At 35.2% G+C, this 121,896-nt stretch overlaps 1 long non-coding RNA gene across 2 annotated transcripts; it reads left to right on the top strand.

Moving 5' to 3' along the window:
- The first annotated feature begins 16,325 nt into the window (after positions 1 to 16,325).
- Positions 16,326 to 55,949, top strand: LOC138696337 (uncharacterized). Of its 2 annotated transcripts, none has more exons than XR_011331341.1 (4): positions 16,326 to 16,618; positions 43,853 to 43,928; positions 51,292 to 51,469; positions 55,324 to 55,949. It is a non-coding gene; the product is annotated as an uncharacterized lncRNA (long non-coding RNA). The 2 variants fall into 2 exon arrangements; XR_011331340.1 differs by lacking the exon at positions 16,326 to 16,618 and adding an exon at positions 34,291 to 34,807.
- Positions 55,950 to 121,896: the final 65,947 nt, after the last annotated feature.

Genomic DNA, 121,896 nt, shown 5'->3' with positions numbered 1-121,896 from the left:
GTTTCTTGCAGTATTTTAGGTCTATAGGGAGATCTATCTGTGACAGAGAAAATTTTCAGAGAAAGTGAACTCTGAATGTAACATAGAATCCACTCATTCAGGAATAAGATTAATTTAATGCATCAATCTTTATTTTTTTGGAAAGTGAGCCAAATTACGGCATTTATAGCCCTTAAAACTTCACCATTGTCGATTAAAATGTTACCATTTATTATTCCACTTTCTGAAATGTTCTGGGAACAGCAGGAGCCCATGCAGTGACACCGAGATTGACATGCAGCCCATGGAGTGAGACTAACCCGGCCGAAGAGAAGTAATGATGGTGGACTAAACATTTCGCCAGCAAGGTAAGACCTTGCGGCTTTTATCTTCTTTATTAGGTCAAATAATTGAATTAGCATGAACTATTACTCCAACAATATTCATGATCCGCATTGCAATAGCAGCAAACTGAGGGTTTAATATTGTTTACCTCTAGAAATATAGGGTTTTTGCTTTGAGAAATATTCATGTCAAATTATTGCATTTTCATAATGTCTTCAACGGGCATTTCTCCTTAATTCTTGAAGTTAGTTTGTAGAGATTTTTGATAACTTGCATGCAGTAGCCTAAGTTCTTCCTTATAGGGTTTTATGTCTTTTGGAGTTTCGGCAACACCAGGGGCCTATTCCACAAAGGTATGGTGTTGTACATTACAAATAAATTCTCTAGTAAGTAGTGAACGTACTAGAGTTTCTATTCCACAAAAGACTCCTCTACAGTAGTATTTTACCACTCCATACTTACAAATTACCAATGAAGTTTCCTGATTGTGTTCCACAAAAGTACTAGTATATTTAACTTACTAGTGAATTGTCAAGTATTAGGAGACTAATACATTACATGTACTAATGCGATTTAATTATATTTATTTCATAATATTAAGATATATTTTGATAAATATGTGCTATAGAATATCTTCTTTTCTTGCTCCTATTTCCTTCAAAAGAAACAATTTCATCTCCTTTGACGCCATTTCAATAACTTTGCAGTGTTTGTAATTTCGCAACAATTAAGTTTGAGGGTGAAGATCGTTATTATAGTAAAGGCAGAAGAAATAGGCGGGTTTTTGGTCTTGTGCGGAAACTACTCACTCCACACTTTCCCCAGCGGTTTATGACCTGAACAAAGAGACCTTCCTGTTGCTGCTAGTTGTTGACAAGTGCTCGTCTGTGATATTACTATGTTAGAGCTTGTTCGAAAAAATATATCATAATAACACAATAAACAGTATTTTGAAATACTAATTATCCAGGCAATCACTGTCATGTCTCAGTGGAGCCCTGATATCAGAAGTCATGCTAAAGGCGTTATTTATCAAGTTTGTTGTTTCTTGAAAGAACTTAAAGTTTGTGACGACATTAAAAGTGTCAACACAGACAGCCACTGCTTAGGAGTGTGGTGTATCTCTACATCAGTTAAGAGAATCTGTACAGAACAATTTTTAGTCATATTTATTGTGTTATTTCTTTTGTTAAGCTAAGCCATTCTTAAGTGTGCTTCTAATACATAAGTATTTTTTATTATGATATTCGTTCATGTTACAATAACGTGTATATTTTTTACACACAGAAAAATATATTACTTTTTTGCACTTTAATTCTTAATTTCCTCATGATTCACAAAGTCGACAACTGTATAAACTTTATTTAGTAGTTACTATTTCAATACAATATTCTGAAAACACATAAAAACAAAATACTAATAATTGTGTTTAATGCTAAATATTTGATTTCTCGTATTACGTTCACATTACATGATGATAATTATTACATTTGTGAAATGGCTAACTTGCAAAATATTATAAATGATAATATAATCTAAAGTCTGATTAGTGTAATATGTTACTATTCAGCAATGTATGCAAAGGAGGAACTGGCCACCATAACCCATTATCTCCTGGCTTAGTTACCTCATTAGTGATGCCTCATTGTTGTCACTTATGAGTTTGAGACCAGTGTTTGGACAGTTGACTAAACAAAACAACAATATTCAGTAAATCAGGTATTTGCAATTACTAGAAATCACGTTATTATTTCATTTGTTCTTTTAAGTTTTCCTATAATGCAAAAAGTGTGAATGGAGGAGTAAGTTATTTGGCACAGGACCATACACCCAGCAGGTTCTGAGGGGTATAGAGTCGGGGTAGTGAATGAGGGGTTCGCCATTCCCGCCTATTTCTTCTGTCCCTAGTACAGTGCTAATATGGGAAACTATCGAACTATCAAGGAGCATTATGTGTGGATCACAGAGGAACATGATGATAATAAGGAAGTAAATTTTTCATTATTAAAGAAGTAAACTAAAATAAATAACATTGCAGTGTTACGAAATTCATAGAATCTACGAATCTTTGCTCTATAACCAACCTTAAAATACATTACAATTAAAGAGACAAACATAACTGAATTCGATTAATGAAATACGAAGATAACCAGTTGCTTCATGTTATGACATAGTATGTTTATTGATATGACTCATTAGTAGCGGTTCATTGGTAATGTACAATACACTTTAATTCTTTCGTGGAACAGAAAGATACAACTCCATACTTTACAACATCTTTCATCAGTAATTTGTAATTTACAACACCATATCTTTGTGGAATAGCCCCAGGTGTTACAAACCACATACAAAAGTGTCAACCACAGATATACGAGTATGTACAGATATGGAAAACAAATTTGGAGCTCTCTTATTGTATAAGTTTTGCTTACAGCACACTGCGCATGTGCAGTAAACAAGAGCCCCTGTATATACTCGTATGCTACTTGTGGACATTCGTGCGAAATTGTTGGCTACATACAGGTGGACTCCCAACAAGACTCACTCCAAGAAAGAATTTTGAGAAGAATAAGTACTCAGTGCATATGAGAATGCGCGTATTTTTATTACGATATTGTTGAGATGGGCTGTTCACTCTTTGTAGTGCCTGTTCTGTCTGCTTAGCATTTTCGTGTAACTTTAATGGATCATACCTGGAAATGAAAAGTGCCGTAACTTTAACTGTGCTTTTTCTGGAATGCACAAGAGTAAGATTATTCCAGCTTTCATATTAAACAGGGTAACGTACACAAATTTACAATATGAATACTGAATACTGTTATTGTTGTTAACCAATGCTAAGGATCTTGGATTTCTCTGATTCTCCCAATAATATATGGTGGGCTGTGGTGATAAATCAGCATTTATTTTCTTTATTGCTGGGCATTGTAGCAAATGTTGTTTATTCCATGATGGAGTTTTGATTTCTACAGAGGGTGCAGTGTGCACTGTGGATACTGGTAAATATTAATCCAATGCAAATGAGAGGTGATTAAGCGAAATATAACTATAGCCCTTTTTATCGTGGCAAATCTGGGATGTTATTACTGTCTAGCAGAATATTCCAAGGTTTGCATCGCTTTTCTTCAGGGATTCCTGTTTACAAAAGGACTGGACTGTGTGTTTGATCCTGACTTTTGAGGTATGAAAGGAGATAAGGACTGGACTGTGTGTTTGATCCTGACTTTTGAGGTATGAAAGGAGATTGTACTCATATTATTTCGAGTTTGTCTCATGTTTGTTCCTTTTTTGGCTAGGAAGTCAGCCTTCTCATTAGCTACTGTTCCACAGTGTGAGGGTATTGATTGAAAAACTACCTCTTTACGAAGCCGTTGTAACATTTTAAGAGCAGAAAGAATTTCTCTTACTAGTCTGTTTTCTGGAGGACTCGATGTTCGTGCTTGGAGTCCAGATTTACAATCACTAAGTATAACTGCTTTGTTAAATTTATGTATGTGATGGAAAGCTGTTTCAGGGCTCTATTGATTGCTTCTAATTCACCATCATAATGAGTGGACATTGTTCCAAGAGATACGTAAAAGCTAAAAAAGTCACTTAGATTCCTGCTCCAGCGTTACTGTGTTTGTCAAGCAGAGATCCATCTGTACAAATATGAAGCCATTCAGATTTTGGATATCTTGTACATATGGTTTCAATAGCTAATGATTTTAATACTGATTGGTCAATGTCATGTTTTGCAGTGATGTATTGTATCAGTTCATTTTCACATTTAATTTCTGGGAATAGAAGTTTTTCTATATTTTCAGTTGTTTGTACATTGTATTTACTTCGTAATTTTTAAATATTCTGGAAGAAGCCAGATTGTGTTTTGAGTTTCCTTCAGAATTTTTGTAGTTCCTCCTAGTAAGCATTCTTTGGAATTCGTTTTAATTTCTCAAACAAAATAAGACTTTGTTTCTCAAGTTCGTATTTAATAGGTACAATTGGCAGTTTAAATGTAACGTTTTTAAGTCAGGCTCACACAAGCAAACTCATTTTGTTCGAAGGCAATGCTGTGTTGTTTGTTCCGGTTGAGTCTTTGACAGCGACCCATCTGCAATGCAGCACTTGCAACGAGGTGGTGTGGCATTGGGATAATGTTTCTGATTTCGAAACCAGAGGTGTAAGTTCGCTTCCTGGTAGAGTTGATTTTCTCGTATTGTATTATTTTATATTTTTAATGACAAATGTTAGTGGAATTTGTTAATAAACTTAGTTATGCAAGTATCATTGTGGGCTATTATTAGGCACGACCTAGCCTGTGTACAAAATTAATAGTTTATTTGCTTTTTTGAAAATCAGAAGCACATCAAATATGAGTAAACAACATTTATAGTCAGTTTCATGGAGTCTTAAGCAAGTTGCAGAGGAAGTCGGTTTGCTTTGTGCAAGTCAGGAGATAGTAACGTGTAGTAGAGGCGTTGACCTGTGTAAACTGGTGAATAAGTGTGCGTAATAGTGAAATGGAGGACAGTACAGTGAAACAAGACCTAATGGTAATGAAGGAGAGCATGGCAGAGCTAAGGAAGAAGATGGAAGAAATTCAACTGGAAAACGAAATTCTGAAAAGCAAATGGGATCAATTTGAAGAGGAAAAGAGGAGAAAAAACTTGTTATTTTTCGGTATGGAAGAAAAAGATAGAGAACAGAGTATCGATACATATGAGAAGATATTAGGAGTGTGTTGGGAGTGTTTTGGTATGGACGTGAGCGATGGACAATTACAGGAAGCATTTAGAATGGGGAAAAAAGCAAGTACAACATTCAGAACAAGCTAGGCCAATATTAGTAAAATTTAAGAGTGTGGTTACGAAGGAGAGGATTATGAAGAATAGAAGAATGCTAGGGAACACAACGATCAGAATAGATGACGACTGGAGCTACGAAGTGAGAAGTAGAAGAAGAGTTCTAATCCCTTTTCTTAAAGCAGCACGTAATAATGGACAATTCGCGAAACTCATCAAGGACAAAATTAAGATAAACAATTTGGTTTTTAGTGTAGAGGAGTGCTTAGTAACATTAAAGGAACCGATTGTAGGCTCAGAAGAAAAGGAAAGGAACAGAAAAATTTTGAAAGAAAAAAATCAAGAATATCGTAGCTAAAGGCGAGGTTAGTGACACAAGTATTGTGAGTGTACACGAGAAAAATGCAAACGTATCAAACTCAGTGACGATCTCCGGAAAGCAGGCAGTGATGTCAACTGATGAAACAGAAGTGACGCAAACTGGCATTCAACAAGCTGAGCAGAACAAGACCTCAATGCAAGCGAATGGAAATAGTGGACATCAGATGGGAGCAATTCCGAAGCGGGTGAAGGAACTAAGATCTAAATCGAGGCTGACGAGAAGCAGAGTAATGCAAGTAGGAGATAGTTCAGGGAGCAGTGATGAAGGGAGAGGGGAAAAGAAGGTGAAAAAACAGTATGACTTAAGGAAATGGTGTGAAGGGGAAATAAATCGTGAGAAAAGAAAACTAAGATCTAAAAAGTAGCAATGTGGAAAAGTGAGTAGTGAAAAGTGCAAATAATTAGAGATGTAGAGTGAGGGGAAATGTGTCATACAGGAGGGGGTTACAGTATTTTTGGTATAATGATGATTAGGAGTAAAATAGGGGATGAATTGATGACAGACAAAAAAAGACTAGTGGAAGAATTGCAATAAGAAATTTAAACAAAGTAATGTCCTAATTGACTTGTACGAGAGGCGTGTAAAACGGTGAGACGGCACTGTATGCTAATATTGTGAAGTGCCTCCTCACCGAAAGGTATATTGCTTAAAGACAAGACAAATATATACATACAAATATATACATACATACATTTATAGTCAGTTTCATTTGTTCACCATATCACCTTAATAATAATAGTAATAATAATAATAATAATAATAATAATAATAATAATAATAATAGTAGTAATAATGATAACGATGATAATGACAACCGTGATAATAGCGATAATAACAATAATAATAATAATAATAATAACAATAATAATAATAATAATAATAATTTCCCAGACTCTTATACTTTGCAGAAATTAATAATTTTATGTGATATTAATTATATAAGTACAGCCATGCTACATAGGGAAATTATAATTATATCTCAATAAACAGAAGATTACAATAATAAATGGAGACAACACGTAGAATGAATAGAATCCTGGAGTACCATATAAAGTATATAAAGTAAACTGCTTTATTACAAACCAGTTGAAAGGAGAAACATAGGGCGTCCAAGAAAACGCTGATCAGACAAATATTAAACCACTTTGAAACTGAAATAATTTTACTTAATCCGTGTCGTAAAATATGACGATGTTGATAATGATATTATTTCTACTTGTTGAGAAATGTCGCAGACCAAGCCACATAATCGCTGAGTGAAGATTGTCTCATTGTAATAGAATTCTCTTCTCTTGTCATAACACATTTGTAAGACGTGAATGATCCAACATTATGAGAGTTGTAAAAACTTCGTGTCACGGGTGTTTTTGGACGAAAATACAATTTATTTCTGGAGTTAATATTCAAAACACATATTAAAGTAAAATAATTTTAATATGTATCTAAATAAAAAGACGAACTATCCTTCTCTAGTCCCCATGCAAAATTTTATGGTTTAATTCGATATGTAGGCCCCAATTAATGTTTGCAATATCATGTCTGCCCAAAAAGGGGCTTCAAGAACCTAAACGGCTGCAGGTATCGGCTGACATATAACTGATGAAGAATATGAAATATCAATATAATATGTTATATATTAAGTAAAGTAAATCCATTGCACTATAGCCCATGAAGGGCCAAGACCGACCAGCCGGCTGCTGGCCTCACGTCCACATGCTGAAGCAGAGGTGGACGATCATTCAATATGTTATATATTATTATAACATATCACTCTACTTTTTATTATTATTTCAAATATTGTTTTATTATTTATGAAAATTGGCTTTCAAATGTTGTCAACACTCCCTGTGAAGAATATAGGTAAACAAAACAAAGCTAAACTGAAGAATGGTAAACAGTATCACTTGAGTATAGCCATTATTAAAAGAAATAGAACAAAATTAATGTTTACAATGGTAACATGTTTTAATGTTGTAGTTAAACATATTTTTAAAAGCTATAAATGAGATATAAATGCAGACAGTTTTATTAAGACAGTAGTGTTGCCCAGGGGACGGGTTGTGCTATGTACTAAATATTCAATCGACATGGTAATTTTGTAATGTAAAACACTAAGAGATTCGAACCTCCTACAACCAATGCTATCTCGTTTAGACCCATGTTTAAGCCACCTATGCTACAATGGCTCATACTTTAATCTGGCGTATTACGTAGCTTTCTCATTCATCTTCGTTTTGGTAAATTTTGTACCCCATTTTGATAGATTTAGTATTTATCAATTTTATTGCCATTTCACTCTTCAGTTGTTTTAGAACAAAATGCAGCACACTTACATGCGCACTGTTCTGTTCCTGGAACTCAGACATGTGTCATCAGCCCATTCTTTTTTAACCTTATTGTACGTATATCGTCAGTACTTATTTGCGTGGGGGCAGATTTAACACTACATGTAATTATCCTCTTAGCTTGGTTCTGTTTCGTTAAGTTGTATTGATATAAGAACTTCACTGCCATACATTAAAACTGGTTTCACATGTCTTATTAATTATGATTAAATTTCCGACTTCCTTACTGTGTTAATTTTTAGGATTTACCTTGCTTGACTAGTTTCGAAGTCTTGTGCTTCATTGTCCAAAGTCTAGTGGAAATCCTGCGCTATCTTCTGGTTTCCTGTTGTGGTGGGATGTGTTCGTGATTGTGTGTGTTTTGAAATTGAGTTGAGTGTTCAGGATGTTGTGTGGGTCTGTTTTTGTATGCTTATAAATTTCATATTGTTAGGGTGTCAAGTTTCTTTTTTTTTTATTGGGTTATTTTACGACGCTGTATCAACATCTAGGTTATTTAGCATCTGAATGAAATGAAGGTGATAATGCCGGTGAAATGAGTCCGGGGTCCAGCACCGAAAGTTACCCAGTATTTACTCGTATTGAGTTGAGGGAAAACCCCTGAAAAAACTCAACTAGGTAACTTGCCCCGACCGGGATTCGAACCCGGACGACCTAGTTTCACGGCCAGACGCGCTGACCGTTACTCCACAGGTGTGGACGTCAAGTTTCTGGCTGGATGTGTAGTATTTTCATGTCTTTGTCTATGTTGCTGTAGCTGTGGTTGGAGTTTGTGTTGTGTTCTGCGTAGATTGAATTGTTGTGTAGTTTGGTAAGGCTGTGATATGTTCTTTGTAACGTGTTTGAAATGATCTTCCAGTCTGTCCAATGTAGAAGTCGTTACTGCTGTTGCATGATAGTTTGTAAACTCTTGTTAAGTTGTATTTATTTGTGATGTCTTGTCTGTGTGTTAAGATGTTTTTGTAGTGTGTTCTGTGTTCTATGTTGTATTTTATTTTTTATTTTAGTTGGTTATTTAACGACGCTGTATCAACTACTAGGTTATTTAGCATCGATGAGATTGGTGATAGCGAGATGATATTTGGCGAGATGAGGCCGAGGATTCGCCATAGATCTATGTTGTATTCTAGTTCCTTGAATGATGATGCAGTTTTGTATGTGTTCATGTTTTCATATGTTAGTGTTGTTTGCATTTAGTCTTTCTTATGATGTTGTCTATTATGTTGGGGTTGTATCCATTTTCCTATGCCACGTATTTGATAGTGTGTATTTCTTACTTATAGTCCTGCTAGTTCATAGGAATGTTGATGAGTCTGTGTATCATGGATCGGAATGCTGTGTGTTTGTATTGTGTGGGATGATTGGAGGTGTTGTGTATGTGTTACCATGGTAGTGGGTTTCCTGTATATTTTGAACTTGTGTTTGTTGTCTGTATTTGTTATTGCGATGTCTCAGAAATTTATGGATTTGTTGTTCTCTGTTTCTAGTGTATAGTGTAGTTTCGGGTGTATTTTTTTTTTTATGTGTTTGTGTAGGTTTTCAATCTGTCTTTTGTTTCCTTTGTATAGTTTTAGTATGTCGTCTGCGTATCTGTGCCAGTTTATGCTGTTGCAATGCAGAAGGAAAGAGAGGGAATGGAGGCAGTAAGCATGGAAGTTGAGAATGTGGAGGTGCCAACAAAAAAAAAAAGAAGAAAATAGGTCTACTTACATTAGTGTAGTGTAGTTTCGGGTGTATTTTTTTTTTATGTGTTTGTGTAGGTTTTCAATCTGTCTTTTGTTTCCTTTGTATAGTTTTAGTATGTCGTCTACGTATCTGTGCCAGTTTATGTTGTTGCAATGCAGAAGGAAAGAGAGGGAATGGAGGCAGTAAGCATGGAAGTTGAGAATGTGGAGGTGCCAACAAAAAAAAAAAAAGAAGAAGAAAATAGGTCTACTTACATTAATAAGACTGTGGCAGCTAAGGAAGTCTGCGACAACAATGCAAATCAAGCAAAAAGAAGATTTTCTTTTACTGCTCACTTTTCTGCCTTGTGTCTCTTTGATGCCAAAAAATTTCAACAATATGAGAAACACTTCCCTTATGAACTAATTGAAGAAATAATAGATGTTTATGAACTTCTGGAAAAGGATCGCCTTAAAACAGAATTGCAGATTATCTACAGAAGATCGGATTTTAGGAATATGAGTGGCGCTGTCAGTCTTTTGCAATTTCTCGTAGAAAATAACTTACAATATACATTTTCAGAGACTTACAAGCTATTGCTCATTGTTATTACAATTTCTATGACAACTTCTGAGGCCGAGAGATGCTTCTCAACCTTAAAAATGATAAAGACCTTTCTAAGAAGTACCATGACCGAAGGAAAGTTAAGTGCATTAGCAATGCTTTCTATTGAAAAAAGCATGATTAGCAACATTGCTAATTTTAATAAAACTGTGATTGATTTGTTTGCTTCGAAAAAAGAAAGAATGATCGACTTTCTATACCAAAACTGTACATGAACATTGTTTTACTGTGCCAAATTCTTAAATACTGGGTGTTCATTTCAAAGTGTGTCATGACGTCACTGTTGTTGGGTCACCGATTTGAAGCGAGTTTCAGCTTAAATGTTAGAGAAGTTGCCTATTATTTAAGGCGTTCTTCAATCTGAACTTGAGAACGTGTACTGTATAACTTGAACGTCGTAGCAACAGATGGCGGTCTGTACTGTCTGTGTGCTACCATAACCTCTTTCGAACTGTGTTTTGCGCCGGCAAGTCGTACGCAGGGTATTTGTTATCATCGGTTGCGTACGGTAACATTCCACAACACAAATCAAATGCTCCGTGTCCATGTTGACCGTCGAAGTTAATGTAAACAAATACGTAAGTAATCGTCTTAACCCTCTCCCCATATCCCGACAGTACGTATTTCCAAACAGTTCACATTCCTGCCACTACTGGCGTTACCGTATGTATCGGCACGTACTCTTCAGAATGAACGCTGTACTTGCTAGCCATCTTCTTTGCCTCTTAGATTATACACCTGAGCTGCGGAAGTGTAGGAAGATTGAATTCTCTAGGCTCATCAGCTAGCCACATGAAGGCATACAGCGAGCCAAGACACATTTTGAACTGAACACCCAGTATTGTCTTAAATCTTTTTATGCTTGTATATATTGTCCTATTGTATGTAAAGCTTTAAATGTTTTTCTATCATGTGTTAAATTTTTAGAAGGCGTATATTTCCACAGATAAGACGAAGTATAAATTTCGAGCACAGTATTATGGTTTTACTGTAGCTTATATCTGTTCTTCAAAGGTGCGTACACACTTAGCGAACGAACAACGAACGAATGATGAAGCAAAACTTCGTTGTTCGTTCGCTGTTTGAAGCGACGTACAAATCATCAGCAAATTGTCAGAAAACATTCACATTCGCTGATTATTCGCTATAAAGGCAGACGAAAATATAATTATAGCAAGTGCAGGCCTGTTTCATAAACACAGTAATAATATTAAGTAATAATATTAAGTAATAGTATTGCAGTCATGAAAACAATTTTATTAACCGACTAAATTCTGTTTCATAAACGTTTTGCACGAGTCATAAAATACGTACAGTAGCCAGATGATTTGAGGTTAAGGCTGACAAACATAACCAAGTTGGTCTGCACTCTACAGCTATTTATATTATTCTCTCTGTTAACAGTTGTTGAATGAAATAAGTTTTGAAGTACTATCTTTAATAGCAACAACTGAGTAAATCGTAATATGTGTGAAGGTTTGGGAGACAATTTATTTCAGATAAGATTGTAAATCACTGCAACTCGAAGTTATTGTTTCTGTTATTTGATTCAGTTGATTTACGAGTAAAAGAAACAATATGATAAATCTAAAATATTGTGAACAGATATTTATCATTCCTAATTGTTCACGTCTCTGCTGTTGTAAAGTTTGCAATTCCAAAAACAGTGTATCAGTGACAGAAGCGTGTGTGTGCTCGCGCGTGTGTAAAAATTGGACCTCGTTATCTAAAGAAGTACCATATGAAAATGTTAAGCAGTGAAAACTTTTGATGACAATATTGTACCAGCCTTAAGGACAGTGTTTAACGACAGGGTTAGTGGACCCTGCAAAGCGTCTTATGTAAGATATTTCAAGTTCCGTTATAATTCGGAATACTGCGCAAGTACTTAAATAAAAAGGCTTAAAAATTATTGGTGCAAGCGTAAATAAATACACATAAAAATTACTCTTTTACCAAAAATAAATAAGTAATGCAATAACGACATAAGTACTTACGCGGTGAAGTCGTTCCTAGAAAATATAGTGTTTGAGTTTGAAGGTGTGGATGTTGCAGAAGATTAATGTTATGACGAAATTAATAAAAATACTGAAATTGTCTTAATGGGTTTTTATTGCTGATTATGTTGTAAGTAGTATTTTCAAGAAGTTACCTGACTATACAAAATGCAAATACATATGTTCTAATTAGAGATTGTGATGTGGAATTGTGAATACGGTACCTATAAATCTCGTAAGTTAATTTTAGTTTATGCCCTCAATAGGGGTGGTTTAAAGTAGTCCACATATTTTGTAATAGATCTACTTGTTGATATATGTCTGCAAAAGATTTTGGCTCACCAAGATCTTCACAATGTTAATTAGTGAAGAGTATATAGATTCAGGTTGTCACAAGTACACATTGAAAAAACATTTCAATAGGTACAGAAAATATTAATATTACTGTATTTTGTTATGTAGATGTCCCATAGGCATATATTTCTGAACAATTATTATAATTTTAAAAATGACGAGAAATGAGGGAAAAACGTTAAGTTCAATCATTCAAATAACATAAAATAATGTAAAATATACAGTAATTACTTTCTAACAGTTCTATACTGTAATTGAATTTAATTTAGGTTTCATCCTTTCCAATTGTTCCTCTTTTACAATTAGATAAGATAGTTTTCAATTTCAGCCTGGTCCACCTACATTGGCGTCTATGACAGTTTGTAAGTATTTGTAAGTATGGAGAGGGACTTTGTTAGTCATTCATTTTGTCTCTTATGCTTTTTAAAATGGGGAAAAGACGTGAAAATAACTTGAAGGAACAGAGTTTTTTGCGAAAAGTTCTCGAATTGAAAGGTCAACTATTTCATTATATTCGTAACTTTCTTGCATATGGTTGTAGGATATTCGTTGTCTAAAATTTCTTAGACGTCGGACAAACACTCCCTCTTCATCACTATTTGAGTCAGAATTATCCATTTCAAATGGTTTCATGGTTTTATCTTCAAAATCTAACCCTACATTGGCATTTACTTTTTACAAATTATTAAACTATTACTTAAAATACAGTCATGGAACTAACGTTAATATTATTAATAAATTTAATTATCTTTGCTGCTTTATGAAACGCTTTAGTAATATTATTATTTATTTTAGTAATAATATGAGCGTTTACAGTAATAAATAATATTATTAAATATTACTTTTATGAAACAGAACAGTAATAATATTACTTAATGTTCATTACCTTTTTAGTAATATTACTTTTATAAAACAGGCCCCAGGGGAAAGTTTCAGTACACGGATACCTCACTGACAATAATTATCTTAAAATATTAAAAAGAGAGATTTGTCTGTGTTTGTCGTATGCGCATCATGCTTACGAAAAGACACTTTTCAATGCCAATAATTTATTTTGTGTGCACAAGGTTGGAAATTTGTTTTTTCTGGGCGTGAATTTGTCCAAAAGGAACGACATATGTTTATACGCGAACCAAGTTGACTCGTACACTTCATCACTCCCCATTCCAGAACTTTTTATGGAATTCTGTCTTTCACTCCAGAATGATGTCAGTAGGGATTCAATTTTCTTTTTGACTTCTGCTCCCTACAATAAACAAAAAACATATATCCACTGAAAATAAATAAACAAAAATAATTTTCAAATTTTGCACGTGTTTGACTCGCCTATCTTGCAGCTAAACATCTTTCCAATAGGTTCCCAAACATCATGTTTTCTTATTTTATTGTGGTAAGTAGGATATTTGGGATTCCATGAAGTTTCCTGCTCCCTATATGCATTAATAAGATTTATAACAGCGTCTTCCGTCCACTCCAGTTTCGACATCCTGTTAGTGAAATTGAACTAAGCGCTGCGTTCTGCTACGAACTACAAGCTAGTGGCAAATCCCGTCCACAACGAATACCAACTTCTAGAGTTGAGCTTAAACGATATTTTCAAGTATCTGTGACAACTGTGACTGTGACAATTAAATATCTGTGACTTTTATCTGTGATTTTGTCACACCGATATTTTATATCGCTAAGTAAGCACAATATGCATGAATTATACCGATATTTTGTCACACCGATAAAAATTAACAGGAAATATTGAAGAGCAGTGCAATGTGAATACGATTTCTCTATACACGCCACATTTCAGTGGTTTATATGGGAAAATCCAACAAATAAATTATGTACATGTACCATTAACAAATAAATACTAATCTAACTGAACAGTAACATGTAAAAAGTTAACATATACCAAGAGGTTATATCGTAGTTGATTGTAGATACGAAATCAGTTGATAATTTTTAATGTAGTTGGGTACGGAGAAATTGAGGTTATGTGATTATCCTAATCGTTTTAAAAATTGATCCTTTTTATTGTATATAATATAATCGATAAATTATTTTAAGTCGTGCATTAACATTATAATATTGAGTCAGAATAAAAATTAACGAAACGTAAGTATTCGGAAAAACAATAGAAAATAGTTACAGAACAAGACAGTTGTTCAGACAGGATTTTACACAAGATAAAGTATTGGTAACCAATGGTATTATTATTATTATTTAAATCGTGTAATCACTACATCATTTATAATAAGATGGTGAAACTAGCGCTGAAGTAGTTTCGGCAATTTCGGATGTGAAAATCATTGCATTTATAAGGAATTTTTTTGTGGAGAGACAGTTGCTCAGGTTAAACTAGCGCTGAGGTAGTTTCGGTGATTTCGGAAGTGAAAATCGTCGAATTTGATTGTTTGTGGAGATGCAGTTGATCGTATATCTAAGGCATAACAAAGCCTAAACTAACCAAACCTAACCTGTCACAGATTCGTATATGCAAGGTGTATAAGGGTAATACGAAGGAAACTACCTCAAGGTTAGTTTAGCCAAATAAGTTTTATCTCGTTCGGTTTTAATTCTATAGGTGCTGTTGTCGGCTTGTGAGAAATGCTTCGAAAGTTCGGAAGAGCATAACGTTCAGTGATACGGAATGAACTAACATGATTTACGTTTGATACCCCTTATTTTCAAATGTAATTAATTATCCCATTTATGTGTAAGTGTAGGTCTATTTTAAAAGTGTGCAAGGGCAATGAGAACGATTTGTTGGAGCAGTGTCTGCTAGATGTCAGATCTTTTTGGAATTTATAAAATCGACAATTTTTGCTAATACCCCATATTATTATATTTAAAAGTTGAAAATTACTTGTAAGTTGATGATTTTAACAATATCTAGATAAATATCACTAAATGTCAAGTTTAGAACATTGATTAGGCCTATTAATTGGGTAAAATAACACCCCACACGAGTACCAATGTTAGAAAGCACTGTGCGATTTCCTAAGAGTTAATAACCATAAACATACCGGTAATGAACTTATTACAAATCATTTTATTTTAAGTTTAATTATTTTAATGAATACTACCCTGCACTGTTCGTGTTTGAGCTATACATTAAAACTGGATCATACATAAATGACAGCAGTACATGTAAAGTTATTAAAATAATGTAGGCTCCTGTAACTATTCTGTTTGTAATTAATAGTATAACTAAAAAAAATATTGTTACTGCGTAAAAATTGAGTGGAAAATACTTATACATTAATATATATTCACAGTAATATGAAAATGTGAAGATCTCGGGGAATATATAAAATATTTATAAAACATATATTCAGACTTAATATGAAAACAAAATGTTAGATTCATGATTGTATTATTATAATGCCGCTAATAACTTTGCAACACATCATCACTTTGAAAAAAATAATATTGAACAAAATATCACGAAAAAATAATCAAATACCACCGCCCGATTGCTGTTATTGTATCATGCACATGCGCAAACCCACGACGTAGAGGAGAAAATATCAGTCGCAGACGTTGCAACAGTCACAGAGTACTGAATACGGAGGAGATTTCGATAGCGATATTTTGTCACAGATATTTCGCATCATCAGTCACAGGTTTATCTGTGACAAAAAAATACCTGTGACAAAATATCGGTTTGTGAAATATCGGCCATCTCTACCAACTTCCTTTGATGTACCGACAGGCGACGGATCACTTCCGAAGGCAAACCAAACGATCGGTTTGCCTTTGCTGCGACGTACACACTTACCGATTTCAATCAACGAATGCAATCGTTTGTCTTTCGTTCGTTGTTCGTTCGCTAAGTGTGTACGCACCTCAAGACGAACCCCAAACTATGAACATGTGTACTGCGTCACTTATGAGTTCGCGCTGAAATCATGGAAAAAAGTGGAAGTGGAAACAGTGATAAAATCCTTTAAAAAATAAGTGCGGAATTTCTAACGCTATGGATGTCCAGAGGATGATTTGTTATGGAATACTGATGAAGTAGAACTGAGTCACCACTTTCAGAATGGGACCATATGACGACGCTGTTAACACTGAAAGTGAGGACGTGCTTGACCAGTTCTTTGCCTTTGACGACGAAAATTATGATTTCGCAGGATTTTAAATATACAAGTAAGTGATTTGTTGTATTTTGTAATGGTTTTAGTGTAGAATTTTAAGATCTCCTCCTTTTTGTATCTGCCAGATGAGACTACCCTCGTCTTTCGGATATTTTTATAATTCAGTTGTCGTCTTATCTGCAGAAATATACAGTATTTGTGTTATTGTGTGTAAAACTTTGAGATATGTTCCTACTATAAAAATATTTTTTGTCAAATCTATAAATATTAGGCCTATCTTATTTTGTAACTGATCATTAGGCCTACGTGTCTTATTTTATGTCGAAGCTTCATACATATGTGTTATATTACCCTACAGCATGTTAGATCTTTAGATATTTGTGTTTATTGTTTGTCAGATCTTTATATATTTTCCTACTGTGTGTAAAATATTTAGATGTTGTTCTATCTTATTTTTGTGTCAAATGTACAAATATTGTTTTATTTTATATCCGATCTTCAGGATGTCTTATTATGTGTGAAATATTTAGATATTTTCTAATTTTGTGTCATATTTAACATACAGTATCATTGTGTATCAGATCTTTTGTTTATATTTAGCTTATACTTGTATAAAGGATACAAGAAAAATCGAAGTCCAGCCGTGACATAAAAACTGAAAGATGCATATTCCTAATGGGTACTTTTAAGATAATACACTTTATTTTTTTTTAAGTACAAACTATCAAATTGTTTTAGTAAAAGGAAATGTTTATTGTAGAAACAAATAGTAGCTTTTACTTTGAAAATTTTAGATATGAACTTGAATTTTAATCTTCATATTAATTACGCTTATTGTTTAAATTTAGTTTCAGACCTTGTCAAAATGAATTTCTCTTCCAGTACCTATTTAAAAATATTTGTCTTATATTATTGGCAATTAAAGACACATAAGAAAAGGACAACATTTAATCAATAGTCTCCTTTGTTATCCATATACTATTGTGAACCCCGAATTTAATAATTCACGAGCCGCCACTGTATTATTATTAATCATATTGGTGTCATATCCTGTTTTTTCTAGTCAATTAGCTTAAGTGATTTGTGTATTCTAAAAATACAACTTAATAAATAAAATTCACTATTTCAGATTATTGCGCATGTCTTTTACACTTGTGTAGTAAAACAATGTAATAAAGACCGAAGTTCATCACTTATCATCCTATTTATTACCCACACTATTAAATTCAGACGTGAGTGTTCATTATCAGTTAGAGTGGTGCATTATGACCTGCAACTATGCAAATTTTTGTTAGTGTTGGTGTAATGATTTAGGAGATGTGATGTTTTTTTCGTCTCCTGAAATATTTACTTCTCTGGACTTCAGTTCTTATTCCACTGACTGATTCAATTATAACATTTTTAAGTCTTTTCCTGTGTATAGCATGCTTTGTTAATGGTTACTAACAATCCGCCACTGATCATCCTAGCAATTAAGATAAGCGGACGAGTCCACACCTGTGGAGTAATAGTTAGTGCGTCTGGCCGCGAAACCAGGTGGCCCAGGCAAGTTATCTGGTTGAGGTTTTTCCCGGGGTTTCCCCTCAACCCAATATGGGCAAGTGCTGGGTAACTTTTGGTGCTGGACCCGGACTCATTTCACTGGCATTATCACCTTCACCTCATTCAGACGATAAATAACCTAAGATGATGGATGATAAAGCATCGAAAATAACATACTGAAAAAAAAAGATAAGTGGACGCTGGTCACAGTTTGAATCTTCCTTCCTACTCTGCCCTCCTAGTAAACAAAGTATTGTGTAATATTGTGCCTCACGCAACTGAAAATTCTGCCCATGTATGATTTATTTGTTTCATGATTGTTCTGGTAATACTGTTATCAGTAGATATTAAACCAGAAGATTATTGATTTTTTGGCTATCTGAAGGAAAGAGTGTTCTTGAGGAAACCTACGACAATTGATGAGTTGGATTTCATCGCACACACCGTGGCAGATATTACAGAACACAAACTCAGCCTGCTGTGTAAAACATTGAAGAGGGGCTGTTACTTGTACAAGAACAACATAGTGAACACACAACAACTATGATTAAGTTATTATGATGGGTGGTGATGCGAAAAATCCTATTTCTTGTGTAATATGCCAATGCCAGAATTTTTATTCTTGATTAGGTATTACTCTTTTCATTCATTCATAGTGTTCTGCCCAAGGGCAGGTCTTTCACTGCAAGACCAGCATTCTCCATTCTTTTCTATTGTCCGCTCTTTTAATGTTTATATATTACTGAAGAACTGTTAAGTTCTTTTTTAAATAAAGGACTACTTTACTGTGTTGATATTAAACTATGTATTTTTGCCTTAATTGATTAGTTACAATGTGACCTATGCAGAGCACATAACAAACCCCAACTACAACTACAACAATACAGAAACAAAAAGGGACTGAAATATTGTTATGGACGACCTCCCAACTTTTGTATCACAACTTGAAATGATTAGTTAACCGCTCATTTAGGAATGAGTTTCTCTCAGATCTTCAAATAAAGAATGATGGCAAGAAATGGGCTGGTCTTGTTGACAACTGCCTGGCAGAATATTTATATAAACTGGGTATTTTACCATCACCTCAGTGTGTCATTTGTAATGAGGAAAATTCTATTATGAATTGGGAACATTGTATTGTATTGTATTTATTAACATTCCATGGTATTCATACATGCTTACAGCTAGAATATGGAACAAGTCAAAAAACTTAATACTATTATAAAATCTTAATGTATAGTCAAAGTCTAGATGAAATATATATAGACGAGATTTACAATATAGTCTACTAGTACGACACAAAGTTTTAGTATCAATTTCATGAAGTGTTATTGAATGTCATGAATTCACCTACAGAATAGAAGGCGTGAGAAATTAGGTACTTCTTTAATTTGGCCTTAAATAATTTTATGTTTTGAATTTCATTTTTTATATCGATAGGGAGGCTATTAAAAATTTTTACTGCCATATAACGCACTCCTTTTTGATAGCACGATAGACTTGCTGATGGAGTATGAAAGTCATTTTTTTGACGTGTATTTATGCTATGAACTGTTGAATTAGTTACAGAGTTTTCACGATTGCATACGAGGAAGATTATTAATGAAAAGATATACTGACAAGCCATGGGCATTATTTGTAGTTTTTTTTAAAATAGCCCTACACGATTCCCTAGATTTGGCACCTACTATTATTCTAATTACTCTTTTTTGTAATAGAAAAATATTGTTACTATCTGTGGAATTTGCCCAGAATATTATTCCAAAACTCATATTGATCCTTGAGGAATTCCATTATTAATAGTTCCCCATGTCGATGCAGATTTCATAGTTGTATTAATTTCAACTTTCTGTTTTCTGTTTGAAATGTTTGTAAAAAACTTTACATTTTAAATCCTCTATGGGAATTTTGTACTGGTCTGCCAGAAACCAAATGATGTTGAATCAATCTGGTTGAGCATTACATACATACATACATACATACATACATACATACATACATGTTGTTGTTGTTTTCCAATGCCAGGCGTTTGACAATAAATTCATTTGACCTCTTGCACTCCAATATTTTTCAAAGATATTATCATGACCAGCTACTGAAGCACAGATTTTGAGATGTTCCGAATCCATTTCTTGGTTTGAGTTGCACAATGGGCAGTTAGGGGACTGATATATTCCATTTCTATGCAGGTGTTTGGCCAAACAATCATGGCCTGTTGCCAATCTAAATGCAGCTACAGACGATTTTCGTGGTAAATCGGGAATTAACTGTGGATTTTGATGCAGAGAGTTCCATTTTTTTCCCTTGGGATTGAGTTATCAAATTTTGTTTGTTGAAGTCTAAGTAGGTAGATTTAATAAATCTCTTCGCAGAGTAATACGTAGATTTAGTTACAGGTCTGTAAGTAGCAGTGCTGCCCTTCTTTGCTAAAGCATCCGCATTCTCGTTTCCCAGGATTCCACAATCGGATGGTATCCATTAGAATACAATTCTTATATTGAGTGATAATAATTGAGAGAGCATTTCAGTTATTTCTGCTGTCTGACAATATAACTGCATTCCTAAATTTATTGATGTGGCATAGAAGATTCCTGAGACTTTCACTTATTGCAATGATTTCACCATCAAAACTTGCTGTTCCATATCCAAGAGATCTATAAAGTGAGAAGAAACAGCACGTAACACCTGCACCGGCATCTTGTTCTCTGGAGATCAAGGATCCATCGGTGTATAAATGAAGCCAGTTTTGTGGAGGATACCTAATATTAATTGTCTCTAAAGACAGTTGTTTCAGTATTTCAGTGTTTACTTCTGATTTCAGTATTTCTTCTGTTAAATTTAGATTATATTCTATATTTAATAGAGTTAAAGGGTTTGGTTTAATTTGTAAGTTTTCTTTTAAATTCGGGATATTGATTTTCTGTTTTAATTCTTGAACAATGGATATGAAACTTTTTTGAGTTTTCAATCTACAGAGAGGACTGTATGAATGCCAATTGTTTCCTGGTAATCTGATAAGTTTTTCATATTGAATCAGTGCTTTTTCTTCTATTGTCATTTTGATGCTGTTAATATTAGTGAGGAATCTCATAGAATCTATTGGAGTTGTTTTGATTCCACCAGTAATGAGTCCGAGAGCTTGGTTTTGAACATATTCTATTTCGTTTATGAAAGGTGAAGTAATTAAAATTTCTCCGCAGTATGTCAGCACTGGCTGTATAAACATTTTGTATGTAGTGTTCAAAGTATTCCTAGAGCATCCCCATTTCTTTCCTGCTAGTCTTTTTAGAAGGGAGAATCTTTTACGAGCTTTTTCAGAAAAGTATTTCAAATGGTTGCTCCATGTTAACTTACTATCGAAAATAACTCCAAGATATTTGGATTTGTAAGTCCTAGGAAGGTGTTGGCCATTGTATTGGATATTGAATTCTCTTTCTTTTTTACCGAGTGAAAATATTTGGTAGTTACTTTTGCTTAAATTGAGTGTCATAAAATTTGATGTATTCCATTCATGTAGTTGATTTAGAGCTTTAAGAGCAGAATTTTGAATTTTGTCTCTATGTCTGTAAGATCCGGAAATCCACAAAACTATATCATCTGCAAATAGTGCTGTTTTCATGTTTGATTCCTCTAATAGGGAGGGTAAGTCATTTATATAAATATTGAATAAAGTTGTGCTGAGGACAGCGCCCTGAGGTAGACCTCGATATGTTTGTCTGTAACTAGAAAGTGAGTTATTGAATTTAGTGGCAATGAATCTTTGACTAAGGAATTCTGATATCCATCTGAACATATCGCTGGAGATACCTAATTTCTGGAGTTTTAGTAATAATTTATTTCTCCAAACAGAGTCATATGCTAACTGAAAGTCAATAAATATTGCCAAGGTATCTTCTTTCTTGTTAAAACTGTCTTCTATTTCTTGGCCGAGGCATATGACTTGTTCATTGATAGAGTGTAGTTGTCGAAAACCAGCTTGTCTTGGTGATAAAAGATTTTGGGATTCTAAATACCAAGTTAGTCTGTTGGAGATCATGGACTCCATGGTTTTTGCTATCATGCTTAATAGTGCTATTGGTCGATAACTTTAACATCATGAGCAGGTTTCCCTTTTTTTGTGAATTGGTACAATGATTGCTTTTTTCCAAGCTGCAGGAATTGAGGTGTTCCATGATAAATTGAAAATGGATAAAAGTACAGACTTGGCTTTTTCCCCCAGATGTTTCAAGAATTCAGAATGAATGTTGTCGGGGCCAGGAGATTTCTTGGTTTTTAATTTTGTTAATTCTTTGGAAGTAAAATTTTGATGAAATATTTCAGGTTTTGTACTAGTAATATTGTTTTTATTATTTTTATGTAATTCTCTTTTGATAAATTTGTCAGTTTTTTTGATATTGGGATGTAATCTGTGAGAGTTTGAGTAGTGTTTATTAAATGCATTTGCTATATCTCTACTATCTGTTAGTGTTTTGTTATTATGAATAACAGGTTGGCTAGTATTTTCCTGTGTATTGGAAATATTCTTCAGAAATTTATATGTTTTAGCGCTATCGGTTCTGTAATTAATATTTTCAATAAATTTATTGAAACTGTTCTTTTTTGCTGTTATGATTGCTTTTTTAAGAATGGCAGTCTTCTTCCTCCAATCTTGAGTATCTTCTGGTGTTTTGCTATGTTCTGCTTTGGTTCTTGCTTTATCTCTATCTTGTTTCAATAAATTCAGGTTTTCTGTCCAGAATGGGGTGTATTTTTTTGGTTTGCCTCGTGGAATGTGCTTTTTTGCAATTTTAAGAATAGATTCACAGAAATATTTGTTCAATCTATCTGAGTTTGTATTTTCCATTAGTGGTGTGTTGAGCTTGAGGTGTTTGTCGAGTTCTGTTTAAATAGTTTCCAATTCGCTTTCTTAAAGTTCCATGTTGTTTTGTTATTGTAGGGTTCTTTTTTTTGGTTTTGGTGGAGATGGATAGAAGCAATGATGACTCTATGGCCAGATCCAGGGTCTTCAATTATTTTTTTCTTGGTTTCGTGATGGATATCTGATGTTACTAGTAATAAGTCTGGATTTGTACCAGAACCAGAATAATGAATGAAAGTAGGGGGAACTTCTTTTCTGTAGACAAGTTCTGCGGTTGTAGCATTTAGGAGGTCCATGATCATTTTTCCAGGTTGGTTTACATTATCGTAGCCCCAAAGTTGGGAGTGGGCGTTAAAGTCACCAATTATGATAGTTTTAGGTTGTATATCAAACAAAGTTAGATCAAGGGGTTTATTAGGTGGGTTATAGGCACTGTAGATTTTGAAATGTTGTTGATTTTTCCATACTTCATTTCTCTCTCCACAAATATTTTACCTATCTGTGTGTATATACTGTGTGTTTCAGACCACCTGTATCAGCCTTTCTTCTCGAAAACTATATGATTCTGTTTGTTCATATAACAATATTTTGATAACCAAAAGCTATGTAAAGAATCGATTGGTGGTAGTACCATTTTCTATAACTGTAACAAACGGAAGTAGGAGTACCTGTGGTCAACTTCAAAATTTCAAATGAGAACATGGTTCATTGAAGGCACTATTGGAAATTACTTTTAAAAAGAAACAACTTTTACTCAAACTTTTTATTGTTTACTCACAAAGCAACACAAATGGTATCTTCTGAGTAAGGCTGTACTACATTGTTTATGTACGTACACTCTTCATAGTAAGTGTTCAAAATGACCGCCAGCCTGTCTAAACAACGCTATGATCTCCTCCTAACATCCATGATTGCACTGAGCATTTCAGCACACCTGACGTGAGAGACCCACAGGCTTCTCTAATTCTTTGTTTCATGTCTTCTCTAGTTGTTGGACGCACCTTGTAGATCATGTCTTTAATTCTCTCTCACAAGATGTCATTTGGAGCAAAGTCAGGAGATTGGGCCAACCAAGCTACTGGTCCTCCTCGTTCAGTCCACTGTAGGGGAAATAACCAGTTAATAACTCACTGAGCCCTATGTGAAGAGTGAACTGGACAGCCATCCTGCTGAAGCCATATTATTAACCAAAGTGCAAGGGGAACATCATGAAGCAAATGGTGCAAAATGTTTTAGAGGAAGCGTGCGTACATTCTACCATTCAAATTCTCAAAAAAGTATGGTCCTATGACTTAGTGTCTGAGGAGGCCACACGGTGTTGAGGCTCCACACGTGCTAATAATCCATTTCCCCTTAGCCAGTGTGGATTAACCTGAGACCAATAATGGACATTGTAGAGATTCACCTGACCATTACTTTTGAAAGTTGCCTCACCAGTCAACAGAATTTTGAGCTCGAAATCTTAGTCCATGTTTAGAAAGTTGCAGAAATCAACACGAGTTTGGAAGTCATGTTCCCCAAGTTCCTGATGGAGATGAATATGGTATGGATGAAATTTGTCTTCGAGAATTCTAAATATTGTACTACGTGTAATTCATGGGCACTCCTTCTTGTGGAGTCATGAATATAATTATCACTGCAGTGAGGACATTCCTCACAGGTCGTCTGATACGTTCACCTTAATTGTGTTTCGGTTGCACCATGCCGTTTATATGCACACACTTTGCAAGACGCTGGAAAACATTGTACGAATAATGGGCTCACAATGGATATTTCTCTGTGTAAACATGTGCTGCTTCTCTGCAATTCCAATGGCATTCTTCCAAGTATCATGAACATGTTAAATGTTTCTTCGTTTGTGAATGGCATTTTCCAAATAGCAAACCCAAAGGAAGACGATGTGATATGGATGAATGAACAAAATGCACTATGGCTATGTAAAATAAAAGACAGTGAAAAGTGACTTGGTTTCAAAACCTGCATTGTTTACAATAGCTGTACATACTACAGGTACAGTAAGTACATAAACAACATACAGCATTTTTCAGAAGACAATTTCTGTTGCTTTGTGAATAAACAATAAAACCTAGAAAAAAAATGTTTGAGTAAAAGTTGTTTCTTTTCAAAAGTGGTATCCTATGGTACCTTCAATGACCTATGTTTTCATTTGAAATTTGGAAGTTGACCACAGATACCTCTACTTCCGATTTGTTATGGGAAATGGTATCTACTACCACCAATGGATTCTTTACTTAGGTTTTGGTTATCAAAATTGTTATATGAACAACCAGTAACATATTGTTTTTGAGAAAAAAAGCTGATACAGTAATCACAGGTTGACGTCGGTACCATAGTGTTCTGATTAGGGGTGTGTAAAGTCTGAATATGACGAATAAATTGTAGGTTTCGTTTTAATTTCCAAGAAACATGGGAACAAGACTGTTTTGTTATTATGAATAAAGGTAAAATTCAATGTCTCAATTGTTCAGTTGAGATTTATGAAAAATGTTATAATATCAGACACCACTTCAATCTTGAACATCAGAAGGATTTTGGCGAACATAAACTTATTCATAATAAATAGACAGTCAAATGAAGGTTCTTTTATCAAAATTTATTTATACGTCATCATCATCATCATCATCATCATCATCATCATCATCATCATATCCTTCACGTATTAGACCCTACAGGATCTGTTACAGTCTCATGCCAGCACTTGCGTGGTCTTCCCAATTTCCTCTTTCCTCTTGGTACATAAGTAAGAATCTGTTTAGGCCATCTTGTGCGATCCATCCTTTCGACATGTTTTTTCCACTGAAGTCGATATTGTTGAACAAAATTAACTATAGGATCCATTTTTAGTTCCTGCAATATGTCCACATTTTTATGGTGTTCCAGCAAAGAGCATCACGCTGTTCGTTGCATGAACCTCATTTCAGCTGTCGTCAGCCTTTGCTCATCAGCTTTTCTGATTGTCCATGCCTCGCTAACATAAGTGAGGACCAGTCGAGCTAGTGTTTTATATACCTTTAGCCTTGTATGTTTCTGAACATGGGATGATTTGAAGATGGTATTAATTACGCCAGTGATTTTTATAAATTTAGATATTTTGTTTGACATATCTTCATCAGTGATGTAAGAGAGGTTATAACCTAAATAGTTATATGAATTAACACGTTCAATTAAAGTATTATTTATCATGATCTTACTGGGAATTGGGTTCTCTCCCGAAAATGCCATGACTTTCGTTTTCTCTTTCGAGATTTCCATATTGAAATCTGAGGCGATTATTTGCAAATTATAAATGGCTCTTTGTAAAGCTTCCTCTGTTTGAGCGATAATAACCTGATCGTCAGTAAACATTAGTGTATCGAGAACTGTGTTTCGATTAATTTGAATTCCAGCATGATGACTTTGCCTCCAAATGTATAAAATATGGTTCATATATATATATATAATAAACAACAGAGGGGAAAGACCGCACCCTTGTCTAACACCTTGGTTGATGGAAGTCCAGCTAGTAGTTCCGTGTTCAGTTCTTATGGCAATTTCATTTTGTTGATATAAATTAAAAATGGAGAGAATGATTTGGTTTGGCACATTATCATAGCGTAAAATCTCTAAAAGTTTATTTCTATCAACTCTATCAAAAGCTTTTATGAAATCAATAAAAGCTAAGTAGGTTTGAATATTAAATTCTCTGTGCTTTTCAATTAAAATCTTCATGGTGAAATAGCTGTCACAACATGATCTTCCTTTTCAGAATCCATTCTGTTCTTCAGTGAATTTGTCTTCGTAAAGATGTGATAGTTTATTTTTGATTATGGCTGTATAGATCTTATATCCAGAATTGAGAAGACTTATACCCCTGTAATTTGCACATAATTTTTTGTTTCCTTTCTTATAAATGGGTACTACAATGGCTTTTTGCCAACTTTCTGGGGGTTTAGATCCTGCCCATATATTGTTTAAGAAATATAAAAATCTAAAGGTAAATTCTTCTCCAGCGTATTTAAAAAGCTCGAAATTTAAATTATCCTTGCCTGGGGCTTTCCCGTTTTTTAAACTTTTATATACTTCAATGAGTTCATCATAAGTAATAATATCTGTTGTGTTGTTGTTGGAAGTCTTTAATGTAAGAGAGATGTTTTTGTGAAACCATATATTTTTAAAGTAATCAAGTAGAGATTCGTTAGGAATAGGGTTTATAACAACATTTTCTTTTATCTCCGTATTTATTTTCTTTAAAATTTTGAAAGTTTTGGGTCTTGGTAATGTTAAATCTCTTTCTAATCTTGAGACGAAATCATTCCATTTCTCTCTGTGTCGCTTTCTTGTTTCCCGTTTTGCAATTGCTCTCTTTCTTTTATAATCAATTTCATCTTCAAGTTTTTTTGTTTGTAAAAATCGGAGATATGCTTCTCGCTTATCATTTATCACCTTCTTGATATCCTCATCCCATTTCAGTATGCCTCTTTTTCTCTTCTTAATATTTTTTACGCAAATACTTTCAAATGCAGCCTTTTTTAAAATATATGTTAAGTTGTTCCATTCTTCCTCTATATTATCCGAGATTTTGATTTTTTGAAGATATTCCTTTATGCGACATTCATAAAGCCATTTAATACTATCATCTCTCAATAAGTCTACTTTAAAAATAAGCCTATTACTTTCTTGCTTGGAATTTTTAATATTTCTTTTATGCCATGGTGCTGGTATTCTAATAGGGGATACAATTAAATAATCATCTGTCTCTAATTCAGGACCTCTACAAGCTTTGACATCTAAAATGAAGCTAAACAATTTTTGATTACAGATGACATAGTCAATAATAGATTGTGATCCTCTTGCTTGCCATGTATATGTGTGTATATTTTTGTGTTTAAAGAAAGAATTCATTACTTTTAGATCATTATAAATCACAAAATCTCGTATTCTTTGTCCATTATTATTACAAGGTGCTTCGCCGTGTTTTCCAGTGTGCCCTCTAACTTCATTATTACCAATTCTTACATTGAAATCCTCTAATAAAAGTAACATGTCTGATTTATTAACTTTATTGATGATGATTTGTAATTTATTGTAAAACAACTCACTATTATCTTCGTCTCCTTCCACAGGTGGATAGGTGCCTATTACTGTCATAAAACCTCTTCTCAATTTAATTCGAACTTCTATTAATCTTTCATTCCAAAATTTATAATGATCAATAGAGGAGCGTAGTGACTTATGAATCATTAAGATAACCCCAGCTCTTGCTCTTTCTTGTCTATTAACACCACTGTATAATTGAACATAGTTATTTGTTTCTTTCGATCCGTTTTGTTTTCTTTTTGTTTCACTAATTGCTGCAATTTTGATACCTTTTTTTGCTAAAATGTCATCAAGCTGATCGTCCTTGCATGATAAGCCTTGAACATTCCAAGTGGCAAATTGTAAAATACCTTTTTTTTTTTTTCATTTATTTTTACTCATAGTCCTATTCACGCCATAGTTGTCAACAGATTCTGCATTCCGGCTGTTAATATTATGAGACTTGAATGTAATATAGAGTTCCTGTGGATAGGTTACAAGCCTGTCACACAGTAGTTCAGTGGTAGGACTGCTACCTTAATAGTCTTCTGGACAGGCGTTTATATGGCATTTCCTCCATATGTGTTGGAACAGTTATACCGCTGTGACTTGGTCCCCAGAGCCTCGTCTGTTTAGGAACAGGTTGCACCACGTGAAGGTGAGGTTGGGAATTAGGTAGGAGAGGTGATAGATGGAATGAACTTCACTACCCTTTATACGTAAAAGTTTAAAATGGGATTGTTAAAAATGGTTTACATTAATGAAATAGTTGTTACATGCAATGAAGCAGTGTGTTATTTTAAGTAATTTGTTGTGCAAGTTGAAATAGTAAGAAAGTTTTAAAAAATCCATAAGAATAATTTTTTAATGGAAAAGCCAACCCATAATCGCTAGATTACTAATTGAAAATGCAGTTCGATCAATTTATTGCATTTCAATCATATAAGCCGGTCATAGAGAACAATCCCCTTTTTCAAATGTCAGGTAAAACCAGCAAGGAATTGTATGAATTATTACCTAATAACAGGTCTCCTAATTTACGTAATTTCGCAACTAAGATGCTGGCAATCTCTGAATCCCCTTATGTCTGAGAACATTTCTTTTTTCTAAAGTGAATCCAATGAAAAATATTGCTTGTACACGTCTAAAAACCTATCATCTCGTAACTGCTCTACGTTTATGTAGTAATAGTATTCATCCTAATATAGACAGACTCATCCTGACCAAACAGTATAGGCGATCTAACTTGTAAGTGAGTATTTATAATGAGTATATTACATGTTCAGTGTAACTGTTTGCCATATTAATTTTGTATATCCCTAAGTAGAAGAAAAGCCAAGAAATATTGTTATGCCCAGCTCTGCTCTACAACAATACGAAATTTATAGACACACAAAACCATACCCACTTCACATACTGAATACACCCACTACTAATTTGGAACATATCGCACCAAGAATAACAGAAAGCCATAAGATTGCACGAGACCTCACTAGAATTCAGAAGATAGTGCACATCACATCGAAACTATGAAAGTCTAGTTTTTCAGGCAAAGCTCCTTGTGACGCAGACTTGAATAATTTTAAGGAAAAAATTGTTCTAGGGCCGGATATCGATCCCGGAGCCTCTGGATGAACGTACCAGTGCTCTACCAACTGAGCTATCCAGGAACTCCATCCGACACCATCTCAATTTTTCTCCTTATATGCACACAACTCGACAGGGCTGACAAGATGCCAGAGACCCACATTGAGTGCACACAAATTCTGTGTGACTCAGAATTGTGTTAGGGTACCTAGAATAACGTATATACGAGGCGTGTTCTTAAAGTAAGTTCCAAAAGGGTGTAATAAGTAAACGGGAAGATATTTACAAACCATTTTTGTTGCATCGTATTCCCCACACTTCAATTACTTCTCAACATAATTCCACCATTATTGAGGCATTTATCAAGTCATGGCACAAGTCTTTCTATCCCCTCATTGTAGAATTCGCCCGCCTGCGATGCGAACCACTCCCACACTGCTGTTTTCACTTCATTGTCGCCATCAAAACGTTGACCACCGAGGAACTTCTTGAGGTGCAGGAAGAGATGAAAGTCACTTGGAGCCAAATCCGGGCTGTAGAGGGGATGGTCAATTTGTTCCCAGCCAAATTTCGAGATGAGATTTTGGGTTTCATGAGCTGTATGTGGCCGAGCGTTGTCATGAAGCGACACAATTCCGTCGGTCAGCATCCCACATCTCTTGTTCTGAATTGCGCGATGGAGCTTCTTCAAGGTCTGACAATAGGTTTCTCTATTAATGGTTTCACCCCGAGGCAAGAATTCGATGAGTAGGACTCCTTTTCTGTCCCAAAAAACAGTGCACATGATCTTGCGTGTTGACATGGTGTTTGAATTTCTTTTTCCTTGGCAATGCAGTGTGCCTCCATTCCATGGACTGCTGCTTCGATTCAGGTGTCATGTGAGACACCCAAGTCACCATATGGTCAAGAAACTCATCATCTTGCTCACTGTAACTTGTGAGAAAGCTTAATGCACTGGAAGCTCGTTTGGTTTTGTGTTCCTCGGTGAGCACCTTGGGTACTCATCGTGAGCACAATTTTCGATATTATAATCGATCTGTCACAATTTTGTAGAGAACACTCCGCGACATTTGTGGAAAATTCATGGAAAGCAAAGAAATTGTGAACCTCCTGTCCTCATGAATTTTTTCATCGACAGCACACACCAAATCATCATTGATTAAAGATGGCCGACCGGTACGCTGCTCGTCATGCTCAGAGACGCGGTCCTTGTTGAACTTCCTAACCCATCTCCTGACCATTCCATCACTAAATCATCACCATACACCTCACAAAGTTGACGATGAATGTCAGCTAGTTTGATGTTTCTCGCATTCAAGAAATGGATAACAGATTGCATCTCATAGTCGGCAGGGTACTTGATCACTTTAAACATTTCAATTGATCACAACTAACCACACACACACAGACTGAAGCTCTGAAACTGCATGCACAGCTTGCCTGAGGACTGAAGAAGAAAACACACATGCACAAAATAACGATTGCAGCGATGCGACGGCTATAATTGAAAACGGAACTTACTTTAAGAACATGCCTCGTATTATGCCAGTCTAGTTTTTCAGGTAATGCTCCCTGTGAAATTATTCTCATCGAAACTAGTCAAGAAAGGAAAAAATACGTAGTTTAATAGTAATACAGCGAAGTATTCTATGTGAATAACTTGACAGTTCTTCAGTGAAATATGAACAATTAAAATTACCTCTTACTTTTGAAAAAGTTTATATTAACAGATTTTCGTGAAGGAAACTGTATTAACATATCTCTCATAAATGAAATGCATCTTACTGCAATTAGATGATTGACAATAAGAAATTATGTTATATATCGAAATGACGGACCAAGAACACCACAGAGTGCCACTGCTATAGCAGTGAAATCTTCATTTCATTAAAGGCCATTCCCAACATCTTAATTCATCAATCTAGAAGCTTCCTTTATAGAAATTCCTATAAAGAACACAAATCTGCAAATTGGAAACATTTACTGTTCCCCGAATTTGACATCATTAAAATCATATCTCTATTTACTTTGCTTTCTTTCAAATATTTAGGCCTATATGCACGCTGGGGATTTTAATACTAAGAATATAAGTTAAAAAAAAATCCGTGGCACTACAGCCCGTGAAGGGCCTAGACCGACCAGCTGACTGCTGGCCTCATGCCCACATGCCGAAGCAGAGGTGGACGATCATCCAACCAGATTGGAGGTATCGTGTGGTTAGCACGATGATTCCCCAGCCGTTATAGCTGGTTTTGCAACCGGATTTCGCTACCTATCGTAGCTCCCCAAGTGCATCACGATGCTGGGCGAGCACCGGTCCCATACACTGGCTGAAATTTCATGAGAAAATTTCTTCCCCCATGAGGACTCGAACCAGCGCGCATTCCGTAACGCGAGTCCTAGGCAGGATGCCTTAGACTGTGACGCCACGGCACGGGACAAGAATATAAGTTAGAATTCATCAATCACAACTTTCAGTGAAGAAATAGTTGTTGATCATTCAACTCAATATCATTGCAATATTATATCTCAACCTACACGTTTTCCATACATCAGTCATCGATCTGATTTATTGGATATTGCAGTAATTCATATAGTTACGTTATGATATTACTTTATGCAGAATCAATAGTAGGTAGCTCTAACTTCTGATCATAACCCTGTTATTCTTATCTTGCACTATTCTTCAGCCTCAGCAGCAATAAAAGTTAACAGTGATGCTGACAATGATTGTAAAACTTACAAAGTCATTTCCATTCCTGGAATTATAAATCCTACGTGAATTGAAGATTTGGATATCGCAATGGATATGTACTTATATATCAACTATTAAATTTGCAGTCAAAATAGCAACAAAATGATACGACTATTCATTCTAAACAAATCCAGGAATTAAGTATTTATGCCTACAAAAATCAAAAGCCAGAAATAATGGCAAAGAACTAGATCAGAGGCTGACAGAAATGTAGGCTATATGGTAATCTCAAAAACAGACTATGGGAAAACAAATGAGATAAAAATAAACAAATTTGAGGCTCATATTCGATATGCCGGACCCTCTAGTAATATTTGGTGTATCACAAAACATCTTAGTAAACCAACTATAAAATAATATATCTTCAGAATTCATTGGAATATCTACTGTCAACTTATGAACAAAACTGAAGCTCTTGGAAAGTACTTAAGGGACTATTTAGAGAACCCTCTATTCATGAATTGAACATTAATGAATAAATTATTTCATAGAAAATATTAGTATAGGCCTACCTTACACTACTCCGTCAGAAAAAAGAAGATACTGGTAATTAAAACTCTAAAATCGTTCAAAGCTCTGGGATCTGACAAAATAAATAATCTTGCTTTGAAAATAATGTCCTGTAAGACAGTACCTATACCACATCACTAAGCTGTTTAACACAGTACTCAGGTTGGAATATTGTCAAAAAATGGAAACATACAAAAATAATTACAACTAAAGCCAACAGAATAGAAGACGTATCATTCCACTAGAGCACCTATGACAAATTTTTGGATAAAAAATTATTATGAAAGGAATTGATCAAATAATCCCTCCTTCGCAAACTGCATATGAAAAATGTAAATCACAATTTACTAGCACTGATTGAAGATATTACAAAAGACAAAGAAGAAAGAATTTATGGGTCTTTATAAGACTGCAGAAAAATGGTTTTGTGTCTCTTGCTGATTGGGTGAAAGATGTTGTATATACACATACTGTATATGAAGAAGAATGGTTACAAACTCAATGTCTACGTATAGAATATAGAGTAGTCAACCAATGATAATGAAATTAAAATACAAGTGGGTAACATTGAGGTCTGAAAGAGTGTGGTGAAAGAAAGGTCGCCCTTCATTGGAAAGAGAGGGGTGGGCCCAGTACTTTATATCCAAAAGTAAGAAAAATCACAGAAGCCAAATTGAAGGATCTCAAGCAACTTTTTCCTTATATGCAACCAATGCAACACATATTATCACAAGATGGGGTAATAAAGTTGAGATTGTTGTTTCTATAAAAAAAAGATGATGAAACCAGTACGAAAATATTCAGTGCAAAGCCAATTTTGTGGTTTAATGCAATGTAAAATGTAAGATACATACTACACATTCTTGCAGTATAAATGTACAAAATGAGTATTGTCCAATTTTACCTCAAAATTCTGTCACTTGACAATAAGAAGAACAGAACATACCGACACCAGCCTTTCAGAAAGAGGATTGAATCTCAATCCTCTAAAAAGTAAATCTATTGTCTTACGAAAAGGAAAAATCACCACTCTAGAAGGATCAATTATTGCTTCAATTACCTCAAAAAACGAACATATTAAATATCTAGGGATATAGTTTAATAATGAAATCTCACTTGATAAAACTAAAGTAATAAAATGCATAACACCTGACTTGAATAACCTTGTGAAAACAAAACTATTGAAACCAGATCAAAAACTTAAGGGACCCAGAAAGCCAAAAAATCTTGAATTTTTCATTTTTTTCCTGTTTTATTGATCTATGAAGCTTTATCTTTCAGATGAGCCTTGATTTAAGTGTGTATCTGATTCCTAAGTATGGTTTTTTTTTTTCGGTTTAAATGGACAGCGACATTTAAAGTGGGTGTGTCTCCTGTTCGTCTGGCATTCTACTATGTTTCAAATTTTGCGCCTTATATGCGAAATTTTTTCATTGTAGGGAATTTATATGTATTGGCACACCTGGTTTAGCGTCCTGTGCTTTGTTTCGTAGCAACGGTTTGTTTACAATGGTTGTGACGTTATACACGTGCTGTACGTTACAGTTGAGTTGGTTTATAGATGTGCATTTTGTGATATTTTCTTACAATATGGGTTATAGAAGTAGTTTGAAAGTATTTAAATTAATTGTGAAGCTTGGGCACGCCATTTCGTATTTAAGAAGAGAAGAAATGTTGGTAAACGTAAGAACACTGTTAGTAATGTGAATTCTAACCTACAACCCTCTAGCATGTGGTCATAGTGAATCTGTAAAAGTGGCTGTGCATCAGGAAAGAAACTTGAAGATTCTAAAATGAAACTCTGAAACAAGAACACAGTGTTAGTGATACCAATGAGGTTATAGATGTTCGCATACTATCTAGTGTACTGCAAAATAATGTATTCTGTAAAGGCTGTGCAAAGGTCTCTTAAGGTAAAAAAGCACATTTTATTTTGAAATAATTACTCTAACACAGTAGCGGCCCGCGGTTACAAAGGTTGGCAGTTCTGCATGAAAAGTAGTGTATTTAGCAAACGCATGCTGTTTATTGCATCTAAATCGGGTAACGCGTGTAATTACAGCCCCTTCTCGAAGTTGACTGTGCACCCGAAATTGTACTCCAACCATCCGTGCGCTACACCTCTCCCACCTGGTACAACTAGTCACGTAGTGGAGATGTGCCCCACAAGCTTTTCTAGTTTTTTAAGTCAAATTAACTAAATCCTTCACTCCGGTGTTTGTCCATGTATTTTCTCCTCTAAACAGAATACACGGGTGGGGGAGAAGCGTTTTCATGGGCGCAGCAAAAAAACAATCGTGTCCATTACACATTTCGGTATTAAAATGACTAGTAGGCTACATGATTTCCTCGACTTTTTCCAGAAATTTTAATATTTAAACTTTGTGTAGGACGTCCTAATTTCTTGAGTTAACATGCAATTTCTCTTTTAATTTCGAAAAGGGTTGGTCGATTAGGTTTTCATTTAATTCATTTTTAATATCAAATATTTCCTTAGGCACACTGACTAATCACATCACACCACCCACAGTACTATAACACACTGGAACTGTAATGATATACAGTAGTCCAGAAGCCTGTGTGTTCTAACGCAGGTCATAAAGAGATGAGGGTGTTGGCGGTTCTCTTGTATATTCGGAGAGAGCTGCTTCGGTTGCAGCTCTAATGCAGTCTTATGGGATGGTGAAGAAAACCAGTTTTCTGCTGCCGACTACCCTACGTTGAGCTTCAGGAACTGCCAATCACAGATCTGAAAAGTACACTACAGCTAAAATTCTCGAGCAGTTCAAGGCTCCTACAGACAGTAAAATCTCGAATCGAAGGAGAATGAATTGGAAAAATAAATGAAACAGTGAAGTAGATTACATAAAAGCATGTTTTACATTTTTATTTTTTTTCAGGTCCATTTAAATGGCGGTTCTGCAGCTCTGCAGTTCTTGTTGTAGAGCCGCCCCTGCTCTAACAGCTAGTAAAATAGTTGCAAAAAAATTTGGCTTGTTATGAGACTTAGCAGGACACTTCAGGAGATTCAGAGTGCATTTAGATTCTTAGTGCAAGCCCTATTACTCGGGTTACTTAATTAAAATGTTATTGTCACGTATGGGATACTTGAAGTCCACCATCATATTGCTTTTGTAAGACTACTATCAAAATTCAGCTAAACTATCAATGTTAAAAATTTGGCCACTGTGTTCCATGGATTGCCTTTTCTATTTCAGTTCTGATATCGTCTTTATTAATGTGGAAAATACAAGTTTACGGTATAGCTGTGTTGCCAAATCAGGAAAATATTTTGCACACTGCACAAAGTTGGAATTTCTTTTATTTATAATTTTTTGCCTCACTAAGCGTTTCACATTACTGCCCACATCATCTATCACATCTTTCCTGTGAGACGTAACGAAGTATTTTCAACTGAATTGTTTCTTGTGTTATCAGAGAGGAACTGCATCAACCTAACAATGTACTTATTCTTAAATTCAAAAGCTGGTTCATCACGCCAAATTGCTTCTTCAGCAGGCTGTTGTGAATCCCTTTCCAACATAAATATTCTGTTACAAAGTTGATCATGACAAATATAATATCTTTATCCTTGTAATTAGTTCAATTTTAACGCTTCCTTCTTCGAAGATTCTGATGGATATTTTGTGTATTGGTGAAATAGTGCGTCAGTGCTTCCTGAAAATATTAGGAGTGTTTTTCATTATGTTATAGTGTTTTAAATATTAAAAGAAGACATTGCTACAATCTGTTTACGCTTGTAACCAAGGACAACTCTGAAATATGTTACGTTTTCATTTTATTTACTGTATATTCATTCACTTTTCAAGAATCAAGCTATTTCTTTTAAAACACTTAAATTCTCAGTTAGAACGTCTGACCACCTCACCCTTGCTCCAGCCTTACCAAAAATACAACGTGGTTTCTTCCTTCATTTGTCCGAAGCTTGTATACCCTTTTCAAACAACCCCTCCTGATAAATTACCTGTCAAGTTCCTCAAAGATGTAGATCTTCTTATTAAAAGCTCAATTAAGGACATCCTACAACTTCCTAGAGATATTCCAGACAATATGTTGTATTCCAACAAAAAATTTAAAGGCTTAGGTATTTTCTGCGCACGTTGGGAAACCTACTTGCAACACGTCAACTCTTTCATGAAGTTGAATATGTGTAATAATATGTACATAAACAACACTAGATGTCTAACGGAGGAACAACCTGTTTGAACAACCTTCAAATCAATGAAACTGAACACCTAACTTCTACGAGTGGAGTAATAAACATCAGAAAAATTAGGACCGAATTACGCCAGCGAGAGTACAACGCATGGTGCAACTTACCTCAAAAGGGAAAAGGCGTTATTCTGTACAGTGAATTCACTCCCTCTAACAAATGGATAACTAAGCCCGATGGAATGACTAGCGGTGAATGGAAGGAGGCTATCAAGATGACTGCCAACGTAAGCGCTGTAAGAGCCATACCCGGTAGGTCTCAGGACAGCCACTGCAGGCGATGTCTCAGTGAGATAGAAACCCTTGGACATGTCCTGGGAGCCTGCCCTTATGGCGAAACATTGTATATAAATAGGCACCATGCAATTAGAACTAAATTGGCCGATGCCCTTAGAAAACTAAAATACACCGTCTATGAAGAAGTCCACGGAACTGCCGACAATGGCAGTAACAGACGAATTGACATAATCGCCATTAGCGAATCCCTGTCTCAGGGTATGATAATCGACTCCACCATCAGGTTTGAAACATACAAAGGACAGCCCAAAGACATACATGAGGAGAAACGAGCAATCTACGTTCCAACCATCCCGTATTATAAAGATAAATACCAACTTCACGATATCAGTGTTATGGGATTGATGTTTGGAGCAAGAGGAACGATACCCAACTTCTGTTCTCAATTCTGTAAGACCCTAGGACTGCACAAATCGTTTCTGAACGAACTGGCCCTCCTCATAATTAAAGAGTCAGTCAAACTTTTACGGAACCACGTATATGGACTCTAATTCAGTGTATGGAAAAAAAATTGACGCACCATTATCATTTTTCTTTTTCCTTCTTAGCTTTCATTGATTCTTTACTTGAATTTTTTTTTTCTTCTGTAAACTGCCATTGTTTGTGTATTTGTTTGCCTTTTTTCTTACTCTTTTAGCTCTCATCTTCTATTGTATTGTATTGTATGCTTTGTCTAATGGCAGCCTCTAATTTGAGGAAGCTCTGATAAATAAAAATAAAACAGACTTGAAACATCTTGCATTTATCCATGAAAAATGTAGCAGCTGTAAACAAAAGGATTCTTCTCCTAGACCATAAAGCCATAGGCGGAGAGAGAACCGTTTCCTTGGCTGGGACAAAGTAAAACCACAGAATTCCCATATAATGGGGTTGTGGGGGACATCATTTACTTCCTCCCCCTGTTACAGCTTGACTGTGGTACATAAGTGTTCTGCTGATGGTCAGGTCTTTCACTGCAAACCCAGCATTCTCCAATCTTTCCTATTTCCTGCCTTCCTCTTAACTTCTGCCTATGATCCACATATCTTAATATCGTCTATCATCTCATATCTTCTTCTGTCCCTAACTCTTCTCCCGTTCACGATTCCTTCCAGTGCATTCTTCAGTAGGCAATGGTTATTAATGGATATTATTGGTTATTAATGGTTATTCTATAGGACAAAAAAATCAGTAGGCAGTTTCTTCTCAACCAGTGACCCAACCAATTCCTTTTTCTCTTTCTGATCAGACATCAGTATATGATAATTTAATAAAAGTATTTTTGGGAGGACATGTTTCTTACAGTGTTACATCCATATCTGTGATAGTTCGGACCGAGTTGTATAGAGTTTGAACTGTAGGTCTACTACATATTATAGGTCTAACAGGGCATAACTTAAAACAATCTCCCTCTTTTTCTCTATCATACAGAAACACATGCATGCATCAATAAAACTACGTAACAGTGCTAACAGAAACTTCCTTATATGAAGCTTACCTTCCTGAAGATATCATATGAAATGTAAACTCTAATTATTTTATTTAATCTCGTATTTAAGTTTAAACATTATACCGGGATCACTTTTCTTTTTTCTGCATTGTTGTGCAGTATGTTATTCATCATCTCCAAGTAGCGGTCTGAACACCTGCAGACTTGTAACACAGGCAGTTACAAAAGAAACATTCCTCAAATGAGGTAGGCCTATAGAAATTCTTATACATTCAGAAATTTAAAATAAAATTATAGTGCAGGCACACGATCTGAAGACATTAATTCGTCAATTTAAGCACAGAAACTTAATCACAAACAAAAGCAAATAAGATCTAAATTTAGATCTTTTGAATTCAATAATTTCTAACGTTAACCGGAAAAAAAAAGAGTTCAGACAAGTTTGGGGGGGCAGTGCCCCGCCCCCCATTTCCCCCTCTCCCATAACTCTGCCTATGCATAAAGCACTTTGTATTTCATCCTGGTATTCACAACTGAATCACACTGAGAAGTCCACCTGTAATATACAAATATTATAATCCAGTTTGTCATTTTCAAATACCATGGTTTGAATTCTCTTCAGATTGACATGTCACATCATTTCTGGAAAATAGTTAATTACAATATCTCGAAGTTCATCAACAAAGCCTTCCTTCAAGAACAAAGTCAGTCTGCCTCTGAATCTTTTTCCCCAGACCTTCCAGCAAGAGTTCTATCAACATGCAGAATTTAATGAAACATTACTTAGCGTAAATTTCCAGAATTCTTCAGAATAAATTATTTTTAGTGCTTTCAATTTAAAAATGAAGTGTTCATGTAAATTACATCTGCATTGATCACATGGTATATCCTTCAATAAGAGGACATTTTTGAGTTTCAAACTGCAAAACTTTGAAAAGCCTGAACTGTTCCTCTCGAAAGATAGCATAAGCCTCTTTCAAAAACATTGTAATGTAATGTTTTTGTAGTGTCACCTTTTTGGCATTTTCCCATGTAACAGTTGAATCTTTCCTGGGCGTGTGTATACAATGTCAGGATGAGGTAGGCAAGACCTCATATATAATGAATATGTGATATAGCTATTAACTGTTAGCAGTTTTCACAAACTGATGTTGAATATGGCCATAAAGTCATTTAAATATGCGCTCCTGCATGTATGACTTACATTGTCTAAAGTGCAGGTAGTAAGGCTGTAAAACATTATGAGAGGAGTTCGGCCGGCACCGTGGATCGTGTCCCAGCATAGCTCAGTTGGAAAGAGCACTCAGCGGGTAGAGCTGAGAGGTCCTGGGTTCGATTCCCTGTGCTGGAACGAATTTTTCTCAAATTAAATGGTGATAACACACATTGGCTACTTCATAGTAGTCGTGTAATTTTTTTTTAGTAATTTAAGCTAGTCTTCAATGACGAAGTAAAATTTCCCTATATAGGAAAACTCGCAAAATTAGTACTGACACTACCTCATTCAAATGCAGAACTTCGAAGTATTTTTTCGATAGTCATGTCAAAAGGAAGAAGAGAATAGAATAGCACATGAAGCTCTCAGCTAAGTTGTACTCTTTGCTTCCAAATAAAAGAATTGAACTAGAGCACCTTTGAAGTCACCAGCATCCATTTTAGTTTCCGCTATTGGGATACACTATGCTAGATGTGGAGGAGATTTGGTGGTTGGTACATCCACCCTTCTCTTTTATTGTAGCTGAACATTTAATTATGACCTAATTAATTATTTTATTATAGCTCACACTGTAGGTTGTGGGAAAATTTGTGTTCGTGTGGGAAATTTTTATACTTTTATATGGGAATACCATAGTAGACAGTCTGAAGAGCTGTTAATTTAAGGTTGTATTTTGACTACTTATGTATAGGACTGTTTGTTTTTAGGTCTGTTTTTTCAGCATTTTAGGTCATTATTAGAGCCCAGAATTTTATGTGCTAAAAGTTAATGTCACTGAGTGTAGATGAATAGAAGTAGGCCTAGTGCCCGTGAGGAAAGTTTTAAGCTTAGTTCACAAGAGTCTGATATGTAATAATAGACAACAGAGTCAGAAGAAGGACTGAGCAATGGATCTTGTAAACTGTGTGCTAATTTGTAAGTGGGGTTTAGAGGATTAAAGACCTTTAACGATACCAAAGGGAAAATACTGAATGGCAAGAATGGCATCTCAATGAAGTGGAGGTATGGCAATGATCTTGTAAATCGTATGCTAGTTTGTAAGTGGTAGTTAAGAGGATTAGAGACCTTTAGCAGTACCGAAGGGAAAATACTGAATGACAAGAATGGCATCTCAATGAAGTAGAGGTATGGCAATGATCTTGTAAATCGTGCGCTAGTTTGTAAGTGGTGGTTAAGAGGATTAGAGACCTTTAGCAGTACCGAAGGGAAAATACTGAATGACAAGAATAGCATTTCAATGAAGTGGAGGCATGGCTTTTATATTAAACTATAGCGAGGAACAATATTAACTTTTAGCACCTAAAATTCCGGGTTCTAGTCATTATAGTATAACATTTTGGCGCTAAACTGGAGAATTCCCACGGTATCTTTGAACCGTGCCGTTATGTTTAGCACCAAATTTAAGTAAATACACAATCTTGCCAACATAAGAACACGACATTGGTGTGTGGCGTCGTTGGAGGGAGAAATTTGTTTCTTTTCTCTCTCTACCTCCTTCGTTCTGAACATTACTGAGAGATAGCACCACTGTTAGCTACAAGATATATTTGCGCAAATATATTGAAGTAGATTACTTGACCTATTACGTGACTTAGATGAGAGTCTCGAGACAAAACAGTTTTGCTATATTTCTTTTTTTATTAAATGTTAAGCACAGGAACGCCATTTCGTAATTTTATTTAAGAAACAAGCCAAACAAATTATCTTTGCATCAAAAACGGATGCTCCCTGGACCAAATTATCGTATTTTATAATTGTTTGAATGCAACAGAAGCCAGAAGTCTTGCACTTGACTAATGCAGTGAATTATTTAAGAATATAATCGCGAATTTTACTACCACCATTTTGATTGTGTTTTGTTTGGCACGGCTCGGTACGGCCTGGTGACTAGTGGCCAGCGAGTAATGTCGACTATCGACATTGCTCTGCCGTGGGTATTATCCAGTTGTTCCCTTTTTGGGTCTTTTATAGATCATTTCTTAAGTAATCAAAATCCTCACTCTGGCTGGGGATCGTCCCATACATCAGGGGCATTGTGGTAGCTGTACAGGCTGGTCAGCACCAGAGAGAAGCTGTGTCTTATGACGCCTTTCCCCCACAACACATGTGATAGACGTGAGCTTACACTCACCTTCGGCACGAAGTAGCCACAAAGATACTTGTGTGCAATGCCCAGACTGAAGACTGACACAATCCCCATGACCCTGCAATCGGGAAAACCTGTAAAACTTCCTATAGCTTTGCCAGTTTTCAATTCCATTACAGCAGTTTCTTCATTTCATCAATTTATCTTATTTATCGAAATAGAAACATCAATTTTGAGGCGTACTTATGGCATTTCACTAGTTTCTGTGGCATCTCATAAACATTTCAAGACATATTCCAACATTAATAAGGAACATTTAAATATTTCTGCTGATGCCCAGTTCACTTTCTCGTTGTATAATTTAAGTTCTCTGCATTGATTGATGATTCAGTAATATAACTGTATAAAATGTAGATATAAACAAATTATATTATTAATTAAAGTTTTGCAATTTAGAATATTATGCATTTATTGTTTGCAATAAATTATATTGTTTGAATGTAAATTAAACATCCTTCAAGAGCTTACTTGTATATTTTTGTGAATGTAAACACATATCCCTTCAAAATGATCTGATTTATCTGATGAAGAGAATTGAGAAAATGCATTAAATTTAATTGGAATTGGGTTGTAACAAAGGGCTGCCATATGCCGCAGACAGTCCATGGCTTTATAGTGTAGGGAGAAAAGACTGATGTCCACGATTTTGAATGAAGTCGGACAGAAATCTGGAAAAATGCAGTAATTTGTAAGATAGTGTTCAAATGATACTCAAATGGGTGCAAGATAATACGTCTTACGAACTCAGTAAGAGCCTTCTGTCTGACTAGGTGATAAAATTTAATTTTTTCCTGCTGCACAACAAAGAGGAAATTTCTAAAAATATGATTTCACACGAAATCTCGATAAATTTTTGTCGCAGTTGTATTTCCGTGGTGCAGTACTTAGAACAGCTGCAAATGGTAGAATTGTTATTTCTCTCTATGTGGATATAATACCAACGTTCAAAGATCATTTTCTTTGATGAATAGTCAGTGGATACAAGAAAGAAACAAATTACGGTATCACTTAAGTTAGTAAACACATCTGCAGATAGAGTATAATATGGTAAATGTAAATTGCAGTTAGCTTCACAAACTCATCCTTCCTTCTCTTCACAGTTCTGAGAAGTATGAGAGGTTCTGTGACGGTGATATACAGACATGAATGGTGTGGTGCTAAAATAAATGGTAATAATGTAAATTGCATGCCAAATAATGTGCTAGATAAGATAAAATGTATTACTGAAGTGGCCAGTCTCATCCACATTAAGTAAACAAGTGATATTAATTTGAAAAATAAATTATAAGTTTCTTATAAATTCCTACGTTTTTTCCTGTCGATCAAATTGACATGTGAATCATGTACTGGTTTCTTTGTTTCTTCATTATGGCAACCCTAGTTTTAACAAGTTTCTATTGTTATGACATTCGTAATGAGAAATAAGATCAATTAGTATTATTTTCATTTAAAACGCCCCTGTATTCGACTGCATGATATTTAGAGTGCAAGTTCCCTATGAGCTTGAAATTTCCAAGATAGTAATTTATCCTAATATTAAAATTAAATACCAGTCCTAGGGAAAATGTCTGATTTCAGTAAAGGCATATTATATCCCTCGTTTTTACATCTTGATCCCTTGTTTTCTTGTTGTTTAGTTAACTGTCTGAAGACAGGTCACAAGTGATACCGACAAGGCACCACCTATGAAGCAACTAAGCCAGGAGATAATGGGTAGGTGGCTAATTATATCCTTTAATTGTTCTATTTTTTGTTTTAGAAAATTGTTCATTAGCTTTTTTTTCCAGAATTCATCAAATTGTTGGAGGATAAATTTTACATAATGGGATCTACACAAGTGGAATCTAATTTATGAGAATTATATCTTGAAATATTGTTCCTCTCCAATGAAGTGTTGCTATGAGACTATATTGCATGGTACATTATTGGAAACATAACTTTTCGGCTTGGTATCACTGCCGTGTGTTGAATTCTTCTGATTTTTAATTTCTATCAGAGCTAGATGAGATTTTGTTTTGAAGTATTTGAGAATATGTTGAGGAATCGACATTTTCAAACAAATGTTTGACCTCATAAAATGGTATATTATGTTAAATCATTATATTTCAGGAAATCAGAATAGGCCTACATTTTGTCATCAGAATTATGGTTTTTCTTTCCATTTGCAGTTACTTGGTTTTGATTAGTAGACCTACAATGATCATATTCCCTGTCGGACAGCTTGTAAATTAATATTTTTTGCCAAATATTTTTTAACCTTTAACATATTTACTGAATGTTCCTCAGGGAATAGAGTGTAAAGCAGCAAGACTTAATAAACCAATACACATCTCTATTTTTCGGCTTTAGTGTTGCCCCCATCTAGTGTCAAAAGATTCTATTAATATGAAAACTGTAACTCCACTGCCACCTGGCAAGTGAAATTCTAACTATTTACTCAGGTGAAAGCTTTTGATAGGTTAGGCTCTAGACGCAAGTTGTGCGACATAGTTGCCTAAGCAACAAACAAACATGGCATATGAAGAGTTAGACCTGAAGTCCATTCATAACATGTTTGAAGATAACAGTGATGCTGACAAAGATTATCAACCCAATTATGGTGATCTGACTTCATCAGGTAAGTAATTTTTGTAATAAGTATATTTTAATGGATGATTTCTTATTTTGGTTATTTGTAAGAAGTCGTCGCTGAACGATTCACATCGTTTATAGTTCACTTCTATTGTTACACAACAAGATGGATGCACTGAACGATTCACATCATTTATAGTTCACTTCTGTGAACGATTCCATTGTCTATTGTTACACAACACACTAAACCTGGAGTAATTTAAGCTTATTAATCAAATAAATAATTCTACTTACGGTTTTTTATATGCTCACCTGTATGTAATTTCTATTTTATACTTATTTCATTGTTATTTTCCATCCAAAGATCATTAAGAACGATGAATATTATTTAATATCTCCTATCTTTCTTCAAATAGTGTTCATATGCCATGTTAATTTTCATTTGTTTTCATAAGTTAACAATGATGCACATTGGAAGCAACATATAAGAAATTATTTTCCTACACAATCCACGCTATATTCACGTTGTTTTGAAATGATTAATCGAAGATGGCTTGCTTATTGTTTATTACACGCACATTTGTATGTAATTTCTATTCCATACGTTTTTCTTCTATCCCCCGATCATTAAGAATGGTGAATATTGTTTATGCTTGTTTCCTGTATTTCTTAAAATAATGTTATGTGGCATGTTAGTTTTTATTCGTCGTTATTTACGTAAAAATGATGCGCCAAAAAATAAAAAATAATAATAATTTCGTCCTCACTCCACATCCTATTTATTCACATTTGTTTTTCAGTGATTTATTAAAGAATGTACCGGTATTTAAAATACTAATAATTTAGAAACATGTTACATAAATCATCCTTGTGCCAAAACAGAATGCTCCCTGGACCAAACTGTCGTATTTTGCAGTGGTCATCAGTACTCGCTGAAATGGGTAATAATAGTATAATAAAATAATGTTGTACGTAGCATTTAGAAACATGTTACATAAATCATCATTGTGCCAAAAGAGAATGCTCCCTGGACCAAATTATTGTATTGTGCAGTGGTCGTCAGTACTCGCTGAAATGGGTAATAATATAATATAATTGTTTTGCACGTAGCAAGCGGGGTATTGGGGCTGCAAACCCCGATGATGATCCGACGTGTAGCACATGATGTAAAAAGCGGGGTATCGGGGCTGCAAGTCCCGATGATGATCCGACGTGTAGCACATGATGTAAAAAGCGGGGTATCGGGGCTGCAAGCCCCGATGATGATCCGACGCGTAGCACATGATGAAAAAAGCGGGGTATCGGGGCTGCAAGCCCCGATGATGATCCGACGTGTAGCACATGATGTAAAAAGCGGGGTGTCGGGCACTTAAAAGTGCCTTTTGGAAAGCATGGTGATGCGCATTTGACAAACCCAGTGTACGTACTTGCTAATAATCCCTTTTTATTTGTCGTTATTTACGTAAAAATGATGCGCCAAATAATAATAATAATTTCGTACTCACTCCACTTCCTATATTCACATTTGTTTTTCAGTGATTTATTAAAGAATGTATCGGTATTTAAAAGACTAATAATTTAGAAACATGTTACATAAATCATCCTTGTGCTAAAAGAGAATGCTCCCTGGACCAAATTATCGTATTTTGCAGTGGTCGTCGGTACTCGCTGAAATGGGTAATAATATAATATAATATAATTATGTTGTACGTAGCAAGATCGATTATTCAATTGATAGGATATTTTATGAGGTTGTCATGACTGAGGTATCTATTGTCAATTGCTTTTATTTGTCAGAAGGCCTTGACTGACGGGTATATAAGGACTGGCGCTCTTACGGGTGGAGGTCGGGGTTTGGGACGGCTCACAAGTAACAAGAGGAGAAGGGATAGAGACATCTAGTATTTTAAAGATTTATGTCGTTCACTAGATGAGTTGATTCAACTAACCTGGAAATAATGTGAATCGTTCAGCGACGACTTCTTGTAAATAACCCTTATTTTTAATTGTATTTTTTGCAAAGTTTATATAATGTGATGCTTAGGCAAGTTTGTCTCTTACATTTTTTCAAAACCTATAAGAAATGCAGAGGGTTAGGCACTATTTTTGTTGGATATTTTCAGTTAATATTTTATAATGTAAGCAAGTTTAGCTCTATTTGCATGCATATGAAACATAATTAAAGGTAGTATTTTACGAAATCAAATCTATTAAAATCCCTTGATGAGGTTGGTTTGGCAAGCTTAGTGCTAAGTACGAATAATTGTTGTTGTTTGGCTAAAATTTACAGCTTATGTCACCACATGTACCATTTTATTTTGTCATTTTAGATGACTATAGAGTTCGAAATGGCATGCCTTCTCAATCATATCAACAATTTTCTCCCACAGACAACCAAAGTTCTTACACTCTATAGTGACAGCTGTGGAGGGCAGAACAGCTCTCTTCTTATCTTACGTATTGCCAAAACCATCCAATCCTTCAAGTGATCAATCAAAAATTTTTAATTCCTGGCCACAGTTTTGATATCTGTTATAGACTTTGGAGTCATCGAGAGGTCTAAACGCTATCACGAAGTATATGTTCCTGAAAAGTGGGAAAGAGTAATAGCTGATGCGAAGAAAAGAAATCCAAAATTTCAGGTCCATCGTATGACTAGCGAACTATTATATAGTTCAGATACTTTAGAAAATGAAATAACAGACAGAAAGATATCAGAAAATAAACAAAAAGTGGAATGGCTCAAGATTCGATGGTTACAGTTTCGGAAAGATGAACCCAAGAATCTTTTCTACAAAACATACAGTGTGTCTGACTGCATAGATTTTGATGTGGTTGATATAGCACGGAAAGGGCTCTGAGGGCGCCCATCGCGAAATTTTTCTCAGAAATTGAACCTCCTGTATCCCAGAGGTCGGCCAATCACGAAAGAGAAGAAGAAAGATTTAATGTCACTACTCAAATATATCCCTCCAATTTACCACCATTATTACCGAAATCTGAAAGTAGGAGGAGAAGGTTTCAACAATCCAGACTTGGAAGCAACTGACAGGGTTAATGAATAAAGAGTTCCATATTTTTCTTTGTGTTCCAAAGATTTATAGTTCGTAACTTTGTTAATTAGTCCAATAAATCGGGCATCATACCACTGACCTGCAATGATTTTAATGTCTTATACTTTTGAACCTAACTTGCATATCCCACTTATTTGGGTTTTAAATTTTTTTTACGAGGGCCAAACTTGCCTAACATTGCCTATGCCACATGTTTGGGCTTGAAATATAATTTGTTTTAGGGCTAAACTTGCCTATCATTCGTTTTACAGTTAACACATTTCTGGGTTAATGATATTTTTCAACTTACTTTTTTACATGAACTAGATACATACTAGATTACGGTAAAAGAGAAATAATTTTCTTTTGACATGTGATTATTTAAAAAAATGACGTCCAAATTTAGACTTGAATAACTCTTTTCAGTGTAATTGTGGTTTAGGCAAGTCTGGCACTGAGCCACTCAACTTGTGTTAGGTGATTAGCATAAGTATTAAATATTGTATATCTGTATATATTGTATTGTTATATTACAGAACAACTATTTTAATTACTTATTAACATATTTATTACGAGGCTTATAATTTATTGTGTCAATTTCTCTGGGAATTTTTGAGACAAACATAAATAACAAAAAGTATGAAGACTCATCTAGTTAATACTGCTTCATCCATGATTTTAAACATGTGAGTGCATTCACATGCTCCAAATTAAGTGCCGCTCTATGTTTAGTAACAATGTTTCCTGCATCACTAAACACGAAAAAACTTTTTTTCTGTCAAGCACTTCTCCACGATCGTTTAATTTAAATCCTAACATTTCACCAAGTTTGCCTCTCAAATTCTCATATGATATAATGGAGTTTACACTTTTCACAAACCACAGAAAACTGATTTTTTTTTTTCTTTTTCAAACTAAACACACAACCTTCATATACCAACTCAGTACAGAAACTGCAACTGCAAAAGTACAATGGTCGAAACAGAAGACTGGCCCCTGTTGTAATTGAATTGCCAGATTTTAAAAAGAGAAGAAGGTAGTTATGCTCTCACTTGCACACAGTATAGACATGGCTATTTTGAAATGGATGAGGGAGACAAGCCCAGAAAAGTATGTATTTCATATGCTAGGAAGATGAGCTATCAACAAGGTGGAAGTTTTCTTGGAAAACCATAAAACTTAATAAGGATTTCGCATTGTGTTTCAACTTTCAATAGAGGTAGACTAGGTCACTGTCCTCATATTTGCATCTCTTTCTGAAGTGTTTGTGCAAAGATTTTCCCTACACTACCTGCTTTGCAATAAAAAAAATAACAGTATTATTGTGCTTTTTAAGTAAGCAATTTCCGAGAGAGGAATATCAATTAAATATTTTTGATCGATTAATCTTACAACAGAAATTGATCAATTAATTGATTAGAGTAATCGTTTAAATCCCACAACACTAGTTTTAAGCCCATATAGCGACCGAACAATGAACAAATGCATTTGCTGACTGAATTCGGAACATGTGGACGTACAGCGAAGGTAAACCAGTCATTTGGTTTGCTTTGTATGTGATCCATTGCTTGTCAGTACATCAAAGGAAATTGGTATTCACTGTGGATGGGATTTGTCACTTTTTTGTAGTTTGTTGTTTCACAAACCAGTACTAGTATATCAAAACTGGAATGGATTGAAGAAGATGTCATCAACAAAGGGCCATATTTACGCATGGACCAACATGAGCCATGGCACTGGATGGCAAATTTTTGGGATTAGTACCATACTCAAGCTGTGAAAATTTGAGAAATTTTATACACATGTGCATTTATGACAAACATTTTACATTAATTTTATATATCCGAACAATAGGTATTTTATACTATATGCGAACAGGATGTAATTAATTAACTAATTAGTAAAAGGTAGTAAGGTTGTCTGATTATAATATACAAGCTTTATTTCACATGTGCGTCACATAATTAAAGCTTGTAAGTTACCGTACTTATTTTTACATGGCAGCTCATAACATCTTAAAGCAAAATAATACTTGTTCTATGCAAAAATTGGTAACTTATTGGTTAAATACCTGAAATTTTATTATTATTATTATTATTATTATTATTATTATTATTATTATTATTATTATTATTATTATTGTTATTATCAGTTGAAATGAACTAGTACACAAGTTACAGGTTTAAAATGACTGTCGGCAGTTGTTAAATTATGAAGTTTTAAGTTATTACTATTATTAAGTTCGGATATGAAAAGAATTGAGGCTGAATATAGAAAACAGTGAAAACTTAAAATAATTAGAAAAGAAACAAAAAGTGCTTATGTTGTAAGACACAGTTGTTCAAAATGAGACTGAGGTATTCTTTCAAAAACTGATGTGAGTACATCGTCACTGTTATGTGATACATCTTCTAAACTAACAATAAGTACAATAATGAAAGTGAAATGAATGTCAGTAGTGATCAGCACCCATGTAATTAAAATAATGACTGATGAGTATGGAAATGAAATAAGTAAAATTAGATCCAGCATTCTGAGCAATGAATGAAGTAACTATTTCACCAGTCAAGGAGTGAAACAACAAGCCCCTCTAGAAGATCGCTGAATATACTGTAATACATTACTGACATTTAAAGTTATATTTAATTTTATTTCTTTTGTATTATTTTCTCTTTTTACTAATTAATTCTATTTGAATATTGATTATTCGATTCTCTGTTTTCATTTTGACTAATTTTCATATATCATTATTTATGTAGAGGGGGCAACATTTCTTTAGTTGCCTGAGGTGACAGAAATTATAAATACAGTCTGCATCAACCTTATTGAATTATTTCGGGACCAGGAAATTTTTGGAAAAATCATGGAACTCGGCTGTTTGGAAACTTCGAATAAATACATAAAACTTGTATACGAATCCTCTGTTGCCAGATATTGAAGTGTTAGTGCTAATCTTTCATGAACAGGTATTGCTTCTCACCAGTCTGTCTTTCTTGCAAAGTGTTAGCCTATTTTGCATAGTAACATTTCAAAGTCTGTTGCTGAAATTCGACAGAAGTTTTAAAACTATCCCATTGAATTTAACGTAAGTAATTAAACAAGTCAATGCTTCTATTCTATACCAATTGCGACTTTTGTATAGTGTAATCTATCACAATCACCCTTTATTTTTCAACTTAATTTTTGTTAGACAGCCCATAATAACTGCTGCACTTACTATAATAAATCATCTACCATTATTGCGAATAACCAGCAAACACGAATGTTCCCTGACCATTTGCTGATTATTTGTATGTTGCTCCAAACAGTGAAAGTTTGCTTCATCACTAGTTCATTGTTTGTTCCCTATGTGTGTATGCACTTTTATTGATGTCACTAATGAGGTTCAGACCTGTCTTCGGACAGTTGATAAACAAACAAATGTAAAGTAAAATATTGATGTTTGCATTAAGGAACACACTCGGGACAATTCTAAAGAGGCAGAAGGCTTCCATGAACAGTTCAATACTCGCAGTGCAGAATATGTGGAAGAAATCTTGTCACCTCACTTTGGTGGCATATTGCGGTTTGTGAAGGAAGGTGAAGTGCTGGTTGACAAGGGACAAGCAGATGAACTGAAAAATCATGAAAGTGAGTATCTTTGTTGCATATCATTTGATTTTGTTACTGCCACTATAGATATTCGATACTTCCAACATGTTGTTATGGCTGGTTCTACCGGTCATCAGTTTTGTTATGATCAGTTCTGACACCAAAATTATTGTGGCTCTACTTGTGTAATCAGAAAGGTAATGGTCGAGCTATTATCTTAGATTGGTACTGCGTTTACAGGACAGGATCTTATTAAGTACCTGACAGTGGCACTGTCATCAACTCTTTTGAAACTCATTCTCGGAAGTCTTATTTAATAACATGCAAAATTATGATAAACAATCATGCGAGTCATACAAACGCTTCATAAGTTGATCTGGAGCTGTCGAGATTTCCTAGCACGAATCTGTTGACCACTGACGATGAGTCTTTCAACATATTACAACTTTTCTTCCTCTCGATGAATAAAATTGCTAGATTACAAAGCCTTGTGCTTGACATGGCTGTCTTGGTATAAGTTTTTATTCGTCATGATGCAGAAAAATTCCTTTCTGCGGATGCAGTCGTGATGGGACAGATCAGTAGGCCTATAATTTGTAAAACTTGGAGTAGTTCCTGGAATGCCAAACCTATGCTTATGTTCTGTAGTTTAGAATATAGGTCACACACATGTTTTGATTTAATACTCACAGGGAACACTTTCTCTAGAAGTTCCTTGTTTATGTTTAACACAAAATTTGAAGATCCATACAAGTCAGCCAGTTCTGGCAGCATCTTGAAGTTCATGAAATCAGAAGACTTTGGATCACCAACTGATACTGCTTCGCAGAAAACAGAATTTTCTTCAAACCATCTTTTCATTTCTGATATGACAATATCAAGTATATTATATAAACTTGCTGTCAGCAAAATCTTATCTTGTTGTTCTGAATCGTAACTTTTCAGCATAGCGTCACCATCATCAGTAACGAAATAGTCTCTTACCAGAGACTGAGGTGATTGATTTAATTTAATTATGGTTTATTTAACGACGCTCACAATTGCAGAGGTTATATGAGCATCGCTGGTGTGCCAGAATTTTGTCCTGTTCTTTTACATGCCAGTAAATCTACTGACATGAGCCTGTGGCATTTGAGGTGATCAATGATTTCTTTTTTTCTTGTGCAGAGACACTGATTCCGAAAACTTCTGTCATACAAACAGCACTAGAATAAAATTCTTCGAATTTTTCTCCGTTTCGGAGCTTTGAAAAGTTTTCTATCATTGCCTTAATGAGGGACGAACATTTACTAATATCCATTTTTGAAGACTGAGGTGCTTCCGATAATGAATTTGCAAGAGCAAGAACATGGTCTAAATAAACCAAATAAAATAAGGTGTCTTAATTATTGCTCTGGATTCATGGTTTATTTTTGATGTTGAGTGTTTTCCGTAAAAAAAAAAAAACTAAAAATTCATAAATTTTTTTGGGCCCAGGCCCACCTGGCCCACCCGTTGGCTGTGCCACTGATGACAATTTCATTACTTTTTGCACTGTTGAGTAAGAATGCAATGATTATTTTTTGCACTAAAGTAAACAAGGTCTTATTTGCAGCTTGTTTCATGGACATTCTTTCAGGCTTGTGTTAGTTGTTCCAGATGTTGTCTTAAAATTAAGTCATAAGTGAAATGGAGGTATCAGAAATAACAGAGAATATAGCTATGCAGAATGCTAGTACAAAGAAAATAAAATTTTTTGATGTACTTCTAACTCATCAAAAAGAATACAGATCATGAGTCAAATAAATTACAGAAGACGCTTGTTTAAGTGTTGAGGATTGAGATGTTCTCAGAATATTTTACTTATAGAAAGTAGTAGATTAATGAGTGAATGAAATCCAATGGCTTCCTGTGCTACATAGAATGCTCACCTGACAGGACATCATTGTAAATATTATGAGGTCAGCATAAGTTTTGAGTATTTCAGAAGTGACGCATGTATTTGCGATAAATTTAGAACCAATATATCTCAACTTGAATTAGAAATAAACAACTATAAAGATGCAACTCAGGTACACAATTTGAATAGGCAAAAACGACAGCGACTCAAAATGAACTACATAAGAGGAAAAGAGATACTTTGTATGAGGTAAAGTGTTCTGAATGTTTGGATACCTTTCAAGTCCAGAACGGTTTCGAACAAAGCGCATGATGAAGTATGCTTAATGTTGTGGTATTCCTGTTTTGAAATTTTGCCTGACTCTATGCGTGAATTCAATATGTTCTATGAATCCTGCTGATGACAGAATAACAAATTTTATTGTGATTCGATTTTTCCATTTCTTAGTGCATATAGTGAAGAAATTTTGTTTGTTGGCAACATTTCCAATAAGAGGCCATTCGTACCTCAAGTGCAATAATAATGTAGAATTTATAAACCAGAAGATAAGATGTGAGTTTCCTGATGACTATGTGACATGAGATTGCTAATCCTAGGAAGGAACCTGAACCATTCTTCATAGTTGATTACAAGATAGAAGAAGTACTTACGGATGGGGAGAATTTCTGAATAGCTACTGCAAAAAGAAAGCCCTTTCGCCTAGAGGTCCATTGCAATCTACAATGTAAAATAAGATACCGTACTAAAAATATGTTCCTGATTATCATCAAGCGGATGATATGAAAGCTATATAGTGAGTTTCTATTTTATTTGTCAAAATTATTTTATCTTTAATTTTATTTATAGCATTTTAATTTCAAATGCTATTAAACATCCAAATTAGTCTATAATAGCCATTTTCTAACATTATTTTAATTATATTTCAAGCCACTAAAAAGAAATCAGAAGAAGAACAATGGGAAAGAGTTGAAAATGTTCAACTGCTTTATATGATGACATATTTCAAGTCCTGCACTGTGACGTTGTGGTCTCAGACGTTCTGCCTAAGACTCGCATTACAGAATGCGTGCTGGTTTGAGTCCTCATGGGGAAAGAAATTTTCTCGTGAAATTTCGGCCAGTGTATGGGACCGGTGCCCACCCAGTATCATGATGCACTTGGGGAGCTATGATAGGTAGCGAAATCCGGTTGCAAAAGCCAGCTATAATGGCTGGGGGATCATCATGCTAACCACACGGTACCTCCATTCTGATTAGATGATCGTCCACCTGTGTTTCGGCATGTGGACGTGAGGCCAGCAACTGGCTGGTCGGCCATGAGCTGTAGCGCCAAGGATTATTAGATTTGAAAACGGCAACATTCAATGACTTTCAAATAAAGAAGCAGTTCTGCAGTCCTGCAGTACAAGACCAATGAAAGGAAAAGGAGAATTATATTTTGAAATTATGTATAAAACGATCAAAAGCAAATTAAATGTCTGAGGTAGAAGTGGTGTTTCACTATAATGCACGCTGTATTCCATGTATCTCGAAGATTCATATTTGGAACTTGATCGTTCTTATTTTGAAGTTTACACATTGTTTGTTTATATTGCATTTTCCATTGTTGCCATCCAAATTTAGAACAAAATGGCATTGTATAATTAATAAGAAATAATCGTTCTTTACATTCCACCACGTCAATTTCTATTATATACACATATAACTAAATACTAAAACTTTAAAATTAGTTTTTTTTCGAAACTTTCTGAAATGGACCTTGATCGTTATTCCTGTGTACCCTTCAAATGTTAACAGAAAATGAGAGAATTGAAATTCCGATGATAGGATTTGGTGACACAAAGCATAGACCTATACAACAAGAGGTATGCCACCTATTTCTGAATCCTCTCATTTTTCCTGATGAGTGATGACTGGAACTTGAGAGCTCAAAATTTAGTAAACATAGCCAGTCCTAATGACTGTATATTTTGCAAAATGTTCTGAAAGGTTAAAAGTTTATATCTTCTTTCCAGAAAAAGCATTGGCACTTGTTCAGTCTTTCTCTGCGGGATGGAAACGATCTTTGAAGGAGTTGAATCGAGAGATCCTGGCTTCATTTCCCAATTTGGTGAGTGGTTCCTCACTTCTGCAGTTGGCTCTCACCCAGTTGGTACAGTATTATCACCGTTTCCAAAAATTATTAACAGCAAATGCTCGTGCGCAGCTGACGAATATTCATCACATGAAGGTGGAGCTAAAGAAATACAAGACAAATTTCTGAATATATATTATGGCTGCTGTGATAGGTAAATGAGGGAATAGTTTCATGAAGAGCTTAATATATTTAAGTTAGGAATATTTGACTTTTTAAAATTAATATATTTAAATATTTGTTAGATCTGAATTGTGTATATATAGTCACTGTTTAATTAATCATATATGAACAATTAATGTGTTGATATAATTTTTGTTTTAGTGTTTGAATGCTAGATATCCATTCACAGTAATGTGGTTCAGATGTTATTTATGAATTATTTACAAAAATGTGAACAAGATTTAAAATTGGAATCATATCATAGTTGAGCATTCTTCTCAAATCACGTGCGACAATCATACTGCTTTTGTGGTGCTTCAGTTTGTAGAAGTTGTACCAGTTAGTGTCTGCAAGAGACAACAAGACATTAAAAATTTCGTCTTATTTCATATGAAAAACTAATCTCAAGATCTGTGCTAAAATGCTTAAGCAGTTAAAACATGAATGGGTGGGAGGGGAGAACAGAGAATATTTTTTAACAAGATGGAACAAACACGACAGCCTCCTCCTACATTGGCAAATATCGAACTTCGTTGTACTTGACAAACTTGAATCAAACATAGCGCCTATAATGCACAATGCTAATACCAACTGTATTAAATGAATGTAGTGTAGCAAGTTTTTAACAACATATGCAGGATGTAAAAAGAAAGTTACAAGCCTTGGTGGTAGGTAAGTGCATACTACGTGATCATATTTTGTTAAAGGAACCCATGTCCAGAAACACTTTGTTTACATGCTAGCATCTCTGAAATGTGGAAGAAAACATAGGCAGTACAGATCACAAAAACTAGGAAAGAAGTTGAAAAGGCAATTGAAATACTGTAAGTAAACATTATTTTAATCAACTACAGAAGATGCTCCAAATGGCTGCCACCAACTTCGATACATTTTGTGCATCTCCTGTTATGTCATGTCGAACTCTTGGAAATATTCTTGGCATATCTCGGATGACTCCAGCTGCTACCTGAATTCGTGCCATAAGATCTTGTTGTGTCTCCATGGGAGTCTCGGTTTCCATGTACAAAGAAATCCAATGGTGTCAGGTCAGGTGAGCGAGGGGGCCAGACTTTTGGGGATGGGTCTCTGGACATGGGTGCAATTTTAATTTTAATTGTCTTTTTTACTGTACTTCTTTCCTAGTTTTTGTGATCCATACTGCCTATATTCTCCTCCACATTTCAGAGATGTTAGCATGTAAACAAAGTGTTTCCAGACATGAGTTTATTAACAAAATATGATCACGTAGTATGCACTTACCTACCACCGAGCCTTGTAGCATGTATTTTTTTACACCCAGTATAGTGGAGGGGTATAAGTTCATATATCCTAGTCCGTAAGATTTTAAATGAAGGAACAGCATGACTACTGAGCATGTACAGGTTATGAGTGAGAGGTGTTTTGTCTGAATCTGTGGCAGAGAGCCTGTGCAAAGTCACCATTTCAAGATGTATGACGTAACTCTGTAACTTGTCTCAGGTCGGTTCTACAACAAGTGTCCTAATAAACTTTTTTGTTCCTAATAAGATAAAGAATAAAAAGGGTAAGGGTATATTGTTTATACCTTTCATAATTTCTGCGATATTGCTGAATGTGTGGAAACTAATTTAATTATCATCATACTCGTTGTCATCATCATTTTCAGGGATTAAGCCTTGCATGGCCAGTTCCAAATGTCATGAATTAGAATTGTTGTACCCACCTCTTCTTAAGTCGGCCAACATATCTTCTATCCTTATAATTTAATGTTAATTTCATAATGCGGTGTTCCTGTATCTGACCTCCATATTCCTTCCAGCATTTCTGTATTGGTGTATATTTTTATTTGTTGATTTGCAGATATTGAGTTCTCTCCTGATATTCTTGTTCCTGTTCTTGTCTAGTAGAGTATATCCAGCAAAATTTCTTAAAAATCTAATTTCTTCGGCCTCAATTTTTCTTTCCTTATTCTTGCTTAATTCCATAATTCTGAACTTCACTTTAACTGCCATTAATTCATACAGTTTTAGTTTAGTTTCCTTTCCAGTATTCTTAAGTTATCTTTTTATTGTGCCACACACATAATTAAATGTAATTTCTTGAATACCCCACGCACTTTTCTTTCCAAAATATACAAGTAAAAAATACGAGTACTTGGCTTATTCTAAGTAAAGTTGGCAACATTGCCCAATTTTCCTCCTGCGGAACTCCTAAGGTGATAGTACATACCACTAACTTTCCACGTGAGTATGTCAGTATTGTTAACATTGTTAATTGGGATTTGAATTAGCAGTACAGGTGTCAGAATCAAGTTCAAGTGTGATAAATGTATAGTTTGTGCGTCTTATATTTTCAATTCTCAAAATCAGTACCATCTTAACCAAACTTTTCAACCAGATCATAGAGGGTGATACTATTCCACAAGAATGGACCTTATCATATATAAGTACAATATACAAAGAGGAACCCAATGAATTATCGAGGTATCAATGTCTTGGCATCAGTGAGTAGGATACTCAGTAAAATAATCAAGATATGATTGGAGTCTTTAATACAAAATGAGATATCCAAAGAGCAAGCTGGATTTACAACAGACAAGTCCTGTGTAGACCATATATTTACAATTAGACAGATGATGGAAAGAATGTTAACCAAAGGAAAAGAGATACATTTTATCTTCATTGATCTAGAAAAGGCATATGACACAGTACCAGTTAATCGACTTTGGACTGCCCTACAAAAACTGCAGTCCCAAATCCTCTCATAGACCTCATAAGGAGAATGTATAAGTATATAGTATGTGTCAAAATGGGGGAAAATCTATCAGCAGAATTTTGTACTACAGAAGGTTTGAGGCAAGGGTGTGGAATGTTACCAACTTTATTTAAAATCTTCCTAGAGAATGCCTCGAAGAAATGGAATGACTCATGCAGAGGTATGGGCATCAATATTAATAACCATATGTTGCATACCTTGCTATTTGCCGATGACCAGGTAATAGTAGGACAAGATGAGTAAGATATTGAGTATATGTTCCGCAAGCTTGTAAGTGAGTATAGACTACACGAATTGAAAGTGAGTTTTATGAAGACAAAATATATGGTTGTTGGAGGGAAAGGAGAGGACTTGGTTGTATATGGTGTAACAATTAAGAATGTCAGCCAGTTTAAATATTCAGGATCAATTATAGATAGTTCTGGTACTTGTGAAAAGGACAATAACTAGAAAAGAGAAAAATAACTAGATCCTTGAATGGTATCCTTTGGAACAGAGAAATTACAAAAGCAACTAAGAAATGTATCTTGAAAACAGTGGTAGAGAGTGTCCTTATATATGGGTCAGAGTTTTTGACTTTGAATGACAGATGGAGGAAAAAGTTGGAGAGCACTGAGATGGATGGGTTACTTCGAAGTATGAGAGTGTCTCGGTTGCAGCATGTAAGAAATGATTTTATTAGAGCAGAGATGGAAGCAAGAGAAATTGTAGTAAACAGGACTGAAAAACGGATACTGCAGTGGTATGGTCATGTACAAAGAATGGAGGAGGAGAGATGGCCCAGACGGATAATTCATTGGTCCCCCACAAGGACAGAAGGAAAAGAGGAAGGACTCGTTTAAGTTGGTGTGGTAGTGTGAAAAAAGTTATTAAATTCGACTTAGAAGGTGGACAGTGGAATGATAGATCCTTATGGTGAACAGGAATTAGAAGCAACCATTGAAAAGTGGATAGCTGAATTAAGAAGAAAATCAGTACCACTAAAGTATGAGATTGTGATCCTTTACTTACAGCAAAAATCTTAAAATGATCAAAGATCCGGAGGAACATGGAAATCGTAATGCATGCTAATAATGTTTCAGGATATCATGTTAAGATTAAGGCTGGTATTCATAGTCGACACTTTCGATTGAAGTGTCCTTTGGAAGACGCAAAGTATCACTTTTCCGTTGCACAGTCGACACTTTGGTGCAAAGGAACACTTTGGATGAAAGTGTAGTTCCGACCACACTTTGAGCCGAAAGTGACACTTTGTAGAAAAATGGCGTACGTCTAGGAAGTTGTCGATTATTAGAACGTGAGGAAGAGATGGCACAATGTGGACAATGTACAAAAGCGCTACATTAGGGATATGCCTAAAGACAATCCCGTGGAATTTTATAATGATATAGAATTTTAAAAACTGTTCCAATCTGATAAAGAAACTTATTGAGATTGCTTATATTTTCGATGACTGGTTGACAAAAACGAATAATAGAGGTTTGCCAGTGCCTCCAATAATACAGTTATTGACTGCATTAAAATTCTATGCTACAGATATGTACCATACATTAATATATATATATATATATATATATATATATATATATATATATATATATATATATATATAATATTATAGTTCAGATATTTCTGTAGTAACATTCGTATATTTATAACCTCAATTCGATGAAGTGATATGTAGGTACATATGCCTATATAATCTATTTTTTTTATTACTGAAACGAATTTGTTAACTTAAATAATATTAAACTAACTTCAATCTAATGTATAAATTAGCATTGAGAGATCTCAAGTGCCTGCCTTCTAAGCAGATTCCATAATTACTCGTATATTGGGTTTAAAATGATTTTGATTTTTGTTGACTACCTGTATTTTGAGATAAGATTTATCTTGATGTTGATATAACCATTACTGTTTTGATACCGGTAATATATATTTTCACGCCGGTAAGCAATACATCTACTGTCTCTAGTTCATGTGCAGTCATAACCTCACCATGAAAAGAGATCTCATACTATTAGGCCTATTTTATTATGCGTTGTAGAAACATTTGGCATTCAAAATATTCCTGAAGAGCAGGCAATAATGGAAACGAGAGAGAGAAAATGGTAATAGTAATAATAATAATAATAATAATAATAATAATAATAATAGCAGTAGTAATGTGTTTATTTCATTCTTTTTTTACTTTTATTCACTATTCACGAAAAAGACAAAAATGAAAATAAAGGAAATAACACGATATATCAATGAAGGAGATACGTACAAAACCTAACTTAACGATATAAATTATATATATATATATATATATATATATACAAAATTAAACTTAGCGACATAAATCAATGAACAAGATATGTACAGAACCCAATCTAACTATATAAATTAATGGATCAGCTATGTACTGTACAAAACCTAACCTAATTTCACCAGCAGTATCACTATTTAATAAAATGTTATATATCTGAACTGACTGAAATAATCTAAACTGTCGTCAACAAAACTAGAAACTGAAATAAAACAACTTTAAATATATATTTTCTTTCTCGCGCGATCAATTAGGCTCCCAATTCAAATCACAAGCATTGTAATTTGTAGGTTATACGTCATTAATTTGTTATTGTTTATTCACTTGTTTTGAAAGGCATTGTGGGACTTCTGTTACCAACCAAATTGTAACTCTACACTTTGCTGGCGTAAAGTGACACTTGTGAAGTGCACTTCTTCAGTCGTCTATGAATACCAATAATATGAAAGAGCCACTTTCGTCAAAAGTGTTACTTTGCAAAGTGGTGATATAAAGTGTCGACTATGAATACCAGCCTAACACGACAGCTGACATGTGTGCAGTGTGTGTATGCATAAGATGGGTTTGAAATGCGTCCTATTCCAGTACAAAATATATTAATTTATTAACTGAACTGTATTTGTGTTTTAATTTGTCGTGAATACATTTTTTTCGAAGTTCAATTTTTTAAATTTGTGTTTGTTTTATTTTTATTTTTTTGCCTTTCAAAAGTGGGGTGTGCAGCTTATGCGAGGACTTGAAGTATTCGAGAAAATATGATAAATGTATTTATAATGTCTTCCTTGTATGGCTCTTATGGTTGTGATAAGGACACCTTTATCTTACAGTACGATTATTTAGTCCTGGCAGTCGCCAGCAGTGTGTGCCTGGGTCAGGCGAGTCCATTTAGTTATGCCAAGGGATGTTTGGGTTAGTCAGTCACTTGTCTTCAGAGCCATCGGATGTCATGTGTGCGGTATAGCGGTATGTTTCTAGTACAGTTAAGCTTAACTGCATTCCTTTACTGACCACTCACTCTTATCTCTACTCCTATTACTTCCCCTCTTTTGCCTCGTCGAGCTGTCAGGACTAAATAATCGGTCTGTACATCTTTTCTTCTTTCTCAATATTTTTCAATCTGCCATCAATTAAATTTTTGCAAATATATTATTATTGTTATTATTATTATTATTATTATTATTATCATCATTATCATCATCATTATCATCATCATCATCACTACTATTAAATGTTGCGTTATACCTTTTTGTTTCATTATAATCCATAATGTGATTTTATTAAAATTATCAAAAGTTTCTTTAAAATCTATAAAAACCATACATGTTATGTTAAACTCTGATTTTAATTATTTGATTGTGAATATGCATTCTGCATAAACTCTGCATTTTCAGAATCTGTCTTGAACTTCTAAAGTAGTATATTAATATCTATTATTATTTCCAAGTAATTTATTTTATTATTGTCGCATATGTTTTATAATACAACATATTATATACAAAATGCTGATTCCTCTGTAGTTGTTATATTTATATCTGTGCCTTTTTTTCAGTTAGGTATATGACCGAATTTTAAGATATGTTTAATAGATTTAATGTGCGGTAGGCCTACTTTAATTAGTTGCAAGCATATTTAATTAGATCATTATTAATATTATCGGCACCAGGGAAGTCTTATAAAGTATAAACTATTTGACGGATTTTGTTCATATTCAGTATTCACAAATCAGTTTATCTTAGAATGATGAACGTGAATTACAATCATTTTAGCAAAGAAATTAATAGATATTTATTTGAAATAAATAATGGAATAAAAAGGCAGTCAACACGAAATTGACTGCATTTTTTATTTTTCTTCTTGTATGAGATGAAATAAATAAAATAGCTGCCATGTTTGTCCCCAGACATTTTTTTAATGAAATATTGGCTTTGAATAGACTAGTTTTACACATAACAGCACTCATCAAAGGAAAGGGATCTGTACCCCATTTCTAGTAGTTAACAAGTCACAGGTATTGATGTGCATTTCAAAATTATGCACTTCTCAGAGGTTACAATCACGGTTCAGTGATGGTGGTGTCCACTTCAATTACGGAGTCCATGTAGTTTCCTATAACATGGTCGAAATTCTCCTATCTGAGGGTGTTGCAACCCTCCAAGTCTGATAATGAGCGGTACTTATACAATTGTCTGAGCAGACTTCTGGACGTATCCCTTTAGTTTGCTCTTCTCAACTGTGTTTCCAGTTGCTCACCTTCCATCCTTAAATCTTGACGATTCTTCTCAGTCCTTTTTATTTTTGTTGAAGTTATTGCATCCTTAGCTTATTAACCCATGTTGGCCTTCACTTTCACGCCTTCTGTCGAAAATTGTTATCATTGTTAAGACCAGTAAAATATATTTAGTAACAATTTGTATCACCATGGTACAGTAGATGCCCTTGATTTGGGACAATGCTCAGCTATTATCTGTGTGTGTGTGTGTGTATTTGTGTGTGCGAGTGTGCATGCATTTTAAAATTTTAACAGAGCTGCTGCTGTTTTAACAAAGCTAAAATGCAGTACTTAAGGAGTTAGGTACAGCTTTTTTCTTCAAAATTCAAAATGGTGGCAATTCACTGTACAGTGATGAAGCATTTCCCTCTAACTCATAAACTTGTTAACTTTTTCATGTTCTCTCCCTTTTATTTTATTGCTGAAACCCATGTTTACAATATCATGCTCTTTCAACTACAGTCCTTAATAAATAATTTTTTTTTTTTTGTGTTAGAAGAAAATACTGATATTTGACCATATTTTAAATGAATTTATTTTTTTATCACACAATCTATCAAAGGTAGAGAAGTGATTCTGCATCATATTGTAGATATGACATGCATAAATACATATAAAACATTTCATCACAGTGTTGGATAGTTTTTGAGTTATGAGGGAAACGCTTCATCATTGCACAGTGAACTGCCACCATTTTGAATTTTGAAGAAAAAAAATGTAAATATTTTTTTAAAATCTAAAAGTATTTTTTTCATATAGCAGAAGGACAGTGCTTTACATATACTAATTTTCATTATTGTACAAGATACAGTAATGGAGGAAAAACATGTTGAATATTTCCAAAATGTTATTGCTGTAAGCTGTACCTAACCCCTTAACCAAAGAAGTGAGCTGGAAGTATCCCTCAGTGCACAGAGGCATAATATTAATAAAGAATGACTGGTAGAATGCTAGTGTAATTAGGCAAACATTCCAGTTTAAATAATTTTACATGCAGTGTAAAAATGAAATATGAACATGAAAAAACGAATAAAGAAACCTCAATAAAAAGTAGTTTACATTTTCTTCTAAGTTTTCATGTAAAATTTCACCCTCGGGTCTAGGAGAGATGGCGGTGCGCAATTTCCAATCACTATATTGAGGAGCGTTTTTGCAAAAGTCGATAGATGCAGAAATTTTCTAAAGTGAGTTACATATGGATATTGTATGTTTTCTATCTCCGGAATGAATCTATGAAATCAGATTTACCAAAACTTGATTCATACTGTATGTAGAGACTACCAAACCTTCCAGATTTTTTCAAAACTCGATAGATCCTGTCACTTAATGTAATTTCTGTAAAGTCTTGATTTCTGCATCTATCGACTTTTGCAAAAATGCTCCTCATTTGTGCACCAATATACCTGGGTTAAATCCCAAATCTCTCCGCAGTGCACATGTCACTGTTGATAGTAATTCATCCATCGGATGGAGATGTTAAGACTGGCGGCCCCCTTGGTGCTATTCGATAGGAGTGGACTATGTGCTGGCACCGGGTTTCCCCTTCTTCCTTCCTCATTATCATAATCATCATCACCACCCATACCCTACACTACACTTACACATACACTCACCCTAGTACTCGACATAACTCTTCACAGATATACATCATGCACAACGTGGCCCGCCGAAGTGGTGTGCAACTTGAAAATGGGTCACAGTCCTGCCATCTATCCGCAATATGCGGAACGCGAATCACGCAAGTGAAGTGGGTAGGCATTAGGTACACATACATTTTCTGAAAATGTTGTATACATTGTGTGTACCGGTACGTGTGTGTCTAATGCCTACCCTCTTCACTTAACGTGATTCGGGTTCCACATACTGCAGATAGATGGCAGGACTGTGACCCATTTTTTTTTTCAAGTTGCACACCACTTCGGCAGACCACATTATGCATGATGTGTATCTGTGAAGAGTTATGTCGTGTTTTTAGGTGAGTGTGTGTGTGTAAGTGTTCGTGTAAGTGTATTGTAGAGAATGGGTGAGGAAGGGAGAAGGGGAAACCTGGTGCTGGCTTGTAGCCTACTTCTGTCGAATAACACCAGGCTTAATATCCCAATCCGATGGATGAATCACTATCAACAGTGACATATGCACTGCAGAGAGATTTGGGATTTAACCCAGGAATATTGGTGCTCAGTGTAGTGATTAGTACACAGTATATTTTATTGTAACAAAGGATTGGTTTTGTGTGGAATAAAAAATCATTTCAGTACGGAAAAACGAATATAACGTCTAGTAGTTCAGTTGGGAATGGCTACAGACTCAATTGGGTCGTGAGTGTTTCTCGTTGCCAAAACTTTCAGAATGGCCCCAAGGTGTACTCAACCTCCTATCAAACTGAGTAACAGATCCTTCCTGGGGATAAAAGGCGGTTGGAGCGTGGTGCCAACCACACAACTTCGTTATAGTGCCGAGGTCATGAAGGCATGGAGATTTAATTCTAAGCTATTATCTTTTATATAAAGAAATGAATTGTTTATTTGAATATTCTGGTACACTATCTATTCACATGGAAGTAATAACTTGGACAACTTTTAATTGATTTTATCCATTACTCGTATCTAACCTGGTCTTTATTTCACCGTCCTTAGCAACCTAAACAATTACTTCATTCACAGCAGTGAATTAAAAGTTTTTAAATCACTCTCTCCTTGACAACATTAGCACAGCAATAAAATTCATACATTCATTCATTAATAGACATCTCTGTAATTTTAAAATGGAGCTTTAACAAATTTTCAAGTTGGTACATTCACAGATTCTCCCTACAACAAATAAACGCACTACAAGTGATAAACAAGTGCAAGGACGTTAATATCAGTTGTGTGCAGACTCGCAGGATGTCGATAAATAAACTGGAGTGAAGTTAACTTCTTCACAAACAACACATTACAAAGAAAAGGGCTACAATTTAAAATTAAACTTAGACGTTAGTAATGGATAAAACCTGTGGTCTTCAGGTAAAGGGGAATATGTCAAAATTTGGCCAAACTGAGTTATATATACTGTTATAATCCTGAAAGCATGTTCTTTGGTTGGGTAAAGGGAAACAAGAGATATCTCTATTAGAAATTGTTAAATCCACGTGTATAAAAGGACACAGAACTTTAATGTAATAATTTGGTTTGGGTAAAAGGAAATATGTAAACTTATTTCCTTAAGCACAGTTTCGTGGCATTAAATTGTAATTTCTAAATTAGAGCTCATAAGTATGTTGTGTTGGCACTTCCTAAATAGTAGTAAAATTTTTGTGAGTTGTGAATTAAGATTTCGCAAAGGACTTGTAATATCACAGCACTCTGTTCTATGCGTCTTGGCAATTCTTCATCAAGAGGTAAGTGATAGTATACCTATTGTAAGCAATATTGAACTGAAATAAATGAGAAAATATAGATTTTAAAATCAGATCAAGCTCGGACAGAAAAAAGAAAGAAAATAAGTGGAATGTCTATCGATCATCCACATGATTGGATGCAACTTGTCAGAGGAACAGGGAGAAAGAAACCAATTAAAGTGATAAAAATGAAGCAAATTTTTACCAGTGTTCTGATTTCTTCAAAGATGCCTTGCAAATGAAGGAGAAGAATGATAACGGCGAAAAGTTTATGTGGAAAAATGTGAAATGGCATCGATTTATTCAAGAAAATGGGATTATGATGTATAGAGAGTCTTTGGACGCAGCAGCACCTTTCAAAATTATGACTCTTGGACAAAGAACACAGGCAAGAAATTTATTTAATTCAATTGTGTTCAGAACCACTAGCTGTTTTTTGCAGCTAGAATGACAAGTTGTTTCAAAGCCAATTATCAGAGAAGATGATAGGGAATCCCAACCTGAGACAAGCTGTCTAAGCACTCTAGTGCTGCTTCGCCATGAGAAGCTGCATGCATGCACTGAGTGTTAATGTACATTGTACGAATCTATTTGGCTAAAGTAAAGACACATTAACATACGTCATCGTATGATCAAGTCTTGTTTGTAACTCTTAAGACAGTTGTCCTTTCAATGTGTCCATTTGCACACTATTGTCGGAAAGATTTCTGAGACCTTTTATTAGAGCAAGACTGGCTTAACGTCATCTTTGCTGGTTTCGTAACACTGCCATCAATTTGCATGTGTTCGTTCACAGCTAAGTGTTGCGTCACCCCAAGTTAGATAGTCAGTAGTCAGTCAGTAGTTGAACCATTGCTAGCAAGACATCATGAACTCGACAAGAAGGCTTTATCCTTCTGCGAGGAAGAAGTTTAGACTTTGCATCTGATGTCACCATGGCTTCAGAAGAGGAAGACCCATCACCAAAACGTAGAGGCAACAAGCCAACAATATTGTATCTGTATGTATCCTTTAAGGTTCTTCCAACTTACAATCGTAATGAACCTTGTTTTGTTGTGAACTAGACTTCAGTTACTAGAAGTGCAAATTTCTAATAATTTACGAATAACCACAAGTCATTTCCAAGTAGGAATCCTGTATGAAGTTCCTTGTAGTCCTACTGTTCTACAATAGTGGTGTTAGAATCCTGATAGTGTAACATAGTAGAATAATAAGGAGGTGATGAACGTAAATAATTCTTAACTCGAACCCATCTGCCATCCTTGTGGAATAATAGACCAGGAGAACACGACAAATTTGGTTTTCAGAAGTGGGATATAACCCGCTTTTTTCTTGGAGATAAATACATGATTTTTCTGAGGTCCTCACAAGCACATGGGTTATTTGTAAGTTATAAAGATTCTATACATTTAAAGTAAGGTAATGAAAATATTTTTAATTTAATAAGGTATAGGAAGAGTTGGATGTCTCTGAACGAAAAGTTTAGTTTTCTAGACATGTGGGGTTTCTCGATATTTTGGTTCAATTTACCCATGCTAGTATACCATATCACGCTTTTGGTGTAAGCTCAAACGATGGATCTTAATGTACACGTTGGAGCGACGATCAATTATAAAAGAAGCAGTGATGCTATATCAGAGAGAATTGAAGCATGCATTGTCATTGAGGTGTGCATACTGGAGTAATGATAAAAGCAAAGATAGGACGATAAAAGCGACGAAAAAGAAAAATTTCATTTTCTTCGCTCTTATCATTCATAATAGGATCTCTGACACACACACACACACACTCACACATACCGAGATTCTATATATAAACAAGCAAACCTCCGGAAGTTGCAGAGGGTACAAAGACTTATAATTAATATAAAGATGGCTAAGGCCTATAGAACTATCTCTTTGAAGCCTCCTGTGTGATGGTCAGTGTGCCACCAATAGGAGTGAATGGTAATAGAAGAAAAAGTGCAGCTCTACAAAGAAAAACACCACATAGAGAGATCTGATTATGATCTCCCACTACCTGTTGACTGGCCACACCCAGCACAACAGACGAAAATATATGAAATAAATGGCTCAACATCATACCAGGTAGATATCTTCATGGACGGCAGCAAAATTGAAGACAAAGTTGTGCAGGAGTAACAATATGTGTAAATAGAACTCTGACAAAGAAATTTAAGTACAGACTATATCAAAATTGCTCAAACAATCAAGCCGAGGCCATTTTGAAGTCCCTGGAACAACTACAATCTCTCCTCAACTGTACTAACAACAACAAAAGAGGAGCCATTCACACTGATAGCAAGGTGACGCTTGCCTCACTGAAAAACACTGTTATACATAGCCCAATAATAGAAGTAATTCGAAAGGACATTCGCCAACTTAAGAATCTCAACTGGACAATTCACTTTGGATGGGTAAAGGCACATATTGGTATAGAAGGCAATGAATTGGCAGACAGACTTGCCAAAGAAGCAGCCAAAGATAGTGAACTAGCTATAATCTATAACAGGAAAACTGTAACATCAGTCATCACTGAGCTGGGAAAGAATGTCTTGAAAAGTGGCAGAGTCAATGGAAAAACACACAGAAAGGTGTCCATGCAAATCATTCTTTCTAACAATAGAACAACGATTAACTCAAAATCTTCATATCACCAGAGTTCACAAGCTTACCTTCATAGGTTTAAACTAGATTAGAAGTTGTGTAATAACCATAATTGATTTTTATCGTCTATTTATTGTGGAAATTTAAAGTTACATTATATATATATATATATATATATATATATATATATATATATATATATATATATATATATATACGAGGGGGATCCAGGAAATAACGACCGTTTTGTTGTAATAATTAAAAAAAATATATATTTATTTGAAAAAACAAAGTCTGTTACATAACTGAAGCTTCCTTTACTTCTCTACATAATCACCACCTACATTTAAACATTTGTCGTATCTGTTCACTAGCTTTAGAATTCCCGTGTTTTACTCCTCTGCCGCCAGTTCATTAAGCCAGGTGTTCACTGTCTTCTTCAACTCTTCATCACTTCCAAAACGCGTACCACCCAGAAAGTCTTTCAGCGTAATGAAAAGGTGAAAATCGCTAGGAGCAAGGTCTGGACTATAGGGGGGGGGGGGGTGATCAAAGATTTCCCAACCGAATTGATCCAGCAATTCTCGAGTTGAAGCAGCAGTGTGCGGGCGGGCACAGATTTTGTGGTAGCCAAGATGTTGCGACACAGTTTCACCAAGCAAAGAACGAGAAATGTCAGGAAAGGCAATATGCAATTCGTCGAGTGATGTGCGCCTGTCTTGCAAGATTCTGTCGTTCACTTTAGTCTTCAGGTCTTCTGTGATGAGTGATCGTCCGGGTCGAGTTTCATCGTGGACATTTGTTCGCCCATTGTTGAACATTTCGCACCATTTTCTTACATTTCTTTCATTCATTACAATATCACCATACACTTCTTTCAATTGCTGGTAAATTTCTGCAGGTTTCAAATGTCGGGCATTCAAAAATCGAATCACACTCCTCACCTCACAGTCGGCGGGATTATCAATCACGTCGTTCATTTCGAAGTAACACAAAATGCACAATGGCGACTTGTTGCAACCAGTACTGACAACATTATGAGAACACATGTTAAGGAAGCCAGTTGACCTTCAAACAAGGAAGGGGAGTCAGCTGCGCGGCGGGTATGTGCGAACGGTCGTTATTTCCTGGATCCCCCTCGTATATATATGGTGTGAATGTTAAACATTTGATGGTACCACTGACAGCAGATTCAGATTTTTAAATACTGTTCAATTTGTATCTCCGAGTATTTCTAAAAAAAAAAAAAAAATTCAAAGTGGAGTTGTTTGCTCTAGCCTGCCTCACAATTATACATAACTACAGATGTGGACTAGACTAAATATAATTATTTGCATACTTTGGTCTATTTATTTTTAAAATGGAATACATAATTCATGATCTGTGATAAAAAAAATATTATACATCTTGATTACACAACTTTAAACACTGTATCACTTCGGAATATGTATGATAAGAACTTTCTTGTGTTAAATATTAACGTACCTTGTTAACATGTTTCGACCTATTTTCGGTCATCTTCGGAACAACGACCAGTTCTGAAGATGACCGAAAATAGGTCGAAACATGTTAACAAGGTACGTTAATATTTAACACAAGAAAGTTCTTATCATACATATTCCGAAAAAATATTAATATTTTATATGGATTTCTGTTGCCTTTGTGAGAATTTCAAGTCTCTTTTGAATAGTGTTTATAATATTTCTGCAAGACTTCTGAATTTAAGTATCTCAGTGGCAAATTGGTATCATATTATCACAGTCTACTATATACAGTCACGAAGCTTGAGTTTTGAGGGTGCTAGAAACAATAGACTGTGATGGTACTATTTTGCATTGCCTGTAATGAGGCGATATTAGCGATCCTAGTGGTGAGCAACTATCTAATGTTTGCAACTGTATATACTAGACTGTGGTATTATTATTCTATGAGCCCAACTTGAGTGGTAATACTGAATTTCTTTAATCTCTTCTTGACACACAGTCGGACAATATCTAGTGAGATTACTGTTGATAAAAATCAAGCAGCCTAACAGTAATGTAATACATAATTGCTTCATAAAATGTACGTTATATCAATTTCGTCAGAAAACTTAAAAATACGTTCCTTTTAAATATAAAATATGAAAACGACAATATTTAAATTTCCTTGTGGTCGGTTGACTACTTTTAAAATAAGATCGAAAGTTCTCAACCAAAGTACTATCAATTTTCTTATTTACAGCGACTGTACTACAGCACAGTCTAGTATAGCTTTGTGACTGTATACCTATACTAGACTGTGGCTACAGCTTCTACTCACTAACGCTTGATCCATTTTTTTCATTTTCTATGGAATTCGTGTTCATTGCTCAACACATAACAATGCAGATGACATATTGAACCGCCATCATGATTTTTGATTTCAATTAAAGCAAGCAAAGATCAAAGCAAAGATAGCGTTTTATGGAGGGTATGTGTATTGAGGAGCTCGGTTCGATACCCATGGGACAACCAGGATGAACCTCTTCCCACTCTGAGGTGAGAATTTTAAGTTATTTTATGATTCTTGCTTGAAAACTGCAACAATAAGTAGGGAATAAAAAAAAATACGTTTTGTAGCGTCAATGGCAATTCTAGGGATAAATCTGTATATTGAGGGCTGATAATTACGCCTCAATTGGACAGGCACATTTAAAAACACTACCGAATGTGCGAACCAATTAAAAATTTATTGTGGAGAATGAAGTTTTGTGGTTTTGATACATTAAACTTTTTTATGACCATCCTTCCTTACCAGTAAATACAACAGAAATAGTATAATGCAGCGCTTCTGAAAGTTTGGAATTCTGTGAATCATAAATTGTATTTAAATGGTATTTTAAATTTGGAGAATACTGAAAAATGTGTACAAAAATCACGAAAATACGAATCAATAAAAATATGAAACTTCACCAATAATAATTATTATGATATAATCGTAATATTACAAAATAAATATTAATTATTATATTTCATTATTATTAATACTATTAAAGATCTAAAAAGAAATATAACATTTATCAGTTTCATGTCTGGATTCTGTGCGTATTTGTCTATGAAAACAAATTACATTATTTACTACTACTGCTGCTCTGCTGCTACACATTTGTTGAAGTAAGTTTAACTGTAGAATTGAAACTATGTTAATAATGCACATACTCGTATATTGTCAAAAACTTGCATTTTCAATTTAGTGTAGGCTATGTGTATATCTTAATATTTACATAAAATACAGAAAATAATAATTCTAACAATAATGAAACTTGAAAATCCTCTCATACCACACATGAGACTGTTATCAGATTTGCGTTGCGTTAATTCATGATCAAATGAAATTGAGAAATATATTAATATTACAAATGAATAGCACACTTTAGAAAGGAACTAAGTCAAAATTTGCTAGTTTTCAGGAGAGCAAAGAAACTTATTTTCATGAATAGGCTAAATACGAGTGTATCAACTGGATGTTAGAGATACAGAGAACGGTTTGACTAAGTTCCTTTCTTTGCAAATCAATATTTGGACCATGCTAGAACAAACTTTATAAAGTAATTACATAATAAAAGTATGATCATTTGGTCCAGGCAGCATCCGTTTTTGCACAAGAATAAATCCTTCAACATGTTTCTGAATTGAACTTGTATCTAAATAATAAAATACGATAATTTTAGTCAATGGAGCATATTCCTTTAACATGTTTCTAAATCAAACTTGGATACTATCCTTAATAAATCACTCCAAACCAATTTCAATAGCATGGATTGTGTAACCTATTAAGATAATTTTTTGTAATTTATGCATAATAATAATAATAATAATAATAATAATAATAATAAAGTAGACCTGGGTAGCGCAGTCCGTATAGCGCTGGTCTTCTGTGCTCGAGGTTGCGGATTCGATCCCGGTCCAGGTCGATGGCATTTAAGTGTTCTTAAATGCGACACGCTCATGTCAGTAGATTTACTGGCTTGTAAAAGAACTCCTGCGGGACAAAATTCCGGCACACCAGCGACGCTGATATAACCTCAGCATTTGCGAGTGTCGTTAAATAAACCATAATTTAATAATAATAATATAATAATAATAATAATAATAATAATAATAATAATAATAATAATAAAAAGCAAAATAAAAATGGACTAAGTCTTCAGAATTCCAAGTTTGTAGAACTGCAATGGAAAAAGTTTGAGAAGCACTAGCATAATGTATTACATTAGGTTTATAGTTATTATTAAGGCACTCCGGTCCACTATATAACGTCATTGCTCCGGATAGCTGAAAATGGTGAAATTTTTTATTTTATATTTTTTATTTTATGGATCCATGTTCTTTAAACTCCTCTTTTGAATGATATATGCTGGATGTGTGTTTTCCCATTCTAAATAGTTTTAATAATCGTTTAAACAAAACGTTACATGGACGTGCCTGTCTGGGTTTTCACATTTCACAGATTTGAACTGTTACATATTTGAATAGCCCGCTTATGCAGGGATTTCTTTAGAATATTTATAGTAATAACGAGGAATGCGCACAAATGTGCAGATTGTATAGTTATTGTGTGGTTATTCTTCGCTGGTGTCTTTCAGAGACCTTGTACTGTTGGGACATACAGTGAAATGGTAGCAGCGACAATGTTTCTCACACAGATTGCACACACACTGTTCTGTTGGCTCTTGGAATCTTGCTTTGTGCATAGCTTGTGGTGGAATCCGTGGACTGTTAGTCTTATCAGGGCACTGCACAGCTCGCAGTTTGGTCCTGTCCAATTTCTATCTATCATGGGATCCTTGCGAAGAACTCCTGCGAGATCTCTTCTCTTTTCTTTCTTCGTTCGAGTAAGAGCTCTTCCGCTCGTTCTGAAGATGGCAGGAGCAGTTGTGTTCGAACATCCTCGATGAAGAAGGTTTCCCGGGCAAGGTCGTAAGCTAGTCGTGATGGTGTATATATTGATATTTCCAGCGCTGTTTGTAGAAATCTGGCTTTAACTGCTTCCAAGTTTTCCAGAGTTTTTGGATGAATATGGCGAAATTAGATTTATGCTGTATTGAGAATCAGGGATATTTTTGCACTGAAAAGAGTCATTGCAGTATCCAGCGACAGTTTCTGTAGCTGACTTACCTCGTAAAAAAAACTTTCGTTGCTGTTGTTGTCCTTTCCTTTGCATGTATGTTGAAGCATGTTCCGCTTGTCTGGAAAGTTACCCCAAGGTATTTGAAGGTGTTCATGAACTGCAGTTTTTTCCCATTGAGTACAATAGATTCACTTCCTGCTATTTGCCCCTCTTTTCTGAATACCATCTGCATGGTCTTTGTTTCGTTGGCTTCCAGGCTGTTGATGTGTGCCCATTCACTCAGGGTGTCCAGTGTCGCTTGTAGTTCGTTTTTATCTCTTGATCCTAGTATCATGTTGTCGGTGTAGGTACATGTACAGTGAGACTGGCGTGTCTTGCAGTGCTTTGGCGATATCAGATGTGAATATGTTGAACAGGAGAGGGCTGAGGGGGTCCCCTTGTAGATCACTGTTCATCTGAGTTATTTCTCTTGATGTTGTTATAGAATCACTTATATGAACTTTGTTTTCTGTCAGAATATTTCTGATTAGGATCATACTGGGTTCGTCATTTCCTGTGAATTTTCCTGTCGACAAAATCGAATGCCTTCTTATAAGCTACGAACACAGCGTATAGTTTTCATTTTGGTCTCCTTATGGCACTTATGTCGTCTATAAGGTTCCCGATTGTGTGTAAAGTCGACCTGCCTTTGTGGAAGCCGAGTTGCTGGTCTGGAATTTGATGGTCGATTTGTTCGGTCAGTCTTTCCGTTAGAATCTTTGTGAAGACCTTGAAGAAGGTGTTCTCTAGGGCGATGCCTCGATATGAGTCGACGCTATCAGTGGATCCTTTTCCCTTGTACAAGAACTTTATTTGCGAGATCTTCCACTGGTCGGGGATGTCTCCCATTTCTAGGTTGAAGATTTTTGACCATAGATTCGTCATTAACATGCTGGTGTCCTGTATGTGCTTATTGAATAATTTGTCAAGGCTGGCAGCCTTGCATTTCTTTAAGGCTGTTACCGTTTTTGTTACTTCCTCTTCTCAGATTCTATTATACTCTTTGCTCGACTTGTTTAAGGTTCTTGTTAAGGGTGGAATTCGTCCAGTTTTGTTGAGGATGCTTTCAAAGTGCTCTTCCCATTTCTCCATTGGTATTGTATTCAGTATCTTTTCTTTTGTTTCAATGGGGTCCACCTTTGCCTCCTCGGCTTCTTTTCTTCCTTCTCTTTCTAAGTATTCATTTTTTCTCGGCTTGATCATATTCTTGTATTCCTTTCGAACCTTGAAGTATTCCTTCATGTGTTCAGATGTTTGACTTGTCTTCATGGCGTGGAGAAGTTCTAGTACTCTCTTGTGCTTCTGGTAGCAGTCGTGGTCGAAACACATCTTCCCCTGTTTGATGTGTGCTGGCACAATTACTTCTTTGATGACGTTTATTAATACAGGGTGTCCACCATGAACCTGACACATTTGAAATTGCTGTATAATTCATACTGCTTGGGGTAAAAAGAAAAGAATGCATGCAATATCAACAGTAACTCACCAAGTTTTATTAAAAAAAGTCAGTACACCTCAACATGAGATCCTCTCGTTGCACGAAGAACATCTAGCCTGAATTCAATTTCCTGCCAGGTCTTCTGAAGCATCTCGGGCGTAACGGAATTGACGGCATCTCTTATGCGGCCGCGTAGCTGTTGAAGATCACGAATTTTGTGGCCTGTATACACTTTGTTCTTGACATATCCCCACAAGAAAAAGTCTAGAGGGGTAATATCCGGTGATCGAGGTGGCCATCTTGTCGGTCCATTAAGTGTGTTGACTTTGCCCGATAAATGAAAAGTGGCCTCATCAGAAAAAGCAATGCGAGTTAAAATGCTGGGTCTTGATCAATGTGCTGTAACATGTCGATAGCAAATGCCTGCCTCTTATTACCGTCATCTGGTTTCAGTTCATGAACCAACTGCAATTTGTATGCATGAAACCCAAGAGAGCGATACAGTATCTTATGTACCGTGGACTTCGGCATCTGCAGTTCTCGTCCCACTTGTCGAACTGACTTGCGTGGACTTCGTTCATACGCCTGTCTCACTGCTGCTACACGCTCCTCTGATACGCGCACATTACCGCCACCATGCAATTTCACCACACTACTCATTGCCAAAAAGTGCTGTTTCCATGTCTTAATGGTGTTCTGTGATGGTGGGTCCTTCTGGAACACGCGCCGAAAGTTGCGTTGCACTTGAATCACCGAATTTGTTTCAGCATACCACCAGATCGCTTGTGCTCGCTCTTGCGCTGTCGCCATTTTGACTTAAGCTACCGCAGCGCCACGTACAACCTCTCGCACAGGTTTTTAAAAATAGCCAACGAAATTTCCACAGTTTCTCTACATATTGCAATGCATGTTACCAACTTATTTCCATTCATTGATTTTTGGCAGCCAAATGAAATGTGTCAGGTTCATGGTGGACACACTGTATTTCTACTGCCTCGTTTATGTTACCATCTTGTATTAGAGTTTCGGCTGTTTCCATCCTTTCGGTAGTAAGCTTTTGCGGGTCTGTTTTTCTCGAGTTGGTGGTCATTTGCTCGTCTTTCCTGTTGTATCCCCTGTCTTCATTGAAGGGGAATTCCGTGGTAATGGGTAGGTGTTTTCTGAGTGGGGTTGTTCCAGATTTCCACTTCCCTGTCTGCTTTCCATGACTGATGTTTCCTTGGTAGAAAACGAGGTTGATTGTGCTATATCTACTTGGTGCAAAGTAGATTTTCGTTTTTGCCTCGTTTATAAGTATCAAACCTTCTTCTAGGCATTTCAAGACTTCTTTTGTTTTGAGTTTCGGTTGGTCAAGTCTGCAGTTTAAATCGCCCACTATCAGCGCAGGCTTGTCATGGCACATTTTTTGATATTGCGGTTAGTAATTTTGCTGTGATGTCTGCTGAGTCTTCTTGGGGCCTGCAGTACATTCCTGCTATGTATAAACTTGTTGTCTCTAGGAAGATCAGGTTTTTTTGAGTATGCAACTTATGTGTGTATTTACTATCCTACCAATGATTGGTTTATAATAACATGATACACCACCTGAGGATCTTCCTGTTTCTTGTGTAGCCAAGGCATGTATACTATAGTAACCTGGTATTTCGGCAGGTTCTGTGGTGAAGGTTTCTGTGAGTATGTTTACGTCAGAGTGCTGCATTGGAGTTAAATCACTCACTTGCACTCGGTCGAATGTTGCACCCTCAAGTGAGATATGATCGGTTGTGATACGCTCGTAATAAATAGAAGCACAGTACAAGGTCATCTCACCGACATATCTTATCTTGTATGGAAGGCGACATAAGATGCATATGTTTTGCTCACACGGTAAAAATAAGGCTTTATTTTCTGCGTTCATGACAAACGTTTAATGGAATGGTCTAATGGAACGTACCAAAACAGTAGCACAAAGTTATAAATAAAATAGTATGAAAAACTTTGATATACAGTTATTATTGCTAATTAAGAATTATTCACTATATGATTTACCACATATATAATATGATAGGTCCATACATAGTGTTCCACCTATATACTGCGACAGTGTAGAAACGTTTTACAAAATATTATTGATATAGCAGTAGATTAATAACAATATTACTACAGAGATAACATCACAGAAAATATAATAAAACGAATAATCATGTTGCACAACTGTTACAGACACAAAGATTGATATACTAATTATTAGAGATTATTATTATTATTACTAGAAAACTTGATACAGTTCTTGCATTATCATGATTGTGTTCTCTGTTTATAATAATTACATTTACATCCAATAACATCTATCAGATGTGGCAAAAGTATAATCACTCCTGTGTAGGAAAAAAAAACGTTTACCTACAACATTTATATTACATTTTAAAGCAAGTTTTGTAGTTGTACTATGGAGAGGTTAGTTAAACACTCCAAAGTTTTGAAATGATAACATCATAACATATATGATGTTACTACACAGTTCATCACTGTAACAAGAACGAATGTCTAATGCTCGGCTTATACCGTTCGAGAATTTATCGCTCACGACAATTTTACCCATCATGCATGTGCACTACCTATCGGATTATGCTACCAAGTATGAACTACTTGGCGCTCGAGCAAAAACATTCGATGCAGACCTCTGGTTTATGTCGTGTGTCTCCAGCAGGTTATCCAGTGCTAAGTTCAGTACCTACCTATGCTTTTTAACCCTTCCACATTTCATAAGAGCATAGTCCAGAAGTCCTTTCCTGTTGTTTCTGTGAGGATCTGTCCGATCGTTTTCTTTCTTCTTCTTCTTCTTCTTCTTCTTCTTCTTCTTCCGGTTTCATGACTGCTGATCCTGTCTTCCAGAAACCAAACGCCATCCTCCCTATCCATCCACTGCTCTGGAAATCGCACTGCTCTGCCGAAATCGAAATGGTTTCACCATGCAGAAGGATCGAATATAGTGTGTCTCTCTTCGAGGGATACACCTACTTTGAATGCTTTACTGGTGCCTCTTGTCTCAAATACAAAATTACTATGGTTTTGGCTATAAGGCAGAACACCCATAGTGTTGAGGCAATGAAAACTGCAGTGTGGTGTATTTTATTTCACATATCTTCGAGTGACAAAAGTCCAAATCATGAACTATGCTCTAAAGGTGGTGACTCTTGGTGTAAATACCAAAAAGCCAAAGATTCTGGCCAACCTTTCAGTCACAAAAACAGTTTACCTTGTGCAATAGTAGAAGAAATCAAGTCAATATCCTGTGAAGTGCTGCCCCACCGAAAGGTATATTGCTTAAAGACACATATATATGCATACATATACATACATATACAAGTAACTACCAAATATTTTCACTTGGTAAAAAAGAAAGAGAATTCAATATCCAATACAATGGCCAACACCTTCCTAGGACTTATGAATCCAAATATCTTGGAGTTATTTTCGACAGTAAGTTAACATGGAGCAACCATTTGAAATACATTTCTGAAAAAGCTCGTAAAAGATTCTCCCTTCTAAAAAGACTAGCAGGAAAGAAATGGGGATGCTCTAGGAATACTTTGAATACTACATACAAAATGTTTATACAGCCAATGCTGACATACTGATGAGAAATTTTAATTACTTCACCTTTCATAAACGAAATAGAATATGTTCAAAATCAAGCTCTCAGACTCATTACTGGTGGAATCAAAACAACTCCCATAGATTCTGTGAGATTCCTCACTAATATTAACAGCATCAAAATGACAATAGAAGAAAAAGCACTAATTCAATATGAATAACTTATCAGATTACCAGGAAACACTTGGCATTCATACAGTCCTCTCTGTAGATTGAAAACTCAAAAAAGTTTCATATCCATTGTTCAAGAATTAAAACAGAAAATCAATATCCCGAATTTGAAAGAAAACTTACAAATTAAACCAAACCCTTTCACTCTATTAAATATAGAATATAATCTAAATTTAACAGAAGAAATACTGAAATCGGAAGTAAACACTGAAATACTGAAACAATTCTCTTTAGAGACAATTATTATTAGGTACCCTCCACAAAACTGGCTTCATTTATACACCGACGGATCCTTGATCTCCAGAGAACAAGGTGCCGGTGCAGGTGTTACGTGCTGTCTCTTCTCACTTTATAAATCTCTTGGATATGGAACAACAAGTTTTGATGGTGAAATCATTGCAATAAGTGAATGCCTCAGGAATCTTCTATGCCACAGCAATAAATTTAGGAATGCAGTTATATTGTCAGACTCCAAAGCAGCTATTCTATCAATCATCTCTAAACACACATCTTCATCTCAAACAGCAGAAATAACTAAAACGCTCTCTCAATTATTATCACTCAATAAAAGAATTGTATTCTAATGGATACCATCCCATTGTGGAATCCTGGGAAACGAGAATGCGGATGTTTTAGCAAAGAAGGGCAGCACTGCTACTTATAGACCTGTTACTAAATCTATGTATTACTCTGTGAAGAGATTTATTAAATCTACATACTTAGACTTCAACAAACAAAATTTGATAACTCAATCCCAAGGGAAAAAATGGAACTCTCTGCATCAAAATCCACAGTTAATTTCCGATTTACCACGAAAATCGTCTGTAGCTGCATTTAGATTGGCAACAGGCCATGATTGTTTGGCCAAACACCTGCATAGAATTGGAATATATCAGTCCCCTAACTCCCCATTGTGCAACTCAAACCAAGAAATGGATTCGGAACACCTCAAAATCTGTGCTTCAGATAATATCTTTGAAGCACAGATGATAATATCTTTGAAAAGTATTGGAGTGCAAGAGGTCAAATGAATTTATTGTCAAACGCCTGGCATTAGAAAACAACATATACAAGTCAATATTCAAAGATCTTACAAATACTGAGCTTTTGAAAAAATGCCTCTACGATCAGATACAGAATCCAAATGAGTGCGTCAACACTATCATATGGGCACAACTACCAAAGAGACAGTGTTTGTTTCAATCAGTGCACTTCACTTTCGAGTGTATGATACTGTGATTACATTCAATGATGGCAACATGTGTAGATGTAAAGTATTACAGAGCTTGTTGAAAACCATCGGACTCTGTACAGTGAAAGCCTTGTAGAAGATGGACAAAGAAAGACTTGGAGCTGGTGATTAGTATGCAAGGGACATTGAAATGAAGACTAGACAGCACAGAAGATCTGCATAAGGAAAACTAGTGGATGATCTGGAAGAGGAAGCTGACAATCCATCATATGGACCAGGAATGTATTGAGAAACTTCAGTGGCCATTTCTCGTAAGTTGTGTTTTTTTTTTCTATAAATTGTACTTTTTTTGAGGTTGTACTGGTAAAAATTAGTTCAGATTTTGAGGGCTTATTAATCATGAACACGTCAGTAATTTAACACGAGCTTTTTGTGATTTTCAATTTTTTATATGAGTTATAGCTAAAAAAATATGATGAAAAATGTTGTTGATGAGATGCCTGAAAAGAGAAAATAATTAATCAGTATACTACAGGGTGATTCGTTTTGGTGTGGTTAAAATAAAACAACCGTAAAACATTTACTACTGAACTTTATTTGTTGAAACTTTGTGCACACAACACTGAAAGATGGGAGATTCCTCAGAGCTCAACATGACCCCCATTGCGCACCCTGCACAACTCATAATGGTGATGTAATTCAGCCCATGTCCGTTGTAACATAAGAGGGTGATTTGTTGAAAAGCTTGAGTAATTTTTACTCTCAGATCATCAATGTTCTTGGGTTTCTGTGAATATTCAATGTCTTTAACAAAACCCCACATGAAGAAGTCAAGAGGGGTTAGATCTGGGTAGTTTGGAGACCAAGCCAAGGGATAGCTGGTTCTCTTATTGGGTTTCGCCTGCGATCTCTTGCATATTTTTTTTTAACACAGAACCTCTTTTTACAAATATTCAATGCAACAACATTATGGAATCATATTTAGGTACATTATGCACACCATACTCACGTCGAAATTCCCTTTGACCTCTTTTAACACACTGAAATTTAGCATACCAAAGAATACATTGTGCCTCCTGTTGATTCTTAGTAGCCATTTTAATCATCTACGATTTTCATTTGTCCTTTCAGATTATGCATTGTTGATTGTCATATATGGAAACTCCCATCTTTTAATCATAATATATATAAGCAAGAAATTTTTCCTACCATCATAATAGCTTTATAATGATAAATTAATATTATTCATATCCAAATGGATCAGACTGTATATGACATAATTTGAAAAACCCATGTTAAATTGCTCAAAAGTGTCCCAAGAACAAGTCCACAAAATTTCATAGTTCTACTCCAAGCAAATCCTGAGAAAACATACACTTCAAATCAGTAATTTAAAATTGGTAGGTAAATAGGGCGTGCCAGAGTGCCTTAAATCTAATTCAAATTCAAGTAACTGTTACGAAAATCTTAATATATCTGTAATTTAACAGGAATATATTGTACGAATGAAAAATTGCTTCGAAATGTTTGTAATTTTTCAGTCACTTCACGAATTCACAATATCAGAGGTCTTACAGGTAGCCACGAACTGATGACAGGTTCCTCGAATAATGGCCAAATTGACATGAACTCATCTTTCTTTTTTGCTGCTCCTATTATCGAAGCGGTCTCAGTGTTGACAGAAATTTAAATATATTGAATCCCATAATTGCTTGTATCTGGCTTGATCTGATTACTTGTTTGGGTCCCGTAGCTCATCATCGATTAAATTTGCTTTAATATCATCTCCATTTCACCATTTCATTTGACGCTGAGTGATCTCATTAAATAACAGACTTACAAGTTGCCAGAAAGGAAAAAAAAGTGCATACATTTTATCTTTCCACATTCGAATGTGGAAAGCTGCATTGTGTGTACTGCATTGTCGACATTGCCTCCAAGAGCATCCAACTTGAAACATCCATGGATTAAACTAGACTCGCTACCAGGTTCAGAAGTACAAGAAAGCTTACTAAGTGACAAATTCCAGAATGTGTTTGGGAAAAAACAGTGGATATAAAAAAATGTGTGAAGTTACTCAAGTATTGGAGGGTGTGCCTGTAGGTGAAATTGATGGTGTACTGTATGTCTTTGTGACATTCCTCCCTTTAAATATTCATGTCTGACATACTGTGTTGTGGAAAGATCGTTTTCACAGTATAAGTCGTTGTTCAGAGATAATCGGCATGTATTTGTGATGGAGAATTTGGAGATGACCTTTGTTGTCCACTACAATTCTCGGCCAGCTACTAGCAACTGATACTCAAGTGTGATTGGTGAGTACCTAATAACAATTTTTTCAAGCTAAGTAAGATATTTTTATCATATTAAAAGAAATATATTATTTTAGCAAATATTTTCGTATTTTTTTGCACATAAGAAATAAATATATTGAAAATGTTTAGCAGATAAAAATGTGCTCCCTACTTATCACTAGCTGTGTTAAGAAATTTTAGGCAGTTTTTACAAGTCTTTCAGAACTTTCAAAACAATTCCAGGAATCTACTGTAATTCACTGATTCGATTATCGAATTTTCTTGCAGTATGGTAGGTTTATAGAGAAATCTACCTGCGACAGAGAAAATTTTAAAAAAAAGTGAATTCTAAATGTTCCATAGAATCCACTTATTCAGGAATAACACTAATTTAATTGCATCGATCTACATCATGGGACGCCCACTTTATTTTTGTTCTAAAGTGAGCCAATTTACGGCATTGTAGACCTTAAAACTTCACCATTGTCGATTAAAATTTTAACACCACATTTCTGAATTTTTTCTAAAAATAAAGGAGCCCATGCAGTGGGAAGGCATCAATGCCGAGAATGACATGCAGTCCATGGAGTGGGACCCTTTAACTAACCCAGTCAAACATCTGGCTACATCAGGATACCAGATAATGAAGTGGATACCCAATGGAATTAATGATGGTGGACTAAATGTTTTGCCAACAAGGTAAGACATTGCAGCTTTCATCTTCTTTATTAGGTCAAATAATTATTGAATTAGTATGGACTAATACTCCAGCAATATTCCAGGTCTGCAATGCAGTAGCAGGAAACTAAGGGATTAAGATTATTGACCTCTAGAAATATAAGGCTTTTGCTTTGAGAAATATTCATGGTTAAATTATTATTGCATTTTCATAATATCTTGAATGGGCAATTCTCCTTAATTCTTGAAATTAGTTTGTAGAGATTTTTTGATAGCTTGCATATTTGAATGTGTGGAAATATGTAGCTTTTAACGACGACAAAATAGTATGTTCTTCCATATAGAGTTTTGTGTCTTTTGGAGTTTAGGCAACACCAGCTGTTACAAACCACGTACAAAAGTATCAACTACAGATCTACGAATATGTACAGAGATGGAAAAAAATTTGGAGCTCCCTTATTGTATGTTTCGTTACAACACATTGCGCATGTGCAGTAAACAAGAGCCCCTGTATATATGCTACTTGTAGACAGTCGTGCGAAATTGTTGCCTACATAGAGGTAGATTCCCATCAAGACTTGCTCCATGAAAGAATTTCGATAAGAGTAAGTACTCGGTGCTTATGAGAATGCATAAAATTTATTTTTTTATTACGATTTTGTTGATATGAGCTGTTTGCTCTTTGTAGTGCATTTTCGTGTAACTTTAATGGATCAGTCCTGGAAATGAAAACTGCTGTAACTTTAACTACGCTTTTTCTTGTGTGTACAACAAATACAAAAAGGCGAGAGTAAGATTTTTCCAACATTCTGTTAAATAGTGTAAGATACACGAATTTACAATATTAATAATAATGAATACTAACACTGGGCAATTCTGCAAACCATAGTCTGTGGAAAATGTTGTGTGAGCAGTAGTTGTGTGCTGTGCTGACCATCATGCAGACTTGCAATATGTAGGCCTACCTGTCTTTAGTATCAGTCCAAAGATAAGTGCATAGCTCATAAAATCTTCACACACAATTTTTCGTTCAAGTCAACTGTGAACTCTGGTAGACATATTTTCACTCAGAGACACCAAGACTCAAGGGGCTTTAGTAGCACAATCAAAATTACCTCATGCATACTTGTGTGCCCTTCACTCCACAAAAATATAAAGATTGAAGTTAAAACTTTTTTTTTTCAGAATTCTATCAATCATATAATTATTACTTTTATAAATTTTATTCAGTTCACGATTTTTCCTTTGTATTTGTTTTACAACTTCTCTTATCACTGCATAAATTAATAATATTGAAGTGTTAGTTTGTTTAATCTTCATAGAAGTTTAACTTCATCTTGTTCCTGTTTTGCATCTAGGTATTGCACAAACTAAAAATTAATGATTAGTATTCGTGAATTTAAAAATGGTGTCGTTCTAATAATCTTATTATTAATATAGACAGAACTTCATGTTTATTTCTTAGTAATACTGTTAATTTTACATATCTATATTTCAATGACATAACTTTAATTTTAAATCATCCTGGAAGACCAACTTTCTTGGTGTCATGTTCGATAAGTATCTTAGTTATCTTTTCACATTGATAACCTTTGTAATGCTTTAGACTCAATAAGGGGGGCAAAGACTAATTGGGATTTCCCAGTCTCTGATTGGGTCAAAAACCCTGATGGAACTGATATTTAACCCTTGTGGTAAATTTCGGTGAAGTCCAGAGGGCCTAATTAGTCAAATCCACTCTCCTCACCTCCACGCTGGGGCCCCTGGGATCTTTCAAGATGCGAAAGAAAGAGTGGTGTGCGGATAGCAATGGGAAGCTACTGCATCTATATATCCCATTAATAATTTGCAATTTCATATCATGATGAGTTCGTCCCTGGTAAAAAATTCCGGGCATAAACTATCCCCCCAATCAGATGTCCGGGTGGGGGATACTGGGGAAGGGCACATCATGAGGCAATACAATGAAGAGAAGAAAAGAAGATTGAAGAGTACAGTGCGGGATCTGAAGACTCCACAGTTACCAGGTAAGTTAGAAAACATGAAGGAAGCAATGAGAAGAAACAGAGTGGATGTGATGGGAATGTCAGAAGTGAGGTCGGAAAAAACTGATGAGTTGATGAGTGATGAATAGGACTCGTCAACTTCCGAGCCCTATTCATCATATTTTTTCTTATACATCAGAGATAATGCAGGATACAATATAAACTCTTTACACTTCAATGTGAACCAATACAATCTACTTTTATTTTACATTTATTTGCATTATTTGGTCTTTTACTGTTTTTAGGAAATGTTCTACTTTTTGTTGCATTATTGCCCTATTCTTTTGAACAGACCTTTTTTACGGTTTAATCATAGTCTACATTCCAGAACCTACTGCAGATTGCGTCATGCAGGAATTTGCCTTATGGTTGCAACAACCTTAACTTCTGATCACGTGTGTGATGTGATTGTCCCCCATTCAATGCAACAGAACAAATACTGCAGCCGCAGTGCTCGCAGTTAGCATATTGTATTGCACAAGTAAAGACAGTATTGATAGAGAGAGTGCTGCTTCTATAGCAGTTTTTCTCAAGGCTTGCTGGCTGATCCCCAAATTAAGGGATGTCAATGTTGAGGTTTTCTCCGCAGTTTTCCCTCAACCCATATAGAGCAAATGTTGTGTCTTTATCGCGCTTGTTCTTGCACTTATTTATTTTATTCAGATGCTAGATAATAATAGCATTTGATAAAGAGTCGTAAATTAACGCATGAGAAAAGATTACTAGCACACGGGTTCAAAAAAGTGAAAAATTACTTCATTATTATTGATTTACTGCATTTGTTAAAAGATTTCAGTATTCTATTAGCATATAAAATGGACAGTTATAATAACAGTGTAGGAGGAAGATGACTGTTTGTACAACAAAGATGCACTTATAATACATCACATAAGTATTTTGGCATTATATTTAATGTGTTTGAAATTTGTTCCAATAAACATAACAAGCATCTTTCGAATACTTCCTACAATAAAGCATTATACTTAAGTAAACATACAAACGTGGCCAACATGCTGTTGTGTTAACACTAAACATCATTACACCGTAATAATTATTATAATTTACGTACTTCAGAAGAATGCTCTCCAATTGAGACCACATTTCTAATTGCATGTGTGCACTTACCAACTCTGTGATGCAATGAATATCATTTTGATTATTTACACACAATTGCACTGATAAATTTTCATATATTTTAATACATCAATATATTTGTGACACACCCTCAAAATTAACCAACAAAAAGTACAGAAACACTGCATTGAGATTAATGATCCACCTGCTATCTTTTTTTAAAGTATCTATGTTACATAGTTCATCAAACGAATTAATTTTGTCCATTTGCAACCACTTAATTTGTTGCTGCTCAAATCTCTGAACATACTTCTGCCACTTGTTAGCAGGGTCCATTCTTGTTGAGGAATAAGATTATCTAATTGTTCCCGTAAACCTGGAAATAGTTATAAGAGACATCTGTTTTAGGGCTATTCTTGCACATTTCCTTCTCTGTCTCTAGAAACATGTACGAGATACAAATCGTTTACTTCAAAATGTTTAATACACACAACTGAATGCTTTATTGGCGTGAAAATATGTCATAGTATACGAGTAGCTTCCAGCCACATAACTTATCTTTTCAGTTGGAAATTTGAGAACTGTAATGTAACACACTCACTTAAAGCACTCTAGTAATTTTTGGTACACACAGGAACACAACATTTAGGAGCCATCTGTAAATAAAAGAATCTGGATGATTTAATTTCATTTTTTAATAAAAGTCTAAACTTCTTCATTTCAATTCTCTGAATTTATTTTTCTTAGAGGTTATGCCTATATTAGAAGTAGCCATTACTACGTGCTTCATCTTTTGATTCCTTTTCAGATTTTACTATGCCTATATTAGAAGTAGCCATTACTACGTGCTTCATCTTTTGATTCCTTTTCAGATTTTACTTTTATGATTCACTTATTGTTAATAGTTTAGTTTGGTGACGTACATGTTGTCATGCTACTGTCCATCCAAGTGGTTATGTCACACGGTCGTCAAAACAGGGGAAATCATATGACAGTTACTTACTTAACGGGGCCCTTTTCTTTAAATTATTTTAAACAGTTGTATAATATTACGTAAACTTCCAATTCCGTACAGCAAATATTTGCAGAGAAGAACTTAACAGCTCAGCCACTAGCCCTTACAGAGAGGACAGGAGAAACGAGTGGGACAAACTGGGATGAGACATAACCATTCAGCTGGACAGTACCTATTTATTCTCTTCATAGTTAACAATCAGTGTATTACGAAGATTTCAGTTCAGAATTACACTGCCTTTTAGCTCGACATGATACAACTGGCAAGCTGGCAAAGCCAATGATGCTAGACGCTTCCACCCAGACCTTGAGCAGCGACAACTTCGAGGAAGCCAGCAGACAGTACGCCGAGTGAGAAGAGGAAATCAGGTGCAAGGGGTGGTGGCATCTGAGGAGAATGGAGAATCGTCTTTTCGAATTTTCTGAGTGCAGAGGTACAGTAACTGTTTACATCCTGAAATAGATGCTCTTTCAGCTATGCACAAGGAGAATCCTAGAGTAGTGCAATCAACTAGTTGGCCACCATTGTTATTCCATTTCAACATGCTTGGGATAGGAACATTTAAAGTAAAACTCAATTTAGGCCATGGCCCTTAAAATTAAATGATTCTGATTTAGGCTACATTCATTCCCTTTACAAATGTGTACGGCAAATAGCAAGCGCTGTAATAAAAATGGCTGATTTGTCGGCATTTCCAGTGCAAAGGATTGCGGTACTCTGGATATCCACATACTCTGTGAACAAGTTCAGGAGACTTGGATTCTTACTGGTAGGGAATAGGGCATTTATCCAGTGGATTCACTTGTTCAATTTGCCTTAGTCCATAGAACCTGTTCTTAAATGTTTGTAGTTAAAACAAATTAGGTTCTTGACATAAAAGGAAGAATATTCATTTAACATTTTAACACGAAATTATCTAGTTTTTTAATTTGACATTAAATATAATCATATCATCTTATTAAATTATTGTTTCTTATCCAAGTGTGCAGGCAGTCAAAACAGAAATACAAAATCGACAGCCCAGCTTGAAAGGGAAACAACTCAAAATTTAAAGTTTAAAGAAACCTGCATTTTGAAGCTTTATGTTGCTGTGAAGAATCAAAAGATCGTTTAACTTAATCCAAATTCAATTAATCATGTTTTATGTATGGTTGAAGCTTTAAACTTCATTTTTCTCAAAACTTTAAATTTTGAGTTGTTTCTCTTTAGAACTGGCCTGTCGATATTACTATGTTTGCAGGCTTGAGACTGATCTGCAATTACTTTGGCAGTCGTCTACCAATATCCCTTTCTCTTTGAGTGCTAATATCGCGTACACAATTATGAACCATAATTCATTATTCAAAAACATAATTTAAATAAATAAATAGATTTTCAACTACAAAATACATTATTAAGCACATTAATAAGATAGGGTAAAGGTTGGTAATATCGTGATATGAGTAATATCGTGATAGTTGGTATGAGAATTTATTACAATTTTACTTATCGAGACAAAAATCTGTTTTTTGTGCAATGTATTAAGGACAAGTTCATGGACAAGTTGCTGCATAAAATCGGTCCTTCTCTCGCTCTGTAAAACCATGATAGGCTATCGAACACAGTATCACGATATTACTCATATCACAATATTAACAAGATTTACCCTACTTCGTTTTCCTCTCTCCTACAATTTGTTATTCCATTTGAATGAAATATATTATTTCCTTCTTTTAAAGTATTGACAATTCATAGGGAATGGAATATTTCTCTAATTTTGGAAAAAAATATTTCTCAACATCTAATTACAGTAAATATACATTCTTCAATTCATTTATGCCTGATTTGAATTCGTGAAACATCGCGAAATCCGTATCAAGTCGGGAATGGGGTTTTTTAAGCAATTAGCGAATTATGTGCGCGAATTTTCAATTTTTAATTTTTTTTACTGCAATCGATAATCGATAGCTGTCGCACAGATAAGGCCGATATTTATGGTCGCTAGTATTGCACATTCAATACTGAATCTGTTTTAGTCAACGGTCAACGAGCTAGAAGGTTTTAATTCAAATACCTGGTCTAAACACACTCCTGACATCATATCTGATTTATGTAGCGATGTGCGAAAATCGTATTGTAAGCATGGTAAGCGTTGCGAGCCTTCTGAATGCACCCTTAGTTCATATTATTTTGGAGCGTGTTGAGTGTGTTTGTTTTATTTGTTTATAGTGTCACACGTAGGCGAAATAACATTATTGTGTTCCTGTGCAAGTGAGGCTACAAGAATGCTTAATAATAAAATAGCTCCAATAGAGCTTTCCAGTATATAAGGCATGGGTTTTATTGCACAGACAAAAGTACAGTCATGTGTACATTTTGTAATTGTGAGGTCTCGTGGGAAAGAAGAGATACTGTTGAGAAAGATTTGAAGTCTGTAAAACATGCATCGGCAATTAATTTTTGTAAGGAAGACGAACAATCTCTTGTGCTGACTTCTATTGCCACTTGTTTTTGCAGTGTGCAAAACAAAAAGAAAACTTGCGAATATCTGGGAAAAAGTGTTGTAAAGACTTTATAAAAACGAACATACCAATTTCCAAGCTCGAAAAGGAACAATGTGAAAATACTGAAAAATTCAATTGAAAGCACCGATTTTCCCATTTGAAAATCCCACATTTTGCACTTTGAACTCAACAAAAAATTCCAGTCTCTAACGATTCAGAATGCTTTATGGTTGCTGGGTCGTTAGTAGTCAATATCATTTAAACTGTGCTCGTGTTAGGTGCGCGGTCAGAAGTGCATTCCATCTTGATTGTCTCAAATTCGGCAATCCTGAGTATGAGGCTTTTACATGAGGTGGGTCCTTCATCTTTCCATGCAAGAAATGTTTGTCATCAGAAAGATTGTCAAGGGGTGACAGTACAAAAGTTCATGTCAGTTCACATCATGTTTCAACCAAGCTATCACTGGTGAGAGAACAACAGGATGGAGTCTGCAATAGATCGCCTACCAAAAAAATTTTATCTTCTGAGAGAACACTAAGTCTGCCAGAGATACGTACATGATACCGAATCTCTTACAGTCCAACTAGAAACAGTAAGATTAAACATACAAAATACATTCGATACCCTCAGTCAAGTACTTAGTTATATCAATAGTCTAGAATCTGACATAAGAGATCTAAAAGAAAACTCTTCACTTAGTAGCTAACAGAAATTCCTCCAGTGTCTTTACATGGTAGTGTGGTCCAAAAAACCGAACTTTCAAAAATTCAAATTCCCACAAGGCTAATATTATGCATTAATGTGTAAAACAAGCACAAAAAATTTCATTAAAATATTACCATTTACAAGTCGCTCCAGAGCTGAGAAGTTTATAATGTGTAACATAGTGAAAGAAAAAAGTCAGAGCAGCTTTTGAAGGAGTAGAAAACTCTTATTGGTGTTTGGATAAAAGTTATAGAAGAAACTGTTTCTATTCATCTTCGTCAATGTCTCATTGTACTTTTGGAACAGGTTGATAGTGCGTTCTGTCGTGTCATTTACTACTTTCGTCTAAGAGGAGCAATCACGAAGTTCCTTGAAAACCACTCTGTAGGAAGTCTGTGCAGGAAAGATTGAGATTTGTCTCTTCCTATTTCAATCTTCAAATAAATAACTGGTTCTTACTGTTACAAGGATTCTCCAATTTCAGGTTTTCCAATTTAGCATGGTCTGTAGTCATTGAGGAGTATCAGGTTTCTGTGGAGGCTGCAAGTCTGTTACTATATTTTCCTTTTTTCCTGGTTAAATGAATTGAGTCCGCAACAGACCACATTATCTAAAGCCTGTTTAGTAAATGATGATGATGATGATTGTGATGATTTTTCTTTTTCTCTGTGGTCACTTGGTCATCAAAAAAGCAACTAGATGCTCAGAGAGAAACCAAAGATGTTGGCAAAATGCAGGGGCGTATTTTGCGGGCTACCGGGGCTATTGGCGGTAGCCCAAGGAAATTACAAAAGAAAAAGTTTATAATATAACATAATGTAATAATTTTGTATTATTAGTTTTACCATAGTAATTAAAATTAAAGTAATTGTTAGATATATTTTGTGTAATAATAGGGTCAGTGGTAGCCCAAACCCTTTAACCAGTATACGCCCCTGGCAAAATGCCATAATAGCCTATAATTGTGCTTTCTTATCTACAGTTTGGTTGGGATATTTCTTATGGAGAGTAAGAAGCTTGATATCATTATATGGACTTTGAATACCAACAAATACTCTCTAACATTAATACTGGAAAGCTTTCCTGTTTAGCATTGCAAGCGGCGACGAAAAGTAACAGTGCTGCCATCTAGTGGCTTGAAACGTTCGCACACTCCGTGCATCGTGCTGGATTACGTGAGGAAAAGAGGAGAAGTGTGCATTTGATTTCAATAAGAATCTGCAAAGCAATAAGTAGTATACTTTAGAGTCACTTTGTTCATAACATTTTTAATTAATAACAAATTACAAAGTTATTAGAATAGAAATGAATTGATAAATTCTCATATTTTCAAATTTGATGAAATTTAGTTGTGCATGACTTTAGCAGCTTTCATACATCGCTTGTTTTTTTTTTTTTATCTGTATGGTTGTCCATTTTATTTTTGATGTAACAATTTATTAACACATTGAAATATTTATCAATGAAGACATTGTCACAGTCACTGCAAATGGACATGTTAACAGGGAGCACTACCATTTTAACTAGTTCTTTTTTTACACCAATTTTAGTTTTATAAATAACATGATCAATTTCTTTGAAAACATCGGAACACAATTGGCTGAGCATTAGAGAAACATCATTAGGAAAAACAATTTTTTAATCTTTACAGTATTTTTTATTTGCGATGTGTGTTGTTACATCATCGTTGGGGTTTTCTTTACAAGATAAATTTCTTCGACAAATTTCGTGATTTATTCTGCTACACACCCAACCTGCAACATAAGCCCTTGCATTTTCTTGCAACACGGTTTCTTTATTTGTATGCTGTATATTTTTGTCATCAACAGTTACATCCAAATCGGAGACATCTGTAATGCCTGGACTGCAAAAATTCAATTTAGCTGCCTCGATATCTCCTTTCTTGAGTAAGAAAGAACAAACGTCAGCTTCACAGTTGCTTGTTTCAGGAGGATTTAGGAATTGATTCGTCATGGTTGCCCGAATTGTAGCTCTAAACTTCGAGCAGTGTGGAGTTATGTTGTTTCCATCTTTAGATCGAATAATAGAAAAGAGATTTTCTATGCAGTCTTGTGTTAATCTTCTTGTTATTAAAAATTTAAATCCATAATTATAATGCAATTCTTTCCATAGCAGTTTTAAAGATTGTAAATTTTCTAGCCAGCCATTTATACATTTTGGGTTCATTTTCCTATTGTTTATTACCTGAATATTTCTAAATGTTTTTTTCTATTTCATTAAAAAAATTCCAATGTGTGGAATTTTCACTTAGTGGCCTATTTAAGGCTTTACTAGTTTGGAAACTAGAAGAGTTAAAACAATCAAAAGCTTTATCCATAAACAGGATGAAGTCTGCAGTAGGTTGAGCCTCCTCTGGTAACTGTTTGAATTTTATGAGTGTTACCATTAAAATGAAATATTATTATAGTTAATGCAACACATAATGATATATTGGTGATATGAAAGTGAATTCTTTTGGGGCTTTAAGTAAGTAGACGCAGAGAGAATATTTTATATTAGGTCTTCATTTTTATAATTTACAGAGTAACGGCTATATATGTTACTGAAAACTATAAAACTTACGTAAGGTAACTATAGTGTTATTAAAAATGAAATACTTTTATAGTTATTAATCAAGTAGTGTGGGTCTTTTTCATATACAGTATTTAATGGCAGTGTGGTATAGATATGTATAATTATGATGTCTGATTCTCTAATTTTCCTTGGTAGTAATTGAGTCATGCTTCCTATTTTAGCTGCATCTTTAAACTGCATAAAAATTAATTTAATATATCTTTGGTTTAATAGATTAGATTTGTAATCGCTGCCAAGCATATTTTGTTGTAGGGAAAATAGAATGCCATTTCACTTCTTGCTACTGTGATGAGTAAGTTTATTTCCCGCAACCAGCAACGAATGAAACGCTGAAACTGCTAATGATTTATGACGGACAATTTTATTTAGGGCGCATATAAGATTCTACAACTCTGACATATCATTCGCCTCATTTTCCGCATTTCAGCAATAGATTCCTCACAACAGCCTATATTACAGAAAATATACGGGATAACACCTCAAAATCTGTGCTTCAGTGGCTGGTCATGATAATATCTTTGAAAAATATTGGAGTGCAAGAGGTCAAATGACTTTATTGTCAAACGCCTGGCATTAGAAAACAACAACAACAACATTCATTGTTACACAAATTAATCCAGCAGTATTTGGTAGATCAGTATTGTCTGGAGGAAGCGCAAAAATTACAATTCCTAAGAAAAGACCAAAAGGTATTACTTCCTGGTAAAATAAGAGGCCTACAAGATTTTATAGTCTCTTGATCACATCAGCAAGATCTCTTAGTGGGAAAAAGTGATTCTGCACTCTACATTTCAGGGTAGTTCACGAAACATGCAGCAGATATACCAAGATGCTAAGTCTTTTGTTCAAAGCATGACAAACCTTACATTTTCTTAAGTTTCACCTACAATCCGCAATGACCTGAATTAGCTACTTCATTACTCCCACATGAAAAACTCGCTGATCGTCCTGACATTGTTACTTGCGATTTCGCATTGAAACTCAAGAACTGAAGATGGATAAGTTCAAGAAAAATTATTTGGTATAAAAAGAAACATTCAGAGGGAGAATGTTTCACTATTATGGAAGCAAATAACTTTCAAAATGTCAAGTATTCTTCACTGAAAATAAATCTGAAAAAATTTTATTTGAACGTTTCACGAACTTAGTTTGCAGCAGCATTTGCTGCACAAGCCACTAGTTTACATTTAAACCCGTGTAATGCTGTTTTACATTGATGGTAGTGCAACGACGTGCACTCTCGGGTGGAAAATACATTTGTGTCGACATTTCTTACAACTTCGCAACGCGGTGAAGGAAAGAGAGAGGCGGGTGGTCACGACTGCACAGGACTGGCTTTATTCCGCTGCAGTCTCGAGTTATCATGGCACTGCAGCTGCTCGCACCACGAATCAATTATTTGGTGGGGGGTGCTGTGTAATTGTGCGCCAATGCGATATTAGGATGACACATATCTATTCAAAAATCTGTTTTCTATTTATCAGCCTCAACGTTAAAATCTTGCGCTATTTTACATGATTTCATGCAGTCAAAATAAAACTGGAGTTTTTGTTCAGAGGTTCTGCGGTAATACGGAGGTTTGAGGGACACTCGGACTGAGTTTTGAAGCTTTTAATGTTTTTTATTAATTTATTTCAAATTCGGCGAGTTTGTTGTGTCTGTACATTTAAATAACAGTACCAAATTTCATCAAGTTTTATTCATTAGTTACTAAGGGTGCTGTGCATAGACATTTTGCTAGCCCGCACTACGAACATGCTAAACTAGCCCCGGCTATCAACTGATTACTTGTACAGGATTCATATCATATCATATTGCTAACACTGGTTTATGAATACGAAAAACATTAGTTCGCTGATCATACACCGGAAGTCCGCGCTAAGAATGTCTATGAATATGGCCCATAGACATTAATTTTCATTTATTTTAATAATATTAAATTAATATTAAATATGACTCGGTTAAGAGAGAAGTTTTATATGATATTCTTATTGAATTTGGTATTCCCAAGAAACTAGTTCGATTAATTAAATTGTGCCTCAGTGAAACTTACGCCAGAGTCTATATAGGCCAGCTCCTGTCCGATGCTTTTCCAATTCACTGCGGGCTAAAGCACTGTCACCTTTACTTTTTAACTTCGCTCTAGAATATGCCATTAGGAAAGTTCAGGATAACAGAGAGGGTTTGGAATTGAACGGGATACATCAGCTTCTTCTCTATGCGGATGATGTGAATATGTTAGGATAAAATCCAGAAACTATTAGGGAAAACACGGAAATTTTACTTGAGAAAGTAAAGAGATAGGTTTGGAAGTAAATTCAGAAAAAAAAAGTATGTGATTATGAACGAAATGGAAATATAAAAATTGGAGGTGGAAAAATTCAAATATCTTGGAGCAACAGTAACAAATATAAATGATACTCAGGGGGAAATTAAACGCAGAATAAATATGGGAAATGCCTGTTATTATTCGGTTGAAAAGCTTTTGTCATCTAGTCTGCTGTCAAAAAATCAGAAAGTTAGAATTTATAAATTTTATATTACCGGTTGTTCTGTATGGTTGTGAAACTTGGACTCTCACTTTGAGAGAGGAATAGAGATTAAGGGTGTTTGAGAACAAGGTTCTTAGGAAAATATTTGGGGCAAAGAGGAATGAAGTTACAGGAAAATGGAGAAAGTTACACAACACAGAACTGCACGCATTGTATTCTTCACCTGACGTATTTAGGAATATTAAATCCAGATGTTTGGGATGGGCAGAACATTTAGCATGTGTGAGCGAATCCAGAAATGCATATAGAGTGTTATTTAGGAGGCCAAAGGGAATAAGACTTTTGGGGAGGTGGAAACGTAGATGGAAGGATAATATAAAAATGGATTTGATGGAGGTGGGATATGAAAATAGAGACTGGCTTAATCTTGCACAGAATAAAGACCGATGGTGGGTTTATGTGAGGGCGCCAATATGAACCTGCGGGTTCCTTAAAAGCCATTTGTAAATAAGTAAGTAATTTTAAATTATGCGTAAATTCAAAATATAGTCCTAGCTGATGGCTTCAGAATTGTTTTTGCTTTTAAACATTTTCTGTGAGGGACTTAAATTCCATGATAAAGAATACTGTGTATGGATTTTTAAATTTGAGAATTGGTTCACGAGATAAACATTTTCTTACAAATAATAATTTTTGCTTAATAATTTTTTTTCTAAGTTAGTCCACACCTGTGGAGTAACGGTCAGCGCGTCTGGCTGCGAAACCAGGTGGCCCGGGATCGATTCCTGGTCGGGGCAAGTTACTTGGTTGAGGTTTTTTCCGAGGTTTTCCCTCAGCCCAATATGAGCAAATGCTGGGTAACTTTCGATGCTGGACCCTGGACTCATTTCACCAGCATTATCACCTTCATCTCATTCAGACGCTAAATAACCAAAGATGTTGATAAAGCGTCGTAAAATAACCTACTAAAATAAAAAAAAAAAAAATTTAAAGTTAAAAATTCATGTCATGAAAAGTTTTCGGTAAAGAACTCATTCCATACACAGCTTTGTGTATTGGACTAAGCTGAGTATTAATGCAAAGTTTCATGTAAATCGGAGCAAACAGAAGCCTTCAACATAAATGATCGCATTAAGTTATGCAACTCCTGAAATAATAGCCGTTCTATGTTGACCAAAGCCCTAGTTTTGAGAAAACTTTATTTTTAGTGGGTGTGGTAGGTTTAAGAGAGCTGCACGTAGCATCTTAAAAATGGTCGCCAGAGCTTTAAAATTTGTAGGTGGGGGTTAAATATAGGACAGAATGTTAAACAAATTATGTTGTTGTTTAGTCAACTGTTCGAAGACAGGTTTGAACCTCGCAAGTGACACCAACAAAGCACTGAGGCAACTAGACCAGGAGATAATGGGGTGGGGTGGTCAGTTACTTTTCCCCTCCATTGCATACATCGCCAACTAGCTACATATTACACTAGCCAGACTTCAGATGCATACAAACAATTATTTTTCCTCTGACACATATCGTCAAGTGAGTTGTACTGCCTGATAATAGATAGGCTATACATATCAGCCAGAACTTCAATCAGAGGATATAAACAATTGTATAAGATAATTATTTATGGAAAGAAACAAAAATGTTTATTTTTACTATTTTGGCCAAAAATTCAGTCCTAGTGTCCCTCAAGGAAGAGTTTTCATGAAGATTCTAAATAAAAAAATAGTGCAATAAGTAGTTAAAATATTTTGTATATTTGTTTCATTTCAGTAAGAAATCTTTACCAACATTCCTCTCATAAAACTAGAAAAATTTGTATGGAAGTGTGTTTAAAAATATCCTAATTAGTCTATTTATATTTTGGTTATAATAAGATTTTCTGTAAGTTATAGAATTGGGAAATTTTGAGAATTGAACTTGTTCCAATTTTTCTATATCTGAGGGAATCTCCTTATATGAACGATATCATGTTTTAATATGCTAATGTACTTTTTATTTTACACTGAGCTATCTGATGCGCAGTATGCTATATTGAATTAACATGATATTAGTGCTATAAAGCAGAATTGACATATCTAAAAGAATATTTTGTCTACCTTACACAGCCCTATCGGACAGATAGGCAGAGGTACCTTCAAGCGGCACGTGATGTGTAAGAGATGAATGCTGTGTAACAATATTTGAGGAGAAGAAACAAACCAACTCTTGACTTTCGGTACTTGAAAAGCAATCCTACAAAAAACAATTGCACTTTATCTACGTGGTTGTCACCTGGTTCAAGAATTGTAAATTTGTTTTGTTGGGTTTTTAGCTTTTCAAAGTGTAGGTAAAATGGAAGCGGTTTTGGTTACATTAATCATTTTCAGAAAGAGTGTTGTTTTATTGGAGAGATTATGGATGACTGAAAGGGGAATTTTGAGGAATATTTAATGAAATTAGAAGAAAATTAGGTGGAAATAATCAAAAACTTTTCATAAAAAGAAATTGCGGCCGTTTGCAGTAACGACGAAAAAACACACTATTGTGTAAAAACATCATTTACAGGACATTTCTTTCATAAACGGTGTCAGTGTCCATATAATGATATAAGACCATATGTCCACATCTGTGGAGTAACAGTTAGCGCGTCTGGCCGCGAAACCAGGTGGCCTGGGTTCGATTCCCGGTCAGGGCAAGTTACCTGATTGAGGTTTTATCCAGGATTTTCCCTCAACCCAATATGACCATTTGCTGGGTGACTATCGGTGCTGGACCCCGGACTCAATTCACCGGCATTATCACTTTCATCTCATTCAGAAGCTAAATAACCTAAGATGTCGATAAAAGTCGTAAAATAACCTACTAAAAATTAAAAAAATCAATTTAAATATGTAGGTTTGTAGAGCAGGTACATCCAGTAAATATATAAGTGCACTTGTACGAGGTGGAGATAATTATTTTTCTCAGCTAAGAGGTGTAGGGCTCATCAGTAAGGTCTACATTGTGTTACGTTACACAAAGCATTGAAGATTTTACACTATTTTGAAGATGGCAAATGTGATACCTTGGGGACAAGAGATGACTACAACAATATAGCCTATCACAAAATTACGATATTCAAATTGTACTTTCATTCATTCATTCATTCATTCATTCATTCATTCATTCATTCATAGTGTTCTGTCCAAGGACAGGTCTTTCACTGCAGACTCAGCTTTCTCTAAGCTTTTCTATTTTCTGCCTTCTCTTTGTTTCCACATAATATGTCCATATATCTTAATCATCTGATATCTTCTTCTGCCCCGAACTCTTTTCTCGTTTACCATTCATTCCAATGCATCCTCCAGTAGGCAGTTTCTTCTTAGCAAGTGACCCAACCAATTGCTTTTCCTCTTCCTGATCAGTTTCAGCATCATTCTTTCTTCACCCACTCTTTCCAACACAGCTTCATTTCTTATTCTGTCTGGCCACTTCAACCTTCCATTCTTTTCCATATCCACATTTCAGATACTTCTATTCGCTTCTCTTCACTTCGTCGTAACGTCTATGTTTCTGCAGTCAAACAATGCTACACTCCACACAAAGCACTTCACTGGTCTCTTCCTTAGTTCGTTTTCCAGAGGTCCGCAGAAGATGCTCCTTTTTCTATTAAAAGCTTCCTTGGCCATTTTTCCTGGCAGCAGCTTTTACTTTAATATGTACAAATTATTTACCGAGTGACAGATTTGTTCCAGTTGTCAAACTGCATGCTGCGTGCCGTTCAGTTTTGCGTCCACTCTGATGTTTTATGAATGAATCAAAAACCTATTTCGTTATTTCATTCAGCTGTGCGCTCTGCTGAGTTGCTGTACAGGAGAAGCTCGCAGTCGCTCCGTTGGCGACTGTAAACTTCCCAAGTTTCCTAGTTTTCACGTTATGAAATATACACGAATGTGATGTTCATGAAACCTAATGCATTTCCTCAAAGTTTCGTTTTACGGACAAGAGACTTTCACACGGATAGTAACAGTGCTGATGCCTCTATTCGGTGCTCAGAGTTAATTGGCCTGATACGTGGGAAATGCTACAGGCTTTCCTACAAACATTGCTTATGGCAGAAAATTGCGGTTAAATAAATAAGAATGTGTGAAATAGTACGTACTTTCTTTTTAAATATTTTACGAAGTAACTAAAAGTTGTTCTTTAAATAAAATTGTGGTAAATTAATTTTTCACGATAATTTCTACATGCTCTTCCTAGAAAGAGAATAATTGTGTGCTATGTATGAGAAGTAACTAGATACATAGGGAACCTATTACAATATTCACAGAGATAATAGATCAAGTCATGCGAACCAGTTTTGACAGATAATTTTCTTGATACGTCAATAGTTTTGGGAGTACGAAACATAACATGTTTCACTGCTCCTTGAGGTCATTGCTCCACAGTGGGGACGAGTGTAACTCCAAGACTTGCGAGAGGAGAATGTAAACAAAAACGTCTCATCACATACGTTTCGATCAAATTACTGTACTATCGTAACACTTAACACATTATTTAACAATACTGTAAACTTAATTTCTTTTCTAAATTAATTTATTTTTAATTCCTTCAAAGATAATAACTTGAATGAAGATTGAGTTATAGGATGTCTATTCGTAATAATGTTATTTTGAGTTTACATCTAATGCAAAGGAATCTTTAATGGAAATAGATACAGTGAATGTTAAATTAAGTTTCATGGCACTAAACTTAAAGTTAAAGTGGTTATAGCGTCATAAAGAATATTATTTTGATGTACCGAAGTATGTACTGTTGGTGACTGGTAAATCCGGCCATGTAACGAATTTCACCCACTCCACTTCTAACAGTCCTCAAGCTGCCAACAAACACGTGACAAACCGAGGTAGAGGGAGAGAAGAGACTGCCCTGCTACTGCTACTATTGATAAAGAAAACATATTACTCACTGGTGAATCATAATGCTGTTGCTTCAATTACGTTAGCCTCAGAAACCGTTTTAGCTGTATTTGATAACAGCCATACTATTAAACTGAACATATTCACCTGTTCAAATATTTTATTTACTATTACATATTACTTGCTTATTTTCTGTTACAAAAAAGGGCGCTGTTTAAAAAAAACAGCACTATATGAACGGTTGGATACACTTAGATAAATCACACGAGAAATGCCGAAATTCACACATTAACCAAAATGACATATTGCAAGAAAGGGATGAATTCGCATTGCATATTTCTGACAACAAAATCAGAAGGAAAATAAGTTTGAAAAGATTTCTGGTAAATTACTATGTGCATTAGTTCGCCGAAATTAACTATTTCATCAAACATTTGTGACCAATGGTAATTTAAACATTATTGGGAACTTAGGACTGCAGTGTCCTAAATGTAATACATCAAATAGCAAATACACATTAAAGCGATCTGAGGGTATTCTGAAAATGACTATAACTACATCTAAATTCTGTAGTTTAATTAGTAACGGGAAAACGTTTTGCCTACCCCGTCGCAGTCCTTTCAACAGCTGTAAATGAATGAACATACTCCTATAATAAATTGCGAGTTAATCACACTCATCAGTAATTTCAAAATTGTTTCGATAAGCTAACTGCAAATTAAGAGAAAGTGCCAGCCAGCACTTTGCTGTAAAAATAGTATAAAATAATACTTTTAAGAAGTCGTGTTGTGAAAGTAGCTAGCAATAAATTTTCACAGGAAAGAAGTGTAGGATCCGCAGTTACGACAGCGTGTTCTTCACAACTAGGCAGTCCGTGGTTCCATTCCTGATGTGGGGTGAAATTTATCTCTATGCCACGGGACTCGGTAGGTCTTGCACTTGTCCTGTAACGTCTCCATGATGGTCCTGTATTGTGAGAGATATGCCATCCCCTACATCTCGTTGGCTTGTTGAGTCATTTAAGGCGGAGATAAAACAAGACAAAGAAAGAAGTTGTGTACGAAGGCCTGCCGAAGGATAGCGAGACTCCCTCGAATCATTAAGAAATGGACAAAGGGCTAAAGTAACGAAGAAGTTCATTACCCGTCATCATGAGTAATTATCAAATCAGGCTTGGCATTGAAATCAGATTCCCGCTTTCAAACTGGGCAGAGGGAGTCAGATGTTAACACCGAATGAGTAAGTCCAAGGCGACATTTATTATAACTAAAAACTTGAAACAATTATAAAGAAGAACACACTAACTAAACTAAATTGTTATAACAAAAACTAAAGAGCTAGTAATACAGTGAAACCTGTTCAAGACGGAAGTGACATGGTCCTAATTTTTTTTCTGTTGTGGACAGGTTTCCGTATTATTCAGGTGTGACATTAAAATGGAATATTTTGTCATTCATATACATGAAAAACAAAATGGCATGCCGCAAACTGCAAGAAGTACAAAATATTCCATTTAACGCTTTCTGTCGCTCATTACGTTGGTGAATTGTCTTGATTAAAATCTCATTTTCTGTATAAATATTATCATAACTCACTCATTAATCGTTAAACATTACTAAAGTTTACTAATCTCATTCTATTTAATATCTAACACTATACTCTAATACTGTACTGCATATCACTGCACATTATTAATTAATTGGACTAGGAGCCATCTATTAGAAGCCTTGAATTCTAGTTTATTTAATTTCTTTCCCAGTTCAATAGCTTGCTTTGCAGAATAGATCCAGAAATTGGCTTGTTCTTTGAAAGGTCATGAAGAACCCACTCTCACAACAGTTCATTTATTTCCACATAAACAGTTGCTTTGTGGTTCCTTTTGTGTCACCAATATTGGCCGCACACCACTCACTCATTATGATCTTTATTTTTTAAAGTGTCACACCTGAGTTTTCCACAACTCTACTTCTATATTATTTCACATAGATTTTGTTTCTAATTTTCCTTTATCTCGATAACTTTTATTTCATCACTTAATGTTAATGCCACATTTTATGCAACTTTTTTTTTTACCTGGAAATTACTATACTTGCGTTCTGTTTAGCTACGGCAGTATACGGGTATGAATCATTGAAAATCTTTGAAGGGACTCGTCTGCCTAGTCAATAGGGTAATACAATTTATGACCGACAGACCAACACACCCTCGTACCCTCTAGAATGTTGCAAAGAAAACTTGTTTTTATCTTAGTGACCTACATATTTCGTATATTCCTTGAAATTACACGCTGTTTCAAAATATAGTTACAAAATATAGTGTGTCCAAAATATTGTTTCCGTTTTGAACAGTAGCAGACAGTTTCCGTTTCCGCGTTGGACAGTTTCCGTTTTATTCAGGAAAAATTACACATAATACATACAAATTTCGCCGGGACCAAAAAATTGTTCCGAAATAGACAGGATTCCGGATTATTCAGGTTCCGATTTGAACAGGTTTCACTGTATATTACAGAACGCGAAAGCAAAAGATCATCAAACCAAATGTTTTCAACACGTACAACACACAGGCAGGCAAGACTGAGGATCTGACCACCTGACAACCATAAACTGACTGACAAACTCTTGCTACTGAAGCGTGTGATGGGTCGGGAGCAATTTTCACCCCTAACTTCTCCAAGTTCTACGTAGGGTCGGATTTACCAGTCACTAACAGTATGATATTTCCATGCAGAAATTCTGCGTTACCACATGGTAAAGGATGGATAGAACAGAGAAGAATTCTCTCCGGCACCAGGACTCGAATCTGCGTTTTCAGTTCTACGTGCTGACGCTTTATCTACTAAGCCACACCGGATTATAGTTCCGATGCCTGATCGAATCCGTCTCAGTTAAGTTCTACCTCTCAGTTTTCCTTTGGTGGCCTACCCTCATGTACTGTGTCACAGAATATGTGACATTGGCATAATGTCCAACGCAATGTGTACAGAGGTGCACTCATTACAAGTGACTAAGTGGCCGGAATCTGATGGGATGAACGCCATCTTGAATCACTAAGTGATTACTTACGCATATCATATTATTATGATGTACTGAAGTACATAATGATATTTCCGTGCAGGAATTCTGCGTTACCATGTGATTAAGTATGGATAGAACAGACAAAAATTCTATCCATCCTTCATCATGTAATGAAGAATGCTAAAAACCAAACAATTTGCGTAATTAATTGATTCAATACTTTGGTTTCATCTACAGTAATTTTATTGAAATGTATTTGATGAGACGTTTTTGTTTACATTCTCCTCTCGCAAGTCTGCGGAGTGGATGATTGCAGTTACACTGACCCACCCATACTGAGTAGCAATGACCTCAAGGAGCGTTGCAGTGTTGCAACATCTTACATTTCTTATTCTTATAATTGGATGTATCAAAAAATTATTTGACAAAACTGGTTTGCATTGACTTCATCTATTACCACTGTGATTTAGTGCAATAGGTTCCCTTCCACTCTGTATAATGGTATAATTCATTCCATGTATGCGAAATATGTATTTTATTAGATGGAATTAGATTTAAATACTACAAATACAGCAGTGTTGCCACTTTTAGGGTAATTCTGTACTACATAGAGTAATTCTAAGGTAAGGTTACTCTTAGGGTAATTTTAGGGTAATAATGAAAAAATTAGAAGCTTTGATATGGAAAAAGAAATTGCTTATTAAAGCATTATTTTACTATTAATAATGAACTATATCTGTCTTATTTCCAATTCTGCTGTAACAGTTTTCTGTGGGTTCAAATTTAACACAGTCCTGAACACCATTTTTTGTACGCATAATTTCATTCATTGTGTCTGTTTTTAGCTGATTTCTGTGACGAGTTTTTATTAGCTTTAGCTGGCTAAAAACTCTCTCTACTGATGCATTTGATGATGGCAGACAGAAAATAGTCTTCAGATTCGGGAACACCTGATGGTCTGCAGCATTTTTCAGAGAAAAAAAAAACATTTTCCTATAATCTAAAACACTTATATCAGGGTTTAAACCTAAAGATTTAGTATTTTGCAATTCATTTTTAATTTTCAGAGAAGTCTATATTGTATCTTAAAAGTATTTATTTCAGTCACTGACTTCACAACATATGTTTAAGGTGCTGCACCTTTACATTACATATTTAAAAGACGTATGAACGTTTTCGTTGGTCTAAGCCAACATCATCAGATACGAAGTACATTTCAGCAATATCAGTGCTCTCTACATAATATCTACAAATACAAAACATATTTAGTGGCATGCAAAATGAGACATATTAAAAACCAACATTGCTGTGATACACATTGACATTCTGTATGACTGCCTTGATTGTCACTTACTTAAAATACACGTATAGATTACAAAAATATTGATTTACATATATATATATATAAAATGCAAGTCTTCATATATGAGATAATAAAATGACATGATTTAAAAGTGATAAAAATAATAAAATATAAAACTGAGATAAAAAGTATTATGAATGTGAAGAGTTGCAACATTACAGTAATTACATTTATTATATTCCTATTTCTGTTTCACAATAATATATATATTTTTCACCATTCAGAAACGTATGTATCATGGTTATTATCTCATATGTGAAGACTTGCATTATATATATATATATATATATATATATATATGTAAATCAATAAGAATTAATAATTAATTAATTAATAATTAATAATTACTTTATTATTGTTTTCTTCAAATTTTCATTAGTCCCGCATTCAAAGCAACGAAAGGACTTTGCTCGGCGTAATAATAATAATAATAATAATAATAATAATAATAATAATAATAATAATAATAATTAGGGGGCGGATGTTGATGACCTCAAAATTTACATAAAATGATCATTAAAATGCCCTTCAACTAATGGAAAAATGACATAAAATTAAAAGAAAATGACATTTAAATATTATTCACCGTACTCACACCACAACTTCTTAAAAATTAGTCATCTTGTTTCAATGACTGCCTTGCAAATCTCGGAGAGAGGAGGCAACTTCCTGCAATTTGGCTAAGATAAAGGAAAAGAACATGCAACAGAATGAAGGTTTCAAGGGAAAACTATAGATTTTAATGAGGGTTTACACTGTGTTTCAATCAGGGGTGGTCCATGTCAGTGCCTTCATTCTGTCTCCTCCTCCTTCCGCACTTCACTTTTGTTACCAGATCTTCCAGATGAGGGAGTGTGAATGACGAAACAAATTGTGGTGCAGCATGCATTCTTGCAATATTTGTGTTAAAAATACTGTCTACTACAGTAGACATCCCTTCCGAACCATGTTGAGGACACAACGTCTTGTTCAGGACATGGTGAAAGTTTCCCCCGTTCCAAACATAAATTCTAAAGACACCCTCGTACCAACAAAAGAACATTAGCGGTCGAAGTCCTCACTTAAACTAAGCTGCTATCAAGCATTTGATATTACTTCTGTTGTGTGAGGCGAAGCCTTCAGTGGAATGAGGGATGGACTTTAGAGTCTGTTCCAAACTATAAAACTCAAACTCCATTGTTATTCACTTATTCAGTAGGTAATTGCTACTGATCTATTTGATTAGAAAATGATATAACAGACCTATCGGTAAAGAAGAAAGTAAAATGCATTCCAAATTATCTCAAAGTTCTTCAAAGTATTAAAAATGACCAAAAAATGCCGAAAAAATATAAAAATGACCTGTTAGTTAAAAGAGTAAAAAAATGTAATATAAGAAATTACTTTTTTACGTTGATATTAACATAGTAAGGATTTCTATATTAATAGGCATCGTCCTAATGTGAAAATAAGAAGATGACTTTTCATCAACATCCACCCGCCAATAATAATAATAATAATAATAATAATAATAATAATAATAATAATAATAATAATAACTTTAAACTTACATTAGACATTCACAAATAGAGCCACTTCCTGATGAGGATTGAACCTGTGTCTGCTAGACTTTAATGAACATACTGTCAATTGAATCATGGCAGAAGAATTCTAATGTGATAGAAGTTCACACTTGACTAAAGACTCGCGTTAAGCAAATGACTGACATCGACTTCCCAAGTCGTCGGAAACATGAGTTCGTCATAGTGCAATAAACCAAAGACGTTGTAGTTATATATCATAAACTAAGATTCGGCACCTACGACTATTGTATGTGAACAGATAAGCTATTCTTCTTGCGAGATGGACAGTCATGCTCCACTCCCTGCAGAGATTTTCAATGGAACGTGCCATCCGGAACGACTTAGGAATTCTAACGGATCAAGAGACGTGTTTTTCAAGAATGGCGTCGCATCGTGGTGTGAAATTGATCATGCTGTCCACTAAACGGCTAGAGATGGAGGACTCATCTTCGGTCCAGCACTAGACTACAGGGGCGGATGCAAGGGGGAAGATTAAGGCGATATATCCCCTCCCGAAATTTTGAGAAAAATACGAAACAAGGAAAAAATAATATTAATTTTAATTCGTGAATGTACATAGGATTTAGATAGTTTTCCACGTAAATTTTCTTTGCTAAAATGTTAAATTCCAAGAACTGCAGGAAGACAAACACAGCATTCTTACTTCAAGACAGAGAGTCATGAAGAGTATTTTAGGCTTTTAATTTTCCTTCTCTTATTAGACTATTTCATTAGTCAGCTCAAGGACAGGTTTTTAAATCATAAGGGAATCCTAAAGTCCATACAAACTTTTCTGCCTAAAAACATAGTGCGAGCATTAGATGAGCTATCATGTGATAGCGTCAATAGCGATTCTAAGAATAAATATGTATATTGGAGGCTGATAATTAAGCCTCGATTGGACAGGCACATTTAAAAACACTACCAATCGTGCGACACAATTAAAAAAATACTGAGGACAAGGAAGTTTTATGGTTTTAATACATTGCATTACTTTATGACCATCCTTTTTTATCAATAAACATAAACAAAATAAATCGTATAATGCAGCGCTTCTGAAAGTTTGGAATTCTGTAATTGTAGACTATTTAACTAGTATTTCAAATTTGGAGATTACTGCAAAATGTAGGTATATGAAGTCACGAAAATACGAATCTATAAAAACATGATGTTAGACAGTGTACTAGTCTTAATTTAAAAAGAAGGTTTAGTGTAAAATAATGATAACAAATTTCTGCGCTCGACCCCAAAATATTAATCATTATTATATTTCATAATTATTATTATTGAATATCTAAAAAGAAATATAATATTTATCACTTCATATCTGGATTCTCTGTGTATTTATCCATGAAAACAAATCACAGAAATAGTCTACAGCTTTCCGCCCTAAAACCAGATAATTATGCCTTTAAAAAGTAACATATTCATCCCACTCAACAGAACAATAATTAAGTACTAGATTTTATATAATTACGTGTGTGAATTATTGTTAAATACTATTAAAATATATTAACATTTGTATACTAAGGATTATTTTTTATTAAGTTATTATTTTTTTACTCTTTTAAAAATCTTATACAAGTTCATAGTAGGCCTACTGATTATAGCGAATGTGCACTTTAAACTGAATTGAAAATGCAAGTTTTTGAGAGTGTATGTGCATTATTAACATAGTTTCAGTTCTACAGTTACACCCACCTCATTAAATGAATAATAATAATAATAATAATAATAATAATAATAATAATAATAAAATGGACTACAAGAATTCCAAGTTTGTACACTACGTTAAAAGTGATCCGAAATGGAAAAAAGTTTGAGAAAGACTGGCATAATGTATTACAATATGTTCATACTCGTAGTTGTTATTAAATCTAATTCAAATTCAAGTAACTGTTACGAAAATCTTCATCTGTCTCTAATTTAATAGAAATATATTGTACGAATGAACAATTGCTTCGAAATGTCTATAATTTTTAACCAACGTTACGAACTCACAATATCAGAGGTCTTACAGGTGGTCACGAACTAATCATAGACCCCTCAATTAATAACGGCTAAATTGACACGAACTCATCTTTCCTTTTTGGTGCTTTTATTATCGAAGCGGTCTCAATGTTGACAGAAATTGAAATATATTGAATCTCATAACTACTTCCAGCCCACTTGGTCTGATCAATTGTTTGGGTCACATAATCCCGTAGCTCACCATGGATTCATTTTGCCTTAATATCACTTCCATTCCACCAATTCAGTCGATGCTGAGTGACCTCGTTAAATAACAGACTTACAAGCTGCCGGAAAGAAAAAAAAAGTGGATACATTTTATCTTTCCACGTTCGAATGTAGAAAGTTGCACTGTCTGTACTGCATTTTCGGCACTGCCTCCGAGAACGTGGAAATAAAATATAGGTTATGCACATAATTATAATCAATCAGCCGGAGTGTAATCTAACTCACATCCCAGCACACGAGTCTCTTTCCCTAGTCCATCTATGCCGATTGTCACTAGCTGTATTAAATTAAATTAAACATTTTAGGTGGCTTTTACAAGTCTTTCAGAACTTTCGAAACAATTCCAGGAATTTTCAAGTAATTCACTGATTCGATTATTATCGAAGTTACTTGCAGTATTGTAGGTTTACAGAGAGATCTGCTTGCGACAGAGAACATTTTCAGACAAAGTGAACTCTAAATCTTCCATAGAATCCTCTCATTTAGGTAAGACTACTGGGTGTTCAGTTCAGAGTGTGTCATAGCTCGCTGTATGCCGTCATGTGGCTAGTTGGTGAGCCTAGAGAATTCAATCTTCCTACACTTCCGCAGAGGTGTATTACTTATGTGTCAGAGAAGTTGCCTAGCAAGTACGGCGTTCATTCAGAAGAGTACTTACAGATATGTACGGTAACGCCGGTAGTGGCAGGAATGTGAACTGTTTCGAAACATATACTGAGGTGAGTTTTTCTTACTGTCGTGATATGGGGAGAGGGTTAAGACGATTACTTAAGTATTTGTTGACATTAACTTCGACGGTCAACATGGACACGGAGCATTTGATATGTATTGTGGAATGTAGCCGTATGCAACTGATTCTAAGAAATACCCTGCGTACGACTCCCCCGCGCAAAACACAGTTCGAAAGAGGTTATGGTAGCACACGGACCGTACAGACCATCTGTTGCTACGACGTTCAAGTTATACCGTACACGTTCTGAAGTTCAGATTGAACGCCTTGATTAATAGGCAACTTCTCTGACACAAAAGCTGAAACTCGCTTCAAATCGCTGACTCATCAACAGTGACGTCATGACACTTTGAAATGAACACCCAGTAGTCTAATGTAATTGCGTCAATCTAAATCATGGGACACATCACTTTACTTTTGTTCTAAAGTGAGACAAATTACGCCGTTTATAGCCTTTAAAACTTCACCATCGTCGATTAAAATTTTAACATTTATTATTCCACATTTCTGAAATTTTCTAGGAACAACAGGAGCCCATGCAGTGGGAAGGCATCGACGCCGACAGTGACATGCAGCCCATGGAGTGGGACCCTTTAACTAACCCTGTCGAACATCAGGATAACAGACAGTGGAATTAATGATGGTGGACTAAACGTTTCGCCAACAAGGTAAGGCCTTGCGACTTTCATCTTCTTTATTACGTCAAATAATTGAATTAGCATGAACTATTACTCAAGAAATATTCCTGGTCTGCATTGCAGTAGCAGGGAACTGAGGGTTTAAGATTATTTACCTCTAGAAATGTAAGGCTTTTGCTTTGAGAAATATACACGTTAAATTATTGCATGTTCATAACGTATTGAACGGGCAATTTTTCTTAATTCTTGAAATTAGTTTGTAGAGATTTTTTGATAGCTTCTATGTTCAAATGTTTAATCTAAATTTAACAGAAGAAATACTGAAATCAGAAGTAAACACTGAAATACTGAAACAATTGTCTTTAGAGACAATTAATATTAGGTACCCTCCACAAAACTGGCTTCATTTATACACCAACGGATCCTTTATCTCCAGAGAACAAGGTGCCGGTGCAGGTGTTACGTGCTGTCTCTTCTCACTTTATACATCTCTTGGATATGGAACAACAAGTTTTGATGGAGAAATCGTTGCAATAAGTGAATGCCTCAGGAATCTTCTATGCCACAGCAATAAATTTAGGAATGCAGTTATATTGTCAGATTCCAAAGCAGCTATTCTATCAATCGTCTCTAAACACACACCTTCATTTCAAACAGCAGAAATAACTAAAATGCTCTCTCAATTAATATCACTCAATAAAAGAATTGTATTCTAATGGATACCATCCCATTGTGGAATCCTGGGAAACGAGAATGCGGATGCTTTAGCAAAGAAGGGCAACACTGCTACTTATAGACCTGTAACTAAATCTACTTATTACTCTGTGAAGAGATTTATTAAATCTACATACTTAGACTTCAACAAACAAAATTTGATAACTCAATCCCAAGGGAAAAAATGGAACTCTCTGCATCAAAATCCACAGTTAATTCCCGATTTACCACGAAAATCGTCTGTAGCTGCATGTAGATTGGCAACAGGCCATGATTGTTTGTCCAAACACCTGCATAGAATTGGAATATATCAGTCCCCTAACTTATTGTGCAACTCAAGCCAAGAAATGGATTCGGAACACCTCAAAATCTGTGCTTCAGTGGCTAGTCATGATACTATCTTTGAAAAATATTGGAGTGCAAGAGGTCAAATGACTTTATTGTCAAACGCCTGGCATTAGAAAACAACAACAACAACATGTTCAAATGTGTGAAAACATGTTGATTTCAACAACGATAAAACAGTATGTTCTTCCTTATAGCAGTGTCTTTTGGGGTTTAGGCAACACCAAGACTCAAGGGGTTTTAGTGGCACAATCAAAATTATCTCATGCATATCTGTGTGTCCCCCACTCCACACGAATATAAAAATTAAAATTAAAACTTTTTTTTTTTTTTTCAGAATTATATCAATCCTATAGTTATTAATTTAATAAACTGTATTCAGTTCACGATTTTTCCTTTGTATTTGTTTCACAACTTCTCTTATCACTGCATAAATGAATAATATTGAAGTGTTAGTTTGCTTAATCTTGATAGACATTTGATTTCATCTTGTTTCTGCTTCGCATCTAGGTAATGAGCAAACCAAAAATTAATTAATAGTATTTGTGAACTTAAAAATGGCGTCGTTCTAATAACAAATAAATTATGTTTTATTTAACAACGCTCGCACCTGCAGTGTCGCCGGCATGCCGGAATTATGCCCCGCAGGAGTTCTTTTACATGCCAGTAAATTTACTGACATGAGCCTGTAGCATTTAAGCACACTTAAATGCCATCGACCTGGGCCAGGATCGAACCCGCAACCTCGGGCACAGAAGGCCAGCGCTATACCGCCTGCGCCACGCAGGTCGACCGTTATAGTAATTTTATTTATTAATGTGACAGAACTTCACGTTTATTCCTTAGTATGTGTGTATTTAATGTCTACCCACTTCACCTTACGTGATTCGCGTTTCGCATATTGCGGATAGATGGCAGAACTGTGCCCCATTTTCTAGTTGCACACCACTTCGGCGGGTCACGCTGTACATGATGTGTATCTGTGGAGAGTTATGTCTTGTACTAGAGTGAGTGTATATGTAAGTATAGTATATGGAATGAGTGATGATGATGAAGATGAGAAAGAGAGAAGGAGAAACCCGGTGCCAGCATGTAGCCTACTCCTGTCGAATAGCACTAAGGGGGCCGTCAAGCTTAACGCCCCTATCCGACAGACGAATCCCTAACAACAGTGACATATACCTTCTCTTTATATGCACTGCGGAGAGATTTGAGATTTAATATTTATTTCTTGTAATAATGTTAATTTTACATATCTAGTATTTCAATGACGTAACTTTAATCTTAAATCCTGGAAGACTAACTTTCTTGGTGTTATGTTCGATAAGTATCTTAGTTATTCTTTTGCATGGATGACCTTTATAATGCTTTAAACTCAGTATGGGGGGCAAAGGCTAATTGGGATTTCCTGGTCTCTGATCGGGTCAAAAACCCTGATGGAACTGATATTTAACCCTTGTGGAGAATTTCGGTGAAGTCCGGAGGGCCTAATTAGTCAAATCCACTCTCCTCACCTTCACGCTGGGGCCCCCTGGGATCTTTTAAGATGCGAAAGAGAGAGTGGTATGCGGATAGCATTGGGAGGCTACCGCATTTATATATCCCAAGAAGATGAAATGATAAAAATGCCATGATGAGTCTTTCCCTGGTAAAAAATTCCGGACGTAAACTATCCCCCCAATCGGATGTCCGGGTGGGGGATACTGGGGAAGGACATGTCATGACGAAATCCAAAGGAGAGAAGAAAAGAAGATGGACAAGATGGACAAGAAGATGGACAGGATGGACAAGAAGATTAAGAAGATTGACAAGAAGACCGAAGACTCCGCCTGTACCAGGTAAGTTGGAAAACTTGAAGGAAACAATGAGAGGAATCAGAATGGATGTGATGGGAATATCAGAAGTGAGGTGGGAAAATAGTGGTGAATTGATGAGTGATGAATAGGGCTCGGAGTTATGAAATATCATATTTTTTCTTAGACATCACAAACAATGCAGGATACAATATAAACTCGTTTCACGTCAACATAAACCAATATACTCTACTTTTACTTGCGTTTACTTGTATTTTTTGGTCTTTAAATGTTTACTGGCCATATTTAGGAAATGTTATACTTTTTGTTGCATTGGTGCCATTTTCTTCTTTTTAACGGACTTTTTTACGATCTAATCATAGTCTACATTCCAGAATCGAATCAATTTCATTTTTTAATAGAAGTCTAAACTTCTTTATTTCAATTCCCTGAATTTATCTTTCTTTGAGGTTATACCTATATTAGAAGTAACCGTTACTACGTGCTTCATCTTTTGATTCGTTTTCAGACTTTACTCCTATGATTAAGTTTTATTGTTAATAGCTTGGTGACGTACATGTTGTCATGCTACTGTCCGTCCGATTGGTTATGTCACACGGTCGTCAAAACTGGGAAAATCACATGACAGTTAGGCCTACTTGTTTAACGGGGCCCTTTTCTTTAAATTATTTTAAACAGTTGTATAATATTACGTAAACTTCCAATTCTGTACAGCAAATATTTTGTAGAGAAGAGCCCAACACTTCAGCTACTAGCCCTTACAGAGAGGACAGGAGGAATGAGTGGGACAAACTGGGATGCGATTTAACCATTTGGCTGGACAGTACCTTTTTAGCCTCTTCATAGTTAGCAATCAGTGTATTACGAAGATTTTAACACAGAATTTTAACACTGTCTTTTAGCTGGACATGATACAACTGGCAAGCCGGCAAAGCCGATGAAAGTACACGCTGCCATGCCCATGGCCGTTAAAATTTAAAATATTTGATTCTAATTTAGGCTGCATTAATTTCCTATGCAAATGTATACGGCAAATAGCGTGCTCTGTAATAAAAATGGCTGATTTTTCGGCATTTGCAGCGTAAAGGATTGCGGTACTCTGGATATCCACGAACTCTGTGCACAAGTTCAGGAGACTTGAATTCTTATTGGTAGCGAATAGAGCATTTATCCAGTGGTGTCATTCAATCAGTTCATGCCAGTCGCCCGATTCACTTGTTGAATTTGTCGTAGTTTGTAGAACCTGTTCTTAAATGTTTGATATTAAAACAAATTAGGTTCTTGACAGAAAGGAACATGAATTTAACATTAACACGAATTTCTCTAGCTTTTTAATATGACAGTAAACATAATCATATCATATTATGAAATCGCTGTTTCTTATCCAAGTGTGTAGGCAGTCAGAACAGGAATACAATATCGACGGCCCAGCTTGAAAGGGAAATAACTAAAAATTTAAAGTTTTGAGAAACCTGCATTTTGAAGTTTTATGTTGCTGTGAAAAATCAAAGGATCGTTTAACTTAATCCAAATTCGGATCATGTTTTATATAATGCTTGAAGCTTTAAACTTCAGTTTTCTGAAAACTTTAAATTTTGAGTTGTTTCCCTTTTGAACTGGCCTGTCGATATTATGCTTGCAGGCTTGAAATCGATCTGTTATTACTTAGGCAGTCGTTTACCAATACCCTTTCCCTTTGAGTGCTAATACCGTACACACAACAATGAACCATAGTTTATTATTAAAAAACACAATTTAAATAAATAAATAGATTTTTAACTACAAAATACACTATTACGCACGTTAATAAGATACGGTAAACGCTTGTAATATCGTGATAGGAGTAATATCATGATAGTTTGTTTGAGAATTTATTACAATTTTACGTATCGAGACAAAAATCAGTTTTTTTATGACAACGTATTAAGGATAAGTTCGCGGACAAATTGTTGCATAAAATTGGTCCTTCTCTCGCTCTGTAAAACGGTGATAAGCTATCAAACACAGTATCACGATATTACTCGTAATACAGGATTACCAACTTTTACCCTACTTCGTATTCCTCTTTTAATATTCCTCTTACAATTTTTATTCCAATTGGATGAAATATAGCTATTATTTTTTCTTTGAAAGTATTGACAATAAAATTCAGAATGCTTTATGGTTGCTGGGTCGTTAGTAGTCAGTATCATTTAACTGTGCTTATGTTTGAATCTAAATCCCACACAGCAATCAGTGTAGTGCAATGAAACGTGAAGGCATTTCATCAAGTCTTCTAAAGTCTTGTTTTTTAAGATCTTGATTTCAAGTGTTGATGGTTCACCTTGGAAACAAACACCCGCAACAAGAATTTGTGGTATTCATTTTATTGGGAACGAGATCAGGAAACCCCCAAAACTAGCTTACCATTCCCAGTATTTTACTAAAAGATTACAAGTAAAAGACTGCCTCATCTCAACTAGCTCCCCAAAGATACGAAAGAGACGCAAAAATAAGAAGAAAAGATGAAAATTTAAGTTTTATGGAAGGCGAATGTTCAACAAGTGTTATTTATAAAAATTAAGTAGCCATACAGGCAGAAGTAAATGAAACTATTCTTAGTAATTTTGTTTTTTCTTTCACAACTGAATTGTGTGAATTTTCTACTCAAGTGTTTATTCCATTATATGCCGAACTGAAGTCACATAAGAAATGTTATGAGAAGAGTTCAGGAACAGATGATAATATATGTTTAATGAAATGCAAGGTTTCCGAGATTATTCTACAATAAAATATGAGCGGGAACTACCAGACTTAATGGGAGTGGCATTTGTGGTTTTGAATATATTGTTAAAATTGCTGCCAATTGAAACACAATCATACCCATAGAATCATAATAAGAAATATTTCCAATTCTATCATTTAACCCAAAAATAGCTACCATAGATAGTCGAAATGCCCCAAGATGTAGACCATACATATTCTTTTCTTTCCATTTTTATTAGTGAATTTCACATCAAAAGCTTTCGAAAAATTCTGTCCAAGAGTAAGATTAGTAAAGAAAATCGTCTACTCATATTTTAAAATTAAAATGAAAACTGGATTGTCATATTCTGCTATGAGGGTGATGTTCGGAGTTAATCGTACATTTATAATTATGATATATTTTTACCGCCACTTTAATGTTGTTGACATCCACAATACTTACTTACAAATGGCTTTTAAGGAACCCGAAGGTTCATTGCCGCCCTCACATAAGCCTGCCATTGGTCCCTATCCTGTGCAAGATTAATCCAGTCTCTATCATCATACCCCACCTCCCTCAAATCCATTTTAATATTATCCTCCCATCTACGTCTCGGCCTCCCTAAAGGTCTTTTTCCCTCCGGTCTCCCAACTAACACCTATATGCATTTCTGGATTCGCCCATACGTGCTACATGCCCTGACACTCGGGAGGAAATTAAATGCAGAATAAATATGGGAAATGCGTGTTATTATTCGGTTGAGAAGCTCTTATCATCCAGTCTGCTGTCCAAAAATCTGAAAGTTAGAATTTATAAAACAGTTATATTACTGGTTCTTCTGTATGGTTGTGAAACTTGGACTCTCACTCTGAGAGAGGAACATAGGTTAAGGGTGTTTGAGAATAAGGTGCTTAGGAAAATATTTGGGGCTAAGTGGGATGAAGTTACAGGAGAATGGAGAAAGTTACACAACACAGAACTGCACGCATTGTATTCTTCACCTGACATCCACAATGGTTACTGTAATTTTGGGTTTTAGCCTAGCAGAGAAAGTATTCAGGAAACAGTGCCTGCAATATTGAAAAATGTAGAGTGACAATTAATTGTTCAAAAGTGGAACAGCCACCCAATGTGGATCAGATGGTGGCCTTCAAATCTAAATGCTACTGTGGCAGATCGAGTGACACATTCATGACAACTGATTGCGGATTATTGACGTTATTAGAAGGTGGTGATGAAGTCAGGTTTTCCCGGAATAATAACAAACCTCTCCGATAAAGGGATCATGTTGTTACTCCACCGTATCTGCATGATGATAAATTAACAGCTGAAGAAGTCGAAACTACTTACAGCGTTGCCAGTGTTCGAATTCATGTTGAAAGGTGCATTCAGCGAATTAAAATATACAGTATAACATTTTACACAAACTATCAATTGAACTTCTTCCGCATGTTGATCTTGTTTATTCAACTGTCCAAAGAGAAGTCTGAACCTCACAAGTGATACCAACAAGGCACCACTTATGAGGGAACTAGGCCAGAATATCATGGGGTAGGGTGACCAGTTCCTTTTCCCTTCCATTGCATATATCGCCGACTAGCTACAAATTACACTAGTCAGACTTCATATACATACAAACAATATTGCTCTTCCTCTGACACATATCGTCAAGTGAGATGTACAGCCTGATAACAGATGTACATATCAGCCAGAACCTCAATCAGAGGTAGTATGTTGATGATATTGTTCATATGTGTTGTGTAATTAAGACTACTTTTAGAATTAAATCACATTAAAATACGTAATTTATAGAGACTACACCTTTACATTCTTTAGGAAACGTACATTTGATTACTTTGCCCCAAAATATGACGGCCTTCCCTCACACTCTTCACCACTTAAGGATCCTTGCACACGAGTGACTTTTAGCCACCAAGGTCGACTGCAAAAAGCAGTTGACCTTAGCGGCTTGTCGCGGGGATGCAGTCGGTAATGTATTTAAATGGAAAATGTAGGTTTCTTTACACACGAGCGCTGACCCCGACGGCAGACTTACAATCGGTCCCCGCGACCGGCGGCAGCGTTTTCTGCTTACACAAGGATGAATTTTAGCCACCAAGATCGGCGACACGCAGTGGTTCAGAATATAAATTTATCTGGATATAATTAATGTCTTTTCTCCAATTTAACAGATATTCATGAAACTTTGTATAGTAGTTACACGTAGTATATTTGTTTGTATATAAACTTTGATAACGTTTTTATAAGGGAAACTACCCCTTATAGGGTGCATCTAGAGAAAATTAATAACTTTTCTCCTATGTAACAGATTTTCATAAAAATTTTGTGTAATAGTTTCGAGTAGTATATTTATTTTGTATACAAGCTCTGATTACGTTGGTATAAGGGGAAGTACTCCTTACAGAGGGTGTATTTAGAGAAAAAATTAATAACTTTTCTCCTATGTAACAGATTTTCATAAAAACTTTGTGTAATAGTTTCGAGTAGTATATTTGTTTTGTATACAAACTCTGATTACGTTGGTACAAGGGGAAGTACTCCTTACAGAGGGTGTATTTAGAGAAAAAATTAATAATTTTTCTCCTATTTAACAGATTTTCATAAATCTTTGTGCAATAGTTTCGGGTAGTATATTTGTTTTATATTCGAAAAGAAGAAGGAGAAGACTAACTGTAGTAACTTTCGAGGAATATCACTTTTGTTGCTGTCGTACAAAATTTTGTCGAATATTCTTTTGAGAAGATAAACTCCATATGTAGATGAAATTATTGGGGATCATCAGTGTGGTTTTAGGCGTAATAGATCAACTATTGACCAGATATTTTGTATTCGACAGATAATGGAGAAAAAATGGGAGTATAAGGGTACAGTGCATCAGTTATTCATAGATTTCAAAAAGGCATATGACTCGGTTAAGAGAGAAGTTTTATATAATATTCTTATTGAATTTGGTATTCCCAAGAAACTTGTTCGATTAATTAAAATGTGTCTCAGTGAAACTTATAGCAGAGTTCATATAGGTCAGTTTCTGTCAGATGCGTTTCCAATTCACTGTGGGCTAAAACAAGGAGATGCACTATTACTTTACTTTTTAACTTTGCTCTAGAGTATGCCATTAGGAAAGTCCAGGATAACAGAGAGGGTTTGGAATTGAATGGGTTACATCAGCTGCTTATCTATGCGGATGATGTGAATATGTTAGGAGAAAATCCACAAACGATTAGGGAAAACACGGAAATTTTACTTGAAGCAAGAAAAGAGATAGGTTTGGAAGTAAATCCCGAAAAGACAAAGTATGTGATTATGTCTCGTGACGAGAATATTGTACGAAATGGAAATATACAAATTGGAAATTTATCTTTTGAAGAGGTGGAGAAGTTCAAATATCTTGGAGCAACAGTAACAAATATAAATTATACTCAGGAGGAAATTAAACACAGAATAAATATGGGAAACGGCTGTTATTATTCGGTTAAGAAGCTCTTATCATCCAGTCTGCTGTCAAAAAATCTGAAAGTTAGAATTTATAAAACAGTTATATTACCGGTTGTTCTTTATGGTTGTGAAATGTGGACTCTCACTTTGAGAGAGGAACATAGGTTAAGGGTATTTGAGAATAAGGTGCTTAGGAAAATATTTGGGGCTAAGAGGGATGAAGTTACAGGAGAATGGGGAAAGTTACACAACACAGAACTGCACGCATTGTATTCTTCACGTGACATAATTAAGAACATTAAATCCAGACGTTTGAGATGGGCAGGGCATGTAGCACGTATGGGCGAATCCAGAAATGCATATAGAGTGTTAGTTGGGAGGCCGGAGGGGAAAAGACCTTTAGGGAGACCGAGACGTAGATGGGAGGATAATATTAAAATGGATTTGAGGGAGATGGGATATGATGATAGAGAATGGATTAATCTTGCTCAGGATAGGGACCAATGGCGGGCTGATGTGAGGGTGGCAATGAACCTCCGGGTTCCTTAAAAGCCAGTAAGTAGTAAGTAAGTGGTATATTTGTTTTATATACAAACTGAATACGTTGGTAGATGGGAAACTACACCTTAAGAGGGGTATTTAGAGAAAAATTAATAACTTTTCTTCTATCTAACAGATTTTCATGAAAAGTTGTACAGTAGTTATAGGTTGTATATTGGTTTTGTATACAAACTCCGATTACGCTTGTATAAAGGAAACTACCCTTTATAGGGACTGAATTTATAGAAAAATTAACAACTACTCGTATTATTAATTTTTCTCCAATTTAACAGATTTTCATGAAACTTTGTACAGTAGTTACAGGTAGTATATTTGTTTTGTACAGCAACTCGTGTTACGTTTGAGGGAAACTACCCCTTATAAGGGGCACATTTAGAGGAAATTAATAACGTTTCTTCTATCTAACAGATTTTCGTTAAAATTTACACAGTATATTTGTTTTATATACAAACTCTAACTATACTTGTGTAAAAGAAACTGTCTCATTGTAGGGGTGAATTTAGATAAAATTAGTACCTTTTCTCATACGAAACAGATTTTCATCAAAATTGTACGTTAGTTAAGGGTAACATATTTGTTTTGTATACAAGCTCTAATTATATTTGTGTAAAGCAAACTACCCCATTATAGGGGTGAAATTAGATAAATTTAATAAGTTTCCTTCTATCTATCAGATTATGATCAAACTTTGTACAGTAGTTAGAGGTAAAATATTTATTTTGTAACAAGAGGCAAAAGTTAGTGGAATAGGCTTTATGGCAGCTGACATGTATGCTCTTTTTATTTTGAGGCACTTTTCGGTGTAGTAATTGTAATTTCCTTGACAAAATTAGCAGTATCTCTCTTTCCCTGATCTGTCGAGCTTATCTGTGTAAGAAAGAGAAGTTACTCCTTTTTTTGTGACTGCAGTGTGTGTGGTAATTTAACGACGTTGTATCAAATACTAAGTAATTTAGCGTCAATGGGATTGGTGGTAGCGAGATGTTATTTGACGAGATGAGACCGAGGATTCGCCATAGATTACCTGACATTCGCCTTACGGTTGAAAAACCTCGGAAAAAATCCAACCAGGTAATCAGTCCAAGCGGAAATCGAACCCACGCCCAAGTGCAACTCCAGATCAACAGTCAAGCACCTCAGTCGACTGACGCCGGTGGCCTGCAATATGTTCCTAGCTTTCCTTCTCTCAGACCTTTCAGAAGCTTCAGAAAAAGGTTTCCTAGATCTGCACCGTCTGTCACTTTTTCCAACAGATGATCGAATGATAACCCTGACATTCTGAAATAGTGAAGAAAATTATCTCCATAGGCACGAAGCTCGTGAAAAATACAGTGAAATTGGCCATACTGCGCTCATTGAATGAGAATCCGATGTATCCGATATTTTCTATGTTTAACAGGTATTTTTCTAGGACAGAGAAGAAATAATAAAAGTAGTTCTTCCTCGACGTGCATTATTGTAATAAGAGTGAAAACGACACACCTTTTGCAGTTCGACTGCCGCCGGAACCGACGACACACAACGCCCGTATCGACTGTAGAATCGCTCATGTCAACTGCGTCTGCTGTTGAAGAACCGCTCATGTCAGCGGCAAACCGACTGCTTTTTGCAGTCGACCTTGGCGGCTAAAAGTCGCTCGTGTGTGAGGGCCCTAAGGAACGAGCAAGATGTGAACACTTAGCTCAGTTGCCAATTTTTGAAGTTATTGTCATATTTCATTTCTGCCACGTGCCTAAGACTTGAGGAGAAGATGGGAATTTACCAATTTCTGGAAGAAAGGCCGTCATGTTTTGGAGCAAGATATCCCTCATCATTATTAAAATCTAAAAAGCGTCACATTCCAGTACAATGCCCCGAAATTTTCGCATGTTATGCATCGTGTGAATATTGGATGAAAGAGTTATAAGAGTTATAGTGACAAAATTTTCTCCGAAGAACTTTTAATTGCACAACTGAACAACACTGCACAACACAGCATGTCTTAGTAGTCT

This window comes from Periplaneta americana, chromosome 3 (assembly GCF_040183065.1).
Source record: "Periplaneta americana isolate PAMFEO1 chromosome 3, P.americana_PAMFEO1_priV1, whole genome shotgun sequence".
NCBI classification, from domain to species: Eukaryota; Metazoa; Arthropoda; class Insecta; order Blattodea; family Blattidae; genus Periplaneta; species Periplaneta americana.
This window is presented reverse-complemented; position numbering and strand designations above follow the sequence as displayed.